Source organism: Equus asinus, chromosome 26, assembly GCF_041296235.1.
Source record: "Equus asinus isolate D_3611 breed Donkey chromosome 26, EquAss-T2T_v2, whole genome shotgun sequence".
NCBI classification, from domain to species: Eukaryota; Metazoa; Chordata; class Mammalia; order Perissodactyla; family Equidae; genus Equus; species Equus asinus.
The window spans coordinates 21,173,464-21,281,465 of NC_091815.1; the positions used below are offsets into that span (position 1 = coordinate 21,173,464).

General features: G+C 55.3%; 11 protein-coding genes across 39 annotated transcripts; 6 read left to right on the forward strand and 5 right to left on the reverse strand.

Moving 5' to 3' along the window:
• Positions 1-13,185: 13,185 nt before the first annotated feature.
• On the forward strand, positions 13,186-22,560 carry ZBTB32 (zinc finger and BTB domain containing 32). 3 transcript variants are annotated; one of them, XM_044759431.2, is made up of 6 exons: positions 13,186-13,316; positions 20,011-20,996; positions 21,258-21,331; positions 21,442-21,510; positions 21,634-21,798; positions 21,981-22,560. In XM_044759431.2, the coding sequence occupies exons 2-6, from the start codon at positions 20,110-20,112 to the stop codon at positions 22,259-22,261; spliced, it is 1,476 nt and encodes a 491-aa protein (XP_044615366.1). In that variant the 5' UTR covers positions 13,186-13,316; positions 20,011-20,109; the 3' UTR covers positions 22,262-22,560. The 3 variants fall into 3 exon arrangements, with proteins under 3 accessions (XP_044615366.1, XP_070354315.1, XP_070354316.1); XM_070498214.1 differs by lacking the exon at positions 13,186-13,316 and adding an exon at positions 18,785-18,922; XM_070498215.1 differs by lacking the exon at positions 13,186-13,316 and having other exon boundaries at positions 19,986-20,996.
• Positions 22,561-23,443: 883 nt separating this feature from the next.
• KMT2B (lysine methyltransferase 2B) lies at positions 23,444-43,312 on the forward strand. Of its 2 annotated transcripts, XM_044759339.2 has the most exons (37): positions 23,444-23,921; positions 25,046-25,118; positions 25,362-27,391; positions 27,625-27,738; positions 27,825-27,975; positions 28,253-28,532; positions 28,694-28,749; positions 28,996-29,274; positions 29,564-29,658; positions 29,934-30,032; positions 30,174-30,287; positions 30,429-30,575; positions 30,674-30,769; positions 31,239-31,356; positions 31,896-32,009; positions 32,167-32,351; positions 32,426-32,515; positions 32,607-32,711; positions 32,845-32,918; positions 33,491-33,606; positions 33,703-33,794; positions 33,876-34,013; positions 34,752-34,910; positions 35,142-35,262; positions 35,340-35,418; positions 35,520-35,680; positions 36,712-36,939; positions 37,021-38,317; positions 38,407-38,496; positions 38,572-38,681; positions 41,211-41,348; positions 41,434-41,508; positions 41,609-41,786; positions 42,087-42,194; positions 42,311-42,394; positions 42,513-42,642; positions 42,735-43,312. In XM_044759339.2, exons 1-37 carry the CDS (start codon positions 23,559-23,561, stop codon positions 43,008-43,010), a joined length of 8,163 nt encoding a protein of 2,720 aa, XP_044615274.2. In that variant the 5' UTR covers positions 23,444-23,558; the 3' UTR covers positions 43,011-43,312. The 2 variants fall into 2 exon arrangements, with proteins under 2 accessions (XP_044615274.2, XP_070354306.1); XM_070498205.1 differs by lacking the exon at positions 25,046-25,118 and having other exon boundaries at positions 23,785-23,921.
• Positions 43,313-43,726: 414 nt separating this feature from the next.
• On the reverse strand, positions 43,727-46,398 carry IGFLR1 (IGF like family receptor 1). Of its 2 annotated transcripts, none has more exons than XM_070498216.1 (5): positions 46,113-46,398; positions 45,469-45,693; positions 44,882-45,066; positions 44,190-44,559; positions 43,727-44,106 (listed from the first exon to the last, which is right to left on the reverse strand). In XM_070498216.1, the coding sequence occupies exons 2-5, from the start codon at positions 45,623-45,625 to the stop codon at positions 43,781-43,783; spliced, it is 1,038 nt and encodes a 345-aa protein (XP_070354317.1). In that variant the 5' UTR covers positions 45,626-45,693; positions 46,113-46,398; the 3' UTR covers positions 43,727-43,780. The 2 variants fall into 2 exon arrangements, with proteins under 2 accessions (XP_070354317.1, XP_044615398.1); XM_044759463.2 differs by having other exon boundaries at positions 44,190-44,562; positions 46,113-46,271.
• Positions 46,399-46,409: 11 nt separating this feature from the next.
• U2AF1L4 (U2 small nuclear RNA auxiliary factor 1 like 4) lies at positions 46,410-48,754 on the reverse strand. Of its 6 annotated transcripts, none has more exons than XM_014838266.3 (8): positions 48,539-48,754; positions 48,306-48,393; positions 47,848-47,914; positions 47,716-47,765; positions 47,544-47,642; positions 47,232-47,365; positions 47,024-47,119; positions 46,410-46,680 (listed from the first exon to the last, which is right to left on the reverse strand). In XM_014838266.3, the coding sequence occupies exons 1-8, from the start codon at positions 48,640-48,642 to the stop codon at positions 46,596-46,598; spliced, it is 723 nt and encodes a 240-aa protein (XP_014693752.1). In that variant the 5' UTR covers positions 48,643-48,754; the 3' UTR covers positions 46,410-46,595. The 6 variants fall into 6 exon arrangements, with proteins under 6 accessions (XP_014693752.1, XP_014693753.1, XP_070354320.1 ...); XM_014838267.3 differs by having other exon boundaries at positions 47,746-47,765; positions 48,539-48,724; XM_070498219.1 differs by having other exon boundaries at positions 48,116-48,368; positions 48,539-48,701.
• On the forward strand, positions 48,736-50,165 carry PSENEN (presenilin enhancer, gamma-secretase subunit). The gene is made up of 4 exons (XM_014838272.3): positions 48,736-48,885; positions 49,019-49,174; positions 49,591-49,695; positions 49,883-50,165. The coding sequence occupies exons 1-4, from the start codon at positions 48,759-48,761 to the stop codon at positions 50,020-50,022; spliced, it is 528 nt and encodes a 175-aa protein (XP_014693758.1). The 5' UTR covers positions 48,736-48,758; the 3' UTR covers positions 50,023-50,165.
• A 986-nt stretch (positions 50,166-51,151) lies between these two features.
• Positions 51,152-56,269, forward strand: LIN37 (lin-37 DREAM MuvB core complex component). 3 transcript variants are annotated; one of them, XM_014838273.3, is made up of 9 exons: positions 51,152-51,491; positions 54,058-54,133; positions 54,321-54,371; positions 54,698-54,727; positions 54,809-54,894; positions 54,979-55,145; positions 55,700-55,840; positions 55,927-56,000; positions 56,086-56,269. In XM_014838273.3, exons 1-9 carry the CDS (start codon positions 51,458-51,460, stop codon positions 56,165-56,167), a joined length of 741 nt encoding a protein of 246 aa, XP_014693759.1. In that variant the 5' UTR covers positions 51,152-51,457; the 3' UTR covers positions 56,168-56,269. The 3 variants fall into 3 exon arrangements, with proteins under 3 accessions (XP_014693759.1, XP_014693760.1, XP_044615437.1); XM_014838274.3 differs by having other exon boundaries at positions 51,269-51,662; positions 56,086-56,243; XM_044759502.2 differs by having other exon boundaries at positions 51,269-51,491; positions 55,758-55,840; positions 56,086-56,243.
• Positions 56,267-59,372, reverse strand: HSPB6 (heat shock protein family B (small) member 6). The gene is made up of 3 exons (XM_014838275.3): positions 58,613-59,372; positions 57,498-57,620; positions 56,267-57,406 (listed from the first exon to the last, which is right to left on the reverse strand). Exons 1-3 carry the CDS (start codon positions 58,793-58,795, stop codon positions 57,236-57,238), a joined length of 477 nt encoding a protein of 158 aa, XP_014693761.1. The 5' UTR covers positions 58,796-59,372; the 3' UTR covers positions 56,267-57,235.
• A 278-nt stretch (positions 59,373-59,650) lies between these two features.
• PROSER3 (proline and serine rich 3) lies at positions 59,651-68,152 on the forward strand. 8 transcript variants are annotated; one of them, XM_044759367.2, is made up of 11 exons: positions 59,804-60,038; positions 60,870-61,051; positions 61,271-61,473; positions 62,310-62,437; positions 62,543-62,649; positions 63,310-63,392; positions 63,490-63,638; positions 66,290-66,459; positions 66,573-67,632; positions 67,722-67,803; positions 67,963-68,152. In XM_044759367.2, exons 2-11 carry the CDS (start codon positions 61,043-61,045, stop codon positions 68,018-68,020), a joined length of 2,049 nt encoding a protein of 682 aa, XP_044615302.2. In that variant the 5' UTR covers positions 59,804-60,038; positions 60,870-61,042; the 3' UTR covers positions 68,021-68,152. The 8 variants fall into 8 exon arrangements, with proteins under 8 accessions (XP_070354313.1, XP_044615302.2, XP_070354312.1 ...); XM_070498211.1 differs by having other exon boundaries at positions 59,899-60,038; positions 62,526-62,649; XM_070498207.1 differs by having other exon boundaries at positions 59,899-60,038; positions 62,540-62,649.
• Positions 68,153-71,763: 3,611 nt separating this feature from the next.
• ARHGAP33 (Rho GTPase activating protein 33) lies at positions 71,764-85,047 on the forward strand. 2 transcript variants are annotated; one of them, XM_044759346.2, is made up of 22 exons: positions 71,772-71,997; positions 73,995-74,092; positions 74,170-74,254; positions 74,626-74,706; positions 74,807-74,944; positions 75,613-75,705; positions 76,217-76,339; positions 76,427-76,504; positions 76,590-76,656; positions 76,739-76,798; positions 76,887-77,039; positions 77,121-77,223; positions 78,396-78,540; positions 78,621-78,703; positions 78,783-78,890; positions 80,284-80,429; positions 81,059-81,212; positions 81,297-81,442; positions 81,516-81,590; positions 82,604-83,275; positions 83,370-83,761; positions 83,846-85,047. In XM_044759346.2, exons 1-22 carry the CDS (start codon positions 71,992-71,994, stop codon positions 84,626-84,628), a joined length of 3,789 nt encoding a protein of 1,262 aa, XP_044615281.1. In that variant the 5' UTR covers positions 71,772-71,991; the 3' UTR covers positions 84,629-85,047. The 2 variants fall into 2 exon arrangements, with proteins under 2 accessions (XP_044615280.1, XP_044615281.1); XM_044759345.2 differs by having other exon boundaries at positions 71,764-71,997; positions 83,370-85,047.
• Positions 85,048-85,063: 16 nt separating this feature from the next.
• LOC106829257 (inactive serine/threonine-protein kinase TEX14-like) lies at positions 85,064-92,974 on the reverse strand. Of its 8 annotated transcripts, none has more exons than XM_070498221.1 (17): positions 92,516-92,556; positions 91,514-91,751; positions 89,140-89,254; positions 88,580-88,745; positions 88,346-88,500; positions 88,204-88,264; positions 88,003-88,127; positions 87,773-87,865; positions 87,014-87,349; positions 86,777-86,934; positions 86,507-86,700; positions 86,349-86,421; positions 86,174-86,262; positions 85,911-86,084; positions 85,583-85,735; positions 85,354-85,403; positions 85,064-85,266 (listed from the first exon to the last, which is right to left on the reverse strand). In XM_070498221.1, the coding sequence occupies exons 2-17, from the start codon at positions 91,644-91,646 to the stop codon at positions 85,170-85,172; spliced, it is 2,172 nt and encodes a 723-aa protein (XP_070354322.1). In that variant the 5' UTR covers positions 91,647-91,751; positions 92,516-92,556; the 3' UTR covers positions 85,064-85,169. The 8 variants fall into 8 exon arrangements, with proteins under 8 accessions (XP_070354322.1, XP_070354323.1, XP_070354328.1 ...); XM_070498222.1 differs by having other exon boundaries at positions 91,514-91,683; positions 92,516-92,545; XM_070498227.1 differs by lacking the exons at positions 91,514-91,751; positions 92,516-92,556 and adding an exon at positions 92,763-92,974.
• A 1,068-nt stretch (positions 92,975-94,042) lies between these two features.
• Positions 94,043-104,164, reverse strand: PRODH2 (proline dehydrogenase 2). 3 transcript variants are annotated; one of them, XM_014838281.3, is made up of 10 exons: positions 103,889-104,160; positions 103,616-103,812; positions 103,389-103,527; positions 103,218-103,304; positions 99,701-99,781; positions 99,465-99,620; positions 99,226-99,392; positions 95,771-95,881; positions 95,237-95,322; positions 94,043-94,299 (listed from the first exon to the last, which is right to left on the reverse strand). In XM_014838281.3, exons 1-10 carry the CDS (start codon positions 104,060-104,062, stop codon positions 94,115-94,117), a joined length of 1,383 nt encoding a protein of 460 aa, XP_014693767.3. In that variant the 5' UTR covers positions 104,063-104,160; the 3' UTR covers positions 94,043-94,114. The 3 variants fall into 3 exon arrangements, with proteins under 3 accessions (XP_014693767.3, XP_044615371.2, XP_070354329.1); XM_044759436.2 differs by lacking the exon at positions 95,237-95,322 and having other exon boundaries at positions 94,066-94,299; XM_070498228.1 differs by lacking the exons at positions 94,043-94,299; positions 95,237-95,322; positions 95,771-95,881 and adding an exon at positions 97,173-97,733 and having other exon boundaries at positions 103,889-104,164.
• Between the last annotated feature and the right edge of the window lie 3,838 nt (positions 104,165-108,002).

The window sequence follows — 108,002 nt, forward strand, 5'->3', positions numbered from 1 at the left end:
CTAGCTTGCAGGAAGTTCTCTAAGGGGTACAGGACAGCAAACAGTTTAAGAGTCTTGTCATCACTCTTTTGTCATCTCTGAAGCAGGCTCATCCTCGGGCCATTTTACAGCAATTAGGCCCTGCCAGGAGGGCCTGGCTTTCTTCCCCATGGGATGAGGTTTCTAGGGGTCCTCATTCACTCCACTGTCTGCAGCTGGTCTGCAAATGCTGAATACAGATGTTAGGTTTTTTCCCATTTTTATTTTAATTAATTAGTTTATTTTTATTATTTATTATTTTTTTATTGAGGTCATATTTGTTAATAATATTATATAAATTTCAGTGTACATCCTTATATTTTGACTTCTGTATAGACTGCATCATGTTCACCACCAAAAGTCTAGTTGCCACAGATGTTAACTTTTTAAAATATACCTTAAAAAATCTGTAATGGTCATAGGGGTCATGATCTGTTAGGGAGAAAAATTGGAAACAGCCTAACATCCACCAGCAAGGAATGGGTTGTACAATTTATGTTACATCCTCGGACTGGAATTCTCTGTGGCTGTTAAAAAGAAGATAGATCTATGTGAGCTGACATAAAAAGATGTCATAATGGTATAAATAATTGGAAAGCATACATAGGATTTTCATAATAGTAACCTAAGTGAGTATCAGTAGGGGCCTGGTTCAATTCACTAAGCTCTAGCTATACTCCAGAATACCACACAGTAGTAAAAAATAATGAACAAGGGCGCTATGTTTTAACACAGAAAAGCTCCAAGAACTGCACAGTAGAAAAACTTGCAAACCACACACAATACTTTTATTCCTATAGATACATATGCAGGGTTGGACTATTCTTTTTAAAGGAATGGGTCAATGTTTTAAAAATAATGTATAAAAGAATGAGAAAAACACTTTTAAGAAAGCAAAAAATCACTTGTAGCCTTTTCATTTAAAAAAGATTATAAAAATTTAGAAATGGAAGCATCCTGGGGGCCAGCTGGGTGGTGCAGTGGTTAAGATCACACGTTCTACTTTGGCGGCCCAGGGTTCACCGGTTGGGATCCCGGGTGTGGATCTACCCAACGCTTGGCAAGCCATTCTGTGGCGGGCATCCCACATATAAAGTAGAGGAAGATGGGCACGGATGTTAGCTCAGGGCCAGTCTTCCTCAGCAAAAAGAGGAGAATTGGTGACAGATGTTAGCTCAGGGCTAATCTTCCTTAAAAAGAAAAGGGGTGGGGGGAAGCATCCTATGTTCCACCCCCCAGGAAATCCTCTCTCCCCCAATCTAGTCCAATCCCCGGGTAGCTGCTATTAACATATGATAAAAGTCCCTTTTAGCTTCCCAAAAGTTTATATTGACACATCCATATATACTTATATAAGCACGCACATACATATTTAATAGAATCCTCCTTTAAATATTGCTTTGCAACTTGCTTTCTTTGCTTAACTATGTATTATGATCATCTTTCCATGTCAGTATATAAGAATTCGTCTCTTTTCTTTTCTACTGTTTGGCAACCTATTCCAGAGTATCAGTGTGCCTTAGGCCATCCTGATCTGTTGTTAAGTAAACAAGGCAAGGAGCAGAGCAGTATGCAGAAGCGACTTCATTTTCATAGAAATGATATACACATGCTTCCCATGAAGGACTCCTCTGAGGAGGGAGTGGAATGGAGAGCTGAGAGGTGCAGGAATTTTCACACCATATATATCCTTATAATGTTTGAAAAAATTTTATAAAGATCATCTACTACTTTTCAAGAAGAAAAACCAGCAAAAGGGTTTCTAAAGTTCTAAGCAAGATACAGCTGTCTTTTCCAGCCAGAATTTTGAAAACGCCACGTAGATGTGTTATGCACCATATTTTAACACACACGAGCCGCTCCGGATAACTCGCCTGACTGGCTTTTCTGCAAGCCCTGGAATGAAACTTTCCCCCGACCCCGGGCACATATTTGACTGTCTCGTAAACGTGTCAAGGAAAGCGGGGATTTCATCCTAATCTACTTTTAGATTTAGGTCTGTCCTCATGAGAAAGTTCACAGTGACTGAGTCTGTGATGGCTTCTCTGAGAGGCAAAGAGGCAGCGCTGAGTTTGCACCAGGCCCGCCGCACTCTGGGCCTCAGTGCGCCCCTCTGCAAAACGGGGGTTCTAACAGTGCCAACCTCATGGCGTAGGACTCAACACATCCTAAGAGCTCAGGAACCAGTAGACCTTTTGTTATGAATCAGGAATTTTCTTGATCCCCTGTAATCAAAATGAAATGCAGAAATACACTGCCTGCTGAGGCTGCAACTGTCTCTGGTGAACCCCAGTTTCAAATGTTTGGGATTCCACCATCTTTGATATGCAGAAGCTGATTTACCAAACTGACTCACATATTTGCACTTACAAATGTCAAGTCACACTGGTAAATGCTTGGTGCTTTCACTGACAGACGCCCAGGCCATGGGCTCAGCATATGTTAGAGTTAATGTGATGTTTTCTGTCTGAGGGTCGTTAAAGAATGTTTGTGGCATTAATGCAGATTGATATGCATCAAATCAGTTTTCCCCTTAAAAATCACACTGAAAAAGAATATTTAATGTCATGGGAAAAGAAGTGGGAAATTATTAAGCAAAAAAGGAAGATTACAAAGTAGGTGGCCAAGTATGATTGCGTTTCTCATGAAAACATCAAAACGTGCGTGTTTGCCTTAAAATTGTAAAACAAAAAAGTCTCCCAAAGGTTAACATTGGTTATTAAGGAAGAAGAGACAGTTGCAGGGGATTTTTATTTCATTCCTTGGGCATTTTGGTATTTTCCAAATAGTCTGTGATGATTATTGCTTTTGTCCTCCAACAAAACTCAAGAAATAAATGTTAATAGAAATGTCATTGCGGGACAGGAGGTGTGCGTTGAGAAAAGACTTATTCTGCTAAACATTTTCAAATTTTACCTGAGCAGTTAAGACAGCTCAGGCCTGGCCAGACACTGGAGACTTGGGGTCAAGCTGGCCTCTGGGCGGCAGGCAGGAAGGCCTCCACCTCTGCCCCACATCTGCCACTACCCTCTCTGGCTCCATCTGGCCACATACCTGCAGAGGGCAGCTCAGCCAGACTGGTAGCTGTTTGGCCTGGCCAAGGCAGGCCTCAACCGGCAGGACAGGTTCATCTGCCCCAGCCCCTCCACTCAGAGGCCCGCTCCTGTGGGTGAGAGGGGAGCAAGGAGATGAGAGAGAAGTGAGGCTCCCAGGACAACCTAAAAGAGAGGCAGCCATTCGATGGCTGTTCCTCCTGCACCCCTACATGACCACATCTGTCCATGGCTCGATGCAGGCTCTAACCCTCCATGGCTCCCCAGTGCCCTCAGCACCAAGTCCAGCTCCTCGGCCTGGCACTGAGGGGCCTATGTGGCCCATCTCCTTGCCACTTCCCAGGCTTATCTCTCTCTCCTACCCTACTGAACCAAGCTCTTCTTCACCATCTGAGAGCAGAGAATGGAAAGAATCAACTATAATGTTATATAGCCATCAAGCAGGCACACACCTCTGAATATATCCACTGTTGCTTACACTCCTTCCATGAGGGCAAGTTGGCTTAGTCACTAAAATGTGAAACTCATATCCCTTTGACCTGACTGAGTCCACCTCTGAGAGTTCATTCTGCATATGCACTCACAAGTGTGCAAGGCCCATGTACAAGGGTAACGGAAAAGCAACAAACGAGAAACAGCCCAAATCACAGCAGAAGGGAACTGGTTATACAATTCATTTATATTCACACCATGGAATGCTATGCATCCCAGTTAAAAGGGAGCCACAGTCATAGTTGCTGATACAAAACCATCTCCAAGATACATTTTCCACCGAGAAAGATGCAAAGCGCAGAACCAAATGTAGCTAAATGCAATGTGACATCCTGGAGGGGATCCTGGGAGAGAAAAAAGACAGAAGTGGAAAAATTAGCGCAATCTCAATAGTCTGGAGTCTCATCAATGGTACCATCCATTAACATTGGTACCAATGTTAACTGCTTGGTTTTGATAAATGTTCTCGGCTATGTGATGTGTTAACATCAGGGGCAACTGGGTGAAGGGTATACAAGAATTCTCCGTACTGTCTTTGCAACTTTTCTGTAAATTTAAAATTCTTCCCATATAAAAAGTTTGTTTAAAAAACTGAATGTATGATTCTATGTTTGTAGGACTCTAGACAGGAGACAAAAAGGAAAAGTTGCTGTATGCACGAGATACATCCTTTCTTACAAAATGTTTTATTTTTATGATTAATTTTCCTTAATTCAGGAATGATTACCCATTTTGACAATTGATGAATATTTAAAAAATAATTTATATCCACACTTGCATCATAATTTTTTCAGAGTGCCACATGTCATTATTGGAAATTTTTTACCTGTGGCATTATTTGAGAATGTCTTCACTTTGGATTGCAGGAAGAAATTACACTGGGCTGAGGAATGGAGTGAAAGGAAACACAGGGCAATTCACTAGAAGCCAACTCACAAAATGTTCATGTGGCCAAACGGCCGACTCACTGAATTTACCAAAAATGCTTTCACCAACGTTAACCCAAATGGTTTAACAGGTTGTAGGGAAATGGATTTTCAGCTGTGGTCCCCTCAGAACCACTGAGCTCAAAGTGTCCTGAGTCAGAGACAGAGCAGACAGCAGAGAGCAGGATTCCCAGAAGGGCAGGAACCTGGAGGCAGTATTGTCTTCAGGCAAGTCTGGCCACTGACTTTGCTGGCTCCCCAATGTGGCCTTGCTGATCATGAGTTAGTGGTGAGAACCAAGAGTCCAATGTGGGTTAACCTCCCCTAGAGGGGAAAGCTTACATTGTTATATAAGGTCTTCCAGAATGGTGATGTAAGTCCTGGGTACCCAAGGGCTGTGATATTATAAGAACTGAACTTTCCAGAACCAGTGAGAACCTATCTTACGCAGAAAACATTGCTGATACCTTATGCCCCAAGGACTGGGGGCCCAGGAAGCTATATCGAGACAGGTTGCATCTGCCCCTGTCTTAGGTGGTAAAATTGTGACTATCATCGGCTCACTCACGCCTTCAAATATGATTGCCTGCCCATCATGTACCTCAGGCACTGTTCTAGGCTCAGGGAACCCAGCAGGGAACAAATCAGACCTCAGTGTCTCCCTTTATAAAGCTTACCTTCTGGAGGGGGAGAAAGAGAAAACTAGTAAGGGAAACAGACATATCAGGGGATAGTAAGTGCTAAGAAAAAAAATAAAATGGAAAAGAATGTTTAAAAACTAGCAGGAAGGGAGGCAGGGAGTTCCAGCACCATACCTGCAACCTGGCTGGTGGGTGAGCTTCCAGCGGTGGCCTGTGCCACCTCCAGTTTGCTTCCCTTTGTCCTAGTTGGATGCTATGCTGTCCCATCGCCATGTGTGGTGTTGGGGGAAGCTCCAACTGACCGTTCCTGGGGCACATGCCTACCTTGGAGCAGGGATGGAGTCAGCTCCATTCAATGGGCCCAGCCTGGGAGCGGGGAGGAGTTAGTTACCCAGAGCGGGCTCAAGCCCTGAGCCTAGGGAAGGGTGAATAGACTCTGGGGACAGAAAAGACCCTATCCCCTCCCCCTGTCAACCTCCCTCCTGACAATTGGGAGATAAATGACACAGAAAGCACTGAGAAGTCAATGTTAGCCATCATCACCTCTGTTGTTTTTATTAATATCAGGGGCCCCCATCAATACAATAAAAATAAATTATCCATTTATTGCCTCTTAGCTCCAACATTTATCAGCAGACACAAGGTTAGGCCTTGTCAGTAGAGGGCGCTGGAGGGACACTGCAGGAGTTGGGGGCTTCTCTCCAGATTCCAGTGCTTTGTCCTTGTTCCTACTGGGTGTGACCAGCAGGTGGCTGTTATTCTTCACAGTGCAGCTGGCCACCTTCCAGCACCTTCTTAAGCCCAGCTAGGGACGTGCCACTTAACCTAAGACATTTATTAAAAACGTGAAGTAGAATCATGGTTTCTCACTGAACTGTCTTCAGATGCTCTGCAAATGGAAATAGAAAGATACAAAACAAAACAAAACAAAATGGTCTTTTGGAAGAGCCATTTCCAGTCCCGCTGGGAAAAAATCATCAAAACAAGATCCCTGGCATAAAAGTTCATCTCATAAAATTTAATTCAGAAAATTGAGGAAACAAATCTGGAAACTGAAGGAATTTTTCAACTTTCAAGAATTATACCAAGTCAAGGCAAGTGATATTTGTTGCCTAGAAACTCCTCTGGTCCAGGGTGTATCAGCTTTTGTTAACCATCCCAAAATTCAATGGCTTAAAATACTGTTTATTTTTTAGCTCCTGATTCTGTGGGACCACCTGGGCTGAGCTCAGCCAGGAAGTTCTTCTGTTGATCTCACCTGGGCTCACTCATGCAGCTGCAGTCAGCTAGTGGGGTGACTGGGGGCTGGTTGGTCTAGGGTGGTCTCCCTAACATGTATGGCTGGCTGGCAGTTGGCATAGGTGGCTGGGGTGATGGCTCTGACTGAGTCAGTGTCCACAGCAGGCCAGCCTAAGATTATTCACAAGGCGGTACTCGCAGGGTTCCCAAGAGCAGCAAGAGAGGACAAGTTCCAAATACACAAGCAATTTGTAAGTCTCTGCTTTTGTCACATTTGCTATTGTCCCATTGGTCAAAGCAAGTCAATGGCTAGGGCCAGAGTTAGTGTGGGAGGTGTACAGATGGGAGCAGAACTATGGAAGCCATTTATATATATATATATTTTTTTTTAAAGATTTTTTTTTCCTTTTTCTCCCCGAAGCCCCCCAGTACATAGTTGTATATTCTTCGTTGTGGGTCCTTCTAGTTGTGGCATGTGGGACGCCGCCTCAGCGTGGTTTGATGAGCGGTGTCATGTCCGCGCCCAGGATTCGAACCAATGAAACACTGGGCCGCCTGCAGCGGAGCGCGTGAACTTAACACTAGGCCACGGGGCCGGCCCCTATGGAAGCCATTTTAACAAACAATCTACCACACAGGGGATCCAAGATGATAAAAAAGATGCCAGCAGTCCCTAGCAGAGCTCTATTTGAGAGTGTTCCACGCTGTGACCTCCTCAAATGGCCTGCAGTTCCCAGGAAGAGGCCAGACGGGAAACAGTACTGACAGCAGCCTGGACCTTGGGTCATCCCTCCAGTAACTAAAGAGCTGTCCTATGAATAGGTGCCTTTTTCTGAATTTCAGATATCACAATAGATGAAGGAGACAATGCGTTAACTAAATTCATGTTTCAAAACTCAAGTAGGAGATCTATCAAACATGTGAAGATTCCCTTAGATGCCTTCTCAGATGCCCTGGGCAGTGGAACGGAAAGAAATAGAAAAGGTAAAAGGTTAAGAAAATGGTCTTCTTTCAGCTCTACTTCAGCACAATTCAACATATAATTAAAGGAAGGTCCCTAGTGTTCAAGTTCCTCTTGCTGTCCAAAAAGAATACCTAAGATTAAATTGCTAAGGACGTCCCATCTTCACCACTTCTTTTCAACATCATAATGGAAGTCCTAGCTAGTGCAATAAGACAAGAAAAGGAAATAAAAGGTATACAGATCAAGAAGGAAGAAATAAAACTGTCTCTGTTCATAGAAGACATAATTGTCTTAGGTAGAAAATCTGAAAGAATCGACAAAAAAACACTCTTGGAACTAATAAGCAATCATAGCAAAATTGCATGCAACAAGGTTAATATACAAAATATCAAACTGCTAGTTCGGGCCTCACGTCTACTGATCACACCTGTACCTGATGCCAACAGAGTTACCACCAAGCGTGACAGAGGATGGGTCTAGAAATAACAGGTGCAATCACTGACAGCTTTTGGAGATTTACAATCATGAGATGCAAGTGCTGTTTCCTCGTAGACCCTCCTGACCTTCCTCAAGAAAGTGATGACCGATCAAGTCAAAAGCAGATGAGTTTATGGTAGATTTCCATGCCATGGCACCAAATCTTTCGGTAAAGTCAAATATTCTGATCAGGAAGGAATGAGGTTAACAGCCACTATGACTCATGTCATATACGTTTTACTTAAATATCAAGATATTTTGTGGGCAAGCAGCCCTATTTTGATCTCAGATACATATAGAACGCTTACCATATTTGTCCTCAAGTAGAGTGAGTGATAAAACCCTAATAAAATTTAATCTTCTGAAAACATTCCTTTAAAATACTGGCAATCCCATTGGTTGTTGCTAAAAAAAACTTTGAAGGTATTTTCAAAATAGTTCACAAAGTGTATCATTTAAAAAGCATACATTATCACTAGATAAAACTAACTACATGTCTATGTTTTCCCCCTAAAAAAGTCGAGTATGTTTGTATGTTTCCTCATCTCAAGAGATTTTTGTCTGAATAGCTTCATAAAAAGTAGAATGTGTTCAAGGCGAAAAACTTTTTTTAAAAAAATTGAGGGAGTATTGATAAAATAAGAAAGGCAGAATGTCGATAACTGTTGCATCTGAGCGATAGGTACATGGGGATTCATTAAATTATTCTCTGTAAAAAGTAAACACCTCCTTCAAGGACTTTGCTTGGCTCTTAGGACAATGCCAGCACATCTGAGCATGGCCTGATAAGCCAGGCCCTGCTGACCACCCCTGCCTCACTGTCCCCTGCTTCCCCTTGCTTTGCTCTCTCACTCCAGACACGCTGAACTTCTGGGTCACACTTCCTCCTGCCCCAGAGCTCTGGAACCTGCTTTCCTACTGCCCAGAAGACTGTCCCCAGTCCCTAGCCTAGTTAGCGAGTACTCATCCTTCAGATCTTAGTGCAAGCTTCACTTCCTCCAGGATGTCTTTCTTGAAAACCCTGGCCAGGTCAGAGTCCTGTTTTACTTTATTAAAGTATCCATCTCATGATTTTTCTTCAGAGCACTTAGTACAGTTTTAATTTTACTTGGAATTAATAACAAACGCCAACATTTAAGGAGCACTTACTCTGTTCCAGGGGCTGTTCTAAGAACTTTATGGGTGTCTGCTCATTTGATTCTCTCAAGGCACAGAAAGTGGAAGAAACTCTCTCAAGCTCACATGATTGGTAAATGACAGGCAGCACCCAAACCCTGCCAGTCTTGTTCCGGAGTTGACATCTTACCAATTCTGCCCTGCTCTCTCCCCTTGATATAAATAATATGCATCTCCCCTACAAGACTGTGAGCCCCTCAATGGTAGATATTCAGTGTTAGGGACTGAATTGTGTCCCCCCAGAATGCATATGTTGAAGCCCTAACCCTCAATGTGACTTTAAGGAGGGAATTAAGGTTAAATGAAGTCATAAGTGTGGGGCCCTAATCCAATAGGACTGATGTCCTTATGTCTTAGTCCATTTGGCTGCTATTACAGAATACCACAGACTGGATGGACAGAAATTTATTGCTCACAGTTCTGGAGGCTGGAAGGCCAAAATCAAGGCACTGGCAGATTTGGCATCTGGTTAGGACCTGCCTTCTGGTTCACAGATAGCTGTCTTCTTGCTGTAACATCACATGGTGGAAGGGATAAGGGAGTTCTCTGGGGCCTCTTTCATAAAGGCACTAATCCCATTCATGAGGGCTCCATCCTCATGACCTAAGCACTTCCCAAAGGCCCCATCTCCCAATATCATCACATTGGGGATTAGGTTCAGCATATGAATTTTTTTTGGGGGGGAGGAACAAACATTCAGTCTATGGCACCTTATAAGAAGAGGAAGAGACCCCAGAAATGTGCGTGCACAGAGGACAGGCCACATGAGGACACAGTAAGAAGGCAGCTGTCTGCAAGCCAAGGAGAGAGGCCTCAGGAGAACAACCCAGCTAGCACCTTGATCTTGGACTTGCAGCCTCCAGAACTGTGAGAAATAAATTCCTGACGTTTAAACCACCCAGTCTGTGGTATTTTGTCATAGCAGACTAATACAGTCCATCTCTTCTTGCTTTCCATTATATACTTTGTACCAAACAACGTGTCTAGCACATAGTTGGTACTCCAAAAATATATACTCAAGTGTTACCACCTTTTCTGGGAAGTCTTCCCTCACCCTTTTTCCTCCCCTGCCCATGGCTTAAGTGCCCCTTGTGGGCTTCAGTTGCTACACTTTCCACTTGGTTCTGGAAGGATATGGTTTGAGATATAATTCCTTTCTAGAAGGTTAAATCTTTGAATTTAAAGATTTGAAAGGGGCTGAGTCTTCTACAGGGCTCAGCACAGATGGCATATGCTGATAGAGTTTAATAAACATTGAGAGAATGCAAGTCTCCTGTCCCCTACACACGAACCCTGGATGGGAAGCAAGAAAACCTGAGTTCTGAGTGTTATCTCTAAATTCCTGTGCAACCTTGGACACCAAGCCTTGAAAGTAATCATGGCCTTGAGTTTCTCCAGAGATCAAAACTTTGGGAAAGTCCTTTGTTCTCTGAAAAGTACAGGGTAATTTTTACATCTGTTATGAACGTTTGAGCAGTGGAGCTGGGCTCCTGGGACTTACTCATCCTCCCACCCAATCTGGACTTCTTGCTGTACCTCAAACATACTAAGGTCACACCTGTCTCAGGGCCTTTGCACTGCTACCTCTTCTGGGAACACACTTCCCTCAGACTTTCCTATGGCAAATATCCAGCCTTAATTTTCAGTGTCTACACCAGAGTCAAGGCAGGTGATGCTGATGGCAGGGAACCAACTCAGTTTCAGGGCACTGGGGAAGAAAAGAGATGCCACTGTTCTATTAGTTCATTTAATCCTCTCAACAGTCCTGAGAGGTATTTACCATCATTATTCTCACTTTAAAGATGAGGAAATTGAGGCCAAGAGAAAGTAAGCAACTTGCCAAAGGTCTCACAACTAGTAAGCAGCAAGGCCAGGATATGAATCCAGGCAGTTTGGATCCAGTGTCCAGCTTCCTAACCACAAGGCTCTCTGCTTCTCAGCATACTTTAAAGCATAGTTAGCATAGGGTCTGGCATGGGGTAGTTGCTCAATAATCCACAGTTATTTCTCTACTCCTCTCAGACACTTGATTCTCCTAATCTTACAATCCGACCCCCAGAATGAAGCTGACGACCCTGCCTCCTCCTTCTTGTCAGAGCCCAGGGTCCCTAGCTCCATCTTCTCATGCCTGCGCACGCTGGACAGCTGGATGTGAGGGCTCTGGGGTAAGGCTCTCTGGGGTCCCATCCAGCCTCCACCTTTCGCTAGCTCTGTAAACACAGGAATGTTACATCCCTCTCTGGGTCTCAGTTTCCTCACCTGTAAAATGGGGACAGTAACAATCCCTTTTGTCCTAGAATTATTGCAAGCATTCAGTGAGAACATGCATGCAGAATGCCTTCTTCTTCACCTGGCCCAGAAAAAATGTTCGATAAATTGTAGCAGTTAGGATTAGGGCTTCTCAATGAGATGTCCCTTTTTAAAGGGTCTGAGGCTGTGAAATACACTCCCAACCACCGTTAGGGCCAAAGTTGGGACCACATGAACTCTTGTTTGCAGACAAGCCTGGCTGGGCGAGAGGGCTCAGCTGATCCAACCCAGGATGGACCGACAAGCAATTCTTGGAGACAATGAGGTTCGGGGGTGACCCCCTAGGATCTGACAGCCCCAGGTCTGAATTCCAACTCTGATTTCTCCTGAGGCCTCAGTTTCTCCGTCTCTCAAACGGGAAGGGAGCAGTGTGAGGAGCGACTGAGAACGTGGGTCTGGATTCAGAAGGTTTTGTCTCACTAGTTCTAGTCCATGCTCAGCCACGGACCAGCTTTGTGAGCCGAGCTGAGGGTCTCCTCTCCGTGAGCTCAATTGCCTGTTCCAATGGGTGTCGTCACCATCCCTCTTCCTAGGTGGGTATGAGGATTCCCCAGGACCACGTGTGTCCGTGCTCTGGACACCGTAGCTGTCAGGATGGGAGGCAGGTGTACCAACGCTTAGAAGCTTAGGCCCTGAGTCGGACTGCAACAGGCCTAGTTCCAATTCCAGCTCTGACGACGACTCCTGGTGACGTCTTAGGGAAAGTGACTTCTACCAGCCTCAATTTGCTTATCTGTGAAGTGGGAATAACAGGAACTACCTGCCAGAGCTCGTCACGAGGATTCTATCAGATGGTGCGTGTAAAGCGCTTAAAACTGGCCTGGTTCAGTGCAAGGGGCCGGCAGCGGCAAAGACCTCAGGAGGCGGATTTTTCAAATATCCTTTTCTAGAATGCAAATGTATTTGCCCAAAAGTTTGAGAAGTTGAAAATATGCGCTGAGCAAAGCCTTCAGGATCAGATTCAAGTCCAAAACAAAAGTCAAAAAACCCTCATTTATAGACGGGTAAGCCAGGGGCCTCGGGACCGCATCAGACCAGCCCACATCTACAAGATCAGCCGTGGTGTAGCTCGAAGGCTGGACGCCCAGCAGAGCGAGGGCAGAGTCCCAGCAACGTCCAGACTCGCTGTGGGGCCTGCGACAAGCGACTTCACCTCTGACCCTCAGAGTTTAAGGCGGCAGAGCAATCGGCTCACGGGGTTATTGAAGAGGATTCAACAGATGCTGCACAAAGCATGGTGGCCGGAAGGGGCTCGGGAAGCGGGAGCGGCCGTCAGCGCTTCCACGGCGCCTGCCGTCCCTGCTTTTTGAGGGGTTTGCTCCCGCCTTAGGCCATCTCCTCCCGGACTTTCAGCTCCGGCTGTGCGGCAGGCTCCTCTGCGTCATGCCCTCCTCAGGAGGGTCCTCCTGCGCCCCAGCCCCAAACTCCTCAGCTGGCCGCGGGGAAGAGGCCTCAGACAACGCCCCGAGGAGCCCCGGAGCGCAGCCCAAGCACAGGCACCTAGCCCTCGCTGCCGCCCGAAACCGCGGGGTGGGGCTCCCGCCTCCCGGCCCTCGGATCCATCAAAAGCGAAGCAGCCTCAGGACCAATCAGAAGTGGAAGCGGTGGAGCAATGCCCGCCTCCGTAAAGCGCCCTCGCACCTCATTGGATGTGTCCGAGCGCGAACGCCAGGCTAAGCCACTAAGAAGAGAGAGGAGCCGGCCAATCAGCGGTGCAACCGCAGCGCGGCAGGTGGGAGGAGGGAGGCCGGCGGTGCTCTCCGCCCCGCGCGGCGCGGCCTCGTCGTCTGTCAGCACCAAAGCCCTGCCTAGGCTGGAAGCCCGCAGGCCGGGATGTAAGCCCGGGCCAGCCAGTAGGGGGCAGCGCCCTGGACGGTTCTCTCTGCGGTGTGGCGGGGGGCTGGCCCATGAAGTACGGACGCGGACGTGGTCAAGCCCGGCTCAGCTGACAGCGGAGGTGTCAATGAGCGTTTGAAGCGCGAGCGTCCAGACTAATCACGGGTCAAGGCCCCGCCCCCTGGTGTGTCTCCCCTGTCCCCGCATACTTCCGGGTGAGGCAGGGTGCGTTCCGCAGCCAATCAGCGGTGGGACAGGGCCCGAGGCGGGAAAGGGGAGATGCCACAGGCACCCAAAGCCTGGCCAGCTCTTGAGGGCCTCCCAGCCAATCACACGCACACTTCTCCACAGCTTGTAAGGGGGTGAGAGAAGGGGAAAGGGTGTGCAACGAGAGCTACCCGGGGTGGCAAGACAGGAGTAGGAAAGCGGTGGCGTCCCTCAGCCCCTGCGGAGGGAGCCTCCAAGTCTCTCCCGGGGAAGGAAGCGCAGGGCCCAGTCTCTTCACAGAGAGCGTGGGAAGGGGCAGACTCCTCAGCCGCTCAGCGTGCGGGCGGGCTGGACGGTGAGGTCTCGGCCTCGGAGGGCTGCAGGCTGAGTCCGCGGCCTGTCCGGTGCAGCTCCGCAGCCAACTGGCGGGGCGCGGGGCGCGAGCAGGGAAGCGGAGGTGTGCTCGCTGCCTCCCAGGCGGTTGAGGCGGGAGCTGGGGGAAAGAGGGTGTGGCCAGCGCGGCAGCCAATCAGCGTCCGCCTCAGGTCCAGGCGCGCGGAGTGCGCTGTGCACGCGCCAGCCTCGCGGTCGGGGCCTCGCGCCGCTTGGCGCTTTGTAACGGCCGCTGGGGTGTCTGCCGCCCTGAGCGTAGGTGAGGCTGAGCGTGGGTGAGGCTGAACCGGGTCCGAGTTGGTGAGTGCTGTGGTTTTTCTTACTCTTTTTCTTCGGGCTTGGGCCTGGCTCAGGTGAAGCTGGGGGACTGAGGCTTGAGTGGTCGCCGTGAGAATGGGGAAGGGAGGGCTGAGGGCTTTAGGCCCTGGGGACTCCCTCTGTTCTGGAGAGGCTGGAAATGGGCCTCCTAGGCGCCTTTGGGCCCGGGCTGGGCAGAGGCCAGGCCAGCATGCCTTATGAGTTGGTCGGTGGTCCCTGAGGCCAGCCTGATTCGGAAGAGTGTCGTGGGGCACTCGGAGGCCCTTAGGGCTCTGCGTGGGGTCTCTGGCCATGAGGTAGGCCTCTGGATGGTGAGAGGTTGTGTGGGGTCTCTGGACTGAGTCTGCATCTGGTGACTGGAAAGAGAGGCCTGTGACTCTCCAGAGGTCATTGGGAGTCACTGGCCAAGAGATGAAACTAGTGTGCCCTTAAGAAGTTGTCTGGGGTCTTTGGATCCAGCCTGGGCTGAGAGTGGACGTTCATGAGGTTGAAAGTCCAACGGGAAGCTGTCAAGGGTCACTGCCTCCAGGCTGCACTGGGAACACGTGGCTGCAAGGCTTTTAGGGGTCTGAGTTGAGGTGCTGTTAGCAGATTTTTCCAATATTGGTTCCAAGTTGGACAACGTGGCCAAGAGGTTAAGCCTGTGGTCTTCTGGAGGTTCTGGGAAGGGGGGTCTCCAAATCCCAGCCAGGTGGGTTGCCCTCTATGAGGTATAATTGCCTTTGGTGGCTCTAGACAGAAGCAGGATGGGTTGTGTCTGGGGCCTTTCCGTCCCCGTCCGCACCTCTTCCACAAACTCTTTCTGGTCCTTCCCAGAAGACATCAGGCTGTAAGCATGGGGCAGGTGCATGGGAAAGATGGGTGTTGTAGTGGGCACAGGAAGAGATGTGTGAGATATCCTGCTCTTTAGGAAATCACCCAGGTTGACTTTACCGAAGATCTTTTTGTATTTATGGGCCAAGTTCTTGATGTTTAATCTCACACAGCTTTTCAAGCTCTACCTGGAATTAAAGCTTTCAGAGTGCTTTCATGTACACTCATGATGCAAGGGGATGGTCTATGAGTGGATTTCAAGGGTCTGTGAGCTCCTGGAAATCATAAGAAAAATTGTATGCATGAGTTGGATTTTTTTGGGAGGAGAGGGCAAAATTGGTCACAAGGTAAAGTGAGAAGGAGTATTTAACCTGTCCAAGGATGGGCTTCAGTGCAGTCTGTGGATGCCTTATTATTCATATGCAAAATGGTATGAGAGTATACAATTTTCTGATGTAAAGAGTTGATTCCACGGTTTACATTTTCAAAGGGACAGTGACCCCATAAGAGGTTAAGAACTATTGGAATAAAGCAGGGTCCCGTATTATTTGTGGGGCTAGGCAAGACTAGAAATGGAGACTGCTAATTTTCTTCTCACACCTGGTGTTCGCGCACACGTCAAGGTGGTTCACATAGCAACTTGCAGGTCTGAGCTCAGTCTACGTGCCTCTCACATACAGTCGTGTACATCAGTCACACGGTCCACTCTCATGAGGATAGACCTACACGGGCCCTGGAAGTGGGCCCTTTGGGACAGGAGGTCCAGGATTGCAAGTTCCCAGAGCATGATCTAGAATTGGGGAGCACAGGTTCCAGATGAGCACTTCCTAGATGCCCTTGGGCTTCTCAGCCAGAAGACCTCTGAGTGGAGCCCTCTGCCTGGGTTTAAGGCAATGCTAGTATTCAGTACTGGTCTTGAAAACAGCCCCTGTGAGGAAGTTGAGGGTCTTAGAAGACTTAGCTGAAGTCTTCAGCTGAGGGCTGAAGAAAAAGGCCATCCACTGTGAGGATGCAGTGGCACCTAAGTTTTTTGACTTCTAGTCTAGTTCTTTTGACACTTAAGCCACAAAAGGTGTGCTATCATAAGGTCTCTATGACCCAGATTCAGCTCCTCTGGCTATGACTATATCTGGTTCTTGGGTTATATAGAACAGATTTAAGGGAAGAAATTAATTCACTCTGTGGTATCTCTTCTCTGGTATGCATTGAATGTACTTAACTAGAAAGAGTTTATGTTAATTTGGATAATTGGTCTTAATCTATATAAAATGCTGTGTGAGGTTTAACCACCTTCATTTGTGGAAAAGATGTGTTCCTGGGAAGAGTGGAATATTCATAGAATTTTTCTAAATTGAATCATGTTTAACTTGGCTTTGGAGGTACTCAATATTTAAAATAAGTGAAATAAAGGGAACATTCTTCGTAAAACAACTAATCATCCCCCTAATTGGCCTGTTCTGATGGTTTAATTTTAATGATAATATTTAAAGAGAATCCATACTTGTATTGCTATGTTGATAGTTTTACATCAAGCTGGGCTGTGCTTGAAGGAGCTTATGGTCAAGCCTGTCAGTAAGAATTAAAAAATATCAGATTTCAAGCTTTTCTTAGTAATATGAGCATTATAAAGGACTGAGAGGCAAAAATCCTACCTCCTTTTCCACATACTTCTCGTACAGTGGTGTCCTACCTATTCTCTCCTACCCACTCTACCCTCTCCCAGGATGCAGGCTGTCCTCATCACCTGTGGTTTCCTGGCTCCACCCCAGGGAGACAACTGCAGGTGATTCCCACCGAGTCAGCCCGGGAAGTAGAAGGGGCGCAAGGTTTCTGAGACTAAGGAGGGGAGAACTTTCAAGAACAGAAACAGTCAGCAGTGTCCCTATCTTTCTAAGTCAGAGTGCTATTTGTTTCTGCTTCTGCTGTCACTGCTCAGTGCCAGATGGCTCGGGTTGTGCAGTCAAGAATGCAGCGAGACAGAGGGGGCTAGAGTGTTACCAGCCAAGGGCTGAGGTATAGAGGCCCTAGACATATCCCTAAGGAGGCGGTCTCGAAAGGGATATCCTTAAGTGGGGTAAACACCAAGTGGGAGGCAAGATGGGATTTCCCATTCTTGGGGGCTTTTGTTCACTGAATGGGGAGTTCCCTTGCCCCGTCTCCTCCCTTTTAGGTTTCCTGAAAGCCCACTGACACTGTCAACTACATTTGGGTTTACAGAGGATGCTGCCCTTTGAGCAGTCTCCAGTTCTCTTGATCAATGGGCAAACCACACCAGTGGGGGAGCTGAGTCACAGGCACATGATATAGGGCTGGGAGGTGAGGGGGACCACACTCCACTGGGTGATGATGTAATCGTCCAGGCCCCTGCACCTTTCCTTCTACACTTTGGTTATCTCCCTCATGGCTTTCCCCACTGATTCCATTTCTTCAGGGATTGTGTATTTCTATGTTGGAGGAAGGATGTTTCCCTCTGTATACATATGCATCAGGGATTGCTTCTTTTATGTGTCCAGGCCAAGTATCTTTTACGTGAGTGTCTAATGAGTCCCCGGGTGTGGTGGCATGAGGAATTAGAAAGCTCCGAAATGGAAAATATTTAACGTTCAGAGAAGCAAATGATTACAGCTTGCCCATTTGCATTTTCCCTTTCACTCTGACTCATCTTCCCCTCTCCCCACCCTATTATTGCCCCTCCACCAGCCCCACCCTTTGGCACACCCTGTCTGATCTAGGAAGGGTTAACTTCTGCCTGCACCCAAGCTAGAATGAGAGGTAGAGGGAAGGCATGTTAGGTCTAGAGGGAAAGAGAAGAAGGCTGGTCTGCACATTTTGGGATCCTGGAGCTAAAGGGAGAAACAGGAGTTTAGAGACCTAATATTTGAGTCCAGGAGGGGACCAGGATCTAAGGGAGAAGCCTAGGGGGAACCAGACCATGTCTTGTCACCAGAGCAGCCTACCAGTGCCTGACTTGTATATCCTCCAGTTATTTATTTGGCATATATGATATGCCAGGCACATATTATAAGTGATTTATCAACACTTGTTCAATGAATGAAAAATTTGCCACAAGATGAGGGATAATGGAATAATAAGAAACAGAAAAAGAAATTTGAGTCTCTCAGACCTCATCCTTTCCCCAGGTTAAAGAGTGCTAAAGTGTGAAAAGAGGGGAAATCTCCAAGGACATTGACCCCTTGGGCAGGAAGTGAAAGAAACCCCGGAGTCCTGATTTCAGAGAAATGCCATTTGTCATCAACCCAAGAAAAGGAGTTTTTCTCTTCGAAGACCACCGCAGGCCCTTCCTGGGGTTGCCCCCTTCAGAGCTTGATGGGAGGATCTGAGTCACTTACACACCCAGTCCTCAGTAGTGGCCCAGATGACAGGGGTCATTCCCACAGAGCTGTCAAGGCTTCCTAGTACCAAGTCAGGCATGCTTTTGGCCCTCCTTCACTCTCTCTTTGGAAGCCAGATGATTCAGTCCTTTTTACTTCTCAGGTAGTAGAAACAACTTCCAGCTGCTAGAGCTCTAATGACCCCTTGAAGAAATAGAACTAATAGTATTTGAATGATGCTGTGTACACACAAACCACTTTCACATTCATCATGTCATTTCATCCTCACTCCCACCTCCAAATGAGGTAAGCAGAGGTTATCCCTATTTCACGGATGAGGTAACTGAGGCTCAGAGAAGTGACTTGCCCAAGGTGACTCAATTAGTAAATGGCAGAGATGAGACTCAAATGAGGTCTGATTAGTCCAGAGTTCTTGTTGCCTCAGACACACTTCTTTGACTCTAGAAGTTCACATATGAAATTAAAAAAATGGGAGGTGAGGAGGCAGAATGCTTGGATTCAAGAGGTAGAGGGAGTGGTCTCTCCTGGAGGGGTGAAGCAGAGCCAAGGGTATAAAACCACACCCCCTTGGGGGACTGTGGCAGACTGATACTTGGGACACCCAATGGAAGACTGTGAGGTCAGGGGCGGGGCTAGCTCCAGGGGGGGCCCCAGGAGCCCCAACAGCAGTTCAGAGCATGCGGTGTCCAGGAGGAAGCTACAACTGGTGAGTGGTTGCTTCTCCCTAGCTGAGACTTTCCTTCCATTAGCCCCCTTTCTGTCCACTTCCTGCCAACCTGTGGCCCTCTCCCTGAGGTGTCCAAGTGGTAATCCTCCCTCCCTCAAGGGTCCTTCCTCACTGTGAGCCCACACCTAGGAATATGCCTGCTGGGCACAGAGACACTTAGGTCTGTCTCTTGGTATCTAGGTTCCAAGTCTCTTCTTAAAAGCCAATGTGGTGGTTTTGATGTGTGATAAACTTCTGCCTTGTTAGGTTGTGTCTTTCTGTTGTTCACTCTTGGCTCATGAAAAACCAAATTAAACCATCTCCTTATCCTAATCTTGAGAGGAAATAGCCTCCCCTTCTACAGTTCCCATTTCCCTTTCTCCCGCCTCCTCAGGCATCAAAGTCTTCTCCAAAGCCTCCCTCCATCCTTAGGTCGGGAGCCTTCTCTCTCCTGTGGATTCTGCACCTGCTCTCTTAACTCACTGGATGGGAGTCTTTGGTCTCTTCCAGCTCCCTCTCTGAGAATGTGCTCTAGAAGCTTCAGCCTCAGGGAGATGATTGATTGATGCCTTAGAGCCTGTCAACTATGACCCGTCTTGCTGCCCTTTCTGCCTCTCAGGACCCTCAGTTCCACATGATGGGCTTGTGGGGAGAGGACAGTACTAGCTTTCTAAACTCTCCCATGAAGCTACGTCTTGCTCCATCCCTAGTTGCTAGGGCTGACAGGGTTTCATGGTGATCTCTTTGTCTGGAATGAGGAAAGCCTGGTCTGCTCAGAGTTTTCCCTGCAGAGGGGCTTGGAGAAGAAGTATCAGCGTCTGCCATCCTTTAAGTCAGAGATTGCCAATTGGCAGGACCCATCTATACTAGTCTTAAACCCACTACTTGATATAGTTGTTAACTGCCTGGTCCTTGCTCTTTAAGTCCTGAATCTGGTCTAATTTCCATTCTCCCCACCCCACCCCCAGGCTCTGTTATGATTCTGGATAAGCTCAGGCCCTCTCTTGGCTTAGTTTATTTGCTCTATTCAGGACAGAGAGCTCTGATCCAGAACCAGCAACTCACTCACTCTCCCCTTCCCTCCACAGGCTTGAGACTATGCTGTTCCTCCCTCCCCTTTCCACCACGGACCCTGCACTGTGGCCTTTCTCTCAGAACCTCTAAAATTGGTACCCAGGCAAGGCACAATGCCCCTGTCCCCAACGAGACTGTCTAGCCCCTATGGCTCTGATCGGCTGGTACGGCTAGCAGCCAGCCTCCGGCCAGCACTATGTGATACCCTGATCACTGTGGGGAGCCAAGAGTTCCCTGCCCACAGCCTGGTGCTGGCAGGTGCGAGCCAGCACCTGGGCCGCAGGGGCCGCTGGGCTCTGGTGAAAGGCATCAGCCCTTCCACCTTTGCCCAGCTTCTGTACTTTGTTTATGGAGAGAGCGTAGAGCTGCAACCTGGGGAACTGGGGCCCCTTGAGGAGGCGGCCAGGGCCTTGGGGGTGCAGTCCCTGGAAGAGGCATGCAGGAGGGCTCGAAGGGACAGGGCTAGAGAAGAGCTGGGTCCAGGACTGAAGGAACAGCAGGAGGAGCCAGAGAAACTCACAAGGGGTTCTGAGAGAGGAGTGGGGGGCCTTGGAGAGAAGCAGAGACCAGAGAAGTTCATTAGAGCTGGTGGGAGAGAACAGGAGACATTGCATGAGCACAGGCCAACAAGAGAGAACCCTGAGATAGCAGAGGCAACGAGTGAGAGCCAGGGGGAGCAGATGAGATTAAAGGAGAAACTCAACCAATTCCCTGTTGGCCGTGGGGGAGTAGATGGGAAGCAAGAAGTGATCATGTGGGTGAGGGAGACTCCAGGGGGCTCTGAGGAAAGTCTGCAGGAGTTCCCTGGCCCCCTTCTCCCACCAAGTTCCCTCCAAACCAGCGTCACCCCTAGGCCCTGGTGGGCTGAGGCCCCTTGGTTAGGGGAGGGCCAGCCTGCCCTGTGGAGCATCCTGCTGTTGCCGCCCAGATATGGCACTCCCTACTCCCATAGCACCCCCATCACTGGAACCTGGCAGGAGCTCTGGCCTCAGGACCAGAGGTGAGTGAACAGCATCATGGAAGACCTTCCAAGTTGGGAGGGAGTGGCTCAGGAGAGGCAGCAGTGATGGGTGAAAGGGTACCACATCTCTTATCTCTACTGTACATTTCCTGAGCTGGGGATAGGACAAGAAGCTCCCACCAAAGGGGAAGCAAGAGCCCAGCCCCTGAGGAGGACCCATGACACCTCCCTCCCCAGGAAGGGATTGGCCACAATCCCAGGTTTTGCCATGGCTATAATTCTTCCCTCCCCCACCCTTAGGATCCCACTGTCCCTGAACCTCCCCAAAGGGCTCTGGAGCCAGAACCAGTTGGCCTCCTCCAGCCCAACCCCAGGTAAGCTCCTCACTGCCCTGCATGAACCCTATAACATGGTCTCTTGGCTGGCACTGGGGCTCCAGGAGTACAGCCTGAACAGGGCCCCTACTTTGCTCTGCTCTCTCCAGGTTCCCTCCCCCAGGGCCCCACACAGCTCAGCCCTGGGGAGACGGAAGAGTCTGATCAGAGGCACACAGGTGAGCAGGGTGAGGGAGCTTTTGCCGTAGCCCCAGTGTAGCACCTGATGTCTTGCCTGAGTGTCCAATGATCCGGCTCTGGGATTTCCAGTCCTGCCCTCCTTTGCCTTTCTGTCCCCACAGGTACACTTGCAACTTGTGTGGGTCATGTGGGCACAGTAGGCCATCCATCTTGCCAGCACCCTACCCTGCCCCCTCCTGCTCGGTCCAGGCCCTATTCTTGTTCTGTCTGTGGAAAGAGGTTTTCACTGAAGCATCAGATGGAGACGCACTACCGAGTTCACACAGGTATGGGCGCCCTGCCCAGTGTGAATTGTCTGCTTCCTTCCAAACTCCAGTCTGCTGGTTCCTAGGTCCCTCTCTGTGTGCCTGGCTCCCATGCAACTCCCTTACCTAGTTGCCCTGATTTACCCCTAGGCCAGCTTTCACTCCCTTCTTTCTTTCACCGGCCTCCCCTCCACTTGCCCTAGGAGAGAAGCCCTTCTCCTGTAGCCTCTGTCCCCAGCGCTCCCGGGACTTCTCCGCCATGACCAAGCACCTACGGACGCATGGGGCTGCACCATACCGCTGCCCTCTGTGCCAGGCCGGCTGCCCCAGCCTGGCTTCCATGCAGGCGCACATGCGCGGCCACTCGCCCAGTCAGCTCCCGCCTGGATGGACCATTCGCTCCACCTTCCTCTACTCCTCCTCTTCCTCGAGGCCATCCCGGGCCTCGACCTCTCCCTGTAGGCCTCCTTCCTCCACCACCTGACCGGGTGTCGGTAGCTCCTTTGGCTTCAGCCAAGAGTACAATTAAAGAATGAAGGACAGGCCGGCGGGCTGGCTTCTGATCCAGCACCGCGGCTACGGCAGCCTAGCCCATTCGGCCAAGAAGCGCTGCAGGAAGGGCGCCGAGAGCCCTCTCCAAGACGATGGCAGGCCGCAGAATCCTGGGCCAGCGAGCCCGTGTCGGGTGAGGGCAGTGACGTTTGCACTAGTGAAGGCTAACTGTGCGGGGACTGGCGATTTCATCACCAAAATAAAGAGTTTCCTGTGCCCTCCTCTCAGGACAAGAAAGTCAAGTACAGGCTGTAGTCTGGGGTGGGAGCCGGGGAGTGGCCAGCCTTGCCCCTGGTCCTGTAGCGGCCCCTGGTGGCCGTGCGTCCGCTGTTCGGCGCAGTGGCCGCCTCCTCCATCTCCTGGGGCTCGGTCCTACCCGGGAGGCAGCAGGCCGCGAGGGATCGGTGTCCAGGCTGCCTTAGCAGCAAGCCCTGTGAAGGGAGGCTGTGGGAAGCCAAGTTGCTCGCCCCTTCCACAGCAAGCAACAGCGCACGGAGTCTGAGTCAGCCCGAGCCCTGTGCCCCGGGGTCGAGAGGAATGCGTGCTCCGCCCTGCTTTCGGCCACCTGCCTTCTCTCCTTCAGCACAAGTGCTGCAAGGCTGCAGCCTCTCCGGCATCTTCCCTCCACACTGTGCTAAACGGCCGCCGGGTCACGCCTCGAACTGAGACTAACCCTTTGCCGTTGCCCCTTCCCCAGCCCACGCCTCCTGCAGCGGCAAACTTCATTTCCCAGTGTCTCCGGGGCTCCCAGGGTCCGAAGCTCACTGCACCCTGGGAGTGGTAGTTCAAGCGGGCCGGTGGCCTCGACAAGAACAATGGGAGGGATCTGGGGCGAGAACCACACCTCCCAGCGGCCGGTGGGGGATGGCTTTCTGGGTTGGGTCGGGACCCCAGAGTCCCAGGTCTCGCGGCCCTAGCTCCCGGCGGAAGGAGCGAGGTGCCTGGACTACATTTCCCCGAGGGCCCTGCGCTTCACCCCTCTCCGCCCACGTCGCGGGGGTCTATGCACTTCAGGCGCGGTCTCGGGGTGACGGCCGACCTGCCCGGGACTCCGGCTCCCGTGGTGCCCCGCGCGTGGCCGGCCCAGCCCCCGGCTCCCGCCGACCCCGCGGCGGCGCTGGTTGTTGTCGTGAGTGAGCCGCCCCGCCCCTCCTCTCCCTCCCCTCCCCCCGGCCCTGCACACGGGCCGCCCCTCCCCCCGCCTCCCCGGCCCCTCTCACGGTGCCAAGATGGCGGCGGCGGCGGGCGGCGGCAGTTGCCCCGGGCCTGGCTCCGCGCGGGGCCGCTTCCCGGGCCGGCCGCGGGGCCCCGGCGGGGGCGGGGGCCGCGGCGGACGGGGCAGCGGGGCCGAGAGAGTGCGGGTAGCTCTGCGGCGCGGCGCCGGCGCGGCGGGGCCAGGCGGAGCCGAGCCCGGGGAGGACACGGCCCTGCTCCGTTTGCTGGGGCTCCGCCGGGGCCTGCGCCGGCTCCGCCGCCTGTGGGCCGGCCCGCGCGTCCAGCGGGGCAGGGGCCGGGGCCGGGGCCGGGGCTGGGGCCCGAGCCGGGGCTGCATGCCGGAGGAGGAGAGCAGTGACGGGGAATCCGACGATGAGGTGAGGCAGTCGGAGGCGTCCCCAGCGCCGGGCGGGGCAGAGGCCGGGGGCTTGCAGGGGTCTGGGTGGCCCCGAGGGGTGGCGTGGCGAATCGGGGTCCTCAGGGCCCCTGCGGAGGGAAGAGACCCTGGCAATAGGCATGGGAGGAGGTAGGTTGCACGGACCTGTCGGTGGAAGGGGCCTCGGAAAGTGGATAGAGAAGCCCGGGTTGCAGCTGGGCGCTGGGGCCCGAGACGGGTGCTGCAGAAGAGTCCTGGCTGATCCTTCTTGGTAGTTGGCAAGGCGAAGGCTGTAGAGGTGGACGAGGAGGCTCTGGGGATTGCATGCCCAACCAGTGGTGGTTGACAGGAGCAGCGTGGCTTTAGTGGACCCAGGCAGGGCTCTGGGCACTCACCTGTAGGCTGCCCCGCCCGGCCTCGTAGCCTCTGCCACATCCCTAGTTTTATCAGTGCCCCAATTCCTCTTCTGACCTAAAGTGAAGGGAGGAGAGAGTGGTGGACAGTCTCCTCTTGGGGGCACAGGTCGAAGAGAAATGGAACGAAGGCTGAGACTGGGCACTCCAGCTGGTCGGAGTTCAGCTCAGGATTTATCCCCAGCCTCTCAGAAAAGGCAGGAAGGTGTGGGTTGTATTACTTAGGACAGTTTGTAGCCACATGAGGGCTCAGGGTGGATCCTAACATGATAAACCATTTGATACACACACAAACAGAGCCTGCTTGGGTGCCTCTATTCCCATCTTTATTTAAGAAAAAAAACTACAGCCCGAGAGAGTGTAAACGGAGGCCCCACTTGTCTGAGTTGGAGCATGAGGCACTTTAAGGGTAGCCTACTGCTTGGCCTGAGAAGACCCTATGCTGTTCCCTTCTGAGCCAGCGAACCTGCTGGCAGTGTTGCTGTGGTCTGGCACAGGGGTAGGGGTTCACAGTGCCCTGTGCCTCCGTCGTTAGGGAGAAACCCTGTCTTCTACTCCCTTCACCATCCTGTCTTTGTAGTTCTTTTGTAAATAGGCAGGGGTACGTTAGGGGGGAAGCTGGGGAGATTCCTCAATACCTGAGTCTCAGATGGCAAGAGGGCTTTGGCACTGACTGCTGTTTCTCCCCTCCACCCCTGGTCCCCTAAATCAGGAGTTTCAGGGTTTTCATTCAGATGAAGATGTGGCCCCCAGTTCCCTGCGCTCTGCGCTCCGATCCCAGCGAGGTGAGTGATGGGGAAACTACCTGTATAGTTTTACAGGAATGTTATTCTCACTCCTCGTGTCAGCTCTTCCCTGTTCCACTAGAGTCTCCATCAGTTACCGAGTGTGTTCTGTGTTCAGAGCCCAAGTTAGGCTGGGCTGTGGGGGAAACAGACAAGTAAGACTTAGTCCCTGCCCTCCTGGAGTGCCTTCCTCAGTCTGCAGGGCTAGCTTGACCCATCTCCCCACACCTATTCTCCTTTTAGGTCGAGCCCCCCGAGGTCGGGGCCGCAAGCATAAGACGACCCCCCTTCCGCCTCCTCGCCTAGCAGATGTGGCTCCTACCCCCCCAAAGACTCCTGCCCGGAAACGGGGTGAGGAGGGCACGGAACGGATGGTGCAGGCACTGACTGAACTTCTCCGGCGGGCCCAGGCACCCCCAGCTCCCCGGAGCCGGGCATGCGAGCCCTCCACTCCCCGTCGGTCTCGGGGACGGCCCCCAGGACGGCCAGCAGGCCCCTGCAGGAAAAAGCAGCAAGCAGTAGTGGTGGCAGAAGCAGCTGTGACAATCCCCAAACCTGAGCCACCACCTCCTGTGGTTCCAGTAAAACACCGAACTGGCAGCTGGAAGTGCAAGGAGGGGCCCGGCCCAGGACCTGGGACCCCCAAGCGTGGAGGACAGTCTGGGCGAGGAGGTCGTGGAGGCAGGGGCCGAGGCCGAGGAGGGCTCCCCTTCGTGATCAAGTTTGTTTCAAAGGCCAAAAAAGTGAAGATGGGACAGTTGTCCTTGGGACTTGAATCAGGTCAGGGTCAAGATCCACATGAAGAAAGCTGGCAGGATGCCCCCCAAGGAAGAATTGGGTCTGAACAGGGAGAGGGCCCCTGCTGGAAGAAGGAGCAGAAGCTGGAGGAAAAGGGAGAGGAGGAGAAAGAAGAGGAGAAAGACGAGGAGGAGGGGGAAGAGAAGGAAGAGAAAGCTGTAGCTGAGGAAGAGGAGAGCGTAGCTGAGGAAAAGGAAGAGGCAAAGCTGCCATCACCACCCCTGACTCCTCCAGCCCCTCCACCTCCTCCACCCCTCCCACCCACCTCAACATCTCCTCCATCCCCACTTTGCCCTCCCCCACCCCCAGTGTCCCCTCCACCCCCACCATCCCCTCCACCACCTCCTGCCCCAGAGGAGCAGGAGGAATCCCCTCCTCCTGTGGTCCCAGCTACATGCTCCAGGAAGAGGGGCCGGCCTCCCCTGACTCCCAGCCAGCGGGCAGAGCGGGAAGCTGCTCGAGCAGGGCCGGAGGGCACCTCTCCTCCCACTCCAGCTCCCAGCACCACCACCACAGGAGGCTCTCTGGAAGACAGCCCCACTGTGGCCCCCAAAAGTACCACCTTCCTGAAGAATATCCGGCAGTTTATTATGCCTGTGGTGAGTGCCCGCTCTTCCCGTGTCATCAAGACACCCCGGCGATTTATGGATGAAGATCCCCCCAAACCCCTAAAGGTGGAGGTCTCACCTACTCTGCGGCCTCCCGTTGCCGTCTCCCCACTTGCCCCCCAGGAACCATCACCAGCCCCCTCTCCACCTCATGCCCCAACTCCCCCATCTACCCCAGTACCACTCCCTGAGAAGAGACGGTCCATCCTGAGGGAACCCACATTTCGCTGGACTTCACTGACCCGGGAGCTGCCCCCTCCTCCCCCAGCCCCTCCACCAGCCCCACCCCCACCTCCTGCCCCTGTCACTCCATCCCGGAGGCCCCTGCTCCTTCGGGCCCCTCAGTTTACCCCAAGCGAAGCCCACCTGAAGATCTACGAATCGGTGCTTACTACTCCTCCTCTTGGGGCCCCTGAAGCCCCTGAGCCAGAGCCTCCTCCCGCTGATGATTCTCCAGCTGAGCCTGAGCCACGGGCAGCGGGCCGTACCAACCACCTCAGTCTGCCTCGATTCGCCCCGGTGGTTGCCACTCCTGTTAAGGCTGAGGTGCCCCCTCCTGCGGTTCCAACTCCGAGCAATGGGCAGCAGCCTCAGGCTCAGCTACAGCAGCCCCTGCAGGCCTTGCAAACCCAGCTGCTGCCCCAGGCATTACCACCCCAGCAGCCACAACTGCAGCCACAGTTACAGCTGCAGCCACCGCCACCACCACAGCAGCCATCACTCCTGGAGAAGCCCCGGATTGCAGGTCTGGGTTCCTTACCACTGTCTGGTGTGGAGGAGAAAATGTTCAGCCTCCTCAAGAGAGCCAAGGTGCAGCTATTCAAGATCGACCAGCAGCAGCAGCAGAAGGTGGCTTCTCTGATGCCGGTGAGCGTGGTGCATTGGCCAGGCCCCTGCACCGAGTCATCCAGCCTCGATTCTCTGCAGCCCCTTAACCTTCTCCCTAGAGCCCCCAGCCCTGCAGGGAACCCTCAGAGCCAGTTCTTCTCCCGTCCCTCAGCTTCCTGTGTTCCTTTCCTGGCCCCTTCCCTCCCCCATGGTACTCCCCCAGCCCATTATTCCTCACTTTCTAGCCTCTGACCCTGTTTATTCCCCCCTAGCCAAGCCCTGGAGGGCAGATGGAGGAGGTCATGGGGACTGTCAAGCAGATCTCAGATAGAGCTGCTGTCAGGTCTGAAGATGAATCAGTGGAAATTAAGAGAGAGAGACCATCGGTATGGAATGGGAGGAGGGCTGTCTGAGGAAGGCTGGTTGCAGGAGCACAAGGGGCAGCTAGCCACACGTGGTTTCTCTCCCCCAGGGCCCTGAGTCCCCCGTGCAAGGTCCCCGCATCAAACACGTCTGCCGTCATGCTGCTGTGGCCCTGGGGCAGGCCCGGGCCATGGTGCCTGAAGACGTCCCCCGCCTGAGTGCTCTCCCTCTCCGGGATCGGCAGGACCTCGCAACAGAGGGTAGGGGTGGGTGTGTTGTGGGGAGATTTGACAGCTGTGTCAAGTTCGGGGGCCGGCGAATGCCTAGGAGAATGAGAGCAGAGTGGGTGCTTGGGGTTAGGTGACAAGGGGATTGAAATGCGAGGTCTTAGAGCAGGTTTGGGGGCACCTGGAACCTGAGCAATATGGGAAAGTAGGGGCCAGCGGGCTGATTGAATGGAATCTAGGGGAGAAGAGGGAAGTGAGGTAGAAGGGCAGGTGTCTTCGAGGCTCCATCCCCTCCTCTCCGCTGCACTAGATACTTCATCAGCATCTGAGACCGAGAGTGTCCCGTCACGGTCCCGGCGGGGAAAGGTGGAGTCAGCAGGGGCTGGGGGAGACTCAGAGCCTGCAGGGTCCGCAGGGACCCTGGCCCATACACCCCGGCGCTCTCTGCCCTCCCATCATGGCAAGAAGATGCGGATGGCACGGTGTGGACAGTGTCGGGGCTGCCTGCGTGTGCAGGACTGTGGGTCTTGTGTCAACTGCCTGGACAAGCCCAAGTTTGGAGGCCCCAACACCAAGAAGCAGTGCTGTGTGTGAGTAGCTGGGGTGCAGCTTCCATTCCCACCCATGGTTGTCAGTCACCCAGGCCTCCTGTCTTGCCAGAGCAGTGGGATTGGCATCCTTGTGGAGAGCTTCCTCTCTTCCCCCAGACCACCAGTCCCTTACCCTGGTGACGTGCTGCTCCCCTCCCCAGATACCGGAAGTGCGACAAGATAGAGGCTCGGAAGATGGAACGGCTGGCTAAAAAAGGTAACGAGGTTTGCGGAGCGTTTCTTTATACAGCCTTGTTTAGATTCTTGGTATGGGGAAACCATGCTCTCTTTGCTCATCTCCCCTTGTCTTTGCAGTCCACCATCCTTGTCATCTTTTCCATCGTGTGCTTTGGTTTCTCCCATACTTGTTCTCTTCTGCCCCACTTTTTTCTGGCTTTTCTCCATTCCGATGTCCCATGTCCCTGGCTGAGCTCAGATCCTACCAAGTCCCCTGTTCCCACAGGCCGGACGATAGTGAAGACGCTGTTGCCCTGGGATTCCGATGAATCTCCTGAGGCCTCCCCTGGTCCTCCAGGCCCACGCCGGGGGGCGGGAGCTGGGGGGCCCCGGGAGGAGGTGGTGGCCCCCCCAGGGCCGGAGGAGCAGGACTCCCTCCTACTGCAGCGCAAGTCAGCCCGGCGCTGCGTCAAACAGCGACCCTCCTATGATATCTTCGAGGACTCGGACGACTCGGACCCCGGGGGTCCCCCTGCTCCCCGGCGTCGGACCCCTCGAGAGAATGGTGCGAATTGCTTGTTGCTACTTCTGTCAGTCAGTCCTGCGTCTTTTGCATGGAAGGGACCCCAGACCCAGGGCTCTATCAGTATGCTGGAGAAAGTAGCTGAGTGCAGAGAAGAACGTAGTTTTAGGTAGACAGGGAGAGCTGGTGTGTGAGGTTTTCAGTAGCTTTTTGAGCAAGGCCTAAGAGTCATCCTAACGGACCTTGGTTAGTTCAAGAAGGCCCTGGGGACCAGGTAATATTTGGGAGTTGTTGAAGAGGGGGAACCTCACTGCTCATGTGTCCTGCCTAGAGCTGCCAGTGCCAGAACCTGAGGAGCAGAGCCGGCCCCGCAAACCCACCCTGCAGCCTGTGTTGCAGCTCAAGGCCCGAAGGCGCCTGGACAAGGTCAGCATGGCCCCACACCAAGAACCCTGAGCCCTGTGGAAGGCATGGCTCCCGCCCTCCAGGAGCTTCCTGGCAAGTCAGGGTAACCTGCTCACCTGAGTGCCGTGGTGTGTGCACACCAGAAGACAGGCCCTGAGGGGTGAGGCAGGCCTGTCCTGGAAGGCAAAGGATCTGGGCAAAAGCTAGGGTTGGGCAGGCTGGGAGCGAGGGCAGTGAGGAGACAAGTCTGCCAAGGGTAGGGCTGGCAGCCTTCTGACCACCACCATCCTCCCTAGGATGCTTTGGCTCCTGGCCCCTTTGCTTCTTTCCCCAATGGCTGGACTGGAAAACAGAAGTCCCCTGATGGTGTGCACCGGGTCCGTGTGGACTTTAAGGTATGGCATTGAGGGGTCGGGGTGGGTAGCAACTGTGATTGGAAGAAACTTATTGATTGTTCCCAAGAAGACAGGGCTTTAAGGATGGATCTGGCTTCTGTTCTTGGCTGCTCTCTGATCCCGTGTCCTCTCTTCCCTCAGGAGGATTGTGACCTGGAGAACGTGTGGCTGATGGGCGGCCTAAGTGTGCTCACCTCTGTGCCAGGGGGCCCACCGATGGTGTGCTTGCTGTGTGCCAGCAAAGGCCTGCATGAGGTTGGATCCCTGCATTTTTTCACAGCCCCACAAGTCTTCACTGGCCCTTATTGCCTGATTTCTTGGGCCCTCTCAGCAGAGTCTTATTCCCTGGCTTCCTGGTCTCACGCTGTGCCCATCATTCACTCTTCCCACCCCCAGTTGGTGTTCTGCCAAGTGTGCTGTGACCCTTTCCACCCATTCTGCCTGGAGGAGGCAGAGCGGCCCCTGCCCCAACATCATGACACCTGGTGCTGCCGCCGCTGCAAGTTCTGCCATGTCTGTGGGCGCAAAGGCCGAGGCTCCAAGGTTTGGGCACAGGCCATGGGGCTGGTGGCGGCGTGGAAGAGAAGAATATTCCTATTCCAGTAGGTTCTGCATTGCTATCTCTCTTTCTCATCTAACAGCACCTCCTGGAGTGTGAGCGCTGCCGCCACGCTTACCACCCAGCCTGCCTGGGGCCCAGCTACCCAACCCGGGCCACACGCAAACGGCGCCACTGGGTGAGAGACAAGGCCACGTGCCTGCTTGTGAGCTCTACCTCATGCCACCACACCCTAGACCTGCTCAGGCCAGCGTTCCCCTGAGGAGGGGGAGCTGGAGGTCCTTAGAGAGCTTGTTAAACATAAGGTGTTCTTTTCAAAATTTCGTGGACACAATTTACATGGAGAATTTTTACGTAACAGCTTCAGGGGCTCATGGATGCCATCGTCCTGGGCACAATCCCCTGCTCAAGCCTAACGTCCTCTCCTCCCTGTGTCCCTCCGCCAGTCTGCTCACTTCATTCCTCTCCTGCTCTGATTCTCTTCCTCTCCCTCCTCCACTTTCTCATCTCTCCCCACACCTTTTCTCCTCTTACTCACCCTTCCTCATCTGTCTCCTGCCTACCGTCTACTCCTCTTTGCCCATCCCCCCTCACACTGCTCCAGCCTGGTGCCTGGCACTCCCCCTAACGTGGCCCTGCCCCCCCAGATCTGCTCAGCCTGCGTGCGCTGTAAGAGCTGTGGGGCGACTCCAGGCAAGAACTGGGACGTCGAGTGGTCTGGAGATTACAGCCTCTGCCCCAGGTGCACCCAGCTCTTTGAGAAAGGTGGGGACCTGGCAGGGGACCTGGGCCCTGAGGGGCCACCGGGGAATGGGCCAGGCTCCTAGACAGACAGATGCTCTTTTCTTGTGGATTACCCCCTCTTCTAGCCATGGAACCTTTCTTTCTGTTCAGGGTCCTCTTCCACAGAAGCCCATCAGTCCCTTACATAGAGGGACACAGCCCCACCTGTGTCTACTGTGGGCAGTGGCATTGGAGGGCCTGGGACCCCACCTCATGGTGGCCCCTGAGATGCCTCCTGGAACCTCAGGTCTCCACTGAGCACTTTGAAAGCCTGGGCTTTCCATATTTATTCAGGCAGCATGTTTAGCAAAACCCTATTGTCTGTGAGGTGTTAGGGCTACAGGGTTGGTAAAGAAGCATTGTCCTCAGCCAGCTTTGTGGGAATAGTAGGGACCCAAGATGGGGCATAATGGAGGCAGCCCATGCAGCCATCAAGGGATGGCAGGCCCTAATAGGGACTCTGAGGGCAGGTAGTGGCCCCAGCCCCACTTGACTTGCTTTCTTTTTCCTTCTTCCTCCAGGAAACTACTGCCCAATCTGCACACGCTGCTATGAAGACAACGACTATGAGAGCAAGATGATGCAGTGCGCACAGTGTGACCACTGGGTGCATGCCAAGTGTGAGGGACTTTCAGGTGAGTGAGTGGATCCCTGGAGTTCGATCTCTGCCCTGTGGGGATCCCTGTCCTACCCCCCACCCCAGGCCCTCAGAGGACAGGTGATCTATGGGCTACTGAGAGTCCTCACATGCTCCCAGACCATTCTCTCCTTTCCTGCTCTGGCCTGTTCTAGATGAAGACTATGAGATCCTTTCGGGGCTACCAGACTCGGTGCTGTACACCTGTGGACCGTGTGCTGGGGCCACGCACCCACGCTGGCGAGAGGCCCTGAGTGGGGCCCTGCAGGGGGGCCTGCGCCAGGTGCTTCAGGGCCTGCTGAGCTCCAAGGTGGCGGGCCCACTGCTGCTGTGCACCCAGGTCTGGGGGCTCGGGCGGCAGGTTGGGGTGGGGCCAGGCCCAGCACCAGCCTTGCTAACTTCCCCTCTCTGCAGTGTGGGCAGGATGGAAAGCAGCTGCACCCAGGGCCCTGCGATCTGCAAGCCGTGAGTCAGCGCTTTGAGGAAGGCCACTACAAGTCCGTGGTGAGTGGGATACTGAGAGGAAAAGGTGGGTGCCAGGAACAGAGGGCCAGGGTTGAGGTAGGGGCCTGGATCCTGACAAACCCCCTTACAGCACAGCTTTATGGAGGACGTGGTGGGCATCCTGATGAGACACTCAGAAGAAGGGGAGACCCCAGAGCGTCGGGCTGGAGGCCAGACAAAGGGGCTCCTACTGAAGGTGAGCTCTTTGGGGGATGCCTCTAGGGTGGCTTGAGTGGTCGTGGGGAGGAGAGAGTGGATTCTCCAGACCCTGCCCCTGCCAGCTTTCCTGGGGAAGCCAGTCCTTCTCATCCTGTTAACCCACTCCCCAGCTGCTAGAGTCTGCGTTCGGCTGGTTCGACGCCCACGACCCCAAGTACTGGCGACGGAGTACCCGGCTGCCAAAGTGAGCAAGGCTGGGTAGCAGGAGGGGACCAGGGAGTGAGGGCAAAGGCCAGGGCACCTGGGAATCCAGAGTCAGGCTGGGCTGAGACTAGATGAAGAGCAGAGTCAGGGTCTGGGATTGGCGGGGGTGGAACCAGGATGAGAGTCCCCAGCAGTTCCAGATTAGCAAAGACCAGGTTGTATAGTTAGCTCTCACTCTGTTTCTACTTTGAGCAAGCCAGTTTTGGGGAGCTGGGCAGGCACTGATGACCCAGACTGTCAGGGTAGTGATGGGGAAGCCCAGGGGGCTGTGGGAGTCCAGAGGAGGTGCTTGCTGGAGCCTGGGGCCTAAGACTTCCCAGAAGAGATGACATCCGAGCTGAGATGTGGAGGAAGAGGATTCCAGGCATGAGAAACGGTATCTCGTGTATCACAGGTGGCATAAGAGCACCTGGCTTGTTCTAGAGACTGAGAAAAATGCTACGTGGAGAGAAAACAAAGGATGTCATGGCATGTTTAGGCTGAGATTGTGGGTGGGCCCCAGTCCAGCCACTCTTGTTAGATGTGTCAGATGCTCATCCTTCCTGTCCACAGTGGAGTCCTTCCCAATGCTGTGTTGCCCCCCTCCCTGGACCATGTCTACGCTCAATGGAGGCAGCAGGAACCAGAGACTCCAGAATCAGGGCAGCCTCCAGGGGACCCCTCAGCAGGTATTTGGAAGTAGGGGCTGGAAGCCAGAGCCCCTGAGTTTGTGGACCAGGCTCCGGGTCCTGATTCTTGAACATCCCTTCCCACACACCTTCTAGCTTTCCAGGGCAAGGATCCAGCTGCTTTCTCACACCTGGAGGACCCCCGTCAGTGTGCACTCTGCCTCAAATATGGGGATGCGGACTCAAAGGTGAGGGCTACTGCATGAAGCCCCAGGTGGTGGGGCCTGGTCCTTGGGTCCTCCCCTCACGCCACTCCTCTTCTGCCCCAGGAGGCGGGGCGGCTTCTGTACATCGGGCAGAATGAGTGGACACATGTCAACTGTGCCATTTGGTCAGCCGAAGTATTTGAGGAAAACGATGGTTCCCTTAAGAATGTACACGCTGCTGTGGCTCGAGGAAGGCAGATGGTGAGGGCATGGGCCTGGAGGGTGGGCAGCCGTCGGGGTCTTGGGTAGGGCCCCTCCTAGTGGAGAGAGCTCTTGTTTCAAAGTCTCTACCCCAGCATGTCCTTTCTTGCGGGTCCTAGGTACTTTTTTCAGTTGTCCCAGGAATCTGGTGCTGCAATGATAGAGGCTTTTTTCCTATTTGTGCCCTTGGGCCATAATCTGGGCCTAAAGCCAGGCAGACTAAAAGTTAGAAGACCTCCTATTGATTGAACCTGTGCAGAGGCTCTCCAGACAGGATGGCATTTAGCTCTTCCTGCGTCCCGTGAGGTGAGGTATTGCCTGGGTTAGAGCCCCCCCCACAGTGTGGCCGCTGGGTCAGGAACTGTAGAATGCCTCAAGCTCACCGTCAGGAGGTGGGAGGATGGAGTTACCGGCCGCAGGGGTGGATGTGAGGAGTAAACGAAATAGTGCAGGTTCCGCATGAGAATGTTGCGAGACAGATGGTAAGTGCCGCTTAGTAAGTGTTAGCTGTTGTTATTTTTCTCCCTACTGCAACACTGCTTCAAAAACTCTTAAGTAGTTCTGATGTGAACCTGGTCCTGGATGCAGCTAGGGAAGAGGTTATGTTGGTGAGTGCCTTTCTGTGCAAGGTGCTGGGCTTGACAGGGACCCAAGGAGAGTCTCAGGACAGCGATGCTAAGCGTCAGGCCCTGGCCCCAGTCACTGGCTTCTCCCCTTAGCAGCCCCTTCCACCCGCAGCGCTGTGAGCTCTGCCTGAAGCCTGGAGCCACGGTGGGATGCTGCCTTTCCTCCTGCCTCAGCAACTTCCACTTCATGTGTGCCCGGGCCAGCTACTGCATCTTCCAGGACGACAAGAAAGTTTTCTGCCAGAAACACACAGACCTGCTGGATGGCAAGGTTGGCTAGACTGTGAGGGAGACAGCGCCCCACTGCACTCTCTTCCCCTTCCAATCAGGGACCCCTGCAGCCCCTCAGGCCTGGCCTGGCCCTGCTGCCTCTCAGTGTCTCCTTGTTCTCCCCAAGTTCTTTAGCCAAGCCCCCACCTCTCCAGCCCCTGCCTAAAGAGCCTTCCCTTGCGTCCCCCCAACCCCCACCAATCCAGCACCCCATTTGCCACCCGTCTCCCAGGAGATCGTGACCCCTGATGGTTTTGATGTTCTCCGCCGAGTCTACGTAGACTTTGAGGGCATCAACTTCAAACGAAAATTCTTGACGGGACTCGAACCTGATGCCATCAATGTGCTCATTGGTAAGCCACTTGCTGTCTACCCTGGTCTTCCTGACCTTCCCTGGTCCCACCCTCCTGACCTCTTCTCTGCACCACAGGCTCCATCCGAATTGACTCCTTGGGTACTCTGTCTGATCTCTCGGACTGCGAGGGACGGCTCTTTCCCGTTGGCTACCAGTGAGCAGCCCAGGGGTAATTGGTAGGGTTGGAGGACTTCAGGACTGGGTCCCTTTTCCCAAATTATCCTGACCCTCCTGTCTCACACGCCCACCTAACAGGTGCTCCCGTCTGTACTGGAGCACGGTGGATGCTCGGCGGCGCTGCTGGTATCGGTGCCGAATACTGGAGTATCGGCCATGGGGGCCGAGGGAAGAGCCGGTTCACCTGGAGGCAGCAGAGGAGAACCAGACCATTGTGCACAGCCCTGCCCCTTCGTCAGGTCTGCCCTTGGAACTGCCTTATTTTCTTCCATTTGTTGTAAAGGCACTATCAAAGAACTTAATGGCTGTGCATTATGTGCCAGGGGCTGTGCTCAGCGTTTCATAGGAATTGAGGCGAGAGCACTGTGCTGCCTGCTTATGGGGGGGTGAGTGGTAACTGCTGGACAAGTTAAGAAGTATTTTCGGCCACCTGACTTGGGGCACATGCTTATGTAACGCTCCCCACAGCCTCCTGAGGAAGGTACAAGTCACGCTGTACTGCACCTCGAAAGAGCAGTTGCTCTCCACGGTAATGTAGTGGTAGAGCCAGGACTCGAACCTGGATCTGCTCAGTTCCCAAACTGGCACCCTCACAGCCATGCTGCTACTGAGGGATGGAGCTAAGAGCTGGGTAGCACAGAGCAAAGAATGGGCTTGGAGACTGGTAAAGGGGGAGAGGCCATTTGGACTTAATGGGAGGAGGAAGAAGCTGGCATTGTGTTTGTGAGTAAAGGGTGTGTTCCAGGTTGGAGTGTGACATGGAATAGAGAGGGGAGGAGGGTGGAGCCGTTCTGGCTGCAAACAAGGGAACATTGGGAGGAAGCAGCAGAGATTAGCTTGCACAGGTTGGGTGGAGCCAGGTAATGGGGAGCCGCCAGCTCCAGGATGGGGCAGATGCGTTTGGTGTGGTAGGGATGTGCAGAGCAGGTCAGAAAGTGGTAGGACTGGCCATGCTGGACAGAGGACAGGGCCCCTTGTGGCCTGTGGGGCCTGAATCAGAGAGGAAGCAGTAGGCAGCCAGGAAGAGGGGAGATGGCAAAGGATGGGGGAGGAAAGGTCAGAAAGGGACCCTGACCCAAGTGTGTGTGGGTTTTGCAGATGCCACCAAGGAGTTTGGGGGCTAGGTGATGACTGGAACAAGTGCGTGCTGTGTCGGGGTTCGGGGCAGGGCGGAGAAGGTGCAGTGTGTTCAAAAGAAGGGAGGGCATGTGAGGAGAGGTTTTGACAAAGAGCCCCTGCTAGCCCTGATGTCATTCTCTGGCCTCTTTAGAGCCCCCAGATCATGTGGACCCCTCACCAGATACAGATGCTCTTACCCCGGGAGCTCCTGAGCACCACTCGCCTGTTCAGAACCTGGACTCCACTCTTCGGCCAGATCCAAGCAGCGCTCCTCCTTCGGTCCCCCGCTCTTTCTCGGGGGCTCGAATCAAAGTGCCCAACTACTCACCATCCCGGAGGCCCTTGGGGGGTGTCTCCTTTGGACCCCTGCCCTCCCCCGGTGAGTATCTGGGAGTGTCCGGGGAGGGGTGGGGCAGGTGAGGCACGAGTACCTGACTGACAATGACCTTTCCCCCCACAGGAAGTCCGTCTTCTCTGACCCACCACATCCCTACAGTGGGAGACCCAGACTTCCCAGCTCCCCCTAGACGCTCCCGTCGTCCCAGTCCCCTGACCCCCAGGCTGCCACCATCACGGCGGGCCTCTCCCCCTCTCAGAACTTCCCCTCAGCTCAGGGTGCCCCCTCCTACCTCAGTCGTTAGAGCCCTCACACCTACCTCAGGGGAGCTGGCTCCCCCTGGCCGGGCCCCGTCTCCTCCACCACCCGCTGAAGACCTGGGCCCAGACTTTGAGGACATGGAGGTGGTGTCAGGACTGAGTGCTGCTGACCTGGACTTTGCGGCCAGCCTGCTGGGGACTGAGCCCTTCCAGGAAGAGATTGTGGCTGCAGGGGCAATGGGAAGCAGCCACGGGGGCCCAGAGGACAGCTCAGAGGAGGAGGCCAGCCCCACCCCCCGCTACGTCCACTTCCCTGTGACTGTGGTGTCTGGCCCTGCCCTGGCCCCCAGCGCCCTCCCTGGAGCCCCTCGCATCGAACAGCTGGACGGAGTGGATGATGGCACAGACAGCGAGGCTGAGGCAGTCCAGCAGCCTCGGGGCCAGGGGACTCCTCCTTCAGGGCCGGGAGCAGGCCGGGCTGGGGTCATCGGGGCTGCAGGGGACAGGGCTCGACCTCCTGAGGACCTGCCGTCAGAAATTGTGGATTTTGTTTTGAAGAACCTAGCGGGGCCTGGGGAGGGGGGTACTGGGCCCAGAGAGGAGCCACTCCCCCCAGCACCTCCCCTTGCCAATGGCAGCCAGCCCCCGCAAGGCCTGCCCCCTAGCCCAGCTGACCCCACTCGGACGTTTGCCTGGCTCCCTGGGGCCCCAGGGGTCCGGGTGTTGAGCCTGGGCCCTGCCCCAGAGCCCCCCAAACCTGCCACGTCTAAAATCATCCTTGTCAACAAGCTGGGGCAAGTGTTTGTGAAGATGGCTGGGGAGGGTGAGCCTGTCTCACCCCCAGTGAAGCAGCCGCCTCTGCCCCCTCCCATTCCCCCCACGGCTCCTGCTTCCTGGACTCTGCCCCCAGGACCCCTGCTGAGTGTGTTGCCAGTGGTGGGAGTAGTCCGCCCCACCCCCCCTCCACCCCCCCCTCCACTGACGCTGGTGTTGAGCAGTGGGCCCCCGAGCCCACCCCGCCAGGCCATCCGCGTCAAGAGGGTATCCACCTTCTCTGGCCGTTCCCCACCAGCTCCTCCCCCAAGCAAGACACCCCGGCTGGAGGAAGATGGAGAGTCCTTGGAGGATTTCCCCCAGGGTCCAGGGCTTAGTGGCAGCGGGTGAGTGAGTGTGCTGAGGCCATGGAGGTGGGCAAGAGAGGTAGGCCGAAGGCAGCTGAGCCTTCTCACAGTTCCCCCACCACCACCAGGTTTAGCCGAGTGAGGATGAAAACGCCCACAGTGCGTGGAGTTCTCGATCTGGATGATCCTGGGGAGCCCACTGGGGAGGAAAGCCCAAGGTGAGTGGCCAGGCCTCTTTCCCTGGAGGCCCTGGGACCTCTCCCTCTCCCCTTCTGACAGGTCTCTCCTCACAGGCCCCTCCAGGACCGGTCTCCTCTGCTGCCACTTCCAGAAGGTGGTCCTCCCCGAGCCCCCGATGGTCCCACTGACCTGCTGCTTGAGTCCCAGTGGCACCACTACTCAGGTAGGGCCCGGCCTTTCCCTCTCACTGCCTGCTTCCCTGTGCTTGCCTCAGCTTGGGGACCAACGGATACAGAACGGCCCACTTCAGGGATCCTCCACTGAATGTTGCACACTGTGTACCTACCTGGGTACGACAAGCCCGTGTCTGGGTGCTAGAATTTTGGAGATGCCCTTGGGGAGCTTATGGCCTATGGCAGAAACAGAGAGAGAGAGGAAGTTTCAGCTCGATGTGACAGGTGTTCTGCAAGGGCCTGTCCAGCACACCCAAGAGCCCAAGGGAGGGCTTCAGAGCCTAGTCTGCCAAGGTCAGAGGGTTAGGTACCTCGTGAAGCTAAGGATGAAGTCTTTGGAGGTCCAGAGAGGATGGAGCCCACCTAGGACCCGGAGGAGGGACAAGAACAGTAGGAAGGAGGTCAGAGGAGAGTGGTGTCTCAAGAGACCCTGAGAAGGGAGTAACCAGCAGCCCCAGTACCACAGAGGACACCAGGCATGTGGGTTCTAGGATCAGTGTGCCATATTGATCAGGTGGTACAGGGAGGGGGAGATGTGTGTCCGAGTCCAGAATTGACGACAGTGGTTGATAAGGAAGCCAAAACAACACGTAGGCATCACGCCAAAAAGCTCAGCTAAGAGTCTGAGAGGAGGAGGTGGGGCAGCAGCTTAGAGGGCTTGGTGTGAGGGCTGAGACAGCAAAGCCCAGGATGAAGGCTAAGGGGGCTCGTGGATGGAAAAAGAGGGGGCAGGAGGCATGGCGGTGGGGCTGGACTAGGAGACTCCTGAGGGTGGAGGAAAGGTGAGGGACGTCAGTACACAGGGTAGGGCACTTGGAGCAGTTTTGACTGGCGGACTCAGTGAGGCTGGAAGGAAGTACAGTATTCTGTTGGTCACGTGGACAGTGAGAGAGGGAGTGGGCTGCAGCCAAGTAAGCCGGTAATTAAGCAGCCTAAGGCTTGAAATTTCTTGTGGCCCCAATGTGTGGAATTTCTCATTATGTGGAGCTTAGCTGCTGAGCATGGAAGTGGAGTGAGGTAGGCTGAGACTGCTTAACTGAAAGGCTACTTATGGGGGTGGGAGATGGCATGAGGATATCGTAGACAGGTCCCTGCACTCAGGGACCAAGACCACATTTTGGTAGAGGAAACAGACACTCCCATTAGCAAGTACACTGCAGCTTGGAAGGAGCATTGTGAGGAAGAAGGCAATGAGAGTGCCTGGGCGAGGCCCCTGGAGTCAGCCTGTTATATTCAGGGAGCAGATGGAGGCAAGAAGGCTAAAAAGAGGTGGCGTAAGTTGTCAGAGCTGGACCCAGGGACACTGAGGCCTGGAGATGATGTGGGTCACACAGTAAGAATCAGGTTTGGAGGCTTGCTTGAGGGTGGGAAGGCACTTAGGCAGGTTGGCCCAGAGAAGCAGTGAAGGGAGAAAATGCCGCCGTGTGAGCCCCACCTCTCCTAAAGCGAGCTCCACTCAAACATCCGTTCCCCCCACTCCACCCAGATACAGTAGTCAGTCCTCAGTCCGCATCCTGTGGGAGCCAGCAGCAGCATTTGGTGCGCTGATCCCTCCCTCCTTGAAGCACTTTCTTCCCTGGCTTCTGGAACCCCAGCCTTCTCCTCACCTCTCTGGTTCTGCCTCCTCATTGCCCCAACCTGTCAACTTTGGCATGTCCCCGGGCCCTCGCCTTGACTTCTCTCTGTACACTCAACTCCCAGGTGCTCTTGTCTAGCTTCATGGCTCCAAATCCCAGCTCTAATTCTGATAGCCACCAGATTGCTAGCCACGGTTCTATAACCTGCTGCTTGCTCACCATCTCCATCAGCAAGTTGCAAGGGAAGGTTTTCTAAGAAGAATCTCACACTCAGTGTGTCCCAAACTGAGCTCTTGACCTTCACCCCAACCTTGTCACCCCAACATCATCACCATCTCAGTCAGTGGCAGTTTTATCCTTCCAGTTGTTTAGGCCCCAGACCTCAGAGTTGTCCTTGAACCCCCTTTCTCTCATATCGCCATCTCTTCCCATCAGCAAGTCCTGTCTGCTCTAAGATCTTTAGCCCCTGAGAAATCTCTCAAGTAGCTCATAATGTACATATACTTGATTCTTTGAGTATGGACCTATGTAATAATACATTTGTAGTATTCACAGAAACATGCTGCATATAAAAAGATACATGTGCTAAATCTAATTCTCTAGTATTTTTAATTTTGTGTGAGAAACAGCAGAATGAGGGGTATTTATGGTAGACTGGGTTTGAGTAAGCCCTAAGTGTGTCCTGCAGAGCCACAACACTCCAGGCCTCTGTGGAACTGCCCATCTAGGCAAGAAGTCCTACAGAAAAGGGACCACAGGCCCTTTAGAAAAAAGTAATGTCTGTTCTATAGGGTTTGCCAGGCAATTAGAGGAGGAGGCGGGCCTTCAGCCCGAGCACCTGTGCCTTGTGCTCAGGGAGGAAGGGGGAGTAGTGGGGAACCAGGGACTTTTGAGTCCAGGAGGGGTGATCCTCACCTACTCTGACCTGCTCCTTGGGACCAGGTGAGGCTTCGAGCTCTGAAGAAGAGCCTCCATCCCCAGAGGACAAAGAGAACCAGGCCCCGAAACGGGCTGGCCCGCATCTGCGCTTTGAGATCAGCAGTGAGGATGGGTTCAGCGTGGAAGCAGAGAGCTTGGAGGGTGAGTTGGAAGTAGCAATGACAGGGAGGGAAGGTATCCCATAGAACACCAGCCTGACTCTGCTCTCTACCTGCCCTCTTCTCAGGGGCATGGAGAACTCTGATTGAGAAGGTTCAAGAGGCCCGAGGGCATGCCCGGCTTAGACATCTCTCCTTTAGTGGTAAGTGGGGGTCCACGGGGATTCTGGGGCCTGGGGTGACTCCCTGAGGGCAAGATGGGCCTCTGACATGATTTGTGTGTCCTCACCTTTGACTCCGCAGGAATGAGTGGGGCAAGGCTCCTTGGCATCCACCACGATGCTGTCATCTTCCTGGCAGAGCAGCTACCCGGGGCCCAGCGCTGCCAGCACTATAAGTTCCGCTACCACCAGCAGGGAGAGGGCCAGGAAGAACCACCCCTGAACCCTCATGGGGCAGCCCGTGCCGAGGTCTATCTCCGGTGAGAGGGCTGGGGCACGATGCCTGGGTCGGAGGAGCTCTGTGCGAGTTCTTGAGGGTGTGACAAGTCCATACAGATTGGAGATGGAGGCCTGGGGAGAAGACCCTCCGCCACTCAAGGCACTAGAGTTCACATCAGAAGAACGAACCCCATCCATTCCCCTTTTACTGTGTCTTCAGTCGTAGCGGTATTCCTCCTGCCCTGCCAGCAGCAGGCCCAGGCCAAAGAATAGATGGGTACCATGTGGTTGGAGGAATGCCTGTGAACCCCCCTCCTTCCCTCCCTCCCTCCCACCTGCAGAAAGTGCACCTTCGACATGTTCAACTTCCTGGCCTCCCAGCACCGGGTGCTCCCTGAGGGAGCCACCTGTGACGAGGAAGAGGATGAGGTGCAGCTCAGGTCAACCAGGTACAGAGGACAGCCAGGATGCTGGGGGTGGTCTGGAAGGGTCCTAAAGAGGGTGACCAGGGGCAAGAGAGGTCATTCCTGGATACCAGCCTGTGTGACACTGCTGCCCCCACCAGACGTGCCACCAGCCTGGAGCTGCCCATGGCCATGCGCTTTCGCCACCTCAAGAAGACATCCAAGGAAGCTGTGGGTGTCTACAGGTTAGTGGGGTTGGGGGGAGGATGCCCCTTGGGTGGATGGACAGGCACCCTGGTGTGGGGCTGCCTTGGTTCCATCCCCCTGCCCCCTGAGCTCGCCCTTGCCCATCCTACCCTGCAGATCTGCCATCCATGGGCGGGGCCTGTTCTGTAAGCGCAACATCGATGCTGGCGAGATGGTCATTGAGTACTCTGGTATTGTCATTCGCTCTGTGCTGACTGACAAGCGGGAGAAGTTCTACGATGGGAAGGTGGGCTCCACCAGGTGATGGGAATGAGGTGGGTGAAGCAGGGCCTGCCCTTGGGAACAGAGCACCTGACTGCCCCCACCCTATCCTTGTAGGGCATTGGGTGCTATATGTTCCGTATGGATGACTTTGACGTGGTGGATGCCACGATGCATGGCAACGCCGCCCGCTTCATCAACCACTCGTGTGAGCCCAACTGCTTCTCTCGAGTCATCCACGTGGAGGGCCAGAAGCATATCGTCATCTTTGCCCTCCGCCGCATCCTGCGTGGTGAGGAGCTCACCTATGACTACAAGTTCCCCATCGAGGATGCCAGCAACAAGCTGCCCTGCAACTGTGGCGCCAAGCGCTGCCGTCGGTTCCTTAACTGAAGCCGTGGCTGCCCACCACGCCCCCGCTGCCATCTTGCCCCTAGCCTGGGGGCTCCCTAGTCCCTCCCAGAGCATCTCACCCCCACCCTCATGTTCAGGGTGGATGTGGGCATGCAGGTGGCAAGGGCCCTGCCACCACCCCTCCAGCCCACCCAGCAATCGCCCCCTTTCTGCCCTGGGGGCCCCGGATGTAGATATTGTACAAAGGTTTCTAAATCCCTTCTTTTCTATGCACTTTTTTATTTAAGAGGGTGGGATCCCTGGTGGGAACCCCCCACAATAAAGTCTGTCAATGTTTGGAGAGGTTGTCTTCCCATTTGTATGGTGCCGGGGGCAGGTAGGAGCTTCTGCTTCTCCGTGCCCCCCACCCATCCTGAGCCAAGGAAGCCCATCAGCCTCAAAAGGTAGGTGAGAGGCCACTGTTCAGAATTAGAAGTAAATTGTGGGGTCTGTGTAGGCTTCAGAGCAACAAACGTTCTACATATTCCAGTCAGAACCCAGCTGGCTCCCGGGGCTGAGCTCTCCCATGGGAAGCAGGAGTATATTTCTCAGAGGCACCAGAGACCAGCTTGCAGACATCTGGTCTTGTGTGTGTGGTGGGAATGGGCCCTTTTTCTAGGGGACTAAGAGGAATGAGAGGATGTCTCTTGGTTCTTGGCCCAATTAAGACTGTATTTCAAGAGGCCCCCTTAGTTGAAGCCCAAAGACATCAGGCACTTATTTCAACAGAAACTTTACTTTTGTTGAGTACTAGCCAGGCAAACCTCGTATCAGCCAAGCTTGGACAGCACCCTCAGAGCATCTGCCCGCCCTAGCTGGGCCAGGTGTGTGCCAAGCTGGCCCAGAGAGGCAGAGGGCTCCCTTGCCACCACCATCTCGATCAGGGCCCGCAGAGGTGAGCGACTGGGTCGCAGAGAGTAGGCAAAGGTGGACCAGGCAGCAGGCAGGCCATATCTCGCAGCCAGGTGTCGAGTGGTGCCACAGGCTATCGCCCCACCTGGCCCAGGCTCCGGATCCAGCAGCACAATCAGCTCTTCCAGCACCTCCAGCTCATCCAGGAGGCGAGACAGGGGCTGCGATGCCAGACTCGGGAACTCTGGGAGACAGAGGGAAGGATGAGCGGGAGGAAGGGCGGGCTTCCAGTCCACCTTCCCCCTCCTTAGTGTGTCCCCGACTAACCCCTGCCCAGGAGTGGAAGTAGGGAGACCTCCTTCCATGAGTGCCCCGCCTCAGATGCCTCCAGGGAGCCTGGAGAAGACGACTCCAAGGAGGTGAGGCCCTGGGTATTGGGGTCTCCGCAAGCCGAGGCAGAATAGGTGTGGAGGCCGGCCTTCCCCTGTCCGCGGCGGCGGCAGTGCCTTCGCAGGGCGAGTAGGAGCATCACTGTGGAGGTCAGGAGCAGAACCGGCACCAGGGGCAGGGCAAAACTCGGCAAGGCCTGCTGAGGGACGTTGCGCTCAGATGTCCCCGGGAGACTGGAAGTCGCCGGTGAGCTGGGCTCCTGGGAGCTAAGGACGCTCGGACGGCAGAGCTCCTTGGTAAGGACGGGCTTCTGGGAATAGCGAGCTGGAGTAAAGCGGGAGGTGCACCCCACTCCTGCTCTCTCAGCTCAGTCCTCCCATCCCTATATCCCTCAGTGGGGCCAGGTCCCCGCCTGATCCAGACCCCCACCCCTTTAACCCAGGGAGGTCACCTCCTGACACTGCATGCTCCTACCCATATCCTCCTCAGTGGGGTACACCCCCTCCCTTGATCCACATCCCGCCCATCCGATCCCAAGACACGCCCTCCAACTCCGCCCCACTCTGGCGAGCTGCACCCTGACCCAAGCCCTCCCGAGGAGACCCAGGCCCTCCCGAGGCGATCCGCACCTCTCTGCAGCGCAGCCGGGTTCCACCGCGCCTCCCGGCGGGAGTAGGAGCCGTGGCTCCGCCGCCACAGGGGCTACACAGCTCCGCGCTGTCGGGGTTGCACTGCCCAGGAGGACACTCTTTGAAGGGGGGCGTTACGTGATCGCCGAAGTCATTGAGGCCGCAGTTTTCCGAAAACTCGAGGTCTAGTGGGAGACAGGGTCTCACGAGGGGCCAAGCCCCGCCTCCTCTGCGCTGGCGACGCCCTTTCCCCCCCGTCCTATCCCAGCAGGCCCCGCCCCTTGCACTCTACCCGCCCGTCCTATCGGCGTCCTCCCCGCGCTCGCGCTGCCGGCCTGGAAACCTGCTCCGCAGGCCCCGCCCCCTCACTCCCTCCGCCCCGGGCCCCGCGCTCTGCCCGCGTTCCTCTCCCCCGCCGCCGCCTCCTCACCGCCCCAGGACACCCCCTTTCGCCGGGGCCCCGTCATCACCCACGCCAGCCCCCTACCCCGAAGCGAGCCTAATGGGCTGTACCCCGCAGACCTCGCCCCTTCCCCGATCACTCCCGGCTCCTGGCTATATGCATACGCCGGGTCCCTGCTCCTCACCCGGGCTGGGGGGCGGCCCGAAGCGCTGCAGGCAGCTTCCGCAGCACTGGTTGTCAGGGTTCCAGTACTCCAGGAGGCCGCAGTGCCGGGAGGCCTCCCGCGGCGGCGCCAGGGCCAGGAGCAGCGCGGCCGTCCGTAGGAGGCGGAGGGGCCTCATCCTGCTGCGGGGCCTACAGCCTGGGGGGCTGTGACCGCAGGACTTCCGGCCACAGCGCTGCTGCCGCACTTTCCAGGAAACGGGGCAGAAGAAGGAAACAGTGGATGTGGGGGCATAGGATCCCCACACCCCTTCGGAAAAGGGGAATCTACCCACCAACCCCAGTCCAGCTCCTGGCCCATTATCAGAGAGGCCACAAGGCCTCAAGATGGCTAGAGCGAGGACGGAGCCAGACTGCGTGGATTCTTGTCCCACGTCTGCTATCTTCCCGCCCTCTTTCCCATCTGTAAAATGGGATCATAGCACCTGTCTCATAGGGTTCTTGTAGAGAATTAAAACCGTTGCTAGAAGTAAAACGCTTAGAACAGCACTTGGCATATGCTAAGCTTAAGTATTCAGCATTACCAGCTCTCATTTCAGGGCGGCCAGCCTGGAGGGTGGGGCCCTCACCCACTGGAGACTCTCATTCAAGTCCCAGGGACCTTACCTTAGCTCCTAACCCCAGTTTCTTCCGGGCTGGGAATCCTCCAACCTGCCAAAACCAGGCGTCTTCCCCTGAGAAGCTTCAGGTGGACGTCCTGAAGTTTCCAGCACAAAGGTGTCCCCACCCCACCAGTCCCACTTGGTTTCTGGGGCCCAGGGCTCTGAGCCAGCTGCTTTCCCACCTGTTGGAGATTACTTGCTGAGGTTGTGGCCAGAGCCCAGCCCCACTTCCCCTTGTCAGGGGATGTGGGGGTGGAAGGAAACTCCTACCCGCAGCAGGTTCAGCTAACAAGGAAGCTCTAAACCCTCAATACAGAACTTTATTAGGGGAGGGGCAGTAGGAGAAGGTCCCTGTGTAGAACAGATTATATCATGGAGCCCTGGAGCATGGGGAAGATGGCACCAGGAAGTTAAGGGGGCGTTGAGGAGGTATCCAGGCCAGGAAGTGATGGCAGGCAACGGGATGGCAGGCAACGGGGCCAGAGTCTCAGAAGCGGCCATGCTGATGGTCTGGGGATCGTCGTCGGTTTCTTTCACGGGGACGGTGGCCAGTATGAGACCTTGGGGGTGACCTGGGAAACAGAGTGGAGAGAGAAGGGTTAGAGCCATGGGGAGTGGTGTGCAGATCCCCAAGGGCTGCCTCTCTGCTCTGGGATGGGGCAAGGGCAGGTGATGAAGTAACTAGAGTTCCAGGGGCTGATCTCAGGATTGGAGATGTAGGTTGGCCTTGGGTTGGGGGGTTTGGGGTGCAGGCTGGTTTTGTGGTTGGGACGTAGGTGCTGGTCTTGGGATGGGGCTCAGGGCTATTCTTAGGGTACAGAAGGCTTGAGACAGTTATTGGGGCATAGGATGAGGTTCATCTCAGTACATGGGGCTTAGGGTATAAAGAGTCGTGGCAGGCTGGTCCTGAGGTACCTGCGCCTGGGTCCCCGCCCGTAGAGCTGCCGCCGGAGGTTCCGGGAGATGGGTCGCAGGTGCATGAAGTTGCAGAAGCCACCCCGGGTACATTCCCTAGGTAGAGGATGGACGGATGGATGGAGGAAACCATTGTCACTGACAGCCCCCAACACACACACAGTAGTCTGAGGCTCAAGGTGCCCATCCCAGCCCTGTACTACCATACCCCATCTCATACTGCCGACAGCATGACTCCCGGAAGTCGGTGACAGGAGACAGCTCGGCATGCACAGCCTGCCCATTGAACCAGCGGTTATTGAGTTCAGCCACTGCCCGCTCTGCATCCTCCTCGCGCCGAAACTGAGAGGAAAGTCGGTCAAGGTCAGCAATCAAACTCAGAAATCTTCAGGGGACTAGTTAGTAGCTCTGGGGCTGGATTGGATTTAGCGATGGACCTCAAGCTGTGAGGCTTCAGTGGTGGCCATTAGGCATTGAAATGCCTCCACCTCTGGGCTCTAATGGGGGGGACAGCAGGCACCTTGACATAGACATTGCCTACGAGGTGATCCCCCAGGTTGTCGCACACATTCATCTCTTCAATCTCCCCGTACTTCTCCTGCAGTTCCGTAAACACCTCCTGCGGAAGACCAGGAGGAACTCAGCTGAGCTCCCCGCCCAAAGGAAACACAATCCACCCTGCCAACCCTCACCTCGAAGAAGTTATCATAGTGTTCTTGCACCTCCACGTCGCTCACGTGACCTGGAGGAGGGGGCAGGGTGGAATCAGGGGGTGGCCTGCTGGCAGTTATCCGCCCTGCCCCCAAGACCGGTCCCTCACTCACAATGCGATCCGTCTGCGGTTTGGGCGGTGTTCTGTGGATTCCGGTACAGGTTGAGCAGCACTATGGTCTGAACAGAATTTAAAAGGGACAGGGCCTGAGCTCAGAGAGCGGGGTACATGCAAATAGCTGAGATACGAAGGTTGGGGTGAGACCTTGCACCAGAGAAGCCTAAGCATTTTGAGGGCATCAGCGATGCCTGCCCCAAGGAAACCAGAAGAGGGGACACCTAGCAGTGAGGCACAGCCCAGGGGTATAGTCTTGTACGTACGGGGGCGTGGCCAAAATCCTGGGAGAAGGGCTTGAAGGTTGGGGGAGGAACCTGCAAGGTCCGACAAGAAACAAGCGGGGCAGTAGGGTGGCCCTTAGAAATCCGGAAAAGGCGGGAGCTCATGATGATGGACAGCAGAAGGGGAAGGGCCGGGAAGCGTTAACCCCCGAGGCTCCGTGGTGGGGCTCACCTGGCTGAAAGTCGGTTTGTTGTGAAGCCGGGAGCACCGGTCCCCGTGCCGGCAGGCCCCGATCTTAAAGTAAAAAGAGCAGTTAACCCTGGAAGAGGTGCAAAGACAGAGGTGAACCAAGGGCCGGGGAGGCCGGACACCCCAGAAACACCGCCCCACGCCGCCCAACCACCAGGGAACCAAGAGCCCCGTCCCGGGCCCCCTAAAGAGCCACTCCCTGTGCCCGTTCTCACTTGTCCTTCTCAGTCCCGAATATCGAAGCTAAATATTCAGCCATTTTTACCCGAACCCTCCAATTCTGTCTGCTCTTTACATCACTTCCATCGCTTAGGAGCATGGGAAGTGTAGTTCATCGACGCCTCGGGTCGCTCATCACGCTCTCAAACTCCCTAGTGCGCTTGCGTGGTGGAGGCCTGCGCCCTCTGAGCAGAACGACGGGCCGGAGTTCCCTGAATGCGCATGCGTGAAGCGTTGCCTCACCAAAAAGACTACAAACTCCAGAGATGCTTGCGGCAGCTCGCGCAAGCGTCCGTAGTTGAAAGTGGCGAAACGTCCAGGCCACAGGAAGTAGATTGCCCTGGTAAGTTAGGGGTCGTTTCGCACCCCCCAGTAAACATAAAGAGCGTTTCAACCCAGTTAGCTTTCTGGTGGGGGCAGGTGTGCCCCTCTTTCAGTAAACCCACCTTTCAGTTTATCTCCATTTGTCGTAATAGGGGCGTGGTTGTTCGCGATCCTTGCATCTGTCACTTGGGGTCCAGGCTGGGTCTCGCCCCGCGGACCCTCGGGACGACCGTGCCTCCGCGCAAATATGAACTTGGAGCGAGTGTCCAACGAGGAGAAGTTGAACCTGTGCCGGAAGTACTACTTGGGTAAGGGCCGGTGTCCTAGGGTCCCAGGAGAAGAGAGGGGACCGGACTAGAGCGCCTGAGGGAAGAGGGTCTGGGGGCCTGAATTATTGGGTCTAAGGGATGAAGCGGCTGGGGACGCGGACTCCTGGGTCTGAGGGAAGGACCTGGGTCCTGAGGAAGGAGGAGGCTGGGACCTCAACTTCTGGGTCCCAAGAGAGGAGAGGAGTTGAGGAGCTGGACTCCTGAGTCCTGAGAAAGAGATGGTTGAAGAATCAGACTCCTGGATCCCAGGGAGCAGCCAGGATTCCTGAGTCCCTGATAGCAGAGATTTCCATTTGAACTTGGGTATGGGAGAAGACTTCCAAATAGGTCCTCTAGGTGGGTATTGGCGAGGATCCTCATTGCCTTATGTCCCAGTTCGCTTTTTTTCTTTTTAGGTGGGTTTGCTTTCCTGCCTTTTCTCTGGTTGGTCAACATCTTCTGGTTCTTCCGAGAGGCCTTCCTTGTCCCGGCATACACAGAGCAGAGCCAAATCAAAGGCTGTGAGTCCAGGGCACAGATGAAGGGAGGCCGTCCAGTGTGGGGAGGGGAAAGCAGGAAGCTTTGGTGGGAGAGGATGATGGAAGTTCCAGAATTCTGGGTCTTTGTAGAAGAGAAAAAAGGGTTGGTCTGGGGCAGACCAGAGAGCAGGTGGAGGCCAGCCTTCCCCACTCCTGTTCCCTCCTACAGATGTCTGGCGCTCAGCTGTGGGCTTCCTCTTCTGGGTGATTATACTCACCACCTGGATCACCATCTTCCAGATCTACCGGCCCCGTTGGGGCGCCCTTGGGGACTACCTCTCCTTCACCATACCCTTGGGTACCCCCTGACAACTTCTTCTGCACAGGCCCGGGAACCTGCTCATTCTCCCAGGATGTGTTCCTCTACTCTAAGCCAACTTTCAAGCCCCTGAGACTTGTTCCCATCTCCTGTGTTCTCTGCTGACATCCCCCAATAAAGGACCCTAATTCTCTATGCTGACTCTCTAGGATCTTTTGGAGGTTGAATCATAAAATGATTATTAATATTCAGAAACATTTGTTGAATGCTTACTTTGTGTCCGGCTTAGTGCTGCACACATTATGTGCATTTTTTTCATTGACTACTAATCATGATCCTCTGAAATAGGAAATTTCCCGCTCAGGAACCCTATTCTACACATGCAGAACCAAGAAAGGAATAATGCTTCCAGTACTAGGGGCTGCTATCCTGTACTGATAGTGTGTGAATTTTGAAAACATTACTTTCCCACTTAGCGTCAGTATTCTCATTGGAAATGTGGATCACAATGCTACCTCCTACACTTTGTCTGGGCCAAGGGACATGTGGTCAATGGAAGTTTCCCATTTTCTGAAGGAGCTGTCTGCAGCAATAGACATATTCAAGAGCTTTATTAGAGAAGGCTTCCTTGACCGTCCTATTTAAAATTTCAATCCCCACCTTGGTACTCCCTGTGTCCCTTTCAGGTTATATTCTTTGTCCTCTCACATTTCGTTTAAAATGTTTTACTTGTTTATCTTCCATCCTTTAAAATATAAGCTCTGTTAGGGCAAGGATTTTTGTCTGTTTTGTGCACTGCGGTGTCCCCAGTGGCCAGAAGAGTGCCTGGCCCCCTAATAAATATTTGCCAAATGAATGAGGTTGTGCCTGAAAAGAGATTAACAGGTAGCTGGCACCTAGCAAATGCCTAGTAAGAGGGAACCCCATCAAACTCCAGACTTGCTTTCCTCTTAGGGACAAGAGGGACTCCCACGGTTAAATAAATCCTGTCAATAGCTAAACTGGCGTTATTCAAAGCTCTGACACTACAAGTTTCAACAAGGTTGCCGTGCCCTCATCCTACGTCTTCCACCGTGCCTTGCGCGGCGCACGCGCCGTTACCCCGGCTAAGTCTCGGGAGCTAGAACTACATCTCCCAGGAAGCGCCCCGGGATGTCGTTGGTTTGTTTCCGGAAACGGGGCCCCAGAAAGGTGGGACTTAGAGCTGGGAGCCGACAGCGGCAGCTCTCAAATGGTCGGGGTACGAGATTGACGGCCGAACTGACTAATGGGAACAGGCGACTGCCGCAGGGGCCCGCCCTCAGAAGGGGAACTAGAGGAGGTGGCGGCAGCGGCGGCGGTCGCGGCCGGACGCTGCTCAGGGCGGAGAACTGTCCGCAGCCGAAGCTTACCTTTGACCTCTCCCCGTCTGCCTCCGACCTTGACTTGTGATCCTAGGCTCTTTTGGCTTCTCTGACCCAGCTAGCCAGACCCCAGACCCAAACCATGTTCCCGGTGAAGGTGAAAGTGGAAAAATCAGGTGAGGACCCCGAGGTCGGGGGCCTGTCCGGGTGCATCGGACTGATCAGGGGATGGGAGTCCCGACAGACAGGATTATCGCGATAAGGCAGACTGCGCGGCTTCTCCCTGCAGCCCATCTGACTATCGCTGTCAGGCATCGAGCGATTCCTGCCACCCTCATACCCTCCAGGTCTGTGCTCGAGATAACTTTAAGGTTGAATGGTGGTGGCTCAGGCATTGTGGGGCGGTAAGAGATGGGGATCCTGAGCTGTGTGACTCTGAGAAGGACTCTTTTCTTGGTTCTGCCTCAGTTTCCCCACATCCAGCAGTGGTCGTGAGTCAAGCATTGTGCTGAACGCCTGAAGTACAGGGAAGCACTTAGTCCTCGCAGTCACTGTTTCCCACTAATCCTAGGAAGTAGGAAATGTGGCAGATGGGGAAACAAGCTGAGAGAGAAGAAGTGATTTGGGGTTGGGGCCGAGCCGATGGGAACCCAGGACTGGCGTGGTAAGGGCAGTGGGAGAGACACGGAATCCAGACAAAAAGATAATAGTGAAATGATGTAGGATGTTAGATGGTATAAGTGGTAATGAGATGAAACAGGAGAAGGTAAGGAGATCAGGAGGGAGGCAAGGTGAAGGAGAGAGACATGAGGATACATGTGGGAACCGCGAATCAGACGAGGGAAATAGCTTTGAAAAGGCCCTGAAGTGGAAGCCTTGTCTGGCGTGTTCAGGGGCCAGCAGGGAAGCCTGTGTGGCTGGAGAAGAGTGGGTCAGGTAGACTGTGAGGAGATGGGGACAAACGGGAGGGGAGGGGGACAGGTTTTGTGGGCCCAGGTTAGGACTTTGGCTTTTGCTCTGATGGAAATAGGGAAACAAGGAAGGGTTTTGAACTGAGAAGTGAGTTAATAAAGATGCCCCCCCAGATGCCAAAAAAATTGTGGGTAGAAAAGTGAAAGGGGCCTGACCACCAATGATGGTGGCGGGAAGGAGAAGGCAAGGTCCTGGAGGCCTGCGAACACCAGGCTGAAGAGTGCGGACTGTCCTGGGGGCACTGCAGAGTCGTGGAGTGTTCTGATCAGTGTCAGGAAGAATCCCCTGGCCACCTTGTGGTGGGTGGATCAGAAGGGGAGACTGAGGCTGGGAGCCTGGGGGGGCGGGGGGGAGGAAGGGAAAGGACCAGAGTGGGAGTAGGGAGGGGGAGGTGGGAGAGACCCTCAGGAGGCCAAGTGGACAGGCCATGGGGTTGATGGCCTGGGGTGGGGGAGAGAGAGAGGTGTCCATGTTGAGGCCCAGGAAGGGACTGGGGGACAGTGGGGCTACCCCTGAAATGAGGGCTCTGGAAAAAAGGTAAATTAGAGAGACACTGAGGCCAGTGTGGCCCTAGTAGGTGGAAGGAGCCTGGTGGATGTCCAGGGGGACGCGTACATGAATCCGTGGGATCCCAAGGTCTGAGGTTCAGGAGAGACGCGGGGGCAGGGAAGGAGATATGGTCGATCCAGACCTTGGCTCCTGCCCAAGGTTCTTTGCTAGAATCTCAGCTGCCCCCAGCCCCTTCCTCAACCCCATCTCTCCTTTGAGGGATGTCAGGAATCCCTGCATCTCCCGGTCTCCTCAGGAAGTCCCAGGGCTGGCAAAGCATGTCCTCGAGTGTCCTTCCAGGCTCTGAGCACTGGGCCACAGCTCCTACTAGAGGGAAGAGGAGAGCGAACACCCCACAGGAGTGAGAGGAGAATATTTATAACATCATCACCTCCTAAGTTCCATGATGAAGGGAGGCCAACACAGGCTGACAGAGCCAGCCATCGCCTCTGCAGGCAGGAAAGTGGGCCCAGATCTCATTTCCTGGGGAAAAAAAATGCCAAAAATGGGTATTTTACATGAAATCTCCCAATTGTTAAATATTGTCAGCTCATTCAGATTTAATTCAGATTATAAATAACACCACTGCCTCTGCCAAAAAAAAGCACATCTGGTGGCGAGATTCTGTCCCCAGTGTGAGCCCCTTCCTCATAACCTCAGCTGTGGAGCCAGACAGACTGGGTGCGGATCCTCAGTCCTGCCATTTCCTAGCTGTGTAACTTTGGGCAAGTGGCCTAACATCTCTGTGCGTCAGTTTCATTGTCTTTAAAATGGGGATAAACATCATATCTCCCTGCCAGGCTTACTGTGAGAATTCAGTGGGTTAATGTGTGTGATGTGCTTGGAACAACACCTGGCACATAGCAAGCACTGTGTACATGTCACTTATTATTATTGCATCCTGCTAAGAGATTCATCGACAACATGGTTTATTTAACCTCAGAGCAGTCCTAGCAGATAGGTGTCATTCGGAGACCCACTTTCAAGATGAGGAAACTGGCTCAGCGAGGTAAGGTGATTGGCTTTAGGTCACACGCTAGCATATGGGACAGTACTGGAAGCCAGTGCTCCTGCTCATCGCTTCAGCAGTCTCTGCCCACTGCACCCTCAGCACGCCCGGGCCTGGCGTAGGATCGGATACGAATGCCCTTCCCTGGCCAGTTGGCTGTCCACCTGCCTACGGCCTGGGAGCTGACTCCTGCTCTGTACCCTCTTCCCCAGAGTTGGAGATGGCCAAGGCCCGGAACCAACTGGATGCTGTTCTGCAGTGTCTGCTGGAGAAGAGTCATATGGACAGGTCGGGACCTGGCCCAGCATAGGGGCAGAGCGGGTCAGGGGCCCTGGCAAGTTGGACCCTCTGGTCCTGGGTGGATCTAGGTGGGACAGAGGCTGGCTTAGTGGGGAAGGGGCCCAAAGGAGAGGCCACTTGGTGCCTTCCCACTCCAGGCCTTTGGAACCCTGAGCCCACAGTTTTCTTCTTCCAGGGAGCGTCTGGATGAGGAAGCCGGAAAGACCCCCTCGGACACCCACAACAAGTAAGTGTTGTTGCTGGGATCCGTGTCTGAGGGCTTGTCGTGGATAACTCTTCCCTCATGCATGCCCTGAGCAGTCTGCCCCATGCTTCCCCACAGTCCTAACCACTCTACGCAGACAAAGACCCTGGGGCAGCAAACACTTAGGTTCCCTCACGGTTGGCACCTGGAGCCCCAGGGGCGTGGGTGGGACACAAGGCCTGAGAGGTTGGTGGGCTCCACGTGGGCATCTCAGGGTTGATCTCAGGGCATCCCCAGGATGCCTTTGGGGGGTTTGAGCAAGCATTTGTTCAAGGGTCAGCCTACTGATGCCTTGTCTCTCCCCACAGAGATTGCTCCATCGCAGCCACCGGCAAACGGTAAGGTGGCAGGGGCGCCAACCAGCTGAGGAGAGGTCCCCAGCCCCCACCCCGGTCCTGACATTCTCCCTCCCCACTCAGGCCGTCTGCCCGCTTCCCCCACCAGCGGAGGAAGAAGAGGAGGGAGATGGATGATGGGCTGGCTGAGGGAGGGCCACAGCGATCCAGTGAGTAGGTGGTAGCCCTGGAGGGCGGGCAAGAATAGGGGCTACGTGAGGACGTTCACATCCCTCCCACTCCCACCACCCTAGACACGTATGTGATCAAGCTGTTTGACCGGAGCGTGGACTTGGCTCAGTTCAGTGAGAACACACCGCTGTACCCGATCTGCCGGGCCTGGATGCGCAACAGCCCCTCAGTGCGCGAGCGTGAACGCTCGCCCAGCTCGCCACTGCCCCCGCTGCCTGAGGATGAGGAGGTGGGATGGGGGGCAGGGCAGTGGGTAGATGGTCACAAGGTACCCTCCCCCGAGGCAGCAGGTCTCCGTCCCTGAAATGACTCCTGGCTCCAGGGAGGCACACAAATATGAACCCATAGGCTGGGGTATGGATGGAACTCCCTGGAGCAGACATGGCTACCTGGTCTGGGAGGGAGTGGGGATAGAGTTCCCCTGGGCAGATAGATGAGACCTCCAAAATCAGGGGTCCCCAAAAGCTGGGGGCTGGACAGAGGTCCTTGATGTAAACAGGTGTAGCCACCTGGCCTAGGGGAGCAGATGAGGACCCCTCTGGCTGCGCAGGGGTAGATGGGGGTCCCTGGGTTGGACAGGAGATGACAGGGATCCCTAGGGCAGGCAGACCGGACCCCAAGCTGTGTAAGGTCCCCACCCTTCAGACATGACTCCTAAGTACAAGTCCTTGGTGAGTCCCTCATTTCTATTGTCACTGGGAGAAGCAGGAAGGGTGAAATGTGTACCCCTGGCCGCCTTCTCTGACTCTTTTGGGCCTGGTATTGGGGCCCTTGTGTCCCCAGGGTTCAGAGGTCACTAACAGCAAGAGTAGGGATGTGTACAAGCTGCCTCCGCCTACAGCCCCTGGGCCACCTGGAGACGCCTGCAGATCCCGAATTCCATCCCCACTGCAGCCTGAGACCCAGGGTACCACCGATGATGAGGTGGGTATACAAGGCTGGCCCGGGGCCATGGGGTGTATTGTGGCACTTGGACACGGCCACCCAGCCTGACCTCTCTGTCCATGCAGCCCTCCGAGCCGGAGCCCTCACCCTCCACACTCATCTACCGCAACATGCAGCGCTGGAAACGCATCCGCCAGAGGTGAGCATCCGCCAGCCTGCTTGCCCCCATGTGGCCTCTGCCCCGACTGCTGAGTCCTCCCTCTACCTCCCCACCCCTACTGCAGGTGGAAGGAGGCATCTCATCGGAACCAGCTTCGTTACTCAGAAAGCATGAAGATCCTACGGGAGATGTACGAGCGACAGTGATGTTCCCCTGTCCCCCCAACCCCAATAAACATTCTCCTCCTCCCTCCTGGCCTCTGTGGCTGCAGCCCATCCTTCCTGGTCCAGACATAAAGCAGCTGGCACAGCTCTAGCACGTTTATTGGGGGAGTGGGCTTAGAGAGGAGTGAGGAGATGGGGCAGCAGGGAATTCAAGGAGGGAGAAAGAGTGTGGGGAATCAAAGGGCTACTTGGTTGGGTCTTGGAGAATAAGGGGAGGGGTGTGGAAGGTAGATTGCGTGGGATATGTGGTTGGAGACTTGGGGATCAAGACAAAGTGACTAGGGGGTTATGGTTAGAGGCGAGGATGAGGGCCTAGGATATCTGTGCAGAGTCTGGGGAGATGCAGTAGCTATCTGTACAGGTTGAGCTTGAGGGTCCTCGTTGGCCTAGAATAGGTGTCCGAGAGTGGAGGTCAGAAAAGGAGTTCAGGGGTCTGGGGGTGGCTGGCTGGCGTTTCAAGTCAGAAGATGGGTTGGAGGGCTCAGGTGGGGGGAGTGGAGTGTCTGGTTGGAATGAGGGGAAGGATCCAGAGCCTTGGGGGCCAGGTTTGGATGGTCTGGGGTCCAAGGTCTGTGCAGAGTCTGGGACATTTGGGCGGGGGCGGGGGCCAGTTATGCTTGACTGGCCTACGGTGGGGCAGGGCTGTCCACTGTAATCTGGTGTCACAGAGGGGAGGGGATTGAAATGGGGTGTGGAGGTGTTTTCCTGGAGGAATCAGAAGGAAATCAAGGAGGGAGTTTTGAGTGGGGTTATATGCCAAGAAAGTAGGATCAGTGAGGATGGGGGACTGCAGGCTGAGGGGTTGTGCTTGTAGGGTCTGCAAGCTAGGGAGGTTTTGGGGGTTTGAAAGCTGGAGGGGTTGTGAGTGCGGGAGTGTCAGTGGAAGGTCTAGGTTATCAGGACTAAGTTTAGGTTGGAAGGGTCAGGGTGGGATCCCAGATTGGGTGGGCGAGTGGTCTTGGCGCGCTCAGGACATCTGGCTGGGCGGAGTCAGGTCGGCTTTAAAAGGGGGCCTGAGGCAGCTCCCGGGGTTCAGGTGTGCCCACACCCCTACTTGGTAGCAGCCGGCGGCGACGGGAGCGGGGCCTGGGCCGGCGCGGGTGCAGCCTGGATAGACAGGACACCCTCAGGGGACAACGCGGACGTCACGGCGGCAGGATCCACGCCAGGCGGCAAGCGGTAGCGACGGTGGAACTCGCGCGCGATGTAGCCGTGCTCGTCCTGCGGGAGGAGAGGCTTGAGCGGCCCCGCCCCTTCCCTATAGAGGCCCCGCCCTCCGGCCTGTGGCCCCGCCCTCGGCCCCCGGACTCACTGGGCGCTCCTCGTGGCGTGCATGCACCTCCACGTGTTCGCCAACCACCTTGACGGAGATTTCCTCTGGTGAGAAGTGCTTCACGTCCAGCAGCACAGAGAAATGCCCGGGGTCGGTCGACACCTGCGCACAGACGGATTGTCATGGGGGCGGGGCGGGCTCCCGGGACCCAGCAAGGCCCCTCCCGCGTCGGGGCCCGGTCGGTCCCGTTGCTGCAGCTGACCCTGGCCTCCGGAACTGGGGAGTTCCCTTTCCTACTCTTAGCCGCTGAGGAGCTCTTCCCCCACTGAGATCACCCCTCCCCATGTGATCACTGGGATTCCTCTCTCACCCAGAGTGATGAGGCCCCTTTCCCCTGCAAAGTCAGGGACCAACGCCCTCACAGGGTGAGGCCTGCCCCCCTCCCGCAGTGTCAACGACCCCACCGTCAGCGTGTCCGCTTGGATACTGACTCCCCAGCTCCCTTCCTCTCAGAGCCCCCAGGGCCCTTACTGCCTCCCCACCCCCAGCCAGAAATCGCCAAGATGCCTCTTCCCCCCCGGTCTCCAGAGTCTTCTTTCTACCCTCCCACTAGAGTCACGGGACCGCTTGCCTTTCAGCTGTTACTAATACTCCTCCTCCGCTTCTCAGAGTGGCCAGGCCCCTCTTTCTCAAGTCACAGGACCCTTCCTCCCCTCTGCCTCTCCAGGAGACAAAGTCACCACATACAGTCTCCAAACTCTCTTCCCCAAGGTTAACAAAAACATTCCCTCCCCTCGGGAGTCACTGGGAGCCCCACGCCCTTCAGAATGACTGGGCTCCCCCTTTTCCCGAGATTCCCTGGGTCCCCAGCCTCCTCCAGAGTTACCCTCTCAGAGTACCGCCCCGCCCCATCAGTGACCCAGCCCTTCCACTCCCCTGAGAGCTGAGACCCTCTCCATCTCGACATGGACTTCCCACCCCCTTCAGTAATCCGGCCTCTGCGATTCCATACTCTGGGAACTCCGGAAGCCCCGCCGAGTGACCGGACTCTGCCCCCGCTCACAGTCAAGGGACACGCCCTCACTCCCTCAGGGTGACCAGGACCCCGAGCCTTGGAAGTGGTCCGGTGCCCGCCCCTCCCTCAGGCCTGGCACCTGGGCGGTCGGCAGCGCCACGCTGGGGGCGCGCAGGTAGTAGGGGGCCAGCGCGGCAGGGCAGAGCGCAGCCAGCTCGGCCTCCAGCAGCCCCTCGCCGAAGCGCTGGTCGAAGATGCGCCCGGGCAGCGGGGCCGAGGCGCGGCGCAGCCACGACGGCTGCACAGGCACAGGGATCTCCATCCTGCTCCGCCGCCGCCGCCGCCCTGGGACCCGCAGTGCCTCTGCGTGCGCCGCCGCCTCGGATTTATAGCACGCCCTGTGTCCGCCCCTCGGCGGGCCGCCCGGGGACACTGGGAAGGTGGCCAGACTCGGCCATTAATAGAGCCTTATTTAGAAAGCCCAACAATGACTTAGCCATTTATTAAGCGCCTGCTGGATGCCAAAGAGGTTTCATTAAGATTCCCCAATTTCCCGAAAGGGAAACTAAGGCTGAGCCTTGCCGGAGTGGGGAGCACAGCGTGGCGTTTGGGATCCAAGTCCTGAGAAGCCCACCGCGGAGTTCCCAGTCCCTTTAATCCACCCCCGCCCCGCAGGCAGCTCTGGGGATGACGCAGATGGCCGTCTTAGGAGCTGATTCCCCGGTACAGGGAATGCTGTAAGTGGGCCAGGCTGTCAAGAGGACACAGAACAGACCCTACTCCCATCTCACCCGGGCCTTGGGCCCAGCCCCGCGGCAGGCCGGGCCTAAATCTGTGTCTCTGACTCAGCCTTGGGTACGCAGGGTAGCACGGTCTGCCAGGTGAGCAGCGGCCAGGGGGCACGGGCACGAACAGTCCAGGCTGGCCCCCCGGGGGCCGCGCGCCGGGGCCCGAAATAGCTCATTTTGATCCCACCACCTCGGCCAAGAGCCCAGGCCTGGCACTTGGCGCAACCAGCTGCTCCTGCAGCAAGACGGAAGTGCTTAGATGACCCAGCGGGACCCGTTGGCCGGTCCGAGTGATGGAGGGACGGCGGTTAGAGAGCGGACAGACTCCCTGATTGCCCCCTGCAACGAGAAAAACCGTCGTTAGACTGGAGTCTGGCTGAGATTTCTGCAGCAAAAGGGGGAGTGGTTAGAAGACACGACAGCAAGAAGTGTATTTTAGAACCCCTCCCAACGTCGAGCCCGGCCTCAGATCCTTTCCATTGGTCCACAGGCTTGTCAATTACTGCTGTACGCTACAGTTCTCCAATCAAACACGCTCTTTCAGTCAGGCCGACGTTACAGCGAGTTGTGAGGCATCTCCCTTTGGCTACTTTTCAATTCCTTTTATTTTCCTCTCTATCATTGGTAGCCTCGGAGGCCGCTCTCTTCCCGCGCCGGCACTCTCAGAGAGGGCGGGGCCGACAGGACATTGCTAAGCGACAAAGATGCGCGCGGGGTCAGTCGGCTGAAGGAGAGAAGCAGGCGGAAGCGCCGAGGTAGCCGCAGGATGGACCGCGGGTAAGGCCGATCCCTCTTCTGGGGAACACAGGAGGCCTGGGGAGCACCGAGGGTCAGAACAACACAGCCTAGGGTCAAGTTTGCTAGGGTCCAGAGTCTCGTTCTCAACCGCACCGGAACTACAACTCCCAAGATGCTCCACAGCTTTTGGCTGCTCCAGCCTTAGACTTCACCATCCTGGGGGGCCCATAGCGTCCTACATTCCGCTAAGTGGCCGCAGGGGACTTTTTTCCTCCAAGAGTGTCCAGGGGCATCTTGGGAATTAAGTTTCTTAATTTTGAAATTGCCCCCAGACTCATGGGTGTTGTTTTTTACCTTTCTGGCTTAGGCGGAGCCCAGTGACTGATGGGGACTGCAGTCCTTCCTCCCCTTTTCTCCCTAGAGAGTGTCCCAAGGACTTATGGGAAATGTCCGGTAATAGGAGTTAGCCTTGGTTCTTAACCCGAGGTCCACTTCAAAAATCACGTGAAACGCTGCGAAAAAGACACAGATGCCTAGCTCCCCTTCTAGATATTCCGATTCTTTTGGTCTGGGGTAAGGACTGCGCCTCTGTATTTTGAAGACTCCTCCCAGACTGTATCGAGGGTGGAGCAGTTCCTGGGTTCCGATTCGAGAGTGCTCCAAGGGCTGGTGGGAATCATGCCTCCAATATCATTAGCTTGAATGTGCAGCAGTGCTTCATGGGATTTATAGTCCATCTCTCCCAGGAATCCATGGGACCTGCAGTCTGGTTCTGCCTTCCTCTTCCTATCCTCCCACCCTGACTCCACCCTCGCCCCCCACGCCTGCAGTGACCATGCTCTGCCTGCCAAACCCACTCTCCCCTTGCAGCCTGCCAGTTTTCTCCGTCCAAGACAGCCCGTTTGGGGACACTCCCCTGGGTTGAAGCCACTACTGGCCTTCCCAAAGCCAGACCTGGCACCTCAAGGTGAGGACACCCCACAGAAAGTGCTGTGTGCCAGTCCAGTAGCAAAGGAGTGACGACTAGAGGGAAGGAAGACGTGATGATGGGGGTGAGAGATTAAGACAGTCCCCCCTCTCCTCCTCACAGCCCTGCCCTCATCCAGGCCTCTCCCACCTCGACCCACCATCACAGCTCCAGTCACTCCAAGCCTGTAACCCTTGTGAGATGTGTTTCCTCCCCTCCGACTGAGACTACACCTGTGTCTTCAGTCCCCTACAGGGATGACCTCAGGCCTCACTTTTTCTTCTCCGCACTTCCCCTATCTTAGACCCGGAGCCCATCCAGGACCCAGAGATCCAGGCTCCCAGAAGCTCCCAAAACTCTGGCCACAGGTCCCAACTCTCCTGAGCTGTTTGAGGAGTTCTGGCCATCCAGCTCAGGGACCCCTTCCCCACCCAGCAGCACTGAGGGACAAATTGGAGCCTCCCCACCACGCACCCTGACTGAGAGTGGGGACTCCGTGGTGGCCAAGTAAGTACCCACAGCCCTGGGAGGAAAGAAGGGTTTGGGGCAGGGGCAGGGATCCCATAATCACCATCACAACCACAGGTGTTTATGCAGCACTTTTAGGACCATACCTCATGTGTGTTATGAAGAGCTCTGGAGCTAGGCTGCCTGGGTTCAAATCCCAGCTCTGTCACTTACTTCCTGTATGATCTCGGCCTCAGTTTCTTCATCTGTAAATTGGGGATATTAATAACACATATCCCCTAGGGCTGTTTCAGCTTTCAATGAGTTATTGTCTGTAAAGCCTCTGTAACAATGCCTGTCACATAGCGAGCACTTGGATTTGCAGGATACAAGCTCAGCTGCTGTAACAGAGTCTCTAATTGAGGCTTAAACAGGTAGCATTTATTTCTCCCTCATCTAACAGTCCGGGCAGAAGCAGCCAGGGCTGACAGGGCAGCCACTAGTTGAGGCGTCAGAGACACCTCCCTTCCGTCTTGTTGCTCTCCCATCCCGTGGCTCTGTGGCCCTTTCCTTCATGGACCAAAATGGCTCCCAACCACATCTACTTTCTAGAATCACGTATCCTCATATGTGTTGGTCAAGAACCTAGTTACATGGCCATAAAGCTACAGGGACACCTGGTAAATGTATCTATAGAAAAGTGGCTATGTGCCCAGTATTATTATTATATAGTCTCATATACTATTGTATTACTATATAAGAAAGGAGAATAGATATTGAGGGACAAGTACCAGGCACTGCCTGGGGCTCCATAAACATAGGCTATTGTAACTATTATTATTGTTGTTATTTGGCTCCCCTCACCCGACCCACCTCCCATTCTCTGATGCTCACAGGTACATACACCGGTTCCGTCAGGCTCAGCCCACGAGCCGGGAGGAACGAGAGACTGCAGGCCCAGCCCCAGCTGACTTTTGGTGGCTGCGGCCTGAATCTCCAGACCCCAGCAGTCAGCTTGCAACAGGTACCTGCTTCAGCCCCATCCACTCCAGACTTAAAACCTTTCCTGATCAATGCCCCCAGCAGCCACTCCTCTTGGTCCCCATGATCAGTTGGGACTTCTCAGCAGGAGCCAGTGAACCAGAAGGAAGACTCAACACAGCAGTCCCAACTCTTGCCAAGATGGCCAGCGCATCAGAGGCTAAGGCTATGGCCCCCCTTGAGGAAATAAAGCAGGTGACATCCCCATCCACTCCTTCCCCTAGGTGCCTGAACTGACAGCACCAGCCCTGGGATGGAATTAGAGTCAATCCCCAATTCAAGGAAGATTAAACAAAGAAAGGAGGATTTGTTGGCTAATACAATCAAGAAATCCAAAAGTAGATGCTTTCAGGCATGGCTGGATCCAGATGTTTGAACAGTATGGGGAGGAACTCGACTCTCTTGGCTCTCTGTTCTTTGTTGGGCTCAATCTCAGGCAGGCTTTCCCCTCAGAGTAGCCAAGATGGCCCCAGTAACTCTAGGCTTCCAACTTACTGACTTACTCCAGTGGAAAGAGAAGGCCTTCCCAATAGCTCCCTCTAGAGCCCCAGGGCTTCCTCTCATTCGCTCATCTTTGGATCAATCACCGTGAACCAGAGGACAGAATGTTGTGATTAGCCAGGCCTGGTCAGGAAGGTGGGGTCTGCCCTCTTCCCACAGCAGTGACTGCACTGAGGGGTGCGGATCCACAGAGGAAAACTGGGTCTCTCTTCCCGAGGAGGAGGCGGAGCAGATTCTAAGCCAGCATGTGGGGGTACCAGGTGGAGTTCAGGCCTGCACTCCAGGCCCTCTGTCCAGATGCCTTTCCCAGCAGCCTTCGGGAGAGGGCTGGCCTCTGACCCTCTCACCCCACAGAGCCTTAACACATGGAACTCATCCCTGCTGGACCTGGAGACGCTGAGCCTGCAAAGCAGAGCTGCCAGGCTGCTCCAGCGCAGGTGCCTCCCCTGCCCCCCAGCCTCCCCACTCCTGCAGCTCCAGGCCCCGCCCACCGCCTGAGACCCCTGTGGTCTCACATCTGCCTTCTCCCTACAGCAAGGCCTCTGTCTCCTCCTCCTCTTCCTCCTCCATCAGCCCCAGTGATGCCAGCAGCTCCTCACTCCCCGTCAGCTCTGATGGCCTCTCACCCTTCTCCATGGCCTTCATCCCTGACTCCAGCAAGGGCTCTGACCCCAGGGCACATGGTAAGTTCTGGGAGGCAAGGATCGAGGACAGTTGGTGCAAATCCCAGCTCCGCCACTTACCAGCTGTGTAACCTTGGGCCTCTCTGGACCTGGCTTCCCCAACTGTAAAACAGGGGTAATAATTGTCCTCCTCTGCTCTGGTGTGGTGAGGATGCAGTGAGTTGGTGCATGCACGGAGCACTTAGCACAGCTCTGTTACCGTAGCTAATTATTAGTGTGACACATTCTCTCTCTGCATCCTGTCTGCAGTTCTGAACACAAAACTCCACAATCAGAAGGTTTTTTGCAGATTTGGCACCATACCTGACTTGACGGCAAAATCTGACCTAAACAGTATGAAGGATATTTATAATCTCTCTCTATATATATATCTCATTTAGGGTGAATATTCATACGTTTTGCTATGGATATTTTACGTTGAACCATATGAAATTTTTGTCTTGTAAGTAAAAAATGGCAGACTATTGGCAATTTCATATTGTTCAACCAAATACCAATGTTTTTGAGTCTGGTGTGGTGCCCCAGACCCCTGTCTGTGTTCTACATACCATGCCACTTTGCTAAAATACGCAAACTGTTGAACTCTCAAATTTCTGCCCCCAAGATTTCATAGATGGGGTTAAGGACCTAGGTTACTGTATCTGCCATCGTTGGTGTTACTGCTACTCTGTGCTCAGGTCCTGGGACACAGCAGTGGACAGGCTGATGCTCTCCCTGACTCCCGGGGCTCCCGTGCATGGGGACAGGGGAGTACAAGGAACAGAGACGCGTTTGTGTGATCCGGCCCAAGCACTCGCCTGTCTGGTTCTTCCCTCCTTCTAAGCTTCACCTTTTATTCATCTCTCCTTCCTGATGCTCAGTTTTCTCATCTGTAAAGTGAGGATAAAACTAGTACCTACTTCATGAATTGTTTTGAATGAATGAATACATTTATTTATTCATTCATCTAACAAGCATTGAATCCCTACTGTGTTTGAGGCACTGGGAGCAGGATTAGGGACTCCACAGGGAACCAAGCATACATGGTCCCACTGTCAGGGTTCTCACAGCAGAGTGAGTGTGGGGCAGACACTAGCTATATAATCTCACAAAGGTGAAATGTAAGCAGCAATGCGGGCCAGGCAGGAGAGGATTGTGATGCTGGGAAGTCAGAGAAGGCCTTCCCAGAAGAGGTGCTATCTAAGTGGAGACCTGAAGGATGGAGACGGGGACAAGAGCCCTCTAGCATGTACAGGAGGACTGAGATGGGAGGCAGCATGGTGCAGACAAGGGACTAGAAAAGGTGAGAGCGGGGGGTGAGAGTGGTATGGGATAAGGTGGGGGAGACTGGCAGGAGTCAGATTACACTGGCTACGTAGGCATGGTGAGGCATGTGGTCCTTATCTTAGTACTGGGGAGCCACGGGACGTTCTGAGCAGGGAGGGGACATGATCTTTCTTGGGTGTTAATAGACTCCCTCTGGCTGCTGTCACGCCCAGTGAGAGATGCTGGTAGTTTGACTTGGGCCAGAGCCTGAGGAGCGGAGCAGAAGGAAGTGGCCAGGTTTGGAAGTAGAATCACAGATGTAGAGGGATGGGGAGGAGACAGAGGTCTGAGATGATGCCCCCCTTCGCTGTACGGCATCAGATGGGGGGCTTCTGAAAGAGAATGGTAGCCCTCCTGATCAGGACTGATGAAAGGTGCTCTGGGTGATGGGAATGGTGTCTTTTTGCCCAACTGGACTGACAACAGCCAGTGGCCTTGCCCTTAGTCCCTGCTGGATCCCCAGCACAGGGCGGGGCACTGGCATGGAGCACAGTAAACAGTTCATTTTGCATTTATGCCACAAATACTGCCGTCAGGCCCCGTTCTTGACACTGGGGTATGCTAATGGCCAAACAGATAAAAAACGCTGCCCTTGTGTGGCTGGCATTGTGGAGGGAGAGATGAGCAATGAATAAAGTACAATATTTAGTATGTTAGAAGTTGATAGCGCTAAGGAGGAAAATGGCAGAGGAAAGAGGAGAGGGAGGGGCAGGGCTGGGGGCTGTTGCGGTTTTGAATGGGGTAGCCAGGGAAGGCCTCACTAGAGGTGATATGTGGGCAAAGATCTGAAGGATCTGAGGGAGTGAACCCTGGGGATACATGAGGGAAGAGCATTCCAAGCAGAGGGAACCACAAGTGCAAGGCTTTTGCTTTTTCTCAGGAAAGAGGTGCAGCCTGCGGAGGACTCTAACCCAGGAGGGCCCTATCTGACTCTGTCTTCCCATGCTCCCTCAGCTGCAGGCGGGGCACAGACTGGGAGGACAGGCAGTAGGGAGCCAGGGAGGAGGCTGCTGTGGGGTTGGACCTGTCAAGGGCAGCGAAGGGGGGAGAAGTGGGCAGATTCTGGAGGATCCGTCTTATGCACTGCTGTAACCACAGTGTCCAGAGCGCGATAAATATCTGTGGATGCTGAAGAACTGAATGATGGCAGGTTGAGAAGCCCTGAGTGCTCTCTCCTCTCCCTCTGTCCTTTCCCTGGCTTCCCACTCCAGAGAGGAGTTGGACTTTATCTGGAGAGCCTGTCCGAATAACCTTCTGGCACCCTCGAAGGGCGTGTGTGTAGGCTGCTGGGTTGCTCATCACCCCGGCCCCTGCCCTTACCGCCCTTCCCTCTGCTTACCCAACAGCAACTCCGGCACCTATCCCTGCTCCAGCCCCAGTCTCCTCCCGGGCACCCCTGCGGCCAGAGGATGACATTCTGTACCAGTGGCGGCAGCAGCGGAAGCTTGAACAGGCTCGAAGAGGTCAGGGTGACGGAACCTGGGTGCTGCCCCGGACCCCTGCCCTCACCACTCCGGTGAGATGGGGAAGGGAGGAGCCTGAGGGCCTGGAGGGGGAAGCCTAAGGGAAACTGGGGGAAGAGGAGCCTGAGAGGGACTGAGGACTGTCTAACCTTTCTCTCCCTCTCAGGTCCCTGTCCCCATCAGCCTACAGACCTCTCCTCCCCCTGCGGAGACCCCTGGTTCCCTGGGAACCCAGCCTCACTGCGTCCCACTTTGGGGCAATGTTGCCCGGCCTGGTCCCCCGGAGGCCTTCTATTTAGAAAGACCTCCTATTCCCCCAGGGTTCTCTCCACACATCTTTTGGGGCCCCAGCCCCCCTGGGTTCTTCTGGGCCCCGCAGTCCAGTCCCTGGGTATCTCTTGGGGCCATTCCCCCTACGCCTCCCGCCTCCATCCCGGCGCCCCAGGTCTCTACCCTCGCGCCTCCCGCCTCCAACCCCGCGCCCCCGGTCTCCACCCCCGCGCCCCCCGCCTCCACCCCCGGACCCCCAGCCTCCAACCCCGCGCCCCGGGTCTCCACCCTCGCGCCTCCCGCCTCCACCCCCGCGCCCCAAGCCGCCCCCCAGGGCCCGCCCACCCCTGTGCTAAGCAACCCCGCCCAGCCCGAGAGGCAGGGCCCCAAGCCTCGGAGAAGCAGAGCCCCGCGCCGGGACACTGCTGGCCGAGACACAGCCGGGGACGAGGGGCCCGGCCCGCAGCTCAGAGGCGCCCTGGACCAGGTGGTAACTGCTCGGCTGTTTCCGGACGGCCTGGAGGACACGCCCCCTCGCCTCGAGAGCCCGCCTCCACGCGAGACGCCGTCTGCGAAAGTCAAGGCCACACACCCCCAGACCAAGGTTTCGCCCCCTCGCTCGGAGGTCCCGCCCCCTCCGTCTGAACCACGGTTTCTGCAGGCAGAGACCCCGCCGGGTCAGTCTAAGGCCAAGTCTCGGAATACCAAGGCCACGCCGCCCCCAGTGGGGTCGGTGTTTTGCAAGGACAAACACAGTCCCTCGGCTTCAGCCGGGCGTCCGCAGCCCAGGGTCCAGCCCCCTCCGGCTGAGGAGGTGTCCACATGCGCCAGGGCCCCGCCCCCTTCGTTCAAGGCGGGGTCTCTCGAGGCTGTGGCCACGCCCTCCTCCTCTGCTGACCACGCCCCCTCAGAGGACCTGCTCTCGCAGGCCGCCAGACTTCTGGAGGCTGCCGAAGGTGAGCGGATGTGCCTGGCTGCCTGGATCTGGATGGCAGCCCAGCACCCTACGAGTCCGGCTCCCTGGAATTCGTTGTTTTGCCCCCAGACTCCGACGGCAGCGAGTTCCAGGACGACCCTGTACTGCAGGTGCTAAGGGTTCAGAGGGCAGAGTTGCGGCAGCAGAAAAGGTGACCGTGACCAGGATCTATGACTCTGGGCCTCTGAATCCTCAGAGAACCCCTATTGAGTGCCTCCCTCTCCTGAGCCCCTTTCCTGGAAATGCCCACGGCCCCAGACCCCAGCCCTGAGCACATACCTCAGCCTCTACTACCCCGGCTTTTTTCCAGGAAAGTGGAAGCCCAATTATCGCGCCTGCTGGACCACACTGAAGACCCAGAGTCTTGATCTCCTCCAGCCAGATGGCCCCCAGGTCCCCAAGGACTCAGCTGCCCAGGGAAGGAGCCTCTTTTGAGGCCGGACAACTTTGAATTGTGCAAAGTCTCTTTTTCCCAATAAAAAAATTTATTTTTCATGGGGCCAGCCCGGTGGTGTAATCGTTAAGTTCGTGCACTCCAATCGGGCAGCCCAGGGTTCGGGGGTTTGGATCCTGGGCACAGACCTACGCACCACTGTCAAGCCATGCTGTGGCAGTGTCCCACATACAAAAGGAAGAAGATTGGCACAGATGTTAGCTCAGGGCCAATCTTCCTCACCAAAAAAAAGTTTTCAGATTACTAGTTGTCTCTGAGAAAGGGGTTGTTCTGGAAAGGCCAAGGGTCATGCTAATTTAGGAAATGACTCCACCCTCCCTTACACCCGCACCCCCCCCCCCCAGTCACTCACCATTGACACAAAATCTTTTGGTTTCATCCTCTTTGAGGGCAGGGGAGGGCTTCCAGGTAAGACTGGGACTCACCTTATCTGACTCAACTCAGGAGTGGATTGTCCTATCTCAGATGAGACCAAAGGGACTGTCCTCTGGGCATGAAGCTAATGGGGACGTCAGTGTTGGACAATGTCCAGTCCTCAGTCCGCATCCTGCGGAGCCAGCAGCAGCATTTGGTGTGCCAATCCCTCCCTCCTTGAAGCACCTCCTTCCTCTGCTTCCAGCACCCTACCCCTCTCCCATCTCTGGTCGTGCCTCCTCATTGCCCCAACCTGTGACTTTGGCATGTCCAGGGCCCTGGCCTTGATTTCTCTATACTCATTCCCAGATGCTCTCGTCTGGCTTCGTGACTCTAAGTCCCATCTCTATTCTGATAGTCCCCAAATTTCTATCTTCAGCCTAGACCTGGCCACTGAACCTCAGGGTCCTATATCCTGCTACATGCTCACTCTCCCCACTCAAAGGTCTCAGAGATGCCTCAAACTCCACAGGTCTTAAACTGGCCTCCCAGTCTTCCCCCATAAACCTGTTCCTCCCTAGCTTTCCTCAGCTCCATCTGAGCTGCTCGAGCCCAAGCCTCATCATCGTCCTTCACGCCTCTCTTTCCATCACACCCACAGTCAGTTAACCAGCAAGCCCTGTCATCTCTTCCTTGAAGATCTATCCAGAATTTAACCCCTTTTCCCTCTTCCACTGCCCTTACCCCAGTCTAGGCTATCGTCATGGTCTGGACTATTGGAAAACCTATTGTTTTGTCTGCAAATTCTTTGACACACTTCTTATCAAAAAGTAGAGTCTATGTCCCTTCTCATTGAAACTGGGTAGAACTTTGTGACTGCCCCAACAAATAGAATGCAGAGGAAATGGTACTGCTTTAATGTTCTAAACTGGATTAAAAATGATGACACAATTTCCACCTGTTTTTTTCCTCTCTCTCTCTTTCTCTCTCTAACGCTTGCTTTGGAGCCCTGAGCTGCCATATAAAAAGTCCTGTTGCCAGCCTGGGTAGGGGTTTGGGTTACACAGGTGCATGCACTTATCAAAACTCAGTGAAATTTGTGAATTTTATTTAATGTACAGTTTACCTCAAAAGAAAAATAAACTTTGAGCGCTAGTTAAAGATATGCATGCTGAAGTATTTAAGGGTGGTATATCAATGTCTCTAATTTATTTTGAAATACATCCCAAAATTAATTAGATTAATGGATGAATAGAGTAATAGGTAGATGGGAGATAAAGCAAATAATGGTAGAATCTAAGTGGTGGGTATATGGGAGTCCACTGTAAAATTTTTCAAATTAGGTGTATGTTAGAAACTTTTCATAACAAAATGTTGGAGAATATATGATTAGGATTGTTTTGATATCTGTATTTATTTAAAAAGGGAGGATAGGATAGATTTCTGTTAGAAGTACTTCTGTATGTCACAGACACGGTAAATATTTGTTTAGACCCATTTTGAAAAAACCATACATTTAAATGAAATCAACAAGAAGGAAATAGCTGTTTAGATATAAGGAGAAATAAAAGATGTTTAGTAGTGGAACTGATCTAATTGGGGGTGGCAGGTGGGAGTGAGTGGGACCTAGAAGGATTCCTGAGGAAGTTACATTTCAGCTGAGACAGATAGGAATTAACTAGTTGAAAAGGGCCATCCTAATTACCATTGCTGAGTTACAAGTCACCCCCAAAACTTAGCGGCATAAAACAATCATTTTATTATGCTCATGGATTCTCTGAGTCAGAAATTTGGACAGGGCACTATTGGGGACATTTTGTGTCTGTCCATGAAGTCTAGGGGTTCCACTGGGAAGACAAAGGAACCTCCACGGCTGGGGGTGGAATCTCTGGAGCTTCATCACTCACCAGTCTGGTACCAGGGCTCCGATGATCCCAAGGCTGGGCTCAGCTGGAACCATGGACTGTGGTGCCTACACATGGCCTCTCCGTGTGGCTTGGGCTTCCTCAAAGGGTAGCTCCTTCAGCACAGTCACAATGCTCACATGATGCCTCAAGGCTCTAGAGCTAGTCATCCCAGTGGACAAGGAAGAAGCTGCATTGCCTCTAACCACTAGCCCTGGAAATCACATAGCGCAATCCCACTATTCTCTGTTGGTTGAAGTTGTCACAATCCTGCCCAGATTCAAGGGGGAGGAGACATAGACTCCACATTTTCAGAGAAGAGTGTCAAAGAATTTGCAGTCATGTTTTAAAACCACCACAGAGGTTGACGGGTGGGGGGGAGGAATATTCCAGGTGGGGGGAACATCCTGTGGGAAATCCTGTGATGGGAATGAAGTCGGCAAGTTCAATGAATTGAAATAAGTAACTGTAAATTGACGCCTCCCCCAGCACTCCCTTTCTCTGATCACTGCTTAATTTTTATCCGGAGAACTTATCACCTTCTAATATTCTATATTTTTAAATATTTATTTTGTTCATTGTCTGTCGTTTCCCACTAGCTTTTGAGCTCCGTGTGGGCAGGGTATATTTTTCCGTGTTTTGGTTACTGACGTATTCACAAATTAAGTGATCAGAGTTTTTGTATGAATGAATGGACGGATCAAGGATGTACCTTCTGAGCTGAGGGTCTTGTTGAGGGCCTGACTAATGGGAGAGGCCTCTTTGAAAGGGCGTTGCTACAGAGTGTTTTCTGAGCCTGGCTCGGCCAATGGCTGGAACAATTGGGATTGGCTTTATGGGAGGCATGGTCATGTTCTGGTATTGCCGGCTAAACATATTCCTAGGTAAGAGGAATCAAGGCTAGAGGCCGGCCTGTAATCAGCAGTAGAGGAGAAGGCAAGAATAACGTGCAGTGGGTAGGGCAAGGCCAAGTCGCAGAGTGCATAGGGTCATGTCCAGGCAGGGCACCTGAGCCAGGGAAACCGTCGAGCGGTGAATGCCCTCAGTATTCTGTGGGCGGGGTCAGGGTCAGGACTGCCAAGGTGGGGCTAGAGGATTGAGACTTTGAAAAGCTGCTTGGGGATGGAGAAAAGCCCTGAGGCCGTGGGAGAATCCAATTAAGTGTCAGAGGAGCGGTCACTGAGAGTGGACCAAGGGGAGGGCCCCTCGCCTCGTGTTAGAAGTGTTGGAGGCAAAGCATAAAGAACCTGGGGGCGTGTCTCAGGAGGGGAATGACAGCCAATGAAAAGCAGCCGTGGGCGTGGCGCTGTCAAACTTCGCAGGGCGGGACCGAAGACAGACCGAGGCAGCGAGGGGACCCAAGCCGAAGCCAATGAGAAGCCGCCAGGTGGGCGGGGCGTCGTCCTGAGGCCGAGGGTGGAGCCAATGAGAAGCGGCGCCGCGTCCTCGCTGCCCCCGCCCCGGTGGGGCGCGCGCCGGAGCCACGGGCGGCCGTTAGGGGCGGGGCCTGCGGCCGCCCGCGCGCGGCTCGCGCCCTCCCCTTTGTGTCGCCATGGCGGCGGCATCGGCGACGAGGACGACGAACGAGGGGTCCCGCGCAGCCGGCGCCTGAGGAGGCTACGCGACCATGGTGGTGAGCAGCCCACGCGGCCGTCAGTCTGTCCGCGTGTCAGTCTGTCCGCACGCGGCCCCGCCCCGCGCGCCCCGCCCCCGGCCCCGCCCGAGCCCGCGGCCCGCGCCGCCCCTCACCCTCGTCGCGGTCCCTCTCGTCCCCCGGCCTGGTCTTGGGCCCGAGCCCTTACCCGGGCCCCGCCCCCTCAGCGCGCATCCCCTTCCACGCCCTAGATGGGGGTGACAGCGGCCGAAGACCGGGAGGAGGAGGGGCTGGTCCAGGGAGGGACCTCGTATCCCCCGAGTGGCCCCCGCAGGCGCCTGTTGAAGCTCCGTGGTTCTTCACCAGCCCCCATCCCAGAGCCATCCTCAGAGTCTTCATCCCAACCTCCACCCCTCCCTGGCCTAGCTCCCCTCCTCCTCCACCAGCCGCTTTCTGGTTCTTGAGCCCCACCCCCACTCCATCCTCAACCTGACCCTTTTCTTCTCCTTCTCGTCGTTCTCACCCCATCCCGGTCCCTCTCAACCATCCCTCCCCTACCGCCATCAGCCTGAACCTTTACCTCAGCTTCTCCAGTACTCCACCCCAATCCCAAGCTGGCATTGTACCTCCCGCGTGATCCTTGAGTCCTCTCCATCTTCTTGTCCTCCTCCTCCCTCCCCCACTGTCTCCCTCGCCCACCATGCTGCTCCTGCTCATTCATCCATTCATTCCCTCCTCGTGGCTCACTTAACAGACATTCACTGAGACCTCTGTGCAGACCCCATGCTCCAGGCACAGAGAGCGTCAGATCCCATCCTGCCTTGGGGAGCTCATGGGCTGGAGGGGGACAGACCCGAGGACAAGAGCCAAGGAGAAAGTCGGGGTTACAGGGGTATGAAGGAGGGAGAAGCTAGAGCCTGGTCTAGGGAATCCCCATCTGGCAGCTGGTTAATTTATTCATTACATTCTACCGGGCCCCTGCTCTGCGACGGGGCTGGCACTGGGTATTGGGACCCAGAGAGGAATCAGGCAGAACCCTACTTGTAAGGAGCACCAATTCTGTGCCCAGCTCTGTGCTGGGCAATGCTGGGGGACTGGGGACTCAGCCCCAGTGCCGATCCTGGAGAGGTCACAGTCTAATGGGAGAGATGGACTTGTCACCAGACAGTGACATCTCAGAGTGCTCAGAGCTGTGATGGGGGAAGCTCAGGCAGGGCCGTCAGGCCTGGGATGGGGGAACCTCAAGGGGTGGAAGAGTCCAGAAGAGGTACCTGATACAGCCTGAAGGGTCAGAGAGAACTTCCGAGAAGAGGGAACAAGAGAGCTGAAACCTGGGGAATGAGAGGATGGGGAAGAGTGTTTTGTGCAGAGGGTACAGCCTTTGCAGAGGCGTACAAGAAAAGGATAAGATGATGCTTTTGCTGGACTCTTAGAAGTTCGAGAGCTCTGAATGGAGGCTAAGGGGAGAGATGGGGCTGGAAAGGTAAACAGAGACCAGAGAATTCAGACTGCCTTGAAGACATCAGGGAGCCATTGCAGGTCCACCATCTATGGAGAGACAGGCAGATTTGTGTTGTGTGAAAATTATACTGGCTCTTGCTGTGAAGAAGCTGGCAGGAGGGAAGAGGTTGGAAGCAGGAAAACTGATAAGATGGTAGCTGTGATTGTCCAGATATCGATGGAAGGTGTGGAGAGGCACAGATGGGACATGACTGTACTCTGCAGGGGCTATGGGAGGGTTTAAAACGGGGAGAGATGGCACCAGCCTGCTCTCTCCCTGCCTCACCCTCAGCCCCTGCTCTTCCAGCATCCCCACCCCCACCCCCCCACCCCCCCCCACCCGCCTCAGACCACACACGAAGAAACAGGCCTATCCTCGGCTGGCTGTCACCTCCCCCTGACCTACTCTTCTACTCCATGCTCAGGGCAGTGTGTAGAGCAATTCGGCCTCCAGGCCCCGGCTGGCAGATAACAATGCTCCCGTTGTCTCTCTGCTCCCATCTCTGGGGACTCTGATTCTTCTTTCTGCTCTACAGGCCCGCAGCACTGACAGCCTGGATGGCCCAGGAGAGGGCTCCGTGCAGCCCCTGCCCCCGACTGGCGGGCCCAGTGTGAAGGGGAAGCCTGGGAAGAGGTGAGAGGTGAGGGACAGGCTCAGCTTAGGAGGGGGCAAGTGCAGGAGCCGCCAGTGACGTGTCACCTGTTTCCCAGGCTCTCGGCTCCTCGAGGTCCCTTCCCCCGGCTGGCTGACTGTGCCCATTTCCACTATGAGAATGTTGACTTTGGCCACATTCAGGTATGGGGGCTTTGCACCCAGGTGGGAAAGTGAGATCCCACCCAACCCTGACGCAGTCTCAGCCACTTTACCCCGGAAACTTCCCTGGGACTGGCTGCTCCGCCCATCTGAGCAGTCAGTGGCCAGAGTTGCAGGGTGGAAGGAGAGAGCTGTCCATTCATTCATTTGTTCTTTAATTCATTCAGCAACAACTTCTTGTTAGGTGTCAGCTCTGTACCAGGACCCAGTACTCTGACTGAGACATCCCCAGGCCCCATCTTTGGGGAGCTCCAGGAGGGGGACACAGACCCATCTCGAGATAGTGCCAGTCTGGAGAAGTCAGGACTGAACCAAAGCGAAACCCTCTCCTGGGCCTTTGTTTCCTTCTGCAGCTCCTGCTGTCTCCAGAACGTGAAGGCCCCAACTTCTCTGGGGAGAATGAGCTGGTGTTTGGGGTACAGGTGACCTGTCAGGTGAGGCCACTCCTGCCCCTTATCTAGCCTGGCGGACTGGGCACCATGGTCCTCAGCTCTGTGTAACTGTGCCCTTCTGTCCCCCCCGCCACGCCCATAGGGCCGTTCCTGGCCAGTTCTCCGCAGCTATGATGACTTCCGCTCCCTGGACGCCCACCTCCACCGCTGCATATTTGACCGGAGGTTTTCCTGCCTGCCAGAGCTTCCCCCACCCCCGGAGGGTGCCAGGGCTGCCCAGGTAAACTGCTTCTTGTCCCAGCCCCTGCCTCAGCTGTGGCGTGTCCTCATCAGCAATGCGGGAGACCATCGAGGCAGGGGGATAGATAAATATTTAAACACTGGTGTGGCCCAAGCCCCACCCAGTCAGAGGCCTGAGAAAGGCAGCAGGGTTCTTGAGGCTCCCTTGAGTTTTAGAATCCTGGAGAGTTCCAGAGGGTTCCATGGGAGGGTCAGCATGGCCTGGCCAATGGGGGCACACAGGAGCTTGGCCTAGCCTGTTTATCAACTGATATGATATTTCAGTATCTCTCCTGGAGGCATGGGTTGGGGCAGGCCCTGTGGCCCAGTGGTTAAGTTTGCACGCTCTGCTTCGGCAGCCCAGGGTTTCGCCGGTTCAAATCCTGGGCGCAGACATGGCACCACTCCTCAAGCCATGCTGAGGTGGCACCCCGTGTGCCACAACTAGAAGGACCCACAACTAAAAATACACGACTATGTACCAAGGGGGCTTTGGGGGAAAAAGGAAAAATTTTTTTTAAAATCTAAAGAAAAAAAAAATTTCAGTACTTAACTCGTGATTCAGGCTGAATTTCAACCTTGCCCAGAGGCGAGCCAGGGCGGTGTAAGAGGACACTGGGCTCTCTCAGGGTCCCCTCACAAAAGCCCACCCTGACCACCCGCCCCTAGATGCTGGTGCCACTGCTGCTGCAGTACCTGGAGACCCTGTCGGGACTGGTGGACAGTAACCTCAACTGTGGGCCCGTGCTCACCTGGATGGAGGTGGGCGCGAGTGGGGGCTTGGAGTTGAGAGTGAGCCGGGGATGTCTGAGGAGTGAGAACCATTGCAAGAGTGTGTGTGGGCACAGGAAAGGAAGGAGCGGAGTGGAGGAGGCACTGCACTTCAGTGTCTGTGTGGGTGCAGGCCTGCGAGAGAGCGAGTGCGTGTGTGTTTCAGCGGGTGTTGGGCTGTGGGGTGCAAGGATCTCAAGGTATATTGATTAGAAATGGGTTTGGCTGTGAGTCGCAGAACGCCTGGCTAAGAGAGGCGCAACCCAGCAGGTTTTCTGACGGCAAGCGTGCAGTGTCTGCTGTGCAGGATGGGGGTGCAGGGGTGTCCTGGGACAGGACAGGAAGGAAGGGGCTTTGTTTTGGATGGGGCAAGAATTTAGGTGTTTGACCAATAGCTCTTAGGTGGGGGACAGATGGTGGCCTCCATTGGACATGGAGGAACTGTCTTTGTCTTTATCATTGCCTTCTTCTTCTTCCCTGCCACATCCTGCCTTCATCTCAGCTGGACAACCACGGCCGGCGACTGCTCCTCAGTGAGGAGGCCTCGCTCAACATCCCTGCCGTGGCCGCTGCCCACGTGGTCAAACGGTACACGGCCCAGGCACCAGACGAGCTGTCCTTCGAGGTGAGGCCGTGGGGGAGTGGATTCCAGCCTGGCTCCCCACTTCCCCTGCTCCTCTGACCCTCCCTCCTCTCACCTGCCCACTCCCAGGTGGGAGACATTGTCTCTGTGATCGACATGCCACCCACGGAAGATCGGAGCTGGTGGCGGGGCAAACGAGGCTTCCAGGTGAGCCTGGCTTGGGGTGGACAGGTGAGACTGGGAAACCAAGCCAGGTAGGGTGGCGCAGGCACTGACCCCGACTCCTCCTCAGGTCGGTTTCTTCCCCAGCGAGTGTGTGGAGCTGTTCACAGAGCGGCCGGGTCCGGGCCTGAAGGGGGGTAAGTGCCTGGGCCAAGTGGGAAGGCCCCCCTGCATCCTGTGCCTGCTGTCTATCCTTTGCACCCACTGTTTGCCCCACAGATGCCGACGGTCCCCCATGTGGTGTCCCGGCTCCCCAGGGTATCTCCTCTCTGACCTCAGGTAATGGAAACAAGGGCCAGGGCCCTGCCCCCCATCCCCCAGACCAGTGGCTGCACTGACCCTGTGCGGCCTGCCTTTACCCCCACAGCTGTGCCTCGGCCGCGTGGGAAGCTGGCTGGCCTCCTCCGCACCTTCATGCGCTCCCGGCCCTCCCGGCAGCGGCTGCGGCAGCGCGGCATCCTGCGGCAGAGGGTGTTCGGCTGCGACCTTGGAGAGCACCTCAGCAACTCAGGCCAGGATGGTGAGGCCCGAGCCGCCTGCCCAGCCCACCCGGCCACCAGGATGCAACCTGCCCAGCCCTGACCCTGCTGCTCTCTCCCAGTGCCCCAGGTGCTTCGCTGCTGCTCAGAGTTTATTGAGGCCCACGGGGTGGTGGATGGAATCTACCGGCTCTCGGGCGTGTCATCCAACATCCAGAGGCTGCGGTGAGGCCCTCCACCAACCGTCCTCTCCACACACATCTACTGAGCGTCGTCTCTATTCCAGGCCCTGGGCCGTGTGCTGGAGACAGTTTTCAGGAGTTCAGAGGGCATAGAGCGGGCTTGGACAAGGCTGGGGGCCGGGAGGGCTTCCTCAAGGAAGTGACACCCTAGCTGAGGCCTGAGAGGTGAGGGCAGAATGAGCACTGGAAGCAGAGGGATCAAACTTCATTGAGCACCTGGCACTTGCCCAGCACGAGGTCCTGGGGACCTAGTGGCTCTGGCGACACCCAGAGACTCCGGCCCTCATGGGGCTTACATGCAGGAGGGACAGACAAGGAAGCAGGAGAGTTACTAAGAGGTGACAAGGCCTCTGGAGATAGACTGGGGTAAGGAGGATGGTAATACTAAGTCAGAAAGCGCTGCAATTTTAAATAGGGCGTGCGGAGAAGGTTTTCTGGGGGAGAGCTCACTCTGGAGGATGTGAGGGAGCAAGCCATGGGGATATCCTGGGAAAAGTATCCACAGTGAAGGGAACAGCCAGCGCAAAGGGGAAAGCAGCAGGAGATGATGTCTACGCAGTGATTAGGGGCAGAGCATGCAGGGGCCTTTTTGACGACTGCCAGGATTCTGGCTTTTACTCCGAGGAAAGGGGGAACCACAGGAGGGTTCTGAGCCAGGGAGAGACAGTGTGCACAAGGGTCTTAAGAGTGGGGAAGCAGTGAGGCCCGAGCATCATGGCTGACAGGGCCGTGCAGTGAGAATGGAGCCGAGGGGAGGGGGAGGGGAGCGAGAGGAGACACGAGGTTTCCCCAGGAGCAGTGGGACACCACCAACACCTGGGAGCAGGAGCTGCAGGGATTTCAGCCGCATTTTCTGGTGACCTCTTGTGCCAGGAAAATGGCACAACTTGGAAGGAGCATGGTCACCTTCTGGAGTCAGATAGCCTTGGGTAGCTACACTCAGTAGCGTCTCCCACCTGAGCCTCTGTGAAATAGGCCACCCTGATCTTTGGTACACAGGGTTCTTGGGGGCTTCGGTAAGGTTCTGCCTCTGAAGAGCCCAGCACGGGAAGAGGGTTGCATCCATCTGCGGACGCTTTGGGGGTGGGGGAAGGACACGGCCAGGTGGGCCAGCTCTGACTGGAATCTTCCTCCTCCTTGGCCTGGTGGCCTCAGGCATGAGTTTGACAGTGAGAGGATCCCTGAACTGTCTGGCCCCGCCTTCCTGCAGGACATCCACAGCGTGTCCTCCCTCTGCAAGCTCTACTTCCGCGAGCTGCCGAACCCCTTGCTCACGTACCAGCTCTACGGGAAGTTCAGCGTGAGTAAGGGAGCTGGTGCGGCCGGAGGGTGCTGGGACGCCTCTGGCCCGGCCCCCATCATGCCTGTGCACATTCTCAGGAAGCCATGTCGGTGCCTGGGGAGGAGGAGCGCCTGGTGCGCGTCCACGACGTCATCCAGCAGCTGCCCCCGCCACACTACAGGCAAGCCAGGAGCACAGGAAAGGCCTGGGGTGGGCTCCTAAGGAGCTGAGCCTCAGTGTGCCCCTCTGCTCCCACCCAGGACCCTGGAGTACCTGCTGAGGCACTTGGCCCGCATGGCGAGACACAGTGCCAACACCAGCATGCACGCCCGCAACCTGGCCATCGTCTGGGCACCCAACCTGCTACGGTAAACTGGCAACTCACCAGCCCACCCCTCAGCTCCCTCACATGCGCTGGACCTCAAGTCTGCCCCAGTCCTACCCCCACCCCAGGAACCCATTTCATTCAACACATAAAATAAGTACCTCTCGTGTGCCAGCCTCTGTTCTCAGCACGAGGGACAGAGTAGTAAGCAGGATCCTGTGCTCCTGGGCTCACATTCTCAGGGAGGAGATGCACAGTAAATGATTAACAGGAAAAATACAGAGCGCTGGCTGATGGTGATGAGGGGCAAGGGAAAGATTACGAAGCAGGGAAGGGAGATGTACGGGCTCATGGCATTGTGAAGTCATTAGATAGTGTAGCAGGGAAGGTGTCAGTAAGAAGTCTCCTATGGCCAGCAGCTGGGTAAGCCCCAGACGATTTGATGGTGAGCAAGACAGGCAGGCTCTCTGTCCTGGAGGGGTCCGGTTCTTCTGGGGAGACACATAAATAAATAAACAAAATAGATAGTATATCAGATGGTGAGTATAAGAACTGTGGGGAAAATAAAGGCAGACCTGAAGTACAGAAGTTTACAATTTTAAATCAGGTGGGTGGGGAAGACACTATCGAGAGGGTAACATTTGAGTCAATACTTGCAGAAGGTGGGGGAGGGACTCGTACAGATAGCTGAGGAGGAGCAGTGAAGCAGAGGGAACAGCAAGTGCAAAGGCCCAGGGGCCGAGTCAGCGCCTGGTGTACTGGAGGACCAGCAGGGAGGCCAGCGTGTCTGGAGCTGAGTGAGAGAGTGAGTGAGTGACAGCTTGGGGGGAGGAGATGATGAAGTCAGAGAGGTGACAGAGAGGAGTGACTTATGGGTTGTGGGTCGTGGTGAGGACTTCTCTTTTACCTGGTGTGAGTGCAGCCAGGGGAGGCTCTGACCCCGGAGGGCCCTGACCTGACTGAAGTTCACAGGCGGCTCCTGGCTGCTGTGGGGAGCAGACTGCAGGGGACAGGGATGGAGCAGGGAGACAGGGCTGGGGCTGCTGTGATGGTCCAGGAGGCAGAGGATGGAGGCCGGGCCAGGGTGGGGCAGTGGGGAGAAGAGTTTAGATTCTGGATAGATGTTGTGTGTGGAGCCCACAGGGTTTGCTGAGAGACTGGATGTGCGTGTGAGGGAAAGAGAGGGGTCAAGGACAATCCGAGGTGTTTGACTGGAGCCACTAGAAGGACGGGCCTGACACTGACCAGGATAGGCAAGCCGGGGAGGGAGTGGGCTTGGGGAAAGGCTGAGAGGCCAGCTCTAGGTGTGGTCAGTTTGATAAGGTCAGAGGCGTTGAATGACAGTCATTGCTTCCACTAGCTCCCCACCTTGCCTAGCCAGAACCTGCCAGCTGGGGCTCAAGGCACCTGGCCTCCCTCCCCCTACCCCCATCCAGGTCCATGGAGCTGGAGTCAGTGGGGCTGGGTGGGGCAGCGGCCTTCCGGGAGGTGCGGGTGCAGTCAGTGGTGGTGGAATTCCTGCTCACCCATGTGGACGTCCTGTTTAGTGACACCTTCACCTCCGCTGGCCTTGATCCTGCAGGTATGCCCAGCCCACCCCTGGCTACTGCCCCCTCGTTGTCAGGGCTGCAGTGGGAGGGCAGGTGGGCTCCCAGCCCTATCCTTTCCCCACTGAAGCTGGACCTCCCTCCTGGCTCCTTGAGGACCCCGCCCCGGCCTCTCCCTCCCCTGCCCCCCCTTCTCATTTCAGCTCCTCCGCTCAGGATCCCCACTTCTTGGCCCGGACATCGGTCTTCCTTCACCCCTTGTAGCTCCTGGGGGCGCTTGGGGCCCTGGGTCATCCTGGGAGGAGGTGGGAGGTCCCCAGACTTGACCGTGCCCCAGCCCCACCCAGACTCCCCACCCCACCCCGGACCCCAGCCCAATCAGGATTCAGCACGTCGGAGGGCCCTCTGGCCCGAGGTAACTGAAGCCAGAGCCGCTGCCTTCGCTGGCTGCTGGGAGCTGCCTCCTCATCAGCTCGTTCTGCCTCACTCCTCCTCTTCACCTGCCTGCTGCCCCCCCATTCCCGCCTGATCCGCCCTGGCCCCCTGCCTTGCCAGCCCGGGTGGGCACGCTGCGGGGCCGGGGCTTGGGCTGTGGCGCTTGGCTTTGCCTGTGGCCTTGAATGGCCCCCCAAGCTGACAGCTGCCCCCTTTCCCAACTCCCCAGGCCGCTGCCTCCTCCCCAGGCCCAAGTCCCTTGCGGGCAGCGGCCCCTCCACTCGCCTGCTGACGCTGGAGGAAGCCCAAGCTCGCACCCAGGGCCGGCTGGGGACACCCACTGAGGTCACAGCTCCCAAGACCCCAGCTTCACCTGTGGAAAGGTAAGTGGGATGCCAGGGAGAGGGGAGGGCCAGCCTGAAGGCCCTGACCCCTCAGCCTGCCGCCTGTGTCCTCCCACACCCCAGGAGGAAACGCGAGAGAGGCGAGAAACAGCGGAAGCCCGGGGGTAGCAGCTGGAAGACCTTCTTTGCACTGGGCCGGGGCCCCAGCATCCCCCGAAAGAAGCCTCTGCCTTGGCTTGGGGGCACCCGCGCCCCACCGCAGCCTTCAGGTCAGAAACTGGACAGCCAGCGTTAGGGGGAGGCACTCTGCGTGCCGCCGTGACCCTCTACTTCTCCCTGCAGGCAGCCGACCTGACACAGTCACGCTGAGATCCGCCAAGAGCGAGGAGTCGCTGTCGTCACAGGCCAGCGGGGCTGGTGAGCACAGGGTGGCCTGGGCCTGGGCCCTGATGGGGCTGGGAGGGACTGCGGCCCTGAGTTGGCCTCCAGATGTTGTACTTCACCTTTGGGGGTCTTGGGTTTTTTGTAATTTTTAATCTGGACCTTAGGTACAATGAGTTGGATAAATCATCCCCTTAAGTTCATGATGCCCTGTGATCCCTGGTCCATGCAGGGTCCTTTCCAACAGCCTTTTATTCATTCCTTTTGAAAAAAAAGTCAGTAATATAACGAACACCCCTGAACCCCCAGCCAGAACTGAAAGAGCCCCACTCCCTTACCTGCGAGCTCCTCCTCCTCCCATGCCGCCCCCCGACCGGGTGCGTCCTCTGCATTTGAGGGTCGTCATCCCCTGCCTTTAAAGCTTTGGCACATACAGGGTGTGGGTAAGTCGCGTATCTGCAGTGCTGGTCGTTGTGAGGCTTTGATTAAAGGACATCATAAGAAAGGGGCGCACTGCGTGTGGAGCTGGGCCTTTTCGCTCCCCGCCGCATTGCAGACCCCATCCGAGTTGGAGTTGCCAAGGGGAGCACAGGTTCCTTCCTGTCCCTGCGCTCTCCTACTCTGTGTGTGGGGGGCCCATCAGGAGCTGTTTGTCCTTCCTACTGCTGATGAATCTGGGTGGGGGCTCCGAAGAGCAGTCCCTGCCACTGCTGAGAGCCCTCCCCGTACCCAGGAGAGCAGGGGCCCTCTGGAGGGCACACGCATGTTCCGCTGCACAAGACGAGGCCCGGCTGTTTTGCAAACGTGGCCTTCCAGCAGCGTGACTGGGATCCTGCTGGTCTCACGCTCACAGCCCATGCAGTTGTCAGACGTCATTCTTGCTTCTGGGTCGGGACTGGTTCTTTTCACGGACTGGCCACTTATTTCCTTTATCACCCTTATGTCCCCAACCTGCTGGGTTGTGTGCCCTATTCTCACTGAGGTATGGGTCTGTAAAGTTCTGACGCCTGATGCCTAACTGCCACCCCCCCCACCCTCTGCCTTTCCAGGCCTTCAGAGACTGCACAGGCTACGGCGACCGCACTCCAGCACTGATGCTTTCCCCGTGGGCCCGGCACCTGCTGGCTCCTGCGAGAGCCTGTCTTCGTCCTCCTCCTCGTCCTCCTCCTCGTCCTCCTCGTCCTCCTCCTCGGGGTCCTCCGCAGCTGGGCTGGAGGCACTTTCCGGTTCCCCGTCACACCGAACCTCAGCCTGGCTGGACGACGGTGATGAGCTGGACTTCAGCCCACCCCACTGCCTGGAGGGGCTCCGGGGGCTCGACTTTGATCCTCTTACTTTTCGCTGCAGCAGCCCCACCCCAGGGGACCCTGCACCCCCCGCCAGTCCGGCCCCCCCGGCCCCTGCCTCTGCCTTCCCACCCAGGGCACCCCCGCAGGCCCTCTCGCCCCGTGGGCCTGCCAGCCCTGCCTCGCCCACCGCCCTGGACATCTCAGAACCCCTGGCTGTATCAGTGCCACCCGCCGTCCTGGAGCTGTTGGGGGCTGGGGGAACACCTGCCTCGGTCACCCCAACGCCAGCCCTCAGCCCCAGCCCAGGCCTACGCCCCCATCTCATCCCCCTGCTGCTACGTGGAGCTGAGGCCCAGCTGAGTGACACCTGCCAACAAGAGATCTGCAGCAAGCTGGCACTGCCTGGTCCCCGGGGAGCCCAAGGCCAGCACGGTGAGTCCTGCTCAGCCCACCTCAGCCCACCTCACAGACCCCGAGGCTGTGCCCAAGACCTGGCTGATGCCCCTTCCCATTCCTCTCTGCGTAGGTCCTGGTGTGGATTCGCCACTGCTGCCCCCACCCCTGTCCCTCCTGCGCCCTGGGGGAGCCCCGCCCCCACCCCCCAAGAACGCAGCACGCCTCATGGCCCTGGCCCTGGCTGAGCGGGCTCAGCAGGTGGCCCAGAGACAGAGCCAACAGGAGCATGGGAGCACCCCAGCTGCTCCTTGCTCCCCTTTCCGCCGCTCACTGTCCCTGGAGGTGGGTGGTGAGCCCCCGGGGACCTCAGGGACAGGACCAACCCCCCACTCCCTAGCCCATCCGCGTGCCTGGGCTCCGGGACCCCCACCCTCCCTACCAAGGCAACCGACTGATGGGAGCTTGGTGAGGAGCCAGCGGCCCACAGGGACCTCAAGGAGGGGGCTCAGAGGCCCTGCCCAGGTCAGTGTGCAGCTCAGCGGGGGTGGGGGGTACAGGGATGCGCTAGAGACCACAGCCCAGTTCCCGTCTTCTGTCCCCTCACAGGTTCCTACCCCCAGCTGCTTCTCCTCAGCCCCCCGGGAGTGCCTGCCACCCTTTCTCGGGGTCCCCAAACCAGGCTTGTACCCCCTGGGCTCTCCACCCTTCCAGCCCTGCTCCCCAGCCCCAGCCTGGAGGAGCCCCCTGGGTGGCCCTGCCCCACTGGACAGGGGAGAGAATCTGTACTATGAGATCGAGACAGGTGAGGGCTCCTACCCTGGCCCCACCCGCTCCTGGAGTCCCTTTCGCTCCATGCCCCCAGACCGGCTCAATGCCTCGTATGGCATGCTTGGCCAATCGCCACCACCCCACAGGTCCCCTGACTTCCTGCTCGGCTACCCACCACCCCCCTCCTGCTTTCCCCATGACCATCTTGGCTACTCAGCCCCCCAGCACCCTGCCCGGCGCCCCACCCGACCTGAGCCCCTCTATGTCAACCTAGCCCTAGGGCCCAGGGGTCCCTCACCCGCCTCTTCCAGCTCCTCCTCCCCTCCTGCCCACCCCCGAAGTCGTTCAGACCCTGGCCCCCCAGCACCCCGCCTTCCCCAGAAACAGCGGGCCCCCTGGGGCCCCCACACTGCTCACAGGGTACCTGGGCCCTGGGGCCCTCCTGAGCCTCTCCTGCTCTACAGGGCAGCCCCACCAGCCTATGGGAGGGGCGGCGAGCACCACAGAGGGTCCCTATACAGGAATGGGGGGCAAGGAAGAGAGGGGGCTGGTCCCCCACCCCCCTACCCCACTCCCAGCTGGTCCCTCCATTCTGAGGGCCAGACCCGAAGCTACTGCTGAGCCAGAGCTGGGAGACGCCTCCCTTCCCCCTCACTGATCTTGACCCAACCCAAACCCTTGTTTTGTATTTTCTTGAGCTCCTGATCCCTACCCCAGGTTTCTAACTTTGTAACTTGCTTCTGATGTGGGTCCCTAACCTATTATAGCTTCCCTACCCTGGGCTGAAGGGGCTGTACCCATCCTCCCACCGTCCTCCATCCTGGGGGCTCTTGCACAAATCTGAGGGCTGGGCTGACACCCTGTCCTCCCTCTCCAGGAGACCCCAGCATGCCCTGACCTGTGCACAGCGGGTGGGGGGACAGCTCCTTCCCTCCTCCCCATACCCCGCTAAACCATCTGACAAAATTAATGAATAAAAATGGTGAAAATGTGGCTGCTAGTGTCCTGCTGAGCCCAGGCTCAGTGAATAAAGAGGCAGAGACAGATGGGTTGCTTTATCATTTTCTTTCCTTTTATCATTTCGGCAGGTGCTGAGTGGGGAGTCACTCCTGGGAGGCTCTGAGGGGCGATATGTGCAGAGAAGGAGGGGGCCAGGGGTGCCCTAAGAATGTGTGCCAGGAGGGGGGTCACGGCTGGGCCTGCCTCCAAGCTGGCCTCCACTGTCCAGCTCTGCTATGATCTCCTCCAGCAGATCCATCCTGGGGAGTGGTCAGGGAGGGGAGGACTGAGGGTCACCTCAGGGATGATGGGGCCCAGGGGCCCTCCCACCAGAGCCCATTTCTCACTTCTGCAGGCTGGAGAAGAGACCTTCTCTGATCAGCCCAGGGCTGGGCGCCTGCAGGAAAAAAGGCTGGAGCTGCCACCTGGCAGCCACGGATGGGCCTGGGAGGCTGGGGTGGGGCAGGGGGTGGGCTCGGGGTCCTCTGCTTCCCCTGCCCTGGTGGCATTCCCTGCCAGCAGCCTCCAGGGTGTGGGAAGCCTCCCTGTGGGTCAGCAGGCAGGGGGTGGGCTCACAGAACTGGGCGTCCGGCGGGGCAGCCCTGTGTGCGTGCCGCCACAGCCCCTGCAGGGCTCGGATCTTGACAGAACAACTCTGAAACTGTTCCACAGAGCCCTGGTCCCCAGCAGGGAGGGTGGGTCCTGGAGGCTGGAGTGCAGGGCAGGGCCCTAGGGGGAGCAGGGTTGGTCAGGGGTCACAGATCAGAGAGGGGACAGTTGGGGGTCCCATGGGGTCCTTGGTCAGAGGACAGGCAGCCAGGGAAATTGGGGCTGGTGACAAGTGGGGGGAGGGGTCATCAGTTTGTGATCAGATGGGTGCTCGGGGCCCTGGGGGTATCCATACTGTTGAGCTGGGCTCCAGGCCATGGCGCAGGCTGACCCTGGCTGTGGGGCTGTGGCCTGGGCAGAGGCCATGGCTAGGACTGGGGCTGCTGCCTAGAGTCAAGCTGCTGCCCGAGTCCCATGCTGGGCCCCTCTGGACTCTGCTGTGGCCCGTGACCTCAGGAGTCTCCAGCGCCTGCAGAGAGCGGTGGCAGAGAGCTGGCATGGGTTGCCCAGGTGCCCCACAGTTCCCTCAGTCCTCCACATCCCTGCCCTGGCTCCTACCTGAGATGGAGACGGGCCTAGGGACATCACAGGGGGCACAGGCCTGGGTGTAGTCTTGGCTCTGGAAGCCACCTCATAGTAGAGTGTCTCTGGGGGGCAGACCAGTTGACTGGAATAGGGGGGCACAGCTGAGCTGTGCCCAGCACCTGCCACCACCATCTCCTTGCCCTCTAACCTGGTGGGGAACACTGGGGTACAGGGCACAGTGTGGTCCGGCCCATTGGGGAGCTCACCTCAGGAGCCGAGTCCTGTGGGAAGGAGGCTAGGTGTGGGGACATGGGCCCTGCCTGAGGTTCCACAGCTACCACCTACCCCTGCCAACCTGTCCTGTACCTGGGCCAGGGCCTCCCGCAGCAGGTACCGCGTACTCTGCAGGCTGCCCCAGCGGTCAGCAGGCCCTAGGCCCAGCCCAGCCCGAACCAGGGCCTGGTAGGGGGCTGGCACCAGGGGGTCCAGGGCCGGGCTCTCACCTGCCTCCAGTTTAGCCTTCACCTCAGGTCCCTGTCTCCCAGCCCAGGGCAGCTCTCCTGTGAGGAAGCACGATTGGGGGACCCAAACGGGCAGGGTGCCACAGTGGGGCAGGGTATAGGGTCACTCACTGACCAGTGAAGACCTCCTGGGCCAGGATGCAGAAGCTATAGAGGTCTGAGGTCGCAGCAGGTGTGTCACCGCAGATGAGCTCAAGTGGCAGCCATGGGTACAGCTCGGGAGGTGGGGGCAGCCCTGGGCCTGGGCCTCCCCAGAGGCAGCCCTGCTGTGGCCTGTAGATGCCGAGGGGACCCATGAGCCAGTAGCCACTGGACAGGGACACAGGAGCAGGCGGGTGAGACAGGCACTCACCTGGGCTGTAGCCAGCGTTGGTGCAGTGGGCGCCCGTGCTCCAGGCTGCCCACCTTGGCCAGGCCTGGCCGCACCAGCTGCACAGCATGGGAGCTGAGGCCGCCATGAGCACGCCAGCGGGCCTGCAGGAACAGCAGGGCTTCCAGCACCTGCAGCAGCAGGTGCCCAGGCAGCAGACCTGGCGCAGGGTGGGGACCCCCCTCACTCGGTTCCTGTGGGTGCAGCACCACATAGAGGGAACCCAGCCACACGGGCTCGAAGAGAAGGCGCAGCCCCAACAGGTCCGCTGAAGGGCTCAGCGCCATCAGCAGCAACAGGTTGGGGTGGTGCAGAGTGCTGGGGGGAGGAGAGCAGGCCGCTCATGAGGAGGCCCCAGCCTGCCTCGGGGGGCTGCTCCTGGGCACAGATCTGCACCAGCCACGGGACAGGAGAGAAACTGAGACCCCAGGTCCCACAGCCTGGCAGTCATAGAGCCAGCACCCAGTTGGTACCCTGTTCACGCTCCCCCTCCCTGCACCCAGCTCCCCTCCGCAGCCTACAAGATACAGCACACAGAACTGGGTACCCACTTGCCAGTGGGGGGATGGCCACTCCAGTAGGAGGGCTCTATGCTGGGTGCTGGCCCGCAGGTGAAGACTGTAACCGTGGCCACTGCCACTGTCCCTGGTCTTGTTTATGAAACACTTGAGTCAGGAGAGCAGGCAGGAGACTGGCCTGTGGGACTGGGCTGGCCCGGGGAGAAGGCTGGGGCTGGGGCACCTGCAGTGCTGAAGGTCAGCCAACAGCACGTCAGGCTGGCTCCCAGGTGCCGTCAGCTGCCGCACGGTCACAGGGTGGCCCCTCCACAAGAGGCTGGAGAATGGGGAGGGGGAGAGAGAGGACATCTGAGACACGGGGGGTTTTCTCGCGAGGGGAGCAGGAGAGTTAGACTCTCCCTAGAGTGCTGCTGGACCGCCAGGCGTGGGGCGTGGGAGGGGGCTAGCTCTCACTTGATCATGAGGGTGTGGGAGCTGCTCTTGTAGGTGCGCTCAGGCTCGCCCTGGGCTGGCAGCAGCTCCTTGGGGTCCGCGAGGGGTATGCCTGTTACTAGCCCCACTGGCCACAGGCTGCTCAGCTGGGGATGAGGAGCACGACTATGAGGCACAAAGAGGACAGGGGTGGTCCCCAGTACCCCACCCTCTTTCACTTACTTGTCCAAATCCCAAGCCTGGGATTTGGCGGGGTCCCCTGATCTGCTCCGGCCTTGGTGCCCTGGGGTAAAGGGCAGTCCAAGGGTAAGTTCGGGGAAGCTGGGAATGGTGGGTGGGCAGGCTTCACAGTGTGGACAGTTACCTGTCCGCTTGCACCAGCCACAGCCGAGACAGGGAGCAACACAGGCTGCGTCCAGAGCTGGCCTGCAACTGGCCCAGGGATGCCGTGGGTGCCAAGTCAGCACCATGCACTAGTGCTGATATGTTGGCACAGCAGAGCTGTAACAGCTCCAGCACCTGGATGGGGGGCATGTGGGGTGAGGCAGGGTGGGGGTGCTGGCCCTGATGCTCCCACCCCACCCCGGCCACTGCTCACCTCCTGGCTCTGCTCAGCACCACCCTGCTCCGCCCAGTCCCGAGGCGTGCGACCCTGCTGGTCATGCAGACGCAGGTCCCCCCCTGCCCGCAGCAGCTGCAGCACCACCAGGCTGTGGCCCGAGAAGGCACCTGCATGCACAGGTGTGCTGCCATCAAGGCAGCGGCTGCAGAGAACAATGAAGGCAGGAATGGATTAGGAAAGGGATGGATCAGGGACAAGAGGAGACAGGAGGGGGCAGTGAGGGATGAAAGGAGTCACTATGAACACGGCAGGTGGATATCAGAACAGGAAGGGTCACCTGGGGACACAGTGGAGCCTTTGAGAGGATGAGAGGATCACTGTGAGCATGGGAGGCACCAGGAGAACGGGAATAGTCTTGGAGGACAAGAAGGCGTTAACTCAGAGGACAAGGAGGGTGGTTACTGGAGACAGGAGGGTCATCAGGGGATGGAAGAAGGTCGTGAGGGAGAGAGGCCTCTAGGGAAGAAGGCCCTGGCTCTCTGGGGCTCAGACTCAGGGCCCTGGGGGTGTGGGGACATCACCACCTGTCCACTTACTGGTTGGGGTTTGCGCCAAAAGCCAGCAGGAGCTGCACGGCAGAGCTGTGGCCCAGCAGCGCCGAGAGGAAGAGCCCCGTCTGCCCAGCAGAGTTCTCACCATCCACCTGGACAACTGAGGGGCAGCGAGGCTCAGGGCTGTCCCCGCCCCTACTCCAGGGGCAGAGGTCCTGGGGGCTGCCAGGAAGCACGTTTGCCAATTCCCAGCTCCCACAGTCCCACCTGGACTGTTAACCTTTTATGCCAGGCTCCATCTCTATATCCGGGAACCCCCACCCTCCAGCCTCTGAGGACTCTGCCTCAGAATCTGTCTCAACACAGCACTTACCATTAAGTCCACAGAGTTGGAACACGGGGTAACATTTACCTGCCGTGCCGACATCCCTCCCCCATCCCAGAGGGGTCAAAATCACAGGAAGCTACTCAGGGGCCAGGGGAAAGTGGACTTCGTGGAGACCTTGGCTTACAGTGTCTCACACACTGTCCAGGGCAGGCAGCCTCCACCCAGCTCTAATTCAGTGCATATATGCAGGTCCCATGCAGCCAGCATCCAATTCTTCAAAACAATCAAACTCTCTGGATTTCATCAGGAAATCTCTCAAGTTTATTTTTGAACACTGCATCTAAGAGCAGAATCCCGGTAGCAACCTCCTCTGCACCTCTACCTCCACGTCTTTGCCAATCTCCTCCCCCCATCATCCTGCTCAGATCCCCTCTCCCAAACCCCCATCTCCGCACTCATCATGCCCCAAGCCCTGTTTCTGCGCACCCATCAATCTGGAGTTCCTCTTCCTCCAGGCTATGTCCCACATCCTCAAGGAGGGCAACTGCATGGCATCCTCGTCCCTGCACTCCTATGTCCTTGGCAGACATGGCTAATCAATCACACACTTGGTCCAACCCAGTTTGGTCTCTGCTGCAAAATCCCTCCAAATGTGATCCTTCAGGAACCTCTTAATATCACACTCACTGCATCTTATTTTACTCAGTAATCCACCATCTTTGCAATGGCATCCTAACTGATTTTCTGCATTCGTCTTGAATGATCCCTGCAGGGGATCTTTTAAAACACCAATCATTTCGTGATATAAATAATTATTATAATGATAATCATTTCATTTTATGTATAGACAATCTTATACAAGTTGTTCCAAAACAGAAAAATAGAAAAAGAGGGCAAGGCTCATTGTATGGGGCTAGTATCCCCTTAATTCCCAAACTAGATGAGAGTTTCTAGAACCAGAAAGTGAAATGATATATCAATTCCATTTGTGACTATATACGCAAAACTCCTAAATAAAGTAAAAGCAGTAACCCAATTTATTCCCAGAGAGCAAGGATGAGTCAACAAAAGAAAATCTATCAACGTAATAGAGTCATTCATCTATCAATAGACATCAAAAGAGTCTATCAACATTCATAGAGTAAAGGACAAAAATCACATTTAGCTCAGTAGATACAGAAAAAGCACTTGATAAAATTCCATACCTACCTATGATTAGGAAAAAAAAAAACCCTCAGAAAACTAAGAATCGATGAGAACGTCCTTACTTGATAAAAATTATAAACCAAAACCCAAGAACAAGCATGATACTGAATGCAGAAACACAGACTCATTCCCTTCAATATCAAGAACAAAGAAAGAGCTGTCCATTGATAACAAGGTTTGGGAGTTGTGGCCAACACCTTATGACAAGAAAAAGAAATTAGAGTTTAAAGATGGAAGGGCTGAGACCACTGCCACCATCTGCAGATAACAAAACAGTGAAAGAATCAACAAACAATTACAACTATTAAACAAGTTTAGAAAGTGGCCTGATATACAATCAAATTACAAAAATCACTGAAAAATAGAAATTGTAAATTGGGTAATGTTAATTTCTTGCCTACAATGCCAATGGTTTCCCATCGCACACAGAACAAAATCCAACAAAATTCACACTCCTTTTGAGGCCCTTTCATCTCTGTGCCTGCTGCCTCTTCAGCTTCAGTCCTCTCTGAGTCCCCTTGCTCCCTGCTGCTACTTACGCATACCCAGTTTGTTTTGACTTCAGGGCCTTTGCACTGGCTATTCCATCTTCCTCGAGCTTTTTGCATGACTAGCTCTTACCCTGTGGGACTAAAGTATCACCCCATCCGAAAGGCCATCCTTTCCAGCGTGTCCACCCATCCTCATCATTCTCTTAAACTCTCATAATAGATTTCATCCACAACGACCCAGAAGGTCATGTTCACCTTACACCCCAACACCGACAACAGAGCCTGGCACACAGCAGGTGCCTGGTACACAATTGTCGACTTGCCGACTGAAGTTGCACCCCCATGCTGCCCCTTGATCTTGCCCCACAGGCCGTTCCAGCAGCCAAACCCTCACCTCTCCGCAGGAGCCGGCTGAGGCCCCAGCCTGGGCCCCCAGCCACAGCCAGGCGATGCAGACGGCCCACCTGGCCTTCTGGATCCCGAACGGAGCCCAGTTTCACGGGGAAGCGAGAGCGCAACAAGGGCATCCTTGGCTCTGAACTGGGTCAGCTCCTGGGCAGGGATCTGCTAGGGGCGCTCATGAAGTCAGAAGGCAACGAAGGATGGGACCTCCGGGCGTGATAAAGACAGAGCTGGATGGGATGGGGGTGGGGGGCAGTCTGAGAAAGGAAGGGAATTCAGGAGGGGTCTGATTTGGAGGGAAGCATCTGAATGAGAAAGGGGGTGCACTTGGGAAGAGCTACATACCAGAGGGTCAGGGCCCTAAGGGCATCTGGGAGCCAAAGGGGATTTGGAAATCTGGGGGCTGGGGACTCCATCCAGGGGAGGGGGTATAAGGGCTGCCGGCCCAGGGGAGGAGTCTAGGGCTTAGGAAGAAGGTCTGAAGACCACCTCCAGGCTGGAGGAAGGGGGCCTGAGGGTCAGGATCTGAGAGGGGCTGGAGTCTAAGCGCTGTGAGCCGGAGGGGGGGGGGGGGGGGCCAGGGGAGGACAGTCCGAGGGCAGGGGGTGCGGGCGAGGGAAGGGGCCCTGGGGAGGGGTCTGAGGGACGAAGGAGCACTCAGGGTCTCCGGGTTGGGAGGATCTGAGAGTTGGGGGCCTGCACTGAGGTTCAGGGAAGCGTCCGTGTGCCAGGGTGGGGTCCACAGAAGCAGGAAGGGACTGAGGGCACGAAGGGGTCTGAGGCGGGTCTCTGTGCGCTGGGGGAAGGGTGCCCGGAATGGAGCCAGGCTCTGATAAAGGGGCGGGGCCAGAGGGCTGTGGGGTGGGCGGGAAGGAAGGGACGCCGGGGAGGGAGGAAGGGGGGCTGGGGGCGGAGTCAATGGAGAGCTGAGGGCCAGGTAAACTCTGGGAAGGTTCTCAGGTCCACACCCCAGCCCAGGAAGCTCTGCACCTACCGTTGGGCTCCGATAGTGGTCACCCGTGACTGCCACGTGACTGCCACGTGACCCCAATGCCCTAGATCTGGCGGTCTGGGCGGGAGTCCGAGGCGCATGCGCATCACTGGCCTCCAGCCACGTTTGCACTTGCGCAGTAGGTTCCCTCCCCGAGAGGCGCCCCTGTATCCCTAGGGTGAGCCGACGGAAGACAGCGAGGTCTGCCCGGGACAGTTAGGGCTGCGCCCTATATGTTACCCCTTCTTACCTCCGCCCCAGGACTTGTAGAGGTGGTGGGCTTTCCTCATCCTTGTTCTTGGCTGTCTTTTCCCGTGCTTCTCACCCACGCCCGCGGGCTGTTTCCTCTCCCTGTCCCTGCCCCAGGCTCTCCTCTTTGCCCCTGACCCGGGGCTGAACAGTGTCCTGGACACCTCCGCCTCGACGTCCCCTGGGACCCTCACACTCACCGGGGCCCACACGGGCCTAAGTATCTACCCAAAAGTGAGTTTCCTCCCGGATCCCAGTCTCAGGTTTGGCCTCACAGTCCCCTCTTCAAGCCAGAGCCCTGGGCCTCTCCCTGAGTGTCTCGCTCTCCTCCAGCCTGTCACCGGGTGGCCCATCCGCTCAGCCTCCTGACTGTCCTTTCCACCAGCCCCTCCTCCCTTCCCTACAGCCCCGCCCTGCCCCAGCTTCCCCTGGGCTCCTGCCTGCCTCCCCACTCTGGTCCACCCAGCACATGGCAGCAGGTGGAATCTTCCTGAAGCCACAGCTGACTCGTCCCCATCTGCTTGAAATCCTCCCGACCCCCAGACCCTATAACCCGGCAGCTGAGACTGCATGACTTGGCCCTGCCTGCTCCATCCTGTCCCCGGCTCCCCTTCTGCCTCACACTTCGCTCTGTCGGCGGGGGCCCTTCTCTTTCAATGCTCTTCTCGATGTTCACTCGGTTATTCTTATGAATCCTCTGGGAAGCCCTCTTGATCACCAAGGGTCTCCTCGGGCCTCCCACAGCCTCCATGCTTTCCCCAACATCGCCTGCTGCTCTGCCTGGGCTCCCCCATCACAGCCCTGACCACTCTGGGCTGTCGCTGTCTGAAGATGAATCTGTCTGCCCTGCTGGACTGAGAGCCCTGTGAGGCCGGGCCTGGGTTGTCTGTCACTGTTGTGTCCCCAGCATTGTTTGCCTCAGAGCCTGGCTCAGAAGGAGCCTTGGTAAATGCTTATTAAATCAGAGATGGTTTGGCTCTTCCCTCTGTCCCTCCCTGGATGTGTGGCCCTAGCCCAGCCTCTTGACTTTGGGGCCTCAGTGTCCACTCTTCCTCTGTGCTGTTTGCTTGGGCATCCACAGGAGTGAGGAAAGTTCCCACATCGGCCACTGACGGGCTGCGTGGAGCAACCACAGGTCCATCGCAGGCTAGGCTGCCTCAGGGTTGTGGGGCGGCCTCGTTACTCTCTGATCCATGCCCTTGCTGTGCTCTCGGGTCATCTAAGGGTCTCTCCTGAGCCGCAGAGCCCCCTAGCTGGGGCTGGCTGAGGTTGGGATTCCCCCTGCCCTAAGGAGGGACTTCAGTGCAGGGCAGCAGCTCATGACCTTTATTGACCACATGACCCCTGCGGGTGCTAACGGGGTCCGCCTAGGCCCCGCCCCAGCAGCCTCCGCCGAAGTTCTTGGCTGAGCAGCTCCTGTTCCCTGCGGGCGCCCCGCAGCACACTCCGGTTCTCCTGGGCCCTCCGGATCAGGTAGGGGATCACCTCCTCCAGGGAGCCGTAGGGGATGGACTTATACACAGCGTAGCCGGCTTGCCCTGGGGGGGAGTGTTGGCAGGATGTGGGCTCATGTTTGGGGAGAGGCTTCCCCAGACCCCATATGGAACAGAGACTTCCATTTCTGAGAACGTGGCAGACTGGGCGAGTTGGACAAAATTCCCCACCGAAAAAAACTTGAGGTAAACATTTTAAAAAACTTCTCAATGTTGTTAAAATGCTGCCAAGAGAATAATTTACTAATCCAAGAATTAAGAGAAAGTGAGATCTCCGAGAAGGAAAGGACGCACCGGAAGCACTCCTGCCCTGAGGGCAAAATTGAGCCGTTATTTGATGACTTCAGAGTTGAGGGGGTAAAGAAATGGAGCCCCAAAGCCTGAGTGGGGTGAGAGTACTAAAGGAGACCTTCTGGAGTTAAGGAGTTAAGCTGAAACCCCAAAATCTGCACCGTCAGAGTTAACAAGAAGTAACGGTCCCCTGTCTCCCCACCCCCCACCCCGGGCTGGCCTTGACTGTAGGCAGAGCTGGGGAGAGAACAGAGACCATCTCTGAGAGCTCGTGGCCATGTATTAGTCCCCTCACATATTCCCAGCCCAAATTTGCATCCCTGGGATGTCTCAAGAAGCCTCAACTGTGAATTTAGGGTACAGGGGTTTTGTACCCCTTAGTGCCTGGCGGAAGAAAACACAGAGGCTCTGGGGAGCAACAGGGTGAGGACAACAAAGGCCCAGAAACCAAGACGCCGTGACCAAGGACTAGCATAAGTCGCTGACAGCAGATGCAGACACAGGCTTCAGGCCTTCAGCTACGGGAACAACAGACCTATCTGGAAGGGTCTGGCAGCTGGGCAGCTGCAGGGTCTGGATGGGAGCCTGGCCCGGAATTGCTGGGGATGGGAGAAGGGGTCTGGCTGGGAAGAATGAGGCCTGGGGGCTGGTAGGGCGTAGGGTGGGGTTGGGGAATGGGCCATTCACATACCCAGTGCCAGGGAGACGTGGTCACACATCCCCAGAAGTTGTCCAAAACAGACAGGCCCATCCAGAGGAATGCCCAGCTCCCACATGCTACAGAAAACGCCACGTGATCAATCCACACAGTGGGTGGAGCCAGAGCTGAACTTCAGCCGCTGCGCACCCATGTGACTGTTCCAGTTACTCGAATATTGAAGTACTTCCAGACTCAGTGATAAGTGACCACTGAGCCCCCTGACAGCTCACAGTGAGTCCCAGCTCCTTCCCAGGAACCCTCGACCTCCTCGGGCCCCAGCAAATGAGAGGCGGTACCTAGTGCAGCTGGGGCCACTCGGACCTACAGCATAGCAAGGGTTAAACGTTTTGAATATCCTCCCCAGAAGCCCTCTGAACTGCTGGCCATCCCACCACCCACCCCCCGCCCCGCACCGCCCCTCTCCTTGTTCTGAGTCCACTGCCCTCTGCCCGTGGACTGTGAGCAAGGGAGAGGAAGGGAGGGGCGTTCTTGTGGGCACCTCTTTCCCATCCCCCCACCTCATACCGCTTGGTTGCCTGTTGAACAGATTCCTCATTGTGGGAAGCCACCATGAGGTGACACATGGGGCCACGGTGGGACACATGGGCCAGCATCAGCTCCAGACAGCGGCTGTAACTGCAGGGAGATGCTCCGTTCAGCTTATGGCACCTGGTAAGTGTGGGTCAGGCCCCAGGGACTGGGGGTTCCTGTCCTCAGGAGGTGCGGTGCCTAAGGGCAAGGACTCCGGAGTCAGAAGGTACCTCCGTTCCACCTGCACCTTCTCTGAGCCTCCTTACTCTCCTCTGCTAACTCGAGTGCACCTAACAGCCCTGTTGTGAGGATGCAGTGAGATGAGGGTGTACACAAAGCCTTTGGGACAACGGCAGTCTCACAGCAAAGGGCCACATCGCACACACAAGATGACGTTTACCCAAGGGCGCTCACTGCCGCGTTGTCTACAAGACGTGATTAGCAATAACCAAGTGTCTGCAAGAGGGGAGGTGAACAATGGCACACAGAGGATGGTGGAGTACCACACGGCGGTAAACAGAACGACGACGCTGTGGCACCCACGTGGAAAGGGAAAGAGCCTGGCAAACGCTTCCCGAGTTGCCGTGGGCAGGGGCCCCCCGTGGACTTCACGTGCGACCCTGGTGCTGCTGCACTGCCCTCCAGGTCTGTTCTCTGCCCTTCTCTGCCCTCAGCAAGCTGCTTTTACCTCCCGCATCACCCACGGAGTCATGAGCAGGAGAAGAGAGGTCCAGAGGAGAGAAAGCTTGGGTATGTCGCCCTTAGGCCCCTCCCTGGCCAACTCTGACTGTCCCGAGTCTGGCCACACCTCCTCAGCTATAGCCCAGGGGTCCTCACAGCTTCCCATTCCTGTGGCTTCTGGGTGCCTCAACATTCCTTGTGGGTTCCCCTGACCTTGCCCACACACCACAGATAGTCCTGTCATGAAGTTTCCTTCAGTTAACCCCCCTGGTGTCTTTTCCTTTGGGGTCCTGCCAGACACATACGTTCACTCAGCTGATTCTCCAACCAACTCTGTGAGGTAGGTGTTCTGGTCATCCCGTTTTGCAGAGGGGAGACTGAGGCTCAGAGAGGTTAAGTCTCTTATCCCTGGGTCACACAGCTACAGGTGGCTGAGCTGGGATTTGCACCTAGGCTGTCTGATGCTTCAGGGCCTGGACCTGTTATCGCTGGACTATTCTGCTTGAAAGATCAGCAGCTGAGTGGAAGAGCAAGGAGCAGTGTGTGGGCCTGATGCCTTCTGCACAAACACACTCAAAAATCATTGTGTTTGCCTGAATACACATTCAGGGACTCAGGAAATGCATCTAAGAAAGAAACAAAATTGGTTACCTTGCGGGGCACAGAGACTCCATGATTAAATGGGGATGGGGGTGGAAGAGAGAGATGTCATGTGTTCATTTTCATGTTATTTAGATTTTTTATTGTGGATTTATTATTTATTCAAAATTTATATTAAGATATTGATAGTACTGTGCTGAAGAGGATGTGGAGAAACTGGAACCCTCACGTCGTGCTGGTGGCAATGGAAAGTGGCACAGCCACTTTGGAAAACTAGCTGGCATTTCCTCCAAAAGTTAAATGTGGAATCACCATATGACCCAACAATTCCACTCCTAGAGAACCGAACTTTCAAGAAAATTGAAAATATATGTTTACAGAAAAAATGTGTCCATGAATGTTCACAGCAGCATTATTCACAATAGCCAAAAAGTAGAAACAATCCAAATGTCCATCCACTGATGAACAGATAAACAAAGTATGGTATTTCCCATGCGATGGAATATTATTTAGCCATGAAAAGGATGGAGGTGCTGATAGATAGATGAGCCTTGAAAACATCATGCTGAGTGAAAGAAGCCAGACGCAAAGGCCACATGTTGTCTCATTCCATTGATAGGAAATGTCCAGAACAGGCAAATCCACAGAGACAGAGGTAGATGAGTGGTTGCCAGGGCTGAGGGGACAAAGGAATGGGGAGTGACTGCTGATGGACGTGGGTTTCTTTTTGAGGTGGTGAAAGTGTTCTGGAGTTAGACATGGTGATGGCTGCACAGCCTTGTGGATATACTAAAAGTCACTGAACGGTACACTTTTAAATGGTGAATTTTTATGGTATGTGAATTATATCTCAGTAAAAAACGTAATAAGGGTGCCAGTTGTTAAGCCTCTGGGACACAAATGTGCCCAGGAGCCCTCCTGGGCCTTGGGTGCAGACCTGGGCTCCGACCATGGCTGGGCCCCTTGCCCTGTAAGTTTGGGCGAGTCCCACAGCCCCACAGACCTCTGCTCCACCCACTGTGAAGTGGACAGGGCTTGGGGGCCACCTTGGTTGCTACTGCGACCAGGGTCTGGCACATTTCCTGATCTAAATCAGGCGGTCGGCGAGTGTGTGGTGAATGAATAAATTCCTTCTTTCCGGGGCCGTAGGCTGGGGGTCTGGGGCGCTCACCCACATCTTGCCACCTGCACAGGGTGATCTGAGATGGGTAAGAATGCAGACTCTACAGCCTGTCTGCCTGGGCTCAAATCTTGGCCCTGCCACTTACTAGCTGTGTGACCTTGGGTAAGTGTTCCATCTCTCTGTGCCTCAGTTTCTTCCTCTCTGAAGTAGGGTTGATAATAATAGTACCTACTGCTTAGGATAGTTTATTTATTCATTCAACAGGTCTGTACTGAGCCCCTGCCGTGCAGCAGCACAATTTAAGCCCTGGGGGTTCAGCAGTGAACAAACTGGAACCCCCTGCCCCTGCCCCCGCCCCCACCCCGGGCCCACGCTGGGGAGACAGACAATGAGCAATTGAACACGAGACTACACAGAACCTCAGCTGCTGATGTGTGCTAAAGAGAAAAGTCTATCCAGGAAGAGGGTGAGTGTGGGTGTTCTAGTTTTTGACACAGAGGGCAGGGCAGGTCCCCTGAGGGGGGACCAATAAGTAAAGACCCAAGGAGGTGAGGGACTGAGCATGCAGCTGTCTGGAGGGAGAAAGTTCCAGGCAGTGGGAACAAGAAGTGCAAAGGCCCTGGGGACCATCAAGGAGGCCAGAGGGGCTGGAGTCAGTGAGCAAGGGGGAGGGTGGGAAGAGGAGGAGTTAGAGAGGTGACCAGGAGCAGATCCGTGGGCCTCGTGGGCCACTGTAAGGATTTGGGGTTTATTGAGGGTGCGCTGGGAGCCGCGGAAGGATTTTGAACTGAAGAGGGACATGATTTGACTCAGCTATGAACGAACAGGAGGGGTGCATGTGGGGAACAGACTGGGCAGGGGAGGACTAAGGAGGGAGCAGGGAGCCCAAGGAGCAAGCTGCTGTTCAGGTGGGAACTGACTGTGTCCTGGACCAAGGAGAGGGAGTAACATGTGGACCCACGGGGACGCTCAGCATCATGGGTGCTGAGTTCTAACTAAAAGTGAGATGTTATTTGTCTCAGAGGCCGGCCTGGCCCAGTCCTACCTCTGATTGGTAGCCTCGTAGTCAGGCTGAGTGGGATCTTGGGTCCCCTGGAGCCGGGCCACCTCTCTCTCCTTGTCCAGATACGCCCCTCGGACCAACTTCACTCCAAAGGCCAGGCCAGCCCTGTCTGCAGCCTCAGCATCCCGCCTCAGCCGCTCGTGTGTGTCCTGGTGGGGCACACAGGCAGATTTGGGCGGGCGCTGGGACCCCAGCCCACAGCCCCCCGAAGCACCACGCACCTTCAGATAAGCCTGGTAGGTGTTCCACACCCAGGGCCCGCCTTCCCCGGGGCGGTTCCAGCGCTCGGCCAGGGCGGCCACCAGCAGAGACAGGGCAGGGTTCAGCGAGGTGTACTCAGCATCCACCAGGAGCCACACGCGCTGGGCCCGGGCATGCTGGGGGAGAGAGAGGCTGTGGTCCGGGCCCCAGGCGCCCAGCAGGGGCAGCACAGCCAGACCACTGCAGAAGGTGTTACCTGTGCCACCCGGTGCAGGCGGCTCAGAGAAGCCTGGAGATGCTGGTTTTGCTCGGCATTCAAGCAAGAGATCTGGAGGCCCTGGGGGGACAGCAGGGGAGGCAGAGCAGTCAGGGCTACTGGACCCTTCCAGGGCCGGAGTCTCCTCTCCCCCACCCCCAGGAAGGGAAAAAAGTTTAGAAATTGTTAGAAATCTGAAAAGCAGCCAGCTATGTATCACATAGATGCTATTTATTGAGCTATAATACCCTGGTTAAGAGACCCAGAACCTGAGTTTGAATCCTGGCTCCACCACTTACTGTGTGGCCTTGAGCAAGTCACACCTCTCTGGGCCCCAGTTTTTCTCCTCTGTGAAATGGAGATGACAGTAGCATCTACCTCATGCAGTTGGACTTTTTGGTTTGTGTTTTTTTAGCGGTTAACATTGTAAATTTTATTATGCATTTATCATATTTCTTGCAAAAGCAAGTCTACTGGTAACAATTTTGTTTGTCTGAGAAGGTCTTTATTTCTCCTTCACTTTTAAAGGATAATTTTTTTTTTCCTGAGGAAGATTTGCCCTGAGCTATCATCTGTGCCAATCTTCCTCTGTATTCTACGTGGATTGCCACCACAGCATGGCCACCAATGAGTGGTGTAGGTCTGAGCCCGGGAACTGAACCTGGGCCACTGAAGTGGAGTGCACCAAACTTACCCACTACGCCATGGGGCCACCCACTTGAAGGATAATTTTGCAGAGTAAAGAATTATAGGTTGGTGGTTTTTCTCTCAATACTAAATATTTCCCTCCACGCTCTCCTTGCTCGCGTAGTTTCTGGGCAGTCGATGTAATTCTTACCTTTGCTTCTCTCATAGGGAAGGTGTTTTTTATCACTCTGGCTTCTTTCAAAATTTTTTCTTTGATTTTCTGTAGTTTGAATTATACGCCTACGTATAGTTTTTTTGACATTTGTCCTGCGTAGGGTTCTCTGAGCTTCCTGGATCTGTGGTTTGGTGTCTGACATTAATTTGGGGGAAATTCTCAGTCATTATTTTTTTCAAATATTTCTTCTGTTCCTTTCTCTCTTTCTTCTCCTTCTGGTATTCCCATTACACATATGTTACACATTTTGTAGTTGGCCCACAGATCTTAGATATTCTGTTTGGGTTTTTTTCAGTCTTTTTTCTATATGCTTTTCAATTCTGGAGGTTTCTATTGAGACATCCTCAGCCACGTCCTGTCTACTAATAACCCCATCAAAGACACTCTCCATTCTTGCTTACTATTATCTAAACAGACCTCTAGCCTTTCTTTTCAGTTCTTTCTTAGAATTCTTAACCATCACCCTCAACACCCACTCACGGGCAGTGGGTGAATGTTTCCCCAAACACATACGAAGCACTTAAGACCCAGTCGCACATTGTAAGCAATCAGTAAGTTCTCCGCTATTAATTTATTGTTTAAAAATCGCTTGCTTGCTTGCTTCCTTCCTTCCTTCATTAACATATATTTATCGTATCCCGTCTGGGCACCAGGGGCTGGGGAGATGGCAGGGCACAGGAAGTCATGAATTGTGCTGTGGAACCAGTGGATGTGGAGACCAAGGATGGGCGGGGACTCGGATCCGAGATCGGGGGAGGTAGGGCTGCCTCTGAGATGGGGACAGGAAGGAGGGGCAGGTGTGGGGAGACACAGAGACCAGTATAGGGCCTGGTAGGTGTGAGGGTCTGGGGCATGTCCAGGAGGTTCATGGGAAAGGCTGGAGCTGGAGACAGAAACAGGGGCATCATTAGTGCTGGGTGGGAAACTGAGGCTGTGGGGGTAGGTGGGGAGGCCCCTTCGAGGGAAGAAAGAGTGAGGCAGGAGGGAGCCGGGACCCAGCCCTGGGAAACCTCTTATTTAAGAGATGAGCAGAGAAAAACCTAAGACAGACTGAGAATGAGCCAGCAGGATGGAAAAGGAAAACCAGGTGGGATGTCCTGAGGAAGCCAAGGAAGCAAATGACAGAGGAGGAGGAAGGCTCCCCCTGCTCAGGTGCCAGCCTGGCGGGGGCTTTCATCCTTAAAACCTCCCTGGGGAGAAGTTACTATCACTGTCCCCACGTGAGTGCACTACATCTCATAAAGAGATAAAACACATTATCCTCCAAAGCTGATCCTCTGAAACCACAAATCCTGCCTCTATGTGTTCTGGGACACATTTTCAAAATTACAAATTAAGGGCCAGCCCTGGTGGCATAGTGGTTAAGTTCAGCGTGCTCCACTTTGGCAGCCTGGGTTCAGTTCCCAGGCACAGGCGTACACCACTCATCGGTGGCCATGCTGTGGTGGCGGGCCACATGCAAAATAGAAGAAGATTGGCACAGATGTTAGCTCAGGGCAAATCTTCCTCAGCAAAAAAATAAATAAAAAGTAAAAATTTAAAAAAGAAACATCAGCATGTCCCCTGCAGCATTGTTTGGGGTGGGGGAACTCCGAGGCCACCCGGGTGTCCATCCCAGGAGTCCGTCCCAGGAGAGGTGAACCTCACGGCTAGAAGCAGCAATGAGAAGCAATAAATTCTATGTATGCAAAGAGGCTTGGATGGATCTTAAAGTCAGAGCGCTCGGTGGGAAAAGTGTGAAACAGAATGGGAGAGAGAACACAGCAGCATTTGTGTGCGTCTTTACACACACCCCAGGCTGATGGAGGAGGGCCCGAGGGAGCTTCTGCAGGGATGGGAACGTGCTTTCACTTGACAGGAATTTGAATTGCTCAGGTGTGTGTATTGTCAAAGCTCATTGAAAGGTGCATTTACAATGTGTGCATTTCCTTGTATATAAATTTTACCGGAGAAGAAATCAAGTCCTGTAAGTGACTGTCCAGCTCTAGTTAGTGATGCGCGTCTTGAAGCATCTGTGAGGAAGTGTGGATTGATGGGCGGAGAGAGGGATGGGGAGAGACAGGTACGATTTAAAGCACATGTAGTTAAATGTGCACGATGGCAGGTATATGGGCATTCCCTGTAAAAGTCCTTAAACTTTTCTATATGTTTGAACATTTTCATAAACTGTTGGAAAAAATATGCTCCCAAACAGTATACACTTGGCAAAACAAGATCACAATAATGAAGAGATCCATGGTATACAGGGTGGAGGGGTTCCAGTGGCAGGGAGGGTAGAAATAGAATACGGAAATAAAAAAAAAAAAAAATGAAATGAATGAATGAATGAACCAAAACCCTACTGGTCTAATGATGACTTCCAGTCAATACACGCTAGCATATCTGAGTGATTGCTAAAAGATCGATAGGCTTTCTTCTGTTTGCTAAAAGCTCCCAGCCCCAGGGGCCTCCCCTGGAACCCACAATGGCCCGTATCCCATCCATTCTGACTGTGCCCCCGGGCTCAAGCCACGCTTCTTCTGATTGTCTCCAGCCTGCGAAGCAGTGGTCATTAGAACATCCTGCTTGCAGGTGCCTGCTGCTTCCAGGTCCAGGGGACTCTGCCCCCAAGGTTCCCCACCAACCATCCAGTGTCCCCTAGCCTGAGGTCCTTACCCGCCCAGAGTCCATGGCTTCTGCCAGCCTCTCGGGGCTCAGCTCCCAGGAAGCCCCCAGCCTTCTGACCCATGAGGTTAGCTCCTTCTGGAATGGGGTGATGGGTGGGGTAGTGAGGGGGACTCGATGGGCACCTCACCCTCCTCCCCCACCGTCCTGACCGTCCCTTACACAGAGCCGAGTGCTGGTCAGCGCCGTCATCTTCAGCTGCATGAGGATGTTCCCAGTCGGGCCTGGGGCCTCCAGGAGCCCTCGTGACAGGTCCACGCACCGTAGCATGGCGCTGAGGTTGCCTTCGTACCAGGCCTCACTGCCCAGCCAGCAGGCGTCAGGTCCCTGAGTCCACTAACCCCCTCCTGCCGTCCTACCCCCTCCCCAGGCCCTGGTCCCCTACTCACCCAGTCTTGACAGCCGAGTCCGGCTCCTCCTCAGTGGGTACTGCCAGCAGGGGCCGGAGGCAGAGGGTCTGGAGCTGTTGGACACAGCCCCTCACCTCCTCTGTCGTCTCACCAGCCACAAACTGCCCGTAGATGGATGCTCGGAGAAGTGCGCCCGAGAGCCGGGAGCCCAGGAGGCGATGAGACCAGGCCTGGAGCTGGGGTGACAGGGAGCGAGGGCTCAGAGCTGGGCCCTGGGGAGCCCCTAGGACAGTCCCCAGGGTCACTGCTCACCGCCAGCCCATGGGTGACCAGAGGGGGCCAGGCACACAGCCGTAGCACCAGCAAAGCCCGTGTGAGCTCTCCTGTGCGCTTGAGGTGGAAGGCCCCCCCGTCAAAGCTGAGGGGCTGCCAGCCCCCAGCGGAGGGGCCGGCTTGGGGACAGAGCACTCGGCACGTCCAGAGCATCAGGATGCCTGGCCACTTCCACACTGGGTAAAGGGGCTTGGGGGCAGCAGGTCTACCAAGTGCCCCTTGCCCGGCCAGACCAGTGACAGATTAACCAGGCAGTAGCCAAGGAAAGGCAAAGCTTCGGGATCACAGGCTCCTTGGGGGGTAGTTAATTATTAACTGATGGGGACAGAGTTCAGAATAGCGGGTCAGGAAAGGAGACCCCCAATAACGGCCCCAACAACTCTCAGCATCATGGCTCACAATTATGAGCGGCCCACCATGTGCCAGTGGTGCTAAGTGAGAGGGTGGGCTCTGCAGCAAGGAAGTTTGGCCTTGTAATCTTGGGAAAGTTACCTAGCCTCTCTTGTTACCATTGCTTCATCTTAAAATGCAAGTGTGGCATTATCGAATAAATTTGAAAATGCACATAACCCATAACCCAGCTGTTTCTTATTAAATACATTTCCTAGAGCACTTGAACATAAGTCAGGAAACATGTACAGGAAGGGATTTCATAGCAGCACTGTTTATAATAGCCCCAAATGGGAACCACCCAAATCTCCATCAACCAGAGAATGGATAAATACATTGTGGTATATATATATATATTTTTTTTTTCTTACAGTGGAATACTATACTGCGATGAAAAGGGAATGAACTACTGACACATGCAATCACATGGGTAAATCTCACACACATAATGTTGAGTGAAAGAAGCCAGACGTCAAACAGGACATGCTGTATTATTCTAGTCAATAAACTTGAAAGCAGGGAAAATGAAATGACCGTGAAGTTTTGGGGATACATACGTGAGTGGTCAAACTATAAAGAAAAGATAAGCAAGGAAATGATTGTCACAAAAGTCAGAGAGATAGTTATCTTGGGGGAAGGGAGGAGTTGCCACTGGGGAGGGGCACATGGGGGCTTCTACGTCCTTTTTTCTTAACCTGATGATGATTCACAGTTGTTCACATTACTTTTTAAAGCCATCCATCTAAATTTTGTACTCCTGAAGGTATAATACGTTTCACGATAAAAGTAAAAAAATCAATCATAATGTCAGTCTCATGGGGTTGTTATGAGGATCCAATGAGTTCTTGAACACACAACCTGGTATACAGTAGGTGCTCAATAAGTACTGGCTGTGATCCTTAAGTGCTGCATATACACGATTGCATTGGTGCCTGTGCTCCAGATGAAGTACAAGCCATTAATCACCCCTGTGTTGGGGTTTCCCCGAACCACCTCCAGTTCCATGAGTCACTAGAAGGACTCACAGAACTCAGAAAAGCTTTTTTACTCACAGTTATGGTTTATCCCAGTGAAGGGACACTGATTAAAAATAGCAAAGGGAAGAGATGCGTAGGGTCCAGGAGATGCCAGGCACAAGCTTCTAGTTGTCCTCTCCCAGGGGAGCCAAGCGAATGGTCTTCAATTCTCCCAGCAACGATGCGTGAAGGCACACATACAGCATTGCAGCCTTGGTGTCCAGGCTTTTTATTGGGGGTCAGTGACATAGGCACAGCTGACCTCCCACATGACTGGCCATCCAGAGGGCAGGCTGATACTGCACGGCCCAAGGTCCCCGGATAAATAAAGACACTCTTATCAAGCAGGTATTCCAAGGGCTTAGGAGCCAGGCAAAATTAATTCTTCACTGCACAGCAACATTTCACAGATGTGAAAAGTGGAGGCTCAGAGAGGTAGAGTTACCTGCCTGAAGTCACACAGCCAGTTGGTAGCCAAGTGTGTGTTTAATGACCTTGTCCCCTGGTCTCCTTGGCCTCAGGATTTTGACCACCTCCTTCTGCAGCCTTTCCTTCAGTACCCAATTCACAGAACTGAGTGACGAGAGTCAGACTATAAACCCAGCAAAGCTGGAGCTAAAAAAGTCTTTAAACTTTTTTTTAAATTACATTCCCAGTTCATATTTAACAATTAAAATGATATGAAAGGGAGCAGGGTGAAAAAGTCATTTTTCTCCCACTCCTGAATTTCAGTCCCTCAATTTCCTCCCTCTAAGGCAACGGGGTGTTTTTGAAAAGACAGTTTGTGCGTGGAAAGTGCACCCATGTATCTCCTTTATTCACGACATAATGAGAAAATCGCACTCATCTCTTTGCACGTTGATTTTTTTAAACTTAACAATGCATTTTGGAGGATCACTCCCATCTCAGCACATGTAGCTCTGTCTCAAATTTGAAAGATCCTGTTATTTCTTCCCTTCATGTTTGATGGAATTCACCAGGAAGCCCATTTGGGCCTGGAGTTTTCTTTGTGGGAAGGTTTTTAATAATGAATTCAATTTCTTTAATAAATGTAGGGCTTTTCATATTTTCTATTTCACTTTGTGTCAGCTTTCATACCTTGCGTTTTTCAAGGAATTGTCATTTCCTCTAAATTGTCAAATGTGACTACGGAGTTTGTAACGTGAACCTCGCTTTCATTCTTGGTATTGGTAAGTTCTGTTCTCTCTCCTTCTGATGGGGCTAGCTGGGGATTTCATCAACGTGCTTGATCTTTTCAAACCACCACCTCTGGCTCTGTTTCTCTGTAATTTGCTGATCTGCCTCATTTTTAACATTTGCAGACTATTCTGTTGTATGGACTCCCATCATTGATGATTTGTTCATTTTCCCTGACATCTTAGTATAAAAATTTTCAAACAAACAAAGTTTATAGAATGGCTAACAAGACCACTTATACCTCTTCCACTTCGATCCAGTAACTTGTCCATTTTTGCTTTTTCTCTCCTCTTTCCCTGGCTCTTAATGTGTTTCCCACAGAACCCTTTGAAAGTAGGTTATAGACCTTACGGCATATCAGCTTGCATGTCCTGAGAATAAGAATGTTTCCTGTGTGCCCGCACCACCATTCTCACATCTAAGAAAATGCCGTTGATCCCTTAGTACGTGATATCTCATTCACGTTCAAATTTCCCTAATTGCCTCCAAAACGTCTTTTATAGCTGTTTTTTATTTTTAACCAGAGTCAATCCAGGTTCATGCTTTGCATTTGGTTGTTACGTCTCTTTAATATTGGGGGAATTTTTTGGGTACAGTCCTCAGGATATTTTTTAACAATATTGATTTCCCGAAAAGCCCAGGCCAGGTGTCTTGTAGAATGCCCCACTATTGTATTTGTCTGATTATACCCTTGTGGTGTCATCTAACATGGTCCTGTATTCTCCGTATTTCCCGTAAACCGGAGTTCTGGTCTAGAGCTATAATTTATCAGATCAGACTCCTACCAGTGACCATTAGGTTGTCTGCAGAGCCTCCAGGCCTGGGCTCCCAGCCGCCGTGTTACTAGGCCTTCCTGCCCCTCCACAGCCCTGCCAGGAGGGGAGGAGAGAGGGTGAAGGGCTAGGTTCTGAGCCTTCGCACACTTGCCAGTGGGGGATTGAGGCCGGCATTTAGGGAGATGTAGGGAGAGGAGAGAAGCCAGGAGCAAAATAGTCTTTGGGGGCTAGATCGTGAGGGACCTTGAGTATTTATTATCAAGGGCTGATTTTACCTTGGGTGCCCTAGGGAGCCACGCAAGAGTCTAGGTAGGGAAGAGCGAGGCTCAGACTTAGGTTTTCAGAAGATCCCCTTGGCTGCTGAGCAGAGAATAGATCAGAGAGGGAGACTGAAGCCAGAGAAGAGGCTGAGGCAGGGACAGGGGCTCAAGGATGAGGCTGGACCACACTGGGGCTGGAGGAGCAGAAAGACACACAAGGGGCCTTGTGGATGGGTGGTAGGCAGAGCCCCTAAAATTCCTCATGGAAACCCCAAGTCCCGGGGTGACAGGCATGGAGCATCTGATCAGGAGCAGCATCTGAGGGACGCTGTTCCCTCATCCTGGCCCCAGAAAACTTTCCCAGGGGAGCCCCAGGGCCCAGGGAATCAAGTACAGGGACCATGGCCAAGGGTGGGGATCAGAGACATCTGCTGTGACCCTCTCCCAGGTTTCC

What these genes read in the sequence shown, in the direction of transcription:
- ZBTB32 (XM_044759431.2), top strand. Translation starts at nt 20,110, where the DNA reads ATGCCCCTGTCCCCAACGAGACTGTCTAGCCCCTATGGCTCTGATCGG. An exon ending in CTCTGGCCTCAGGACCAGAG is followed by an intron (nt 20,997 to 21,257) that starts GTGAGTGAACAG and finishes CCCCACCCTTAG; the next exon opens with GATCCCACTGTCCCTGAACC. An exon ending in CTCCTCCAGCCCAACCCCAG is followed by an intron (nt 21,332 to 21,441) that starts GTAAGCTCCTCA and finishes TGCTCTCTCCAG; the next exon opens with GTTCCCTCCCCCAGGGCCCC.
- KMT2B (XM_044759339.2), top strand. Translation starts at nt 23,559, where the DNA reads ATGGCGGCGGCGGCGGGCGGCGGCAGTTGCCCCGGGCCTGGCTCCGCG. An exon ending in CACCCAGCTCTTTGAGAAAG is followed by an intron (nt 31,357 to 31,895) that starts GTGGGGACCTGG and finishes TTCTTCCTCCAG; the next exon opens with GAAACTACTGCCCAATCTGC. An exon ending in TAGACATCTCTCCTTTAGTG is followed by an intron (nt 41,509 to 41,608) that starts GTAAGTGGGGGT and finishes TTGACTCCGCAG; the next exon opens with GAATGAGTGGGGCAAGGCTC.
- IGFLR1 (XM_044759463.2), bottom strand. Translation starts at nt 45,625, where the DNA reads ATGAGGCCCCTCCGCCTCCTACGGACGGCCGCGCTGCTCCTGGCCCTG. An exon ending in CGGGCCGCCCCCCAGCCCGG is followed by an intron (nt 45,067 to 45,468) that starts GTGAGGAGCAGG and finishes GTCTCCCACTAG; the next exon opens with ACCTCGAGTTTTCGGAAAAC. An exon ending in CCCGGCTGCGCTGCAGAGAG is followed by an intron (nt 44,563 to 44,881) that starts GTGCGGATCGCC and finishes CGCTATTCCCAG; the next exon opens with AAGCCCGTCCTTACCAAGGA.
- U2AF1L4 (XM_014838266.3), bottom strand. Translation starts at nt 48,642, where the DNA reads ATGCTCCTAAGCGATGGAAGTGATGTAAAGAGCAGACAGAATTGGAGG. An exon ending in TTCGGGACTGAGAAGGACAA is followed by an intron (nt 48,394 to 48,538) that starts GTGAGAACGGGC and finishes CACCTCTTCCAG; the next exon opens with GGTTAACTGCTCTTTTTACT. An exon ending in AACCGCAGACGGATCGCATT is followed by an intron (nt 47,766 to 47,847) that starts GTGAGTGAGGGA and finishes CCCCTCCTCCAG; the next exon opens with GTCACGTGAGCGACGTGGAG.
- PSENEN (XM_014838272.3), top strand. Translation starts at nt 48,759, where the DNA reads ATGCGCATGCGTGAAGCGTTGCCTCACCAAAAAGACTACAAACTCCAG. An exon ending in ACAGGAAGTAGATTGCCCTG is followed by an intron (nt 48,886 to 49,018) that starts GTAAGTTAGGGG and finishes TTGTCGTAATAG; the next exon opens with GGGCGTGGTTGTTCGCGATC. An exon ending in GCAGAGCCAAATCAAAGGCT is followed by an intron (nt 49,696 to 49,882) that starts GTGAGTCCAGGG and finishes TCCCTCCTACAG; the next exon opens with ATGTCTGGCGCTCAGCTGTG.
- LIN37 (XM_014838273.3), top strand. Translation starts at nt 51,458, where the DNA reads ATGTTCCCGGTGAAGGTGAAAGTGGAAAAATCAG. An exon ending in GGTGAAAGTGGAAAAATCAG is followed by an intron (nt 51,492 to 54,057) that starts GTGAGGACCCCG and finishes CCTCTTCCCCAG; the next exon opens with AGTTGGAGATGGCCAAGGCC. An exon ending in CCCTCGGACACCCACAACAA is followed by an intron (nt 54,372 to 54,697) that starts GTAAGTGTTGTT and finishes CTCTCCCCACAG; the next exon opens with AGATTGCTCCATCGCAGCCA.
- HSPB6 (XM_014838275.3), bottom strand. Translation starts at nt 58,795, where the DNA reads ATGGAGATCCCTGTGCCTGTGCAGCCGTCGTGGCTGCGCCGCGCCTCG. An exon ending in TGGCGCTGCCGACCGCCCAG is followed by an intron (nt 57,621 to 58,612) that starts GTGCCAGGCCTG and finishes GTCTGTGCGCAG; the next exon opens with GTGTCGACCGACCCCGGGCA. An exon ending in CACGCCACGAGGAGCGCCCA is followed by an intron (nt 57,407 to 57,497) that starts GTGAGTCCGGGG and finishes CTCCTCCCGCAG; the next exon opens with GACGAGCACGGCTACATCGC.
- PROSER3 (XM_070498206.1), top strand. An exon ending in CTCTGACCCCAGGGCACATG is followed by an intron (nt 63,639 to 66,289) that starts GTAAGTTCTGGG and finishes CTTACCCAACAG; the next exon opens with CAACTCCGGCACCTATCCCT. An exon ending in CCCCTGCCCTCACCACTCCG is followed by an intron (nt 66,460 to 66,572) that starts GTGAGATGGGGA and finishes TCTCCCTCTCAG; the next exon opens with GTCCCTGTCCCCATCAGCCT.
- ARHGAP33 (XM_044759345.2), top strand. An exon ending in AAGGGGAAGCCTGGGAAGAG is followed by an intron (nt 74,093 to 74,169) that starts GTGAGAGGTGAG and finishes CCTGTTTCCCAG; the next exon opens with GCTCTCGGCTCCTCGAGGTC. An exon ending in CCAGCTTCACCTGTGGAAAG is followed by an intron (nt 81,213 to 81,296) that starts GTAAGTGGGATG and finishes CCCACACCCCAG; the next exon opens with GAGGAAACGCGAGAGAGGCG.
- LOC106829257 (XM_070498221.1), bottom strand. Translation starts at nt 91,646, where the DNA reads ATGCCCTTGTTGCGCTCTCGCTTCCCCGTGAAACTGGGCTCCGTTCGG. An exon ending in CAGCCGGCTCCTGCGGAGAG is followed by an intron (nt 89,255 to 91,513) that starts GTGAGGGTTTGG and finishes GCTGCCCCTCAG; the next exon opens with TTGTCCAGGTGGATGGTGAG. An exon ending in TAGGCCCGTCTCCATCTCAG is followed by an intron (nt 86,085 to 86,173) that starts GTAGGAGCCAGG and finishes CGCTCTCTGCAG; the next exon opens with GCGCTGGAGACTCCTGAGGT.
- PRODH2 (XM_014838281.3), bottom strand. Translation starts at nt 104,062, where the DNA reads ATGCTCTGGACGTGCCGAGTGCTCTGTCCCCAAGCCGGCCCCTCCGCT. An exon ending in GACTCGGCTGTCAAGACTGG is followed by an intron (nt 103,528 to 103,615) that starts GTGAGTAGGGGA and finishes CTGGCTGGGCAG; the next exon opens with TGAGGCCTGGTACGAAGGCA. An exon ending in GTTCAACAGGCAACCAAGCG is followed by an intron (nt 95,323 to 95,770) that starts GTATGAGGTGGG and finishes CGTTTTCTGTAG; the next exon opens with CATGTGGGAGCTGGGCATTC.